General features: G+C 42.9%; 2 protein-coding genes across 3 annotated transcripts; both read left to right on the top strand.

Annotated features, from left to right (window-relative positions):
* Nucleotides 1–12,004: 12,004 nt before the first annotated feature.
* On the top strand, nucleotides 12,005–30,709 carry TSKU (tsukushi, small leucine rich proteoglycan). 2 transcript variants are annotated; one of them, XM_069883259.1, is made up of 3 exons: nucleotides 12,005–12,151; nucleotides 14,572–14,655; nucleotides 27,362–30,709. In XM_069883259.1, exon 3 carries the CDS (start codon nucleotides 27,369–27,371, stop codon nucleotides 28,425–28,427), a length of 1,059 nt encoding a protein of 352 aa, XP_069739360.1. In that variant the 5' UTR covers nucleotides 12,005–12,151; nucleotides 14,572–14,655; nucleotides 27,362–27,368; the 3' UTR covers nucleotides 28,428–30,709. The 2 variants fall into 2 exon arrangements, with proteins under 2 accessions (XP_069739360.1, XP_069739361.1); XM_069883260.1 differs by lacking the exon at nucleotides 12,005–12,151 and adding an exon at nucleotides 14,095–14,163.
* A 50,142-nt stretch (nucleotides 30,710–80,851) lies between these two features.
* On the top strand, nucleotides 80,852–141,368 carry ACER3 (alkaline ceramidase 3). Its single transcript, XM_069883258.1, has 11 exons — nucleotides 80,852–80,989; nucleotides 103,617–103,727; nucleotides 111,460–111,512; nucleotides 115,464–115,516; nucleotides 118,238–118,319; nucleotides 119,441–119,476; nucleotides 130,235–130,293; nucleotides 133,479–133,580; nucleotides 135,493–135,597; nucleotides 137,276–137,321; nucleotides 137,546–141,368. The coding sequence occupies exons 1-11, from the start codon at nucleotides 80,887–80,889 to the stop codon at nucleotides 137,597–137,599; spliced, it is 804 nt and encodes a 267-aa protein (XP_069739359.1). The 5' UTR covers nucleotides 80,852–80,886; the 3' UTR covers nucleotides 137,600–141,368.
* The last annotated feature ends 2,811 nt before the right edge of the window (nucleotides 141,369–144,179 follow it).

Raw genomic sequence — 144,179 nt, 5'->3', positions numbered from 1 at the left:
GTGAATTCATCTTACCTAAGGCAAAAGAAAAAGTTGCATCTTCTACTGAAGAAGCTCACTTCACCTCATCTAGGCAGTCTATATAGGCAGAGGAGAATTCAGATTTTACATAAAAGCAGACCCAACTTCAGTTGTGGATGGCAAGTTGAGAAGGTGGCACTGAAACCTGTGCCAATGAGCCCAGCAAAGGGCAGCAAGGCTTTCACATAAACTAGGCAGTCATAACCAGTCAGTCTATAGAGAACTTGTTGAAGAAGGGGTTTTGCAATTCAATCTGACTGACAACCCAAACACAAGGAAACAGTCATGGAGGTTGAAGAATGGCTCAACACACCACATGGCTTCTGAGATGGGCTCCCAGACCAGCCTCTCACTCCAGGCGAGTGAGCAGCACAGCTGAGCTATACATGTGCAGCTGCCAAACTGGAGATGCCCTGGAGGTACAGGTAATCAGTAGAGTTGTTATTAGAGCTGTTATTTGGGTATTATGTTCCAGATGAATAATATCGCCTCCATATGCAAAAGGAATAAGGACTTATGTGAGCAACAGGAAACTAATGCCTAATGCCTGAGAGTGTGATCACAGCAATATTTACTGCAGCCTGCAGTAATCTCTGCCTAGTTGTGATTTGTTGTTATGCACCAAAACAAGTTGGAGAGTAGGAAAAATATAAATTTTATCAATACAGCATCTGAAACAAGGCTCTGGATAATGAAGGAGTTGTGAACGTGAAAGATGAAAATATAAGGGATGAAGGCAGAAACAAACAAAATATTATGCTTGGCCATGTGGGACTGGGAGAACTTGAACTGGTGAGAAGTTGAGAAGTTGCTGTGAGGTGCATAGTCTCATCACTGGTGGCATTTGGCTCCCCCATGGATTTACAATGGGTCACCAGATGGTCACATGCAAAAGCAGATGGACCACATGATTATCTGCAAAAGGTGCAACAGAGTCACTGCTGGATGTGAAAGTCTATAGCAATGCTGAAGGGCAGCAGCAATCATGAATTACTTACTGGAAAGATGACGAACGCATTAAAGCCCAAGGGAAAGATGGGTGACAGTGGAGCTAAATTCAATCCTGCAAAGTTCAAAAGCAAGTCTTTGAGAGAGACAGAGAAGGTAATGCTTGGAGAGTGTTTCAGGCCATTAATCTGGAATGATAAAGAAATCTCAGTAGGTACCAGATGGGAAATATTTAAGGAAGCAATAGAGAACACAGTAGGGAGCTTATTGGGAGGCCTAAGCAAACAAGGAGGAGCTGGACAAACATCAAAACAAAAGCATTAGAGGGAAAATGCAAACAGAGCCAAGGATTATGGGAGAGTGGAAATAATAGAACAACACAAAGCAGAGGAAAAATTCCAAAGGCAAGTTAATCTTTTCAGGCTATAGAAGGGCCCAACAACTAAGAGAAGCGGCAGGAAAACAAGATGTGTATTGAGATGGAAAAAGATCGTATTCCATGGGAACACCAGCGTGCCAGTGCTAGGAGCATCTGGAGGACTCTTAGTGGCCTGACCACAAGTGAGAATGAGAAATTGAGCCATGGAGGGAGTCACTGGCTGAACACACTTATCTGCCTGGATATATTCATGCCATACCAACATCTAGAGAGTAGCTTGAAAGAGAAAAAAGCTGTCAACTCTGAGACAATGTCAGATGATGAAACAGGAAAGACTGCATAGCAGCAACAGCACCTTCCAAACTTTTAGCAGCATATACCAGAAACATTAGAGATCACGCTATGCCTAAGGGAAAGAGGAGGTATTGGTTAAAAATATTGCAGATGTTACTGCCGGTGAAACTATAAAGACATACAATACAGGGCAGTAGGAAAATCACAAGGGAAGTGATTGTTGTCTGATTAAGGTAAATTACATAGGCAGTAACAGGTGAAAAATACTAAAGTATGGGAGAAAGTTAGATCAAATATTTGTGCTCTGACTATGGGTAGAAAAATAGCGAGGATGACAATTAAAAGTGCTTTTGAGGATGTTTTAATTTTGAGAGAATCACCATAGAAAGTAACAAAATCAGCCATGTTCCAGCTAAAAGTATTGCAACTATAATTGCTCTGTGGAGCAATAAAAGCAGGGAGAATGTTAAGTAACAAATTCAAGTCAGAAGGCTGCACAGAGTAACTGTTAACGTTTCATCATCTTCCAGCACAGTAAAGTAACAGCCCAAGCTGAGATGAATCTCATGACAACAGATGTTATACTATTAAGATCCTTATTTTATGTAAATGAGATTAAGCAGTTGCCAGACATATCTAAATTGGTGATGATGGTCTTCACACACAGTAAAAATACGTTTGTTAACAGAAACTTTGGAGGAACACTGAAGTAGCTGGTGCAGGAGTAGCAGCTGAAGAGAGGAAGATGCAGGAAGAAAACAAAAACGTTAACTTGTATTTCTCAGGGAGCATAAGCATATAAGCATACTGTACCTCCTCCAGAATGGGTTTTTAAAGACATATTCTTTCAGTTATGTTGTTACATAGAAAGTCACAGCCTCAGAGACTAATGATACCTTCCTGGAACCGTATCACTCCGAGATACCTTCACCATACCCTGAGCAACTGGATCACCTGCCTGCAGTGGAGTAGGTATCAAACAGAATGATCTATGAATGTATTTGGGTCAAAGCACATGGAAAGCAGAGCAATTTTAAGATTAATAGAGTAGCAAGGGAAACTGGAACAGAAAGGTGATGAAGGAAAGATGGTGAAGGAAAGACAGGGCAGCAGACCATAGAGATACATTCAAGTTTGACCTAAGCGGCTTAGCCAAGAGGTCATCAACCTCCTAGCAATTATGCACTCCAGCTGCTATAAGTGACATGGGCTACTGGGTGGGAGTGGACTAAATGCCAGTGTATATAAAGAAGCAGAGAACTCTTGGTCTGCTCCACTCTTCCTTTGGCATTTACTTACCTGTGTTGTCTACAAGGGCAACATTAGCACTTTTCCAGGTATTTAAGAAAATGCACCTGATTGAGTTTAAAAAATAAATTTTCATGTATCATTCTGATTGGAGCCTACCTATGTAAACCCTGAGGAGACAACACACATTCACACTCTTCTAAGAGCTGCAGCACCAAGTATCTGGCTATTGCTTAATAAAATGTGCCAGTATAGCTATTTTTTCTCATTACTGACACCAGAGAACGATACATGGTGGGAAAAAAAACCCAGGCTGTCCCAGCTGTGGCTTACTCACACCAGGAGGAAGAATAAAACAAAACCCTTTGCTACCAGACTAAGGAGCTGCCTCCTGTGATAATGTGGCCAGCAGGAGTAGGGAAGTGATCATGGCCCTGTAGCCGGTGCTGGTGAGGCCGCACCTCAAATACTGTACTGTTGTGGGTCCCTCACTACAAGAAGGACGTTGAGTTGCTGGAGCGTGTCCAGAGGAAGGCGTCCAAGATGGTGAAGGGTCTGGAGCACGAATCTTATGAGGAGCAGCTGAGGGAACTGGAGTCATCTAGTCTGGAGAAAAGGAGGCTGAGGAGAAACCTCATTGCTCTCTACAACTACCTGAAAGGAAGCTGTAGTGAAGTAGATGCCAGTCTCTTCTGCAAGGTAACAAATGATAGGACAAGAGGAAATGGACTTAAATTGCACCAGGGGAGGTTTAGATATGATATTAGAAAAAATTTCTTTACCAAAAGAGTGGTCAAGCTTTGGAACAGTCTATCCCCACTGAGATGTAAGGTCTTTGCAGAAATCATCATCTCTTACTAATCCAGCCATTGTCTCATCAAAGGCTTCTGGTGCTCTCATCTCATGCAATAGGAATAATCCTGGGCACTTGTTTCTGAGGGACTCCAACGGAGGAGACAGGCTGTGTTAGCAGCAAATATCACTCCACATATTCTTCCTTGATGAAGACCAACTTCACCATTAAATATCGAGCTCTTTCTGTAGCTGACTCTTCACAAGATGATGTAAATCTTCTAAGCACTGCTGACAACTGTCTGCTTGTTTCATTATGACCATGTCCTTGGGTTCGCAAGGCTTCTGGATATTGATGGGAATGTATTTTGGAGCATGAACAAACAGCCAATGGATCAATGTCCACTGATGCAAACTTGCTGAGATAAAATATTGGCTTAATTTGTTAAAGTTTAATGACTGACCTGCTTGACAAAGTCAAGAACGTAACAACTCCCATTTCTCTAAGCATGTTTAGTTATTGGGTAATTAATAACACTGTAAGCTCAATGAACGTTGTTTCTTTCAAAATATTTTCTTACCACTCAGTTAAAAATATATGTAATTATACCACAAAGGAACGCATCACAAATTTATGTTCCATGCAAAGCTGGTTTGAATGACAACCAACCAAGCTTCACGGCACCAGTGGTTCAGTGGGTGAGTGTGGCAGCTGCCCGCAAAGAGATGCAAATCCATGAAGTCAGCATACATATGTCCTTTGGGGAACTTGACAATGAGGGAAGACTGCAGCCTAAACAGAGGAGCTATTAAAGCAGGAAAAGATGCATATGTCATCTTGCTTGTGATACATACCATGTTCGGTTACCATAGCAATGGATATTATAGGTAGCTTCAGAGAAGGGAGAGACTGATTAGCAGACAGATGAGAGAGAAGACTGTGCTGCACCCTCTTCAGTCAGAGTATTTTCATTAGGATTACTAGAAAAAAGACCTAGATATTAGACAGTAAGTGTTTTCATTCTTGCCCTAATCTGACTTTAAAAGTGTCAGCAACAGGGGCATCCTTTCCTTCCTTCAGCAGGTATTCCACCAGATGAAAGATTTTCCCAGTATCTGGTGTCCTGTTGTCTTTGTTTCCCACTATTTGGTGCTTAATCTTCTCTCAACTGGCAAGAAAACCACCCCAAGTCAATGTTTTTTTCCTTCATCGAGTAGTGATTTTGTGCTTTGGGCTAAAACCTTGCTTCCAAGTGCACAGGTGAATTTTATCTTTCAAGTTAAAAGAAGGAAAAAACTTTCCAAACAATTTTATCTTAGACTGAGAAAAGCAGAAGAATGGAAAAAATACTTGGGTTTATTTGTCATGGAGTTATTTTGCTCTGTTAGCCTGGTTCCTGTGCAAAATAGCACCTGGGTGGTCACTTTGCCTAGCCATTAACCACCAACATTTATAAGCCTGTTGGTCTGTATCACTCCACTTACAGAAAAGGGTCTTTGCCCCTGTGTGGGGCTACGAAGTTCCTACAAGTTTCATTAATATCGGTAACCAGGGAAAGCAGAACTGAAGGCAAACTGAGGGAAAATAAAATGCGAATTAATTTGTTAATGGGCCCACTAATGGAAAGGCAATTCCTTATTCATCCTGCAAGGCAGCAGTCAACTGATTAGTCAGAAATGCCTACTGGTCAGTCACCTGATACCCCAAGGCCCTACAAGCAATACAGTAGGTTGCCCTTTGCTGACCACAATGATAAGGGACACTGGGAAGAACTGGGAGTACTGCAGGATGCAAATGTGCAGGGGACTATGAAAACATGTTTCATTGCTTAGGCAGCAAGAAAAGTGTGTCAACAGCTTTCTCCAACAACAGCATTTAAAAAAATAGCTGAATATCTTCTATTGTTTCCCATTTTTCCAAAACACACATTGCTGCAGGGTTTGTTTCAACAACGTACTTGTAACCATGCATTTAACAAAGGCCACAGGTGTTTAGTGAAACCAATAATCCTCTGCAGAAGTGAAATCAATGGAGCTTCAGCAAATGTGGAATGTTGAATGAGTATTATAGATCTTCCTGGGATAAAAGCTAGACATAACTTTGGAGTTTTTGATCAAAGACCCCCAGAGGTCCTTCCCAACCTAAATCATTCTTTGAATTTGCATCTTGAGAGCTGTCCCTGTAGTCTACATGCACAGTATATAGTTTTTACCTCAACAGTTATCACCTTGTCAGTGTAATCGAGTCTTAATTTCCAGACAATCCTCCAAGAGGATTTTCAGGTCTCTGATTGTCTGGATATAGGGTCTCATCCCATGCTTCAATATCTTATTCAGGATGAGATAACCAAAGCATCTTGCAGCATTCAAGTAGGGTGCTGGCTCCCTAAATGCACCATGCAGACTGTTTCAGTATTGATTGATGGGGTAAATAGTCTGGCTTTGACCTTCAAAGATTTCTGCACTCTCAAAGACATTCTGATTCCATCCAATTTATATGGGAAATAAAGATTAGGAAACTTCTGAGAATTTGAGGATCTAAAGACATGGAACTGAGTTGAAACCCCAACATGGTGCTAGAAAGATGTCAATACCCCTTCAATTTACATTTTGGCCTGCTGATGCCAAACTGAAGGTGTTCAAACAAAATTGAGGAAAAAAAAATAAAAATCCCTGTGATTACTTCCTTCCTTTTGTGATTTTATGAATGAAGATGACTCCAGGTAGCATTCAAGACAGCTGAGGAAGTTATATCTCATGAAAAGAATAAACTCCATCTATAAGCACCATTGCAAAAATGGGTCTTGAAAGCATGATAGTATTTTCCCACCCACTGGCCCTAGGGCTCAACCATGAGTGATAGCAGAAAGATCTCAGGACGTATTGATTTTGTCCAAGTAAATCTAAATGTTTATTAACTCAAGACCTAAATATTGACTGATGTCAAAGGGAAGTCAATATCTGCAAGAAGAGGCTCAAAATATATAGAAAGAAAACAAAATTCTAGTGAGAAGCTTGCTGGGAAACAACCACTCACTTGCCTGGAATAGCTAATACAGCCAGATGGACCAAAGCGCACACTTTCCTTGGCTGAGTGATTTAGGCTCCACAATAACTGAGAGGTAGATGCTTGGCCCCATTGTGGTGACAAAACTTTCATAAGTGCCCTGTTCTCCTCCACTGTCCATGGAGAGAGAGAATCTAGGGGTGATTCAATGGATCTGAATAAGACCCTTTTTTCCTCCCTCAGTGAATGAGACCTTGGTGATCCCATGGGAAGCTCAGCATTCCTGTATGGTATGATGTGAAGCATGCTACTGAACAACAAGAAAAGGGAGATGCACTCCCTTCCTGCTGCTGAATTTTAGTCAAAATGCCTTTAAAAAGGCCTCCTCAGACCACAGGAGCCAAAAACCATAATTCCCACTGGTGTCAAAAAAACATGGTTTCCACCAGTGTCAAAACCACCAGGCTACAGGGCAATTGGAGTGAGGGGGCAGCAGGGACAGGGGATAAACAGTGAGGAAGAAAGTTTCTTCTGTCCCTCTTGCTCACGCTGGGTCACCAGCCACTAAGGAGAGCAAAATTCATGTGGCCAGGCAGGAAGAACAATCAAGAGGAACCTTGACCCTTGCCAACAACCGTGGGACTTCCATCAGAAGAAGCTGAGTTCTGCCTCCTTTCAGCAGCAAATATTCTTCATGCATTTCACTTTGGTTTTCAGTCAAGAAAAATATAATCAATGCTGTGAGCAAAGAGCTGGCCTAGTTCTCCATACAAAACCATTGGTCAGCATAGACCAAGTGAGTTGACCGCAGTCACTCACTGATGGGTGGACTTCCATAAGACATGTCCCACTGGCAAAGGGTGATGGTAGACCTTCAGAATAACCTGTATTTTTGACCAAGACTGTGTACAGTAAGTAAAGTGGAATGTGTTCCCAAGTTTGCTAAGTTCCCTAAATGCCACAGTCAAAGCTTCAGGTGTTTGGTTTGTTTTTTTAAGTTTTGCTTGTTACGTGAGGTAAAAACAAACAAACAAACAAACAAATATATTTCTAGTTCTAACTTACTACAGGACTCTCACAAGGATAGGAAATATTCCCAGAGCAGGCAGACAGACCAACCATTTTTGTATTTCCCTAGTAGGAACTGGAGGTGATTGTTTGTTATTATTGTGGACGGCTGTTTTTTCCTAACTACTTTCAATAACTAAACTCCTCCAGAAGTAATTGTGTTGGCTGCTGCTGTGGGTGCTTCCTTCTGAGAAATACCATCAAATGTAACCGAGCTTGGACAACTTCCTAAGACATCTGCTCTATATCTACCACAAAAGAGAGAGTTCATGAGAGTTCATGAGCAATCCTTTGCACAGCAGAAAGGGAAGGCTCCTTCCACTGCAGAGAAACACTCAGGGAAGGGGACATGTCAGGGAGAAGACCAGAGCTGAAGACTGCAAGGCACCCATTAAGCTTTGTGGGTTTTTTCCAACAGTTTAAGAAATCTCCTTTCCTGGAATTGCATAAGAAAAGGGAAATGAGATCTCAGGGAGGGGCTGAAACACCATGGGGCAAAACTCCAACAGCAGCTCTTCTTACTAATCCAGCTTATGTCATCCTCATTCACTCTTCAACAACTTTTACCCGATATGCGTCTATTAGAACTTATTCAGGAGAAACTCAGAGTGACTCAGTGTTCCTTTGGCTTAAGAGTTGTCTGAATTTTAAGATGTCAAACCAGCATGATGTTATCAGATGTTGAGAAAACAAGGAACTGAGCTGGTGTGGAAATGGAAGGTCAGAAGCAAACTCAGCATGGCCCTGGAGGAAGTGAGCTGGGAGAAGACATCTTATGGTCTCCAGACCTGTTACAGTCTTTGCCACAGCAGTATATGAGGGCTACTTGGAGTGATGCTTGTTCAGGGCCGCAGGGCCAGAGGCAAGACTGAAGGTCCCTCTGTGCTGGTGTGGAGCTGAGCTGAAAAATGGGGCATAAAAGCAGTTGAAACCCTCACACTTGGAGATAGCAAGAGAGGAAAAAATCTAGGCTGATGGACAGCATAAAGATCCAGCTCTCAGCTTTCTGATGTTTAAACATGGTGCTCACAAAACTGTATTATATGTAGACCTTAAAATCTGGGTGAAATTAAGTTATTTTAGCAGAACTGACCCCATTTACTTTTCCAAATTGAAAAAGGAGGGTAACTCACGGCTTCAGCAGTGCCTAAAATCCCAAGAGTTGTCCTAGAATCATTTTTTTTTTTATAGGAATGGTTGGACTCAATGATCCGGTGGGTCTCTTCCAACCTGGTTATTCTATGATTCTATGATTCTATGATTCTATGATTTGGTGCTGCATGACCTCTAGCAAATCCCTTGTTATTTCCACCTTTCATCCTACTCTGGTGTATTCAGGCAAAGAACTGCCTGAGATAGGTAGGGGAATTTGTCCAAGAGCAGCTTGGCTGGCTTTGCATGTGAAGGTTCAGCCTATAGGACTACACAGCTCTGGGAAAAACCTTTTTTAACTTTAAGAAAATGTGTTCCCATGTGGCAAAAATATAGAAGTAGTAATGGTAGGGAACAAGACCTTAAGACTAAATGCCCTCTAATAACAACCTTGGTATTATGATGATTAACTGAGTTCGATCCGCTGGGGGAACCACCCATCTGTGGACTGTCCAGCCAAGGTATTCTACAATAGGGGGTTTCATGGTACAGAGCTGCAGATCATGGCAGTACAAGGCATCACTTTGTCATCCATCTCCGCAGGGCATGGACTGAGAACCAGGAGGAGGACACTGCACTTCTAGAATCTCAGTGGGAGATGGCTGCAGGAGCTAAGAAACAGAGATGGACACACACCATGACAAATTCTGTGTTAGCATCACACCAGGGCTAATCTCTACTCCCAGATCACCCAGAATTAAATTGTCAGCCCTCTTCCCAGCATGATTCTGGCCAATTCCATCAAACTGGAGAAATTTTAGAAAAATCTGTCTTAGCCTTAGAAGTTCAAGCCAGAACACCTCTCAGCTGATTATTTTTTTCATCTGAGCAACAAAATTTCTGAGTGCATAATTTTCCTTTATCCATCTACCAGCTGCTATTGCAAAACATGCTCATTTTAGGCTTCAAATAAAGGAAAAAAAAAAGATCTTTCTTTAGCAAAATCCAGAGGTTTTAAGATAGGTTTTTCAATTTTTCAGTTCTTCTTTTCAAATCATCAGACCCAGCAGTGCTGACTGCTGGACTTGATCTCAGCTAGAGAATTTAATTCCCAATTCCTCCAGCTTCAAACTGGGATTTTGCTTTACCAAGGTCAAGTTTGACATGGCAAAGGCCTAGCGTGAGGCATGGAAAAATGAACAAAATGGAAAATTAAACAAAAGCTTTCAGCTTAGCAACTTCCCCTTCCCAGAGCTATAAAAATGAACTGTACAAAGACCTGTGTGAAAGGATCCTTACAGCAGACTGCTCATGTCTGGAGATATCACCTCCGTCTTTACATGGAAAATCACGACTCAGATTAAGGGGTTTTCCCAGGGTTTTCCTGGCAAAGTATTTGGCTCAGCTGTGATTCCTGAGCACAGATTTCCTCTGTCTGGCTCCCTGGGGCTGCTTGTCCCCTCCTTGGCAGAGCTCTCCAGAGTCTGATGGTGATTCCCAAAAAGCAGATTCTGAGACATGAGTGTGGAGTGAGCACATAATACAGATAAGCCATGCTTGGAATCACAGAAAACAAACATTGTGATCTGCTCATAATGCCCCCAGTATCCCCTGCCTCAAGCCTCAGCCCCTCTGATCAGAGCTGTGTTTGTTGGGGGGGGTGTCACCCTGCAAACCTTCAGGCAGGTTGTGGATCGACAGGCTTCAAGTGCTTGGAGAAAGCAGCTGAGCTGAGTGAAAAATTGCCTTTTCACCATCTTTTCATCACAAAGAGATGCTAAATGCAAATCTCAGTGAACCACTTGTGTGAGGGTCATGGTCCAAGCAAACTTTGATCATTGGTATTGGGCATCAGGCATATTTCAAAGCATCAACACTACTAAAAGTAAACACGGGGAGCCTGATTGCGCCTTCTTAACCTAGACTTTTTTAAGAAACAAGCAGCCACACAGCTTGGGACCTGTCACAGGCCATTGACCATGTCTATCATGAGGGGTGCGGTGCGGGAAGCTGCAGCCAGTCGCAGGATGAGTCCTCACTGACTCACGGACCCTTGAGGTCTTTTTTGCCTTGTTCAGTGTCTCTGCACCACACTAGGTAGGCTCCTTATTCTTTTTCCAGTACAAGCATCACCACTCGAGCCACCAACAGGCCATTACACATAATAGTCAAGAAATTCTGGTGCGTGGCTGCTCTTTCACAGCCTCCTTGGAGAAGCCCTTAAGACTGAGAGAGCTGGGGTTGTTTAGCCTGGAGAAAAGGAGGCTGAGGGGAAACCTCATTGCTCTCTACAACTACCTGAAAGGAGGTTGTAGAGAGGAGGGAGCTGGCCTCTTCTCCCAAGTGACAGGGGACAGGACAAGAGGGAATGGCCTCAAGCTCCGCCAGGGGAGATTTAGACTGGACATTAGGAAGAAGTTTTTCACAGAAAGGATCATTGGGCACTGGCAGAGGCTGCCCAGGGAGGTGGTTGATTCACCTTCCCTGGAGGTGTTTAAGGCACGGGTGGACGAGGCGCTGAGGGGCATGGTTTAGTGTTTGATAGGAATGGTTGGACTCAATGATCCGGTGAGTCTCTTCAACCTGGTGACTCTTCATCTTGCAGTGATGGGGTCCAGACTCTCTGTTCCTAAACGATGGGTTACTACCTGCTTTTTTTTTTTTTCTTTATCCTGTATCAGAGATTGCACCATAAAATTTATAAGCCTCATCTTCCTGCCTGCTGGCATTGCTCACATCTTGGTGCTGCCTTGCCCTGCTCTGGACCCTGGGGTGCTGAAGCTGACCTCGGCCCTATATCCCTGGAAAACCGGGCACAGGCAGTGTTCAGGAACAGGACTCAGGGCTGGAAACAAGTCTGTCCTGTGAGGGTAACCGGAGTGATTCCCAAGAAAACAAAGGGATGACAAGGGATTTAACCCAAGGGGGGACGCAGAGCAGCAGGGAGGGGGCGCGTGTGTGTCTAGCCGGCTTGACACCCCCCCTTTTCCTCCCGTAAGGGGGTCTGCCGGCTCAGGAGTGGCACAGCAGAGCGCAAGTCCTGCCTCCTTCCTCCTCCTCCTCCTCCTCCTCCTCCTCCTCCCAGATGTTCCCTTGTGTGCAGCCATCTGTTGAGCTCCCTCCTCCCTCCTCCTGCGGGGAAGGGGGCAGCCCGCTCGCCCGGCCAGCTGCACGCCTTGGACGAGGAGAAGGAGGAGAAGGAGGAGGAGGAGGAGGAGAAGGAGGAGGGAAGAAGGGGACACCCGGCCCCAAGACTCGCTGCTGCTGCCGGCGATCGCTCCCCGCCGTGGGAACCGGCCCCGGTGAGTCCCTCCCGGGCTGGGGACGCGGAGCTGGGGGCGCTCCCACCCCTGCCCCCTGTCCCCACCCCCCTATTCCTGTTCATTCCGGGGGGCAGCTCGCTGTACAGGGCTGGGCTGAGCCCCCCCGGGAGCTGGGGGGAGCAGGGCCAGCCCTGGGAGGGTCTGCTGGGCGGGGGGGAGCAACCCACCCCAACTTTATTTTTGGTGGGATGAGTTTGCTGGGGCATCGGCTGCAAAACAGCTCGGAGAGGACAGGGGGCTCGGGTGGAGGTGAACTACTTCATCCCCACCGCTGGCTTTCCCAAAGGGGGGAGTTTTGGGGTGCAGAGAAGCCCCCGGGCTGCAGCCGGGGCGGGGTGAAGCTTCTCCAAGCCGGGATCTCTCCCCCTCTCCTTCCCCCGGCGCTGGGGGGGTTCAGCAGAGCGCTGGGGATTGCCACGGCTGCAAAGTAACCCGAGCAGCAGCTGGAGGCTCCGCGCCGCCTCCCGTGCCCGGCTGCGGGGCTTTGATTTCACACAGGGCTCCCTGTCTCGCCTCCTCCCCTCCTTTTCTCTGGCCCTCCCTTCCCAGCACGGCGGCCGGGGCGGGGGGGAAACAAAAAAAGAGGCTTTTTAGTCGGGTTCTGGTGCTGTGAGGCTCGCAGCTCACCCAAGGTAAGGTGAGAAAGGAGAAGGGGTGGAGGATAAAGCTTAGAGGGGGTCGCCTGGATGGAGTGAAGAGGCTCGAAGGTGGAGAAGGGGCTCCTCTCCCCCGGCTCGCAGAGATAAGGGCAGCGCAGAGCTCCCTGCCTGGGAATTTCCCATGCCTGTAAGTGGATTAAGCTGGAAGGGAAGGTGTGTTTGGGGGGCAGACCAGGATTTATTTGTTCTCTTCTCTAGGGCGGGCAGGGGGGGAAAGAAAAGGCCAGGATAAAAAAAAAAGAAAAGGCAAGGATGAAAAAAAAGCTACTGGTTGTGAATTTTGGAGCAGGAGGTCAGAAAGCACGGGGTTCCCCTGATAACAGACACACACCCTGTAAACTTTGAAGCAGCTCCATGGAAACTTGTTATTAATGCTGCAGTCATTGAAAGGCGCAGACTACGGCAAATTTATTAGCCCAGTAAACCACAACACGTGCCAGCTCGGTGGAAACAAAAGGGTCCGTCAACTTTACTCCTCTGCTTGGGATTTGGGAAGGCTGGGAGGAGAGTGGTGAGGATGGAGCTGGTGGCTTCTCTCATGGGGAAGTGGCATCACCTCCGTTAACCGACAATCTCCCTCATGGTTCACTCGTGTAATTCGGTGGCAGCAAAGGCATTCAAGCTTGGGTGTAATGAGAGCACGACCAAGTCAAGCTCACGGCATTCATCGCGGCAGCCGGGCAAGGAGTCTCCAGTCTACTGAGTCGAAAGATTTCTCCGGGTGTCTGCCGTGATAAATCAGCTGCTGTTAGCCTGAATAACGGCATTCACTGAAGTTACAGTAGGAAACTTGTCTGGGTGGACACTGTGCCTTTACTCTGCAGAAAGCAGCCGGTGCCGATCGCTAGCATTGCGCTGAAATATTGCATTGATTGCCGCTGCTAAGCTTGCCTGGCGGTGCGCGGGGCTTAATCGCAGCGACAAAGAGCAGGGCAAATGCTGGGAGAAGAGGCACTGTGGAAGGGCAGGGTTAGTCCAACACCTCACCAGTCTCTCCAGGAATAAGGAGCACGCTGGATGTGTTAGATGCTGAAAGGACCAGAGCAAGCCTGGTATGTTCCTGGGAGAACTGGCAGTCGAAACTTGGCTGGCTGCTTGCTATCAGCAGCCAGGCACTGCAAAGGCAAAGTGGGTAGTGTCTGCCGGCGTGCTGGCACAGAGCAGAGTTTGTGTCCCTTCTCCACCCACGGGAGCCAGTCCCCGTCCTGAAGAGGACATGGGAGGTGCTTGCTTGTGATATAAATGGCCTGGTGAGGCCCTGACCTATGCTCAGCCATCGCCCGTCTCTTGCTCCAGTGCAGGTTCCCTCTCCGAAAGTGGTGGGTGTGCGGAGTTAGGGATGGGGACTAGGGTAGGCAGGAGCTTGGCTGGCAGCCTCCGGATGGGTTTTCCTTTGCAGTATCGTGGAGCAGGCGTGCTGCGGGGAGATGCTGCTGGGTTGTGAATGAACTTGAGCAGCTGCTGGCAGAGGCAGTGAGGAGCATTTACAAAATGCTCGGAGGGAACGAGGTTGTGACAGACATCCCAGGGGACATTAATTTCTGACAGGAAGGTGGACTGGAAAGGAAGGCTGCAAGGTAAGGGTGAGGGTCTCCTGCACCCCTATTCTTTAAGGCTGAGTGCAGGGAATAAACCAGCATTGAATGGGTAGGAGGGAATTGGGAGAAAAGAGCTGTAAAACAAGAAACAGGCATAAGTCGTTAAGTCATCCTTTTTTTTTTTTTTCTTTTTTTGACATAGGAAAAAGCATCTGGTACTCCCTCAGCCCCACAGTGAAGAGCAGTGTGTGCCACTCCAGTGGAAGACGCAGCAAGGGAATAAAAGGTGAGCCACCATCTTCTGAAGGTTTAGAGTTTTCCCTCTATCCCTAATTGCTTCTTTTCTCCTCTTTCAGTCTCTTCTCCCTCCTCCTCCTCGCTTGTCAGCTGGTTGGTGGGAAGAAGCAGAGGCTGGAGGGTGAGATAAGACAAGGTATCCTTGTCCGGCAGCCCTCCTGACCCCCGGCACTGCCCCCAGCCCTGAGCGGTAGCCGCAGCACGGGCCGCCTGGCAAGCTATCAAAAGAAACTTCCGAATGCTGAGATGTTGAGGGATGGGAAGAGATAAAGGCTGGCTTGAGCAAGCTGTTTCTTGTCTTAAAACTTGGCACCTGGACCTATCAAGGGGAACGTATGAATGGCTCAGATGTTCATTACCCGGAAGCTTTCAGATTTTAATTTGTATTGCAATTCTTTTTTTTTTAATGTATTTCCTGGGAGTTTCCATCATTGCCTCTTGGAGTATTCATGATGTGCAGCAGGGGGAAAGAAATACGTGCTCTGAAAATCATCCCAGCTTTCCCCCAACCCCGTTTGCAAAGCTGCAAGAGATTAAACCAACCTGGCTGCCTTAGCATGGGACATTCCTGAGTTGTCTTAACCAGGCTGGAAATCTGCCTGTTGGAGCAATAACAAACAGGAAAAAAAAAGGACTTTATCTTTGCTGTAGCGGAGCGCAGGGCCATGTGCTGTGTGTAATATCTGAGTGCCCACATCTGTGGGTTTTCTTTTCTTTCCGCCCTCCTACTTCTTTTTTGCTGTCCGTGTATCTGTGATGCTGACTCCTCTCCCCTAGTTCATGACTGGCAGCTCAAACTCTGGGGTGGGGAGAGAAATAAGGACTTGGGTTTGGAGGGTTTTTTTGTTTGTTTCTTTTTTTTCACTTTCAATAAGGAATCCTTCATCAGGAAAAAAATGAAACTTAAAGGCAAAGTCCTGCTGTGGCAGATGGGTCAAAGCAGATGTGATTCCTCAACTCCATCATTTCTGAAGTGACAAACATGCACAGAGGTCTCCAAGTCAGGCAGGACACATCCCTGACCCCAAAATCACCCTTTTTCCTCCCGTCTTTGGGAATGAGATGTCTGCAGCAAGGGGCACAGCAAGGCTGTTTCACATAGCAGGATGGAGGAGGTCCTTCCCACAGAGCCCTTTAATCCTGGTGCAAAGGCTCTGTTCCCACCCAGCGTTCAGCCCCTGTATCTACCCAGGACCAGAGCACTGCAACCTCTTGCAAGAGACCTCCAACTCAAAGGATTAGAGGATCACAGAGTAATTCTGAACCTGGCCAGTATCCACAGGGGGAGCATTATTCTTCTGGACTGTTCCCAAATGTCCCTTGGTTATGTCCCAATCTCTTGTCTTTGCAGCATGGTGCATGGTGGCCTCTCCTTGCTTTAGGGGGAGGAACAGTGTGCAAGGGGCTAGCACCATGGAGCTCATATGGGAGACACATATGAGGATGCTGTAATCTGGGAAGCTTTCATCTTCTGGTCAGCAAAATCAGGTCAAATTGGGTTAGGAGGTAGCTTAATACAAGGTTAAATGGTAAAAGAAGATGAGTGTGTGCGTTCTGAGTCACTCATGGCATCTCCATGGCATGGTAGAAGTGCCACATGGCTGCACAAAAATCAAGGGGATGGGGACGGGATGGAACCAGGGGAGGTGAGCAGCATGATGGACAGAGGTTCCTGGAGAGGCAGGCCTGCTGTTGGCCACCAAGACTGCAGCTGTGCTCTGGAGTCCATAAACACTGATTTGAGAGGCGCCACTTCACCACTACCGTCTCCCCAGATGCCCCCTTCCCCGTCCCCCAGCCTGGCTGCTCATTTTGCAGAGGGTATAGCAGAGCTGATGTCCCCAGAGCGTCCAGGCAAAGCAGGAGCTCGACATGGTACACAAGGATAGTGGTGGCATTTGGCCGGATCAGTTTTGGCAGCAGCAGTGTTGGATGGGGGCTTCTGCATGAGGTAAGACCAGGGCGTCTTAGCTTATGCTCCCTTCCCAGTTAAATGATGGGATTTGAACTTGGGGATGGCATTCTCATCTCCACATGGGAATGAACACCTCTTGGACTTAGGGTTAATCATCCTTAAGGTGTCAGGAGGGAAACAGGCACATGAACTTATGGTTACAGGTGAGAAACAGATCATGCTGGTGATGTGACCCTCCCAGTCTACTTCAGATAACCCTTCTTTCCAAGGCCTTGCAGCAGCCAAGAGGGACTGGAGGTTCCTTGGGCCAGGGAGGGGAGGCAAATAGTTAAGGAGATGCTACACCACATCCCCACATCACTGCGGCAGGGAAGCATCTGAGCTGGGAACTATGGTGGGGAAAATGTCCTGCTGCCAAACTCTTTGCCAGCTTTACCCAGATCCCCTTCCCCTCCTCAAAACTTGTAGGAGTCCTGCTAGATGTAGCAAATGTCTCATGTGCTTCGTTGGGTTGGAGGCAGCTCCTGAAGCCCCAGCTCATGCTCTACTGAGTAGTTTCACTGGCATTCATTGTTTGCAGCCTCACGTTGCAAGAATTATTGAGTGGGGGAGGTGGGAAGAAAGGCCAGGAGGGGAGTGAGACAGGAGCCTCCAGCTGTGCTGTTTGCAACAATAATGGCCAGGATTGTATTTATTATCTCCTTGGTGGAGGGTCTGCAGCTGCACGCTGAGAGCCACAGGCAGCAAAGAGGTCTGGAGATTACTGTGCGTGAAAAAAATAAAACCAACCACAAAAATAAATAAAAAGCCCACAAAGAAGCCCTGGGCTGGCTGTTGCAGTACTGAGGGGCACCCAGACTAATGTCGCGTCCTTGCTTTGTGCTCTCTTATTGAAGCCAGCAGCCCCACAGGGCTCTTAGGAGAAGGGATGTTGGGAGTTACTGCCTTTCAGAGAACTAAAGCCACATGGAGATCTCTTATAATCCTTCTGCCAGGGCTGGAGGCCTTGCCCAGCTGGAGTCCCACTGGTGCAAATTTCTTTTCCCTCTGTGTTTTGCATGATTTTGGGTCATGCTGGCCACCTCTGCTTGTTGGAGCTGGGCAGAGCACTACAAACCAAGGCACAGACGCATCATTTGGACAACTGATTTGCTGCCACCTCTGCTTCAAGGAGAAAGAGCTGGAAAGCCCTTAGAGATACAGGATGATGGGGGTGCTGGTGAGCTGTGTCTCACCAGAAGACAAGCTGCGGAGGAAGAAGGAAGGAAGAGAAAAGAGGGATGGTGCCAGGGGAAAGTGATATCTCTTACGATGGTGATGGTGAGCTGTGTCTCACCAGGAAGGGCAGAATCACCATCGTGGGAGATATCACCTTCCCCTGGCACCATCCCTCTTCTCTCTTACTCCCTTCCTCCTGCCCAGCTTATCTTCTCCAGGGGAATCCATCCATGTCCATCCATGCAGCATAGTCCTTCTGCAGCTCAGGCCAGCCCACTGGGGTGGTTGAAAGCAAACCAGGTCAGGGCAGTAGGGTACATTAATAGATGTCATGCCTCTCCCTTGGACCACACAGCTGCTCATGGGTCCTTGCAACCTGTGCTTTCCTGAGGTGGAAGGTTGTATGGGCCATCCCAGGAACATGCATGGCATGTGGCACTTCCCATCTTGTGCATAATGACATGGCCAAGCAACAATATTAACAGTTAAAACCAAGAAGCGTCCATTGTGGGTAGGTTTCCTCTCCCTGTATTGCACCTCTTAACGTTTCTTGCTGGCCTGGCATGTGGTGTTCGTCCTGGAGTGCATTCCTCTTGAACTATATCACATCTCTGGGAACCAGAGTGCTATGCAAAAGTATGGTTGTAGCAGGAACTGACACAGGAACTGGCTAGGGTTTGGAGTCGGATGTGGGAGAGCATCATGGAGGACTGAAGCTGTAGGAGAAACTTGCTACAATCATTATTGCTTTCAATAACCGAACAGCTAAGAAGTAAGGTCCTGCCTCAGGTGTTTTATGCTTTAAAAATTCATGTCAGCTTGTTGGCTTTCTTAGTCTGACACCAGGAATGGCTGGAGAGAGGGGAGTGTGTGCAGCCCCAACATTGCAGATGAAGCTGTGATCCATCATTTTTAAACTGATCTTTTGCAAAGAGGGATGCAGCCCGGAAGAAGGAGGCTTTAAAACTCCCTGGTTTACTGCTGTAATTTGAGTAAAGCCTGTGTGCTCACAGCCTCCTTCACCATGGTGAGCCCTTGAGCACTGGAGATGAAAGGACAGGGGAATCTGTTGATAGCTTCACCACGTCTCTGTACAGCAAAATGCATTAGAGGTGGTGTAAAGCTAAGTGTAAACCTCTTCCTTTGCTATGAAGAACCATGCTGAAGGGCTGATTCGTAAACCTATTTGTGCCTAAAAAACTCCTCTGCAACAGAGACTTCCTGTTCTGGGGTTTGTCAATGGGTTTATCATAAAGATCCTGTTCCAGCTGAGTTTGAGACACTTAAGAAAATATTTGTGTTCCCAGCTGAGATGAGGTCTCCGTTACACTCAGCAAGTGCCAGGATAGCAAGACCTCCTATTCCTGGAAATGTTCATGGTTAAAAAGCCAAGGGGGAGGACAGGAAGCAGAGGCTGTCAAGGCGTAAAAGTATTTGGGGTGATCACCCCAGGGGGTTTATGCTGGAGCAAGAGAAAGCCCTGAGTTCCTGCATCCCTCGCAGGCATCTTGTTTGAACCCATATGTCCTTGGAAGTCGAGGCGATGGTGGGGCCAGGATACTCATGTCCCTTCTGCACCCCGTGAGCTCCATGAATCCCCCTTTGATGTTGCCAGGGGGTGCCATGCCACAGCAATGCCTGCCTTCCCCTACCCGCAGCTACTCCAGAGGCTTGGCAAACATCATTTCCTTTCGGGAACGCCTCCTCTGGGCACAAGTACAGTTCAGCATGAGCCTGGTGAGCAAAATTGCTTTCAAAAGCCATGGGAGACTATTTCTCCACCCCGAATAAAACTGCTACTAAGCTGACAGCTTCCTGGTCTAAGTAGGGAAGGGGAATTTTTGTGCAAAACTCTAATGCTGCTATGATTTAATTCCTAATTTACCCATGCTGGAAGTAGCACTGTCTTTTTCCCACTTGAGGCAAATTTCCCAGGAGTCGTTTGCTTCCAAGATGCGGTTTTAGATGCACACAGCTCTTGGGATGGCAGATATTGTCTGTATTTCAGCTGCAGATACAAATCAGCTGAAACTTGTTGTATGGGCTGGTAGACCTGCCTGCACAGGTTTCCTTTTGTCAGAGCCCAAAATACATCACACTGCAACTTGATTTCCTCCTTGCGAGGGATGAGGGATGCTGGGGCCGGGGTGGCAAGGAGATTGCAAGTGGAACGAATTATTAGCTGTTTAAACACTAGGGTGATAAATTACCCATGGCTTCTTCCAAAGCAGATGGGATTTGTATTAGCAGTTGGAGCAAAGATTATTTTATTGGGTCTCTCCTTTTATAAAGAGAGGTTTATTTTATTTATTTACGTTAAAGGAAAAATAGAGCAGAGGCTGTTTCAGCTCTGCAAGGGACACCACATGTTTGAAAACAAACTCATAGTATGAAGCTTTAGGGTTTGGAGGTGCTGGGTTCCCTCTCAATCAATCCTGTATGTCTTCTCTGTGGCTTGTGTGGTGGCTTAAAAGGCTACTTAGTTTTGGCTTTGCAGTTACGAAATGTTCCTGATGCTTAACAATTTGTCTTTGCTCTAGCTAATCTTATATTTTACATCCCCTGTACAATCTACAAAAATCCCCCTGAAGGATGGAGAGTATCAGTGGGATGCTAGCTATTCACTGCAGTTTTGTCTTAGCAGTCTCTGTATGTGTGGAGCTGAGCAAAGAGATAATCAAGACATGGGGAAAATAAGGAATGGTGTCTTTGTTTTTTCCTTCCTCAGCCTGTCTCACTGCCCACCCCCCAGATTCCATGTTTTTTTAGTAAGGTTCAAGCCTTGCAAAGCTAGACTTGATGCAGAGCAATGGGGTTCTTGTCCAGATCTAGAAGTGGCATCTCATCTCTGTTTACGGCAGATTTGTCCCCTCTGGAAATCAGCTGGATGTGAACAAAGCTCCCCGCAGAGCAAAAATCATCGGCTCAAGATCTACTTGTCTTGGCTACTGCCTGCAGTCGCTGGGGAGCCACAAGTCAGAGAGGATAAATCCCATCCTGAACCCACCCATCCCCATCACACCACCCACCCACCTTTGCATTGCTGGAGGAGAGACGACTTTTTCTTTCCATCCCTAGTTTGATGCCTATTGTATACTACTTTTCCATAGCCTGGTAATGTAGATTCCTGAGACCACTGGGTTAATTACTTGCTAACAACTCCCCCTTTGGCACTGGGTTTCTTAACTGAATCCAAAGAAGGTGCTTTTACATCCATTATAAGAAATCATTAAAGCAGAAAGGAATTCATAAAGAAATCTTTATATCTTTTACCTTCCCTGCATTTAATCCTGATTTTCCCCAGGGAATGGGAAGATGGAGCAAAAAATGTTCGGGCACCTGCATGATGACTTTAACTCCTGTTTAGACCCTTGATGTCTCTTTACATTGAGCCATAAGGGCTAAAGCTGCCATCTCAGTGGCGGAGTTTCCTCCCACCTCGATGCTTGCACGCGTTGGTGGGTGACATAGGGTGAGGATGAAGAGAAGACTGGGTTGCACTTCCCCTTCTTTATAACCTGATGGATGATTGGGAATTTAGCTAAGTGACTTTGTACTTCCCACTGATAGAACCATCAAGGTGGGGTGAGGGGTGGTGATTTATCACCTAAGAGCTACTTGTGCAATGGCTTGTGATGGAGGGTTGCCTGAAATCAAGCTGAATTTAGAAAAGCAAAGGGACTCATTCTCATCCTGCTGTGACTGACACCTCGGGTAACTCCACTGAACTCCCCCAGACCCATCTAAGCAAATGGAGGATCAAACCTTATTAGCAGATACTTCTTGGATTCTATTTTCAAGAAGCCACAAACACTAAGGTATTTGCCCAAACCAGCAAACAACAAAAATTAACATATGGATCAGAAAGCCCTGTTTCCATTTACATGAAAAACACTAATTGGTTTAATAAGCTTTGTAGAGGGTGTAAACAAAGCTTTTAGCTGCATGCATGTGGGAACTCCCTCTGCAGGGAAGAGCCAGTCTGAAGCAGGCAGAGCAAAAGCCTGGATGACCTTTACTTTTGATGGATTCACACAGAAAAGAAAAAAAAAAACAGTAACCTTGTCAGCAGCAGTTTCTTTATCATGTGAGGGGTGTGTGCCTGTGAGTTAAGGGATTAATAGTCTCTGATTGTAGGCTGGTTTGAGCCAGTTTTGCTGTCTGGTGCGTGTGATCTGGAGACTGGGCTGTGATTGCATCTGTGGCGTCATCTGGACTCAGCCAGGGAGAGTCAACACTGGAAAATTGTAGCCATTGCTAGTGCTGCGCTTCACTAGATAATTATTGTTATTTTCCAGATTAATTCATGGGAAAAGGGAGGAGGAAAGGGTCTCTGAGCAATTTTATTGTTGGAGAAGGAATTCAGGAGCATCCTGGTACTCTGAAGCCACCATCCCAGCTGTCTGTCAGAGCTCCCCAAATATTTAAAGCAGGAAAGTGCCAGCTATCTTTTTTTTTTTTTCTTTTTTCCAGTCTGGAGGATTTAAGACTTCTATCATATTGTATGCAGTTTTGCTTTCCAATAATGTTGCCTTTCTCCTGCCCCCATTTAGTGATTGTAGCCAAGTGAGCCTTTTGGGCCTTGCTATAGACTTTGCTTTTTCTTCACTTGGCTGATACAAGAGGCAGAAGACAATTTTCCTCTTGATGAAATATTGTTGCTAATCCAGCTCCTCCGTGCTTTGCTAGTGCAGCAACTCTCTTTGGGATAGGCAGACTCCAGCCCTTCCTTTTTGCCTCTTTCCTTTAAAGGTTACTCTGTTCGCTGTTAATTCAAAATTAATCCAGCAGCATGTTGGCAAAAAAAAAAAAAAAGAAATTACTGGGATCTGTCCACCATGTCTTAGACACACAGATTCGTGTCATACCTGCTCTGCTGTAGTTGTGGGCTGCTGTTGAAAAGATGGGTCCTGCTTTCCCCATTCCTCTGTCAGAGCTGGTGAACCTGGTGGCTGGGCAGCCCGTTTTGCTGGAAAACTGACCCACTGAGATGGGAAAAGGAAGATTAGAGTTTTTTTGTTGAATGCTTGAGCTGAACTGGTTTATCTTGGGTACACCTGGTTAGTGGGTGGGACTCGGGTTTGGAAGATGCAGCCAGGGATGGGGTGGGAAGCAGCAGCTCAAGGAGAGCAGGCAGCCTGCTCCACCATGGACAAGGGAGACATGGGGTGTCTCTAAGGATGGGTCTGGACTTCTCCTTCTCTTCACCCTACTGTAGAGACAAGCTGGGGTTTTTTTGCTTCTCACTTATGCACCTTAGGCTTCATTGGGTGACTCTGGGTCTTCAGCCCTGACTCCAGCTGCATTTCACCTGTGCTTTGCCAAATGACACATTTGAGGAGGTCAAGAGGTGCAGCATGAATGGAGGGGGCTGTTTCCTGACTCCATCAAACAATGAACTTTCAAACACCTCTCCCTTGTATTGTTTTTTAATTAGTCCTTCATTTTTGTCTATAGGGATTTCCCACTTAGTGGTTGCCAGGGCAACTGGAGACAGCCTAGGCAGCATCCTCTTCATCTTTGTTTGTCAAGGAGCGGACCAGTCCCCCAAGCAATGGGCATCCACCCAGGGCAGGATGTGTTAGGACATTTCCCTTGGGTGGGAAGAAGGTGGCAAAGTCTCACCTTGGGGGAGACTAGTGAGAAAGGAAGAGGAGAAGGAAGAAATCAATTGCAGTGAGAAGAGTGCATTTGTGACAACACCATAACAGGGCTTTCCTCTCTCCTGCTCCTCGAACCATCAGCTGAGACCTGGAGTTCTTCTGCAGTCTGGTTTCAAAATCAGTTTTTAACTTTTTTTTGGCAGGGAAATCTGAGTGTGAGGTTTCTGCTTGGTCCTGCTGTGTGACATTGCAGGGGATGAGCAGAGCAGGGAAGAGACGTCAGGGCATCTGCAGACTCAGGGAGAGATGTGGGATTTCGGAAGAAGGCTAGCACCCTGCTAGGAGCTTGGTCCAACCTTGGCTCCAATACCCACCCCTGGGTCTTCTTGGGGTTGTCTCAGGATATTTGCCACACAGAAAGGATGAGCAAGATACAAAGACCAGAGCCCTGGAGCCACTCCAGGCACCTGGAACATGGGGGAAGATGCCACACCTTTAGCAACTCCTGTTGAAATCAATGGGTATAACAAGCCTCTCAGAGCTATCAGGTGGCCAAAATTTATCCCTGGGATCTCTCCACACCACAACAGCCATAGAAATTAAGAGGTCATGGCTGAAACAGCCTGAGAGCAGACTGTTTTCTCCCAATGGCTTTCTCCTTGCCATCCCAAGGGATGGGGCTGCTGGTTTCTGCCTGTGATGTTTCCTCCAGGTGAATCTCCCCCGCATGGTAGGAGGATAATTCATCTTCCTTTTACTAGGGGATACTTTGGCTTCCTGCCTTTATCAACAGAGCAGCTCATAGGCAGCAATCCAAAGGCAATTTGATGTGGTTTCAAATGCACGCTGTACACAGATGAAGATGCCTGCAGCATGTTTCTTTCCCCACTTCAAAGAATGCCATTGATTGCTCTGTGTGATAATGAAGTACGCCTGTACCTGACTAAGCTCTTCATTGATTATCTGGCAGTGCCGGAGTCTCTTTCTTGGACTGGAAGATGACCAGTATCTTTATTTCTCCTGTCTTTTGTCAGAGCTATTGGCCAAATGGCTTGTTAGCCTATGAGTGCTTCATGCTGCTCCATAAGGGAGCTTTTAGCTGGAAGTAATGAATTGCATCCCTTCTGCAAAGCAATTGCAGAGCCAGTAAGGGAGAATTTGAGGCAGTGCTGCGAGGAGCAAAGAGACAATAGATGCTGTGCAAATACCTGAGCTGAGCTTTGTGTACTGCATTTCAGCTGGGTAACATTTCATGCTTGCTGCCGTTTAGAGCCGTGGATGTTGCAGTGAGAGTCACTGTATCGGCCCACTTCTAGTGATCATTTTTGAGGCTGATTAGGAAAGGAATTTTCATGTCAAAAGGGGTTTGAGCAGCCACATTTCAAAGCCCGGTGTTGGCTTTGATTGTTCTCTCAGTTAAAGTAGGAATTTGGAGATTGCCCTCTTGCTTCTCTTCAGGTGGCACAGCAGGAGCGCACTAAGGTCCTACCAGTGCTCAGAAAGCTAAGTCTCACACTGATGTGTCCTTGGACTTGCTGGGGTCTGATCAGTCTCCTACTGGAGCCAATATTATGCCATGAGGAACTGAGCTTGGCTTTTGAAGGAGAAGTTAGGAGGCACTTTCTCTGTTGAGACACCAAGTGGGAATAGCCAGTGGGTGGGATTTGGGAGGAGAAATACCCGTAGAGTGAGCAGACACTAATGCAGGCACTTTCCTGGACGTGAGAAATTTAACACCTGGATTTTGCTTTTTAAGTTTCCAAAGAGCTCCCCACTGCTGTAATTTCCTCAGGTAATAAAACATTTCAGTGTGTTCCAAACGCAGCTTCATAAAAAAAAGAGTAGTCTTTATTTTAGGAGGGACTGCAGAAGGGAGCAAGCTATGGTCTGTCTGCGCAGAACCAGAAGGGATCAGCCTTGATGTCATTAGAAAAGGGATATCTGGAAATGTGTCTACAGGAAGGAGCTCTACCCTCTACATCCCCTCTGCACATATATGTGTTTTCTCAAGAAACAGTCAAGATGAACTGGGACTAGGGCTTATCTTAACCAATTTTCTGTTGTTTCTATAGAATAATGGACCCAAGAGGATTGTGTGTTGGCCTTTAGCAATGCTTTGTTTCCAGGCTCTTTGGCCAGAATCCAAATTTCTGCTCTATATTTGCAGGAGGTCTAGAAGTTACCGCCAGAAAAGTCATATTATTGATCAGGACAATATTTTTGCAACGCTTTTTCCCCTTTACACTTACTTTGCACACTGGCAGGTAGTCCCTGGTCAGTCTTCTCGGAAAGGATGTGAGGCCAGGAAGACCATGCTGGAAAGGGAGACAAACTAATGCCAAGGGTTGAGTGAGGAAAGGTGAAGTGTGAACTTCTAGGAAATGGTCCTGGGAAGGTGCAAGGGCTTGGGAAGGTGCCTCAACCAGATCAAAGAGTGTATGCGAAAGATGATACTGCAAGGAAAGTAATAAACTACTTTTAAACAGTAGTGGGAAAGGTGAGAATAGAGACAAGGGGGGCTGAGGTGGGGATGGGAACACACATTTAAAGGCAAGGATTTTTTGGTTTTTGCTAAATGAGCACTTAGCACATAACCTTTGTTTATGAGCAACAGCGTAGCCAAAGAGCAGTGCTGATGGATCTGCTTTCCTAGTTTGGTGGGAGTTTTTGTTGCTGGCTTCCCTGAGACTTTGTAAGGCAGGAGGAGCCATCACCCGTGACTGTAGTCGGAACCAACACGAATAGCCCTTGCTGCCTCTGCCGACCTGCAGGATGCTGGTATGCTTCAATTTACCGTCTCCAGATATACAGATACACTGCTAAAGCTTTTCTGGCTGACTCTTGAAATCACACAGCTGCTGTTGCCCATAGTTGTACAGAGTATCTGAAGAGGTCCAGCAAAGCTAGTGAGGTGCAGATCAGTTCTCTTCCTCCCTTGGCTACAACAATAGAGGGACAGAAATGTCTCGGCTAGGGGAGAGTCAAAACCAGAGGGATGGAGAGAGCTCTTTGCTTACTGGTTGGTATTGTTAATCAGAGAGAATACTTAATGTAATTAGCAAAGACCCCCTAGAGGCTCTATATGAAACAAATTGTGTCTCTCTACTCCATGCTTGTCCAGGAGGCTGCGCCTGTTACAGCAGAGTCTGGGTTAGACTGAGCAGTTCTTGGTTCTTCTACTGTGGCAGGTGAGGAGCCAGGTGGCCCTTGTCTGTCCTGCCTGCCACCAGCCTGAGGAAGGCTAGTTTTAGCCTTCTAATAGAAAGCAATGATCCTACCTACTTAAACATGTCTAAATTTTATCCAAAGTCTACGTAAGGGAAGTGTGCTGTCCATTTGGGCAGTAGGCAGCTGGCCTTTCTAGCTGTTCATCCCAGATGATGTTCTGATGATGTCGTTCTCTCTGTCATTTATAGGATGGAGCTTTGTATGAATGGAGCTTTGTTTTCTTTCCTCCGATTTGTGTTTTTGACACCTAAGGCTCCCACTGAGTGCATAGACTACATGATTTCTCCAACCTGCTGAGTCTTGAACCTGGTGCTCCCAAATTTCACAAGGATGCCCTGACACAAATACCTCTGTGTGCTGAATTTTGCCAGGCTGTAAAATGACTCAGTGTTTAAGCTGTCATTTAACCTCTTCCATGGTGCAGTCTAACGGGTGTATGTGGCATAGATCTTGCTTTAAGGCATCCTACTGTTCTTACAGCTATCTTCCAGCTGTATCTTAACTTGGTTATACCTGCAAAGACTATTAACTGAATATCCTTTTCTCCATTAAGTTCCCAGTGGGGCTCACAATGTGAGAGGGAAAGTGTTTTGGACATCTGTACTTGTAGGTGTACTATATTTATTCATTTGGAAGAACGCAGAAAACTGCATGACTAGAACGGTTATACATTTTCAGTAAAGTAATTTCCATAGCAATTATATGTGTTTTCTTATTGTCTTGTTTTCCAGGTCAACAATGCAGCAATTAGCCTGGTTCAATTTCCTGCTTCTCCTTCCTTGTTTTGGTACCACCAAAACCTGCTTCCCTGGCTGCCACTGTGAAGTGGAAAGCTTTGGTCTCTTTGACAGCTTCAGCTTGACCAAGGTGGACTGCAGTGGAATAGGCTCACATATTGTTCCCGTCCCAATCCCATTGGATACCTCCTACTTGGATCTGTCATCAAACAAACTGGAAACAATCAATGAATCAATGCTTACTGGCCCTGGATACACAACCTTGGTGAGCCTTGACCTGAGCTACAACAAAATAGCCAAGATTTCCTCCACAACCTTCTCCAGGCTTCGGTACCTGGAATCCTTGGATCTGAGTCATAACTCTTTGGAAAGCCTTCCAGAGGACTGTTTCTCCAGTTCTTCTCTGAGTGACATAGATTTGAGCAATAACAAGCTTTTGGATATAGCTATGGACATTTTTGCTTCAAAAGGTCAAGGAAAACCCCTGAATGTTGATCTGTCCAATAATATGCTCAGCACAATTACGAGGCACCGTGAAAAGAGCATCCCCAACATACAGAACTTAAATCTTTCTGGGAACAGGCTAATATCTGTGCCAAACCTTCAAGGAATTCCTCTCCGATACTTAAATCTTGATGGGAACCCTATAGTCAAAATTGAGAAAAGAGACTTCATGGGGTTGAAAGATTTGATTCATTTATCTCTCAGTGGCTTGCATGGCTTTGGAGTGTTATCTCCTTATAGCTTTAAGGAACTACCAGCCCTCCAAGTTCTGGATTTATCCAGCAATCCTGATCTGCAGTCACTGACTGCTGAAGTTATCTTTGGTCTGAATTCCCTACAAGAACTCAACCTCTCTGGGACAGGCGTGTCAGCCTTGCCAAAGACTGTGCTGAAATACCTGCCTTCCATCAAAAGCATCACCTTGGGAAAGAACATACAGTGTCTTAAGACTATCAAAGAAGGACAGTACCACCGACAAATTGGGCTGACCAAAAAAGAGGTCCTCAGTTGCCACGACAGCCATGGGTCCGTAGCAGCAGCACCTTACGTTTTGTGATGAAAGCTGGGGAGAAGGGGTGGGGAAGGGAGGGCGGGGGGCTGTGGGGTTTGTACAGGTGTCGGACTGACATGGCTTGCAGTGTGCCTTTTGTAAAACTGTCAATAATTTATATATTTGTATATGACAATACTTGATTGTTTGTGGATTTTATACTCTCAAATCCTGGCCCACGTTATCTGCAGGCTCCAGATTTTGCCTGGTGCATTGAATTCCTGCATGCTGCCTATTAGCTCAAGAGCAGCGATGCTGAACGGGGACCAAGATGCTCTGCAGGTCCTGGGGCAGAACAGTCAGTCTGGAGCAAAACTTCATGCCGCAGACATGTTTGTAGGAGCAAAGCTACATCTCTCCAGAGCACACACCAAAACATACCAGTTCTGTAGCTGCTTGCTTACAAACTCATGCATCATCCTTTTTTTAATTATTACTCCTCAAGAAGTGCCTTCTGGATGTTGCCTTCATTAGCAGCACTCTGTTCCCTATCACGCACTTTCGGTCTTGAAGAAACATTTCCAGACAAACCTGAATACAGGGAGCTCCTAACGTGCTGCTTTTAACATATTTGTTATTTGTATAGGTGTGCAATGAACACTGAGTAAGTTGATAACTTTTTCCACAATTTTCTCCTTACTTTCCCATTTTAATCCTTGTCACATCAGATTACTTCGGGTCCAACCTTGGCAGCCTCCTGTCTTTCTAACCTTAGGGAGCCATTGCTCAGAGATGATGCAAAGCATCTAGGAACCAGCCTCCAATGAAGCAAATTAACTGAGCTACAAACTGGAGAAATCATGTAGCCTACCTTAAAAAAACCCCAAACCCTCCTCCCCTTCTGGGGAAGCTTAGAAGAAAACCTTGACAAGGATTCTCGATTCTTTTCTTGATGACCTTATCGAACCAAGATGCAGACCCAGGGGATGTGAGAGTAAGCTGTTGCCATGCTGACGTCCCTCATGTTGAACAAAACATCTGTGAGTCAGCTGGGCTCGTGTGAGGCAATTTCCAGCACTGAAACACTCTCTGGAACGTGCCAGGGGAAGAATTAACACTGATGCCTGTGACCCTGGAGTGCTTTGCCTATCAAAGGAAAGATCTTCAGGGTTTTTTTTTACAGAGTTGTGGCTTTCCCTTCTATCACACAGATCCTTGGCTGCCAACTGAAATTGATAAAAAGCTTGGTCAATGGAGATTTACTCATTTTGCTGAAATGCTGGCAAAGCAAAGGGGAGCCCCTCTCATCCCTCTTCTTCTCCAGGCCAGATGAAAGTGGGGGAAGGCAGCACAGTATAACTCAATGCTGTGTGTGAAGCCTTCAACTTGCTTATAGGAGCTGCTGCACAATAGGTGTCTGCTGAGATCTGGTCCACACGTGGCACACTGTCCTGGGAATAGGAAGGGATATTGTGGATGGGGTTCCTGCTCGGATTGGTCTTGGTCTCTAAACACAGCCTTGCCTCAGGGCAACCTTCAGTGTTTGAAGCTGGTTTAGGGAGGTCCGTGCAAAGGCAATGCAGATATAAATCCATTCCACAACCTTCCTTAGGAGTGTTGAGAGTAGCTCAGCCTTCATCCTTGCGTTCCCAGAGTTCTTTGCAAATTGAAACCCTATTGTTGAAAGCAGCTGTCTCCAGGGGTGGGTGAAACCCACTCAGCCCATAGAAAGCAGAGTCAACACCTCACTGTGGATACTGAAACCCATGTCTCACTTTCATCCATCTCCTTTTCAATTTTGGGTTGTAAAGTAGGATTTTAACCATTTCATTCAGTGCTGGGGGTTCTCCCTCTCTACTGAGCCTTTGCAATGCTCAACCAGCCTTCACTGTCACAAGAAACATTGATTTTCTTAAAAGGGCAATGGAATTGCCTACAGGCTGACATCTGGAGGGGAACAGCAACCAACTGCAGTGCAAGATGGGGCAGTTTGGAGGGGAGGAGATGTTTTTTAGTGGAACTTGTCTTTTTAAAAGAATTCTTTCCTGCTGGCAGAAAATGTAATTTTTTAAAAAGTTGTTTAATTTTGTAAATCTGTATGTAGATTAAATGTTTAGGGTAACACATACTGTCAAAGTTACTGTCTTTGCACCACTGTGGTAAGTTTGAAACAATGTGACAATCCAGTTGAAGACTGCAAGATTTCCTTGTGTAATCTCATGCTAGCTGCTAGCTAAACAAATCTCAGCAAAAGCTGGCAGACACCATCACTGTGTTTGTTTTTTTAAAGAACCTCTGCAGCATTGTAAGGCTTTGTGATTACTCACAATATAATAAAAGTGATTTGGAGGAGAATAAACCTAGATTGCCCCGGATTTATTGCCTTAGTGCTGGGAGGGTGACAGCTGTTGGATCCAAAGTGCAGCACAGGTCCTTTCCTTGTGTTGTTCTGCCCCACCAGCCTCATGAGTATGCATCTCCAGATTGGGAGCAGGATTTTTCCCACTGTGTTTGGCTCTCTGGGCTCCTCACTAACAGAAAGGCTTGAGACCTTCGCTGACTTAACTCTAAGGAAATTATGGACACGTGGCAGTGAAGCAGTACAGGAGTATCTGGAGCAAATTTCCTGCCTCGGAATCTGTTCCAAAGCTTGTCAGAGATAGTGGGGATCTCTTCATGGATTTGGACAGTCTGGGACGTGGTCTGCTAGGGTTGAAAGGCTGAATTTGCAGAGCGGGTGATGTGGGGAGAGGCCACAAGCTGTTTTGCAAGACCATGGCAGTGGGAGGAATTTAATGGTCACAGGAGCGATGCCACAGCATGGCAAACCACAAACTGCCGGACAGCAGAGCTTTTGGCAGCGAGATACACGCATTCCAGCCTCGGTGCAACTCTCTGAGGAGTGGGGGCTACTAGGTGCATGCAGAGCCAGTGCAGCTAAAGAATAAACAGAAACATCTAGGGAGAGCTTTGCCTGCTCTTAAAGAGCAAATTTAATTTTAAACACTTTTCGGTGCTGTGAATAGAACTGATGCAAACAGAGCTCCAGTGAGTAAACCACCTCTGGGAAGCAGTAGCATTCCCAGTACTGCCAAGCCTGAAGGAAGAACTGCATCTTCCATCCAGGGAGGCAGAGACTGCCTGTAAGATGATTCTCCATCTGTGTTTCCAAACTGCCTTGTCCTCCAGCACTACCAGGTTTGGTTAGACCGTATCTTTGGGGCAGAGATATCCCAGAGATATCCAGTCCACTTTTGTGGACTGCAGAACAGTTGTCAACAGTCCTTAGATATGACTGGTCCTCTGGTGTCTACAATTGTGTGCTGTGAACATTAAGGCTATGCCATGATGCTCCTTCTGGATGGATCCCTTCTTACCTGGGACAACAGGCTCAGCTGGAGCAGTGGTCAGTGTCCTGCTGTTCCAGTCTGCTAGGGGATGGACACCGTCCAGGGAGAAACAGGTCCAAAGCTGGCTTCTCTCACATCCATATGAATGCCCCACTTAAATAATGCTCCAGAGCTATGCTGGACTTTGTCCCTCCCAGTGTTCCTTTGCCTCCTTGCCCTACCTTCCTCTCATTTTGAGAGTAATTTTTTATTATTTAAATAGCCTTTCTGAAGCCCTCTGCATCGGAAGAAGCATGCAAGCCTTCACCAGCAGCATGAGCCCCCGCATTGCCCACACATGTGTCCCTCTCCACCACAGGACTCAGACACCTGAAACACAGCAATAATTATCCCCATGGAGGAGAAAAAGGCACATGGTGGCTTCAGGCTTGGTAAATCAGAGGAGGCTCTCATGCCAACTTCCTAAAGCTGCTGTCAGCTTGATAACACAGCGTGATGGAATAAACCCTGGTTCCCGACATCACCCGAGCCACCCATGCCAGGAAAACGAGCCAGGCTGGTCAGCTGCAAGCTCTGGCTGTCTCCAGGACCAGCTCAGCTCTGTGGCCACATACGTTTGCCCTGGAAAAAAAGATGGGCATTTTAATTACAGGCTAAATATTTTTAGAGTAGAATAACTACTCAGGGGAGGCTGGGCAATAAGGATAAGCGGAATTAGGAAGGGGAAATAAGTGGCTTAGCTGGCCTTTGCTTGCAGCACTCTGTCTCCTGGAGGGTTATCACATCTCACTCCACTTTCCAACATATTGAAAAGACACCAAGGGTTGCTTCTCCCCATCTGCCTCATGGCCAGGGCAGCATAGGACAACTTTCTTCTCTTTATTTAAAAACTTCTATCTCTTGGTACCCAAAAGCTCCCATTTACTTCTCACCAGTCTGCTAGGGCTGTTTCTTCTGGCTGTCAACTGCCAGCCTACGGAAGTCCCTCACTGACTGATTATGTGACTAACTTGATAGCAGAAGTAGGTGCCATCCCTTTTAAAAATAGCTGCTCCTCTGTACATTTTCCATTTTACAGGATGTTTTTATTTCCAGCATGTTTGTTCCACACACCCTGGCTTGGTCAGGGTGGAAAGATTCTCTGCACTCTTGCCACTCCAGAGAAGTAGCAAAAGTGCCTCCTGAGAAAGGTTTGGGGCAGCAAAACCCTCTGCCCCATGTATGTTTCTAGAGGCAGCATTATTCCTGCCCCATCATTCCTGAGACATCCCCTTTGTTCACTTTTTGGGTGGACAAGAAGACTTGGGAACCTGATTAAAAGGTGGAAAATCGGAGCTGAAACTAGGCCATCAGATAAATCCTTTCCTGCGATGAGCAGAGAGTCAGAGCACTGGTCCTTAATCACAGTCTTCGTCTCCTAGCATTTGTATGCCCCTCAGTGCCAGAACAAACCTACCACCCACCCCCCTTATATCCCAACCCCACCCTGCACTGCCTTTCATTAATGGCATTAAAATAAAAGTGGTTCATTCTGCCACAGAGGATTGTCCCAGAGAAAGCAGTAGCCTGCTGTTCCAGGTGCTGTGCATCCTTCAATAAACCCCTGTGAGCTGCAAGGGGGTTTGGATAGGGGGTTGTGCTGCCACCTTGCCCAGATCCATCCCCCCCAGTTGTTCAGCCTCCACACCGGGTGCACCCCAGGGCGATGAATCAGCCTGAAAATAAAAAGTTTTGCCCCTGGAAACTTTCCCACCACCATGATGAAGTCCTTTAACCCCCCACCGCTGCATGTCTGGACCTTTGTGCCACGTGCCTCCCTCCTCTTCCTTGTTAGCAGTGGATGTGTCCCAGAGCTGGCTGGTAATTGACTGGGGCCGTGCTGGGAATTTGAACCTACATGTCAAAGAGATTGTTAACCTCATTTTCCTTCTCTTTGAACTGCTTCACTTTATTGTAGGTTAAAGGAAACATACGATTTCTTCCTCCTGGAGCCCCCTTTGATCGGAGCCCAGCATTTTAGAGCCAGTGGTAGTTTACCAGCAATTATGTTGGTGGTGGCAAGCTGTTAAGCACCGTGTGATTATGCATTTTGGTGGGATCAAGCTGCCCCTTGGTTTTGGAGGGGATTGGAGGTAAGGGAATGGTCCAGAAATGCCTAAGGGACTGGCAGAGGCACATAACATGACTATCCCAGCAGCACATGGTAGGATCTCAGACCACAGAGGACCAAGGAAGGCCCACAGGTTATGTGTTGCTCCCCCAAAAACTAGGTTCAAGCCTCTCTTTCTGAGTGGGCTTAGACACATGAATGAGAGCTTTTCCAAACTGTGTTTCATGGATTGTTTAAGTTCCTCTGTGACTGCAGGGCAGCAGAGAGAATTTGTCCCAATCTTCCTTTCCATTACATCAAAGCCAGTATTTGCACAGCCTTTCACTGTATCAAGAAAAAGAACAAAAAAAAAAAAAAAGTCTGGTTTTCAGACAGATCAACGAGCTGAACCAACCCATCAGGTGGCTATGCAGCTGCTATCAGAAATGCGCAGGAAACATGGTGTCCTGCAAAATAAGCACTCTGAGTCCCTCTTCACAATTGTACCCAGACTCTACGAGCAATGTCTACATCCATTTTAGGTTCAAAACAGGTGGATGAAGGCTCCCAAGTACTGAAGACTCTGAGCATCTTGCCTGCTCATAACCCATAACTTGGCCCTGACTGGGCTGCTGTGAAGATAAATGTATGTAGGACTGTGAGATATTGGACTATTAGATAAGAAAATGGCCTGAAAGACAAGCTGTGCATCACCAGAGCTGACACGTGCAGTGGTAGGTCTCCATTCACAGCTGGGGTCATCCATGCATTGTTAATGATGCTTTTTCAGCTCACATTAACTATCCTCCCATGGTAGATGCTCTAGCAAGCATCCCTGAAGAGATGCTGTTAGTTCAATATCTGTGTCTGAGAGGAATTATCTTAACACCTTATTCTCACCACCTGAGACAGGACCAGGTGTTAGGGGAAGGAAGAATGTCAAGGATGGAACAGAGCTCTGCCGTGACCCAAATTGAATTTGGGGTCTTTCATGGGGCACACACCTCTATGGCTCTGATGAAAGCTATAAATCTCAAAGCCCTTTCCAGCCAGTGTTGTTTTTCACCTAATTTTTACTTCATTTCAGGTGCCCTTGAATTTAGAAGGCAAGGCTTCCCCATCCTTATGACTCCACTCTTGTCCCTAATTCAGCGACTCTCATCACAGCTCAGAAAATCCCGAGATTTCAACTGAGCCCCGCTCACTGACCAAATCTAAGCTCTTAGCTTCAGCTGTTGTGAGGGAAAGCATGTCAGGTTAAACTTCAGTCAGACATCTACACTAATATGCCCTAACTCATGGTTGCAATGAACTGAATACATAGTTACCACAGGAACAGCAGCATTCATAAAAACTCATTTAATTGATCAAATATCTGAGAACTGCTATTAAAGCATAAATCAATCTGTGCGGCTCCATAAACTTCAGGATATTTCTGAAGAACAATACATTACCATCTTTTATTTCTTTACCTGTACACACTGCCATCATTTCTTTTATCGCTTCACTGATTACAAAACCTGAAATAATGGATAGATTTATTTTATGGAAGAACTAGGCATCTCTGGAGGTAATTCTCAGATCTGCTAATCTGCTATCTCTTTCTAAGATAAGAAACTCCTGAAGAGGGGGTGGTTTTTCCTGTGAGGTATGCCAAGGAAAAAATGATTCCTGTTTGATCCTTACCCACAGTCTCTTTTGCATCAACACAATGGGCAATATTTGTCCCTATTTTGCTACTAATCCTTATCATCAGCATAAAATTTCTACATTTTCCCCAGAAGTATTTGTTCATTGATTTTCATTTAAATATTTCGTGAAAGGATTACTCATCTAAAAAAAAGCAACAAACCAGCCAACAGTTGTCTGTTTGTCACAGTGCCGACTGAGACTCACATCCTAGAGACCACATCCTAGAGACCACATCCTAGAGACCACAGAGGTGAAAATCCCCTTGAATAAGCAGCAAAGGAGGAGGACACAGAACACATCCCTGTGATATCCCATTGGAAATACCTGGATAATCCATGGTGGCAATTGCACCACAATGCCGTTTTTACCGTTGTTTCTTAAATGTCCTGTGGCAGGATTCTCAGCCTCCCAAGACCAGTGCATGTCCACAGCTAATTTGGGAAGAATCCTACCCCAGAGATCTTGAAACCGGAGAAGATTCCCAGAGAGGGCATTATCACAGACATATATGAAGACTAGGACTGTGTTTCAATCAGTTTTCCCATTTTAGGAATCCACATTGACTCCATCTAGTCTATATTTGGCTTGCTGTAATATTGCCCTAATGGTATGTCAAGCCTTTCGACTAGTCCAGTGGGTTTCTCCCTTTGGAAACTACTTCACAGCTGGATTTGAATTCACCAGTGAGACATTTTTTTCACTCAAATATATTCCCCATAAGAATATTTTTTTCTCTACTTTTCCTTTCTGCTATTTCTACATTCACACATAAGTAGTCTCAGCTCCAGAGGACGAACATATACACTTGGTGATGCCAAAGAAAGAGGTACTGTTCTGGGAAAGAGCACTAGCAGGATCACAAGAGGTTTGAGTTTTATTGCTTTGGGAGGAAAATAGTGCTTTTCTGTGGTGGCTCTGCAAATACTGTTTGCTGGGTTTCAGCAGACGCAGAAAAGCAGTGCCAGGTCCTCTATGCATGGGGAACGTCCCCCAGTAACAGCCAGCAGTACATTGGCAACCAGTTTAGGCAGGAAAAGTTGTGTCTGGAATTGCTTCTGCTTCCTCCTTCCTGAATCTAAACTCAGAGCTATGAATTGTGCATCGTGCTGCTATCCCATAGCAGAGCAGAAGTACCACATCTGTTAGGACCCCCCTCCTAGAGTCACCAAATGAATATCACAATTACAGTGAAAGCCCCAGAAGCCTGATGGAAAAGAGGTGGAAATTTCTTCATTTTCTCTCTTCAAGTCACAGCACAAGACAAGGGGTCCAGGACAACCCTCGTGTCAGCACATGTCCCCATTTCAGTGCCACAGATCCTTGTCTTACCTGCTGCAGCAGAGAAGCCGGCCGTCCCCTCTGATGCAGCAGTTTCACAGGGCAGAGCAGTTTTCAGGAGACTCTGGAGCCAGCCAAGCACCATTAGCCTAATTTTTCATCCAAGCAAGGAAGTCTTGGCTCCTGGCAGGCTTATTAGCTTTGGCACTGAGCTGAGCTGACACTTGGCCAAGGCTTTCTGGCTGCAGCTGGACCTGCCTGGCTTGCATCCCACCAGCTTGGGTCTCTCCCCATCACACTTCCCTGCCCTCCTGATTTAGCATGGGCAGAGCAAGCTTGTGTGCCTGGACAGCTGAACAATGGAGATAGCTATGGGCTTGGGAGATAGAGGGGTGTTCAGACTCCAAACCTCTTCTTTGTATATCAAAAAATTCCTGAGATTAAAAGGTTTCTTTGTAAAGTACTTGGTTGTCCATGAACAGAGGTGTCTCCTCCATCTGACAAAGGTGGTGCTAGGCAGCTGGGCAGAAGCAGGAATGAACAATTTGTAGTATTTGCTCCTATTGCTTATCTTCCTGCCTTCAAACTCAAGGTATGTTTGAAAGCCTAGAAGAAAGCTGCGTGGCTCTTCCCAGGGACTGAACTGATACCATAAGCAGTTGGAAGACGGGAGTACATCCCAGAGGCAGACAGGCTCTGGAGATCCAGTATATGGCAGATCTTCCCTAATGGTTGAAAAATCTAAACTATTCCTTAACCTCCCTCATGACTGCTAGGGAGAGAGTAAGGCAGCCTGTGCCCACAGCAGTCCTGCTGCACACCCGCTTCTTTTCTCTTCTGGCCTCTCCCACCAGAGTAGTGACAGGCAGAAGTGCCCTTTGGGTGGCAGAAAGGATTTTTTCTGCTCTAGGACCCCAAACCAAGGTAACACATTGCTACTCGTATCACAGCGTCTGTCCCACCGCTGTCTCCATCAGAGCCAGCAACTGGCTAGGCAGAGACTCTTTCCAGGGCTGCTTCCACCCTATACATCAAAGACACTGAGAATATTCCCTATCCCTTATGCCCTAGACTCTGTTCACATGCATATGGTGTGTAAAGGCCATAATTACACGACAACATTTGCTTTTGGCATGGGAGCTCTGTGGAGCAGGGGGGTTAGAAGCTAACAGCATACCTGAAGCTGTTTGCTGCATCCGCATTGCTCCAGTATAGATAAAGCCCAGCATCTTGGCTCATATCCTAGAACCAGGGGCCTCAGCAGCCAACACACCCATGGCAACAGCTTGGCATCAGCCAGGTCCACCCTTTCTGACAGGAGCATACCTCCATGGCTCTTGCAGATCTGCAGCAATGGAGACATCGTATCCTCTCTAAAGAAGCAAATTTCAGCTTTTATTTTGCCTTTCTCATCACAGAATTATAGAATCATAGAATGGGTTGGGTTGGAAGGGGCCTTTAAATACCATCTAGTCCAATTCCCCTGCAATGAGCAGGGACACTCTGCACTAGATCAGGTTGCTCAAAGCCCTGTCCAACATGACCTTGAACACTTCCAGTGATGGAACACCCACAATTTCTTTGGGCAACCTATGCCAGTGTCTCACCATTTCATCATAAAAAAAGTCTTCCTTATGTCTAGTCTAAGTCTGTGCCCCCAGACCCTAACCTGAATATTGGCTAGCTACAGCCTGAGCAGGTGACTCCTTGTCCTTAATCCCGCAGATGTGGTGACAAAGTGATGAAATTAGTATGTGACAGGCAATTAAACTGCATATCAGCTATGTTCGAACTGCTGAGCCCCTGCTGAAGGCTTGCTTCCACCTTCCAGCACCAGGCACAGCCTGGGACGCAGCAGATAGATAGATAGCTTTTTTTATCAGCTTTGCAAGACATTAACAGGAATGTTACACACTGCAAGTTAAACAGGGAGCCGACAGCATGCACCGAAAACAAAAAGGATGCTCTGTTGGGAGGAGATAAAGACAGAAATTGCTCCATCACCAGATTAATAGTGCTGGCAAGAGGCAGAGCTTTTTCTAGCCCCAGTCAGAATCAATTTGGACTGGGACAGGCAGAAGTGAAGCTCAGAACGGGCTTGCGATCTGGCTAGGGTGGCAGCCTGTGTATTGGCCCCCTTCATAGCCACTGCAGCAAAGCGGTGCTGCCAACACACTGAACTGCCAAGGAGGATATCAGGGTGACACAGTTTATCACTGTCTATTTGGAAGTTGCATACATTCATGGGGGAAAAGAAGTGATTAGACGCCACTACTCCCTGTCAGTATTGATGTGTCCTCTGGCCTTGAGGTAGTTTTGTCAGAACATGCCAGTGTACCTCCTTGTGGAGGTGGGTACCAACTCAGCTGCGAGGAGAAGAGTCCAGTGTTTCATCATCAGGCATGGAGGTCATTACAAAACACAAAGTACAGCAAGTCTCTGGGCATTACGGAAGCAAATGACTGGACATGTAGTTTGTGATTCTGCAGATCACTTTGTCAGGCAGTGCCAGCAAATTTCCTGTGACATGAGTATTGACATGAGTCAGCTGGATTGCCAGAGACGTAGCATAGCTGCCAAATTCATCCATGCAAAGAAACAGTACTTCACCAAAGAAAAACACATCCATCGGGTATAAAGACAATGGCACCGGGAAACTAAGGGGACCACCCACACTCATTCTGCTCTGACAGCAGGCAGAAGCCCTTTCTTCCCAATCTATTTTGTTCAGGTGGACTGATTTTGCTGACAACAGAGAATGAGTTGCAATTAAGATTCAGCCGTTGGCTCAGGTTAACTTGGAAAAAAAGCTTAGGTAAGCATCGATGTAAACCAGTTTAGACATTCAGCTCATTCAACAGATCCTCGATGGGGCATGAGTCTGGTTCACGCTCTAAAATCTCCAGGTTTGAGGTTCTGAGGCATCTTTTAAAAATTACATACATACATAAAAACCAGAAGGTCAGGGCTAGAATGATCCCTGGATGTGCTCAGCAGGATCACAGCCTGTTACTCAGAAATCCCTGATAGACCTCTCTAGTCCCTGTTTGGAAGAAGGCACCATGACAAGGTGGATGGAGCAGAAAGCTAATCATCGGCAGTAAGGGAGAACTATCCACTGCAATGACACCTTTCAAATCAATAGGCCTAGATAACTCATTGCCAATAGCCATGAAGAAATTACCTAAAGAGACATTAATATTAAATCTAACAAGTCTTGGGGAACCTCAGGGAAGAGGAACAGGATGGCACAGGGTCATGGCAGTATGGGCAGAGGAGAAGGGAATAACCGCAAGGGTGAGCACCATCAGTTCTTAACAAAAAAAAGACAGCAGTTAATTTGGAATTTCATCAATGAGCTCGTAATCTGGACAAGTACACATATGTCTATAAACACAGTCAGATGGCAGAGCAAAAAACCTTCATCAGCATCCATCATGCTTCAGCCTATGAGCTTCTGCTCATAGCATCTGTAGAGGCTCAATACACTGCAGTTGCTCCAAGGCATTCTGCTTTTTTGCCTTCTAAACCAAATTAGATGGGATTAACAAAACATGCATTAAATGGTGTCAGAACTACCCCCCTGACAGATCTTGAAATGTGTCTGTAAAGGGATGGGGTTATATCCCTTTTCTTAACAGAGATGGCTTAATGCAGACAGCAGTGGAGAAGCAGATAGAAGCAGGTCCAGGCACGGAGGATTAAAGGGCTCAAAGCCCATCGACAGGCTCAGAGGGGTGGGCCAGGGAGGAGGCACTGGAAGGAGCTGCAGAAGGATTGTAAGGGTGCTGAGAAGTGGACAGGGTTTGTGGGAGTAGTTCAAGGATCTATGAGATGGGAAAGATACCGGGCTGATATATAGATGCATCCACAGAAGGAGAGAGTATCAAAGGAATGTCAATCTGGAGGGCAAATACCCCATCAGAGTCTATTTAAAGGGTGAGACACTGCACTGATCTCCAGCGACTGGGGGATAGGTGAGAGCCAGCCAAGCTGATGTGCCAGGGGAGGCCCACAAAGGTCTTAGGCAACCAAAATTATGAAAGGTTCCACAGAAGGTACACCTTGTTGCCTCAGTGGACAGTAGGCTAGGGCTGCTAGGAGGTGATGGGTCAGTTCTGCTGGCTACACAAGAGGCTGGGAAACATCAGAGGGCCAAGGATTAGGTGCACAACCTGCAGCATAAAGATTTAGGAATGTAACCTCGTTCATCAAAGAGAAGGCTGAGAATGACCATTGCATATGGGTATTTACATAGGGGAAAAAATGTCTGATAGCAAGGCAAAGAAGGGGAGGTTCTTCAGTCATGCTGATAAGGGGAATAAGAAGACATGATGGGTGGAAGATAGCACAAGATTAATTCAGTCTTTGAAGTGGACATTAACTTACTGCTCTGAAGGTAATTAAATATTGGAACAGCTTATCAGAGACACTGCCAAGTCACCAGTGCTTCTTATGCTGAAATAAAGATTAGGTATCTATGAAAGGAGATGCTCTAATCCAATTTCTGGAAGAATCTATTTTCTGTATACAGAAGATCAGATAAAATGATCGTCATGGTGCCTTTTGACTGTGCAGTCTGTGCATGTAGGAAGCGTAAACTCCCCTGTGTAAGTATCCATCTTCATGTGGTACCTGATGTGTCAGGCAAATCAAGGGGAAACACATAATACGTTATGAGATCCCAGCACAAGATCCAGTGCTGGAAAGAGAGCTCAGAAATTCCTGGCTCTTATCCCATTAGTCTATTGGAAGACAGATAAGCGTCCACATTTCTTCAAACTTCATATGAATCATAGAACTACTTAGAGGTTTCTGGTTTTGCCTAGTATCTGTATTGCAACAACAATAAAGAGATGCAGCCTGACTGTGCTAAATTTATAGAGAATGGAAAGGTGTCCTCTGCCCCGACAAGGCTTAAAATCTTGCTCAGGACACAAGGCAAACAAGAACTAACTTCCACCTGGCAGCAGCAGCCTGCAAACACAGACCTCCAACAACTTAATGAAATTGTGTAACCCATTTCTCCACGCTAGAAATAAAAGGAAGAAAAGCAGCAAAACTTGGGAGTGCAGATGGAGTGGTTGTGATCAAGAAAGGGGTGCAAGCCCAAACAGGATGCAGACAAAGTTGGGATCTATGCAAACAAGGCAAACTCTTGAACAGTGTCATCCCCAGGGAAGAGAACAGCTAAAAACCACCAAGAATAAAGGCTGGGAGTCATCCAGCCACATGGAGAAGTGTCAAAATATGCCAGATGAAGCAATTCTTGAAGTGTCTTGCTTCTCCCTGTTGACTTTAAAGGGAGCCAGGAGTGATTGGCCCAGATGGAGACATTAACACCTGAGACATTGGAAGTCACATGAGAACTCCAAAAAGCCAGGGAAGGCACAGATCAAAGCAGTCACAGCACAGAGATATTTCTCTAAGGCAAAGGGCTCTCTCTGACTCAGTTTCTCAGCTGTGAAACAGAACTCTTGATATAATCTGCCTAGAATTATCTAGAACTTGTCTAATGAGAAAAGAGAATTTAAGGAGGGCTGAAATTGCCTGTGAAACCAGGTGCTTGATTTGCCTCCTACATTGGCTGGCTGAGGAGGATGATTAAAAATCCCATTCTGGCACTGTCAGAAATTAAGTGCGGTAGCCCGAAGTCCAGACTGGTGTTTCCCCTTTGTTTTTTCCTTTAATGATATATGGTTTGTTTGGGGTTTTTTTGGGGGGGAGTCCTGCAAATGTTTAGGGGTGACCATGTCACATGACCAAAGGTGTGCTTGAGGTGGGGGGGGATGGGTAAATAAAAACATGTATTGGCCAAATCAAAAATCCCCCTGGGGAGGGGAGGCGAGGAGAGGAGAAAAATACTCTAGCCTAAAGCACCGCCCCTGTAACTCCCTCTCTGTCCAGGGCTTTCTGCCACAGAGGAGATGGAATTACAATGCTGGAGGAAACTCAATGAAATAATGATTACCCTTTGTATTTAATTAGCACAGAGCTGGGGTGGTGTCGAACAAGCATGTCTGTGCATCAAAACATTCCTTCTGGTGCCAGGGAGCTCGGATCCAAACTGCTCAGGCTTGCCAGGTGCAGACTGGGCATGGAGGACAGAGACTGGGCTGTTTGGTCCCTGCCTGTGGTGCCAAGCCAGGGGAGGGCACGTGCACCAGCAAAGACATGGGGTCAGGGATGCTCCTTTGGCCCTCAGATGGGTCCATGGCTGGAGGACCGCAGCGGATCCTCCAGGAGAACTTAGTCATGCTGTGCACTGCACAAACCTACCAAGGGAGACATCCCCTGTCCCAAAAAATCCAGATGATAATGGAGGGAAGATCATCCTATCACCGAGATTCATGTCCTCTGTCTTACAAGGCACAGCCCTCTCTCCCCAGGGAGAGATAGATTTCCTCCCAATGTCAAAAAGCCACCAGTTTTCAACATTTCACAGTGAATTGGGATGAAGTGAGGGGGTAATTCCGTGCTTCAGACATGGGAGAACCAGCTCTGAGACATCCAGCCAGGTGGGGAAAGGGCAAAACGGCTAGGAGAGCTGGGAGGGCTGGCTTCAGAAATGGAGGAGGGCTCTGAGGAATACTCAGGAGGCAATCACAGACTCCATCTCCTCTCAGAGGATTCCTCTGCGTTTGCAGAAAAGCACGAGTGGGAAGCTGATTTCCCCGTTCTTTTGGCCACAGGTATTTTGTTTCTGGTACAGGACAAGACCTAAGTCAAGAGTGCTCAAGGAGACTGTGAATCCCAGCATGCCCAGTGAGTCCACAGAGGCAGTTATCCCAGGTGCTTGATTCCCCATGTTCTTCAAATTATTATCTTCCTTGTTCTGATGGGGAAACTGAGGCAGAAAGCACAGAGCTAGATGTACCCATAACACCTTCCACAACACAAAGCAGTAGCAGGAATAAGTTCCTGCCTGTTCATTTCCAAAGGACTCCCTGCAAGAACAATCTTATAATTACAAGGGTAATGGAAAGATGTTAGAGGTGAGTGAATTAAGGTGGGCTTCATTTACAGGCAGGAAAAGACACTCAGAGGAAATGGTAGGTCTTGGGTTTCTAAGACAGGGTGCTGAGACCAGGAAGAGAGACGCAACTCTTTTAATTTTAATTAACTCCTTTAATTTTAAAAGATGACATGCTAATAGCTATACTTACACCAAGAGCTTCCGCTCAGACACAGTCAGGGAGCTTTTTTATTTCTTTCATGCCCATGGAACAGGAGCTCAAAACTGATGCACGACCAGAACATAATCAATTCTAACCTGATTTTCCATCTCTTATGCTCCTCTTCTTTATCACAGTTACATTTATTCTACATGTGTTTGGTATTTATCCTGCATGTGTTTGTGATGACTTAAGAGGCAGCAGCAGTGTGTCAGCACCATCCCCTAAATCGTGAAGCTTCCCACTTATTCTTCCATCATCTGGACAAATTTGTTAACAATTGCCCTTAGCAGGGAAATTGCTGTACAAATTATGCTGCTTAGCTGCATGTGCAGCTCTTGAGATCCTCACACCACAATCACAACCCCAGACAAAATCCAGAGGACGCAGAAGCTGCTTCTTCATTCCTCTCTACAAAGATTTTCCTAAGATTGTCCAGAAAGGAAAAAAGTTAGTTCCTACAGTTAGTTAACAGAGGGCTTGTAGTATAAAGACGCACAGACTATCAGGTTTAAATGAATAATGCTGTTGCCTACAAGGTCTGCTGAGTGTTGACAGCTGACCTTAGATGGTTCATAGCTGTGATCTGAGGAAAGGGCATTAAAATTGGTTGAAAAAATTATAGCTAATTGCACTGTCATGACATTAGCACTGTAGTTTCCAAACACTTGCAACAAAAGAGTATTGTCACTTCTGGCAGCTCCCCGCATCGCCACGCAGGGCTGAAATTTTCAAATTCTCCCATTTATTAGGGATCTACAGAGTGTTTTCCATAGCCTGGTCAAGCATGACTGTTCTGCTGGCTCAAAGCAGCCAGCAGCCAAGTGTGTTGCTGGGAAGACTTAAAAGTGGGAAACCAGACACACAGCTTCAAGCAGTTTATGTGTGCCAAAACCATTGACTTTTTGGTGTGTGGGAAACTAAGAGATTAAAGAACCCAATCCGTTGTCCTCTCACCTGCATGGCCAAGAGTTGAACCAGTATCTATTAAATGCATCCCTATACAGATGATTTTTGCTCTGTCGCATGGTCTGTAAGCAGAGGGATGGGGGCTGGATCTGTTTCTCTAGTATCATCCATGAGATGGACTTCATCCCTTTTTAAACAAATAGGTGCCTGCTTTACTTTCCAGCTTGCCATGCTCTTCCTTTTACAATAAACAGGAGTCCACCCCAAAGAACAGGGGACCTCAGTGTGCCACTCTTAATTAGAAAGGTGTTCAGGAGAAAAGAGGAGGGAATAAATAAATCATTAGCAATGAAAGAGGTGGGGAGACTAATGATTTTAAATGGATACTTTGGCAATTCCTTTAATGAGAAGAAGCAGGTAATTACATTGACCCAGGTGATTGCATTATTCTCCTTGGGCCAGAGGAGGGAAATGATGAGGGATTGCCTAGTGCCAGCTAAGCAAGGGGTGATGTTACAGAAGACTGACACAGCCAATAGCTAACCAGAGAACAGACATTTTCTATGTTGTCTTGTCCCTTTCCTACCTCCTAAGTGTTTGTTCTTGTGCCTGGTTTTCCTGATCTATTTTTTTTTTCCAATAAGTTAGGCTCCTTGACTTTGATTACTCGTCCCTTCTTGCAGAGGAAAATGCAATGGAGTGAAGGTTGGGTTCTGAGCTGTCTTTGCATTCAAAGTTTATCCAGAAGCCAATGGGCTTCAGTGACACCTGCACAACCCAGAGCTAAAGAAATTATGACCCCAAAGCAAACTACTCCTAGAAAGCAGTTTCCCACGACCTCCCCAAAAAAGGTAGGAAACCTGCGTTTTCCCAATGAAGCAGAGTAGAGAGTTCCCCAAGGTTCACCTCTGAACCTGATCCAGTGAAATCATGTAATCCCAGAGCTGCTTTACACCAAGCAGGGGTCTTTCTGATTTAGAGCCTATTTCCCTTAACTGACTATTAAGGAAGCCTATGGTGATCAGCACTATGATAATCCAGACAGGTGAAACAAGTCCCACTGTAGGACTGTTCAGAGAAGAATTTACCCTCATTTTCCTTCTGATTCTACTTAATTTCCAGACCTTTTGCAGTGCTGCGTTTTTTTCCTGAGGGAACAAAAGTGCAGGCAAAGATAGGAAAGGAAATAAAGATATAACCAAGCCAATCTCTCTTCTTCTTAATGTCTCATTTTGCCAATAGCTACCAAAGGTGTGAGTCCAGAAACAGAACAATTTAGGAATTGAAGTGACGCTGTGCAGAGTCTCATTGTATCATTGCCTCATTCAGAGACTGATGCGTTAGAAGGATGCTGTCACTCGTGTTTTAATGGTTAGGACTGAAATTCTCCTCCAGAAGAGCCATTTGACAGCTTGTTACACTGAAGTTTTGCTCTTTCGCATATCACCTGGCAAAAGAGACAGACTTCAGCATCATCTGTCACCTCTGTTCATTAAAATATCATCCAGACAAATGAGTTGTAATAGTTGGGCAGCAGTTAGGTAGCACAGTAAAAGGCTGAGACTCTGATGGCAGCAATGTCTGCTAAAAGAAGATGGAACAGGGTCATGTACAACCCTGTTTGAATGCCAAATACACTTGAGATATAGGAAAGTCTGTTGTTAAAGGTGTGTAAAAACAGGTAGATCCTTGCTCTTCTATTAATTTTCCTCTAGATTGCCCTAATTGTGTCACAGAGGCTTTCTAAAGAAAAAATCCATTCCAGACTGCTATAACCAGATGCTATGACTGGCCAGTCCAACATTTGAGCTTTGTCTAAATTTGCGATATGCACTCTGACTGCTCATCCAGGCAAATTAATTCCTTGCCTGGCAACAACCCAGTGGGCACCACTGCTGGCTCTAAATAAAGTATAAAGGAAGTTTGCTAAGAACTGGAAAGGGAAGGTTAAACAAAACTAAGTTATATGAAGCTTGTGAAGGAGATTGGAGGTTTGATGGGATAGGGAGGTTATCTTAAGGGTAAGTTCTGCAGCATGGATGCAGGATGAGGCTTGGCCCGGTGGGAATGCGAGCATGCCAGCTTTCTCCTTCCCTTTCATTCATACCAACTCATAAGTCTCAAAACTCCTAAGTCTTGCTCTGGAAAGGCTCCTGATGCCAGATGTAAGAATACTGAACTGATCAGTGAAGACCCAGTAAGACTTGCCTAAAGCTTTGCCCAAAATATTAATATAATCTCTGCCAGGCTTAGGGAGGAACGTGACAGCAGAAAACACATGATCAGCTAAAGTGAAGGAGCCTGGAGCGGAGAGAACTTTGAGCCTGTGACCAGTTCATTCATATTGTACAGTTTCCTTCCTGCTTTGGGTTGGACTAAAAGAATCAGAGACTCATAGAATGGTTTGGGTTGGAAGGGACTTTAAAGATCCTCTAGTTCCAACCCCCCATCCCCATGCGATGGGCAGGGACCACCTCCCACTAGACCAGGTTGCTCAAGGTCTCATCCAGCCTGGTCTTGAACACCTCAAGGGATGGGGCATCCATGACTTCTCTGGGCAACCTGTTCCAGTGCTTCACTACCCTCACAGTAAAAAAATTTCTTCCTAATATCTAATCTAATCTAACATCTTTGGCTTAAAACTATTCCCCCTCATCCTGTCCCTGCACTCCCTGATAAAGAGCCAGCTTTCCTGTAAGCGCCCTTTAAGGGCTTTAAGGGCTGCTATAAGGCCTCCTCGGAGGCTTGGGCCATAGTTCAAAGTAACTTAATTGACAGTTGACACAATTGCAACTGCTAGCAGAAGACATTTCTTGGTGTCCCCTGAAGGTCCTATATGCCTCTTTCTGCACCCTTCTTCATCTCTTCTGCCTAACTACTGCTGCATCTGGTTGGTCACATCAGTTTACCTCCCTATCGGTCTCCAGCAGCAGAGCTTTGCACAAGGGGAATTTTTCCCTTAAACCCACTCATCTGTGAGAATTTCTGCCACCAAACTTCTTCCTGAGAGACATAAAAAGAGCTCAGTTGTGCTGGAGATGAACTGGCAGGTCCCGTGAGCAACAGAATGGAGAAAGACCAAAGAGCATATCGTTCTGAGAGAAAGACACCAGCATAAAAAGGTGTAATTCTGCTTATGCAGGAGGAAAAAAATGAAAACAAACACAGTTGTGGGAGGAAACAGCACAAAAGTGTGTGTTTGAAGGACAGCAATTGCAAAAACATCATCCTAGTTTGTTTCACACAAATTTCTCCCTGTTGTTGTTAGGGTCAAGTTGGGAGCTGCCCTTCAGTGCACAGTGGCAACCAGCCACTTACGTTGCATGTGTTCAGTAAGACACCAAACAACTCTCCCGGAGTGGGAAATCATTGTGGATCTAATTAAAACTTGTCACGCAATGCTGCTTCGCTGACCAGCCTCTGGGTGAATGAGATGACCTCTGTTAATTTTATCTGACAACGATCGTTACATCAAGGCCAATTCCCTACATGGGACTTGACATCTGCCAAGAGATGGACACAACAGCTGGAGCTCTGAAGGTGCAGGAGACAAGGAGGACCTGCAAACCCCAGCTGTGCATGTGAGTGAGTTGGGCTGCGTCTTGTCCGAATGAGCTGAGGATGCTGACTGCTGCCACGTATGTCACTTGGTGAGACAGCAGGCTGACAGAGCAAGGCAGGTAGAAATGGCTGGGAAACTGGGTCTCCTCAATGCAAAAGTGTCATTTCTCTTCCAGAAACACAGGACCACCTCCCACTGCCATTCAACTCCTCCGATGCAGCTTTTCAGAGAAGGTGGCTGGTTTTAAATGATAAATCTAGTCAGATATGGAACAAAATATAAAGCTATTACCCATACTTTGCTAATAATCATTGCACAGAAGTCTGTGTCTTCCTGTCAGCCTCTCCACCTATGCTCCAGGGCTGCAAGCAGGGCAGCTGTGCTAGCACAGTGCTGGGCTGTGCTCCTGTCCCTGCACAGGGTTGTGTCAGGACTCAGTAGTGTTCTAACCATGTCCTGGTGGCCCCAGCCACCAAGCGAGCACCAGGGGAAATGGCAAAAAGCTAGTCAGGGGAAGCTGTTTAATAGGACAGATACATATGGTCCAGAGATACAAAACCCTGTGACACTGTGATATGGTCGCTACACACCTGTCTGTGCTCCCTGATGGCCAGCAGCTTGAAGGAGGAATATTTCTGAACTCAGCAGCCTATCAGGAATGGGTCCTGCCCCACTTTATCCCTTGAAACCTGCTCAGAAATTCAGAGGCGTGAGCAAAGCCACAGATCAGCCTGGCAACATAGCAGGAGGTACTTGAATGGACACTCCAGGCCCCAGAGTACTAATTAATCCTAAAGAATAGGAGCAGATTTTTGATCAAATTGTACTTCATAAGATCCCTGGGGAAATGAAGCTTGCAGGAACAAGAGAGGAATCTCGTTAAACAATGTTGCTTATTAGTAGCATTTAAATTATCTCTCTGAAGGCACATACACCCCTCAGGAACATCAAAGCACCAGGAAAACTGCTGCACATCTGGTGGCGAACGCAGGCCTGAGCAACTTCTGGGAATTTGACAGCTCCATAGCGCAGCTGAGGTTGAATCAGTGCAATGGACTTTAAATCGACATTAATTCCCAAGCAAATAACAGGGAAGAAAAAAAACAAAAAGCCAACCAAACAAAAAAAGCATTAGCATCTTTGAGAGAGAGGAGCTTTATCTCCAAGCCGTTCTGCCAGGTGGGCACTTGGATTGTTTGTGTGGCACTCATGGCCTGGGTCTTTATAAAACAGCCTTGAGTATGAGAAACTTAAACAGCTAAAATTTAATTATATCTGGTAGTTTCCTGTGTCCATCTCTGTTTTCACTGCTGATGAATACAGGGTTTGATATTACTGCATATGGGGTCACCACACATGATTTAATCACAGAATCCAGACTACATGGAGATCATTTGGGAGGCTTCTCCTTTTGTTTTGAGTAGGCATTCAGAGTGAATTTGTCTTGGAATCCAGGCTGCATCTGATGAAGCAACACCTGATCTCATCAAAACAGAGCCATCAAACTGTGGAGTCTCCTCCTTCTAGGACGTGAATAGTTCCTTGATTCTTTGACCTCATTTAAGCTGGTAAAGGAAAATGAGAGCTTCAGGAATCTCTCAGGAATGACGTGAAGACTGGAATGACATGAAGACCTTGGAAAAACATGAAGGCTATGATGTGTGGAGAAATGCACAGTTGCTTGGCTCAGTCGAAGTCACTTGACTGTAGTAACATTTTTCTGACTCTTAATTGTCTACCTGACAGTGAAATAATGAAATATTTTAAAGTCAACCAGTCTAAGAGGATCCATTCAGATCCAGGTATTTGTGAGGCAGAGCACAGCAATTAGTGGGTACTTTGATGCTTCAGAAAGGGATCTTAAAAAGACATGCAAAACCTGTTATTGAAGAAGGTTTCCTGAGAAACCATCTTCCAAGAAGGTTGATTTAAAGCTCATTCCTTGGTGATGGTGATAGCCAAGATGGAAGATACCCAAGACAAGTCTTTGATATGAAAATAGGTAAACAATCAAAGGAAAGAATTTGGGAGGGAGGCAGAGGGTTACTTTGTCTCCTTCAGGCTGCTCACTAATTAGTCTGAGGCAGGAGATTTGGGTTTCCTACATTTTTAGTGTAAGGACGCTCTCTGTTCAACATCACCTTTCATAGTAAATGCACTGACTTTCCATTTGTATTCCCGAATCTCTACCCCTAAGGAATTTGCTTCTTTTTCCTTGGGTTACTTTTTCTTTCTGGTACCTTTGCATTGTTTCTTGCACTAATTGTCCCCAGTGCCAGGCAACTTGACTTTAGCACAAATACTCTGCTGCATCACCTTAAGATAACTTTACTGAAAATGATGGACTAGATTCTTTGTTTGAACAGAGCAATAGAGTCCCAGTTAAATCAATAGCTTTAGTTTTTACCTTACTGGTAAACCAAGCAGCTTACCCCATCTGCAGATCCAGCCATAAGATGCTACTCAGGCAGCAAGCCACAATCCTGCAATGGAAAATCAAGGCCACTTAATACTGTAAGGTTTTATTACAGAAAAAAAATGTTTCTTTGAGTTGGAATTACAACAAAGACATTCATGTTCTGATCTGACTCCTCCAGCTCAATGTATTATCTCATGAAGATAAAAAAAAAATTCTGTGTGTAAAGAATGTCTGGTAAACTGCCAGGTTTTTTTTTTCTTTTAATTAGTAAAAAGGGAGGTAGGGAACAGGCTCCCTACCTAAGATCTGGAGCTAAAAGCATTTTTTGATGAGAAATAACTTGAGCAAACATCCTTCCCCTTATCTCTTGCAGTTCCTCTAGGCTCATTTTGATATTTTTTTCCTCAAGAGCAAATCCTGTGGAGTTAGCAAGCGGGGTGATAAAAATAAATCAATACTCCATATCCAAACTGATATGCTTCTGCTCCAAGTGCAATTTTGCCAGCATGGCTTTCAAGGTCTCAGTTGTCTTTCTCTCTCTCTTGTCTTCTCTTTGGTGGTTGCACATCAACTGAAAAGCGGAGTGGGGAACATCAGGCTGAAAGGTAGTATGTAAGATGCTGAGATGTAGAGAAGGAAAGCCACAGGGCATGGTCCCTGTATGTAGGCTGAGGGAGAGGCAGCAATAATCTGCAATAGGCACTGGCCTGCAACAGGCATCAGTTGGTCAATGTGAGAATTTCAAAGTCACCGCACTTAGCCTCTATCCCAGGCTGCCCTGGTGTGTAATGTCTCAACTTACCATGATGATGCCCTTGGGGTGAACAGGTTGTTTATATCATTATTGATGCCATTGAATGAGCCCTGCATATTTCAGCTTTGAGTTCCTCTGTCTTTTTAGTGTTTGCATTAATTATATTACTCCTAGGAAGAGAAGAAGACTCTTAGGCATAAAAGGGATTAGCTCCTATGAAGTGTGGAAAGGTCACCTCCAATTTGCTGCTGCCTTTGTGCTTGCATCTGTCTTCCATGCAGGTTCCCCACAAAGTGCTTTTTGGGCTCAGAGTACATAGAATCATAGAATGGTTTGGGTCGGAAGGGACCTCAAGGACCATCTTTTTCCAACGCCCCTGCCATGGGCAAGGACACCTTCCACTAGATCAGGCTGCTAAAATCCTCATCCAGCCTGGTCTGAAACACTTCCAGGAAAGAGGCATCCATAACTTCTTTGGACAACCTATTTCAGTTCCTCACCACTCTCATAGTGTAGAATTTGTTTCTTATATCTAATCTGAATCTACTCTCTTTTGGTTTAAAGCAATGAAACCTTGTTCTATCACTCATGCCCTTGTAAAAAGTCCCTCCCCAGCTTTCTTGTAGGCTACCTTCAGGTACTGAAAGGCCACTATAAGGTCTCCCTGGAGCCTTTTCTTCTCCAGGCTCAACAACCCAAAATTTTTCAGCCTGTCTTCATTGAAGGGCTCCAGCTCTTAGATCATCTTCATGGTCCTCCTCTGAATTCACTCTAACAGTTCCATGTCTGTATGTTGGGGCTTGTAGAGTTGGATGCAGTACGCCACATGGGGTCTCAGCAGAGTGGACAGAGGGGCAGAATCAGTTCACTTGACTTGCTGGCCACACTTGTTCTGATGCAGCCCAGGATATGGCTGGCTTTTTCATAGAATCATAGAATCATAGAATCATAGAATCATAGAATCATAGAATCATAGAATCATAGAATCATAGAATAACCAGGTTGGAAGAGACCCACCAGATCATCGAGTCGAACCATTCCTATCAAACACTAAACCGTGCCCCTTAGCACCTCGTCCACCCGTGCCTTAAATACCTCCAGGGAAGGTGAATCAACCACCTCCCTGGGCAGCCTGTTCCAGTGCCCAATGACCCTTTCCATGAAAAATATTTTCCTAATGTCCAGCTTAAATCTCCCCTGGAAGAGCTTGAGGCCATTCCCTCTTGTTCTGTCCCCTGTCACTTGGGAGAAGAGGCCAGCACCCTCCTCTCTACAACCTCCTTTCAGGTAGTTATAGAGAGCAATGAGGTCTCCCCTCAGCCTCCTCTTCTCCAGGCTAAACAACCCCAGCTCTCTCAGCCGATCCTCATAAGGCCTGCTCTCCAGCCCCCTCACCAGCTTTGTTGCTCTTCTCTGGACTCACTCCAGAGCCTCAACATCCTTCTTGTGGTGAGGGGCCCAGAACTGAACACAGTACTCGAGGAGCGGTCTCACCAGTGCCGAGTACAGAGGGAGGATAACCTCCCTGGACCTGCTGGTCACGCCGTTTCTGATACAAGCCAAGATGCCATTGGCCTTCTTGGCCACCTGGGTACACTGCTGGCTCATATTGGCTGTCAACCAACACCCCCAGGTCCCTCTCCTCCAGGCAGCTTTCTAGACAGACTTCTCCTAGTCTGTAGCACTGCATAGGGTTGTTGTGCCCCAAGTGCAGGACCCGGCATTTGGCCTTGTTAAACCTCATCCCATTGGACTCTGCCCAGTGGTCCAGCCTGTTCAGATCCCTTTGCAGAGCCTCCCTACCCTCCAGCAGATCGACACTTCCACCCAGCTTAGTGTCGTCCGCAAACTTGCTAAGGGTGCACTCGATGCCTTCATCCAGGTCATTGATAAAGACATTGAACAGGGCTGGACCCAGCACTGAGCCCTGGGGAACCCCACTTGTCACTGGCCTCCAGCTGGATTTCACACCATTCACCACCACTCTCTGGGCCCGGCCATCCAACAGTTTTCCACCCTTTTTGGGCTACAAGCGCACATTAGCTGGTCATGTTGAGGTTCTCATCAACCAACACCTCCAAGTCCTTCTCCTCAGGACTGCTCTAGTCCATTCTCTGTCCAGCCTTTCTTTGTGCTTGGGATTGCCCTGACCCATTTGCAGGACCTTGCATTTGGTCATTTTGAACTTCATGAGGTTCGCACAGGCCCACCTATCAATCCTGTCAAGATCCCTCTGGATGGCATCCCTTTCCTCCAGCATGTTGACCCATACTACCCAGCTTGGTGCCATTGGCAGACTTTCTGGGGCTGCACTCAATCCTACTGACCATGTCACTGACCAAGATGTTTAACAGCACCAGTCCCAGTACTAACCCCTGTGGAATGCCACTCATTACCATTCTGCACTCAGACATTGAGATGTTGACCACAACTTTTTGAGCGCGATCATCTAGCCAATTCCTTATCCATTAACTTGTTCATCTGCCAAATCCATGTCTCTCCAATTTAAAGACAACGATGTTGTGCAGGACAGTGTCAAATGCTTTGCACAAGTCTATGGGCTAGGAGCCTCTGCACAATGCCTTAGACTTCTACTTCGGTTTTGCTTTCAATCCCCAAATAAACAAAAGCCACAGATGTCATGTTCCTAATGCTTAAAGACCCAAGCACAAGGTCACATTACTCTGTGTTGAGATACTACTCATCAGCTGCCTGTGTGCACTTTACATCCTGTAGATAATGAGAGGTAATCTAGTTTATGTTCATGCTCTCCGGTCATGATCTAAGCTCAGGGAAATAACAGTGCTTTTGTACGGCAACAAGTTTACACCCAAGAAATTGCTGTGGCTCAGTTGATTTGCTGTAATCTGCTCATGCAACAACCACCAACCATTTCCAAAGCCATTGTAACAAATTGCTCCAAGGACAGTAGATGCAGTTTGACAGTGAGACCATTTAGCTGCACAGGCTGCTCAAAAAGCACTGCTGTCTTAAAGGCTAGTTGTAGTGTGCTGCTGACCTCCATTTGGTTCAACAGCTATCACTGAGAAGAAACAGGACTCTGGTGCAGTTATACAGCTTGGAGACGCTGCATTTAGAGGGTCCCTTTACAGCTGGGCTGTTTCTAGAGCAGGAGGCAATACATGGAAATGTTGCCCCTTATTTAATTCAGACCCATAAAAAGAGAGCAGCTTCCTGCCTGCATTTTCATGAGCAGGCATTTCTGACTCGAGTGAATTAATGAGTTTCATCTTGTTCTCCTGTACATTTGATATCACATTGTCCTAGGGCATTTAAAGCAATTAGGTTGGGTGGCTATTTTTTTTCTCCACAAGAAAGACACATGTTGCCTCTTTCTTTAACTTTGATTTCACCAAAGGTTTCCATTTGTTCAGCCTATTAAAATCCAGCAAAGGGAGGCATTTGAAAGCCCCGTTGTGCCTTGCAGAGCTCAGCCACAATGGCTTTCACAGGCCACGCTGCCTCTATAAAAGAGGAACAAGGCTTAGTCTCGCAAGACCTTGTTGAAATCCATCAGTTTAATTAGGGACTATTTTGCAAGGGCGGAAAATAATTATTGTGCATACAATGTAGAAATGTCCAAAAATTGCCTCATTAACATTGATTCATTGTAGCCAGTACGTAATGAGTAGAGACCAGACCCCTCTGATGAATGGCACTCCCTCCATGACAACACACTCCGCATCTATAATGGCTGAACACTGCTCATTTTATGGGAGCAGTGGTAGGTAGAGGAGGCAGGGGCACAGGCAGCCTGCCTGCACATGGATCACAGCGGTGCCACCCAGCTCCTTTGCAGGAACCCAGAGGCTGTAGCTCAGGGCGTACCTGAGGGGTTGGGTCTTCCTGCTAAGAGCTCTTTACTCCAGCCTGGGGTCTGCCATCAGTAAGGGCCAAGAGCAGCAAATTAAGGGAAGGGGAAAATTAGGACTTCATAGAATGATAGAATCACTAGGTTGGAAAGGACCCACTGGATCATTGAGTCCAAACATTTCCATCAATCACTAAACCATGTCCCTGAGCACATCATCTACCCGTCCTTTAGACACCTCCAGAGAAGGTGAATCAACCACCTCCCTGGGCAGCCTGTTCCAGTGCCCAATGACCCTTCCCATGAAATATTTTTTCCTGATGTCAAGCCTGAACCTCCCCTGGCGGAGCTTGAGGCTATTCACTCTTGTCCTGTCCCCTGTCACTTGGGAGAAGAGGCCAGCTCCCTCCTCTCTACAACCTCCTTTCAGGTAGTTGTAGAGAGCAATGAGGTCTCCCCTCAGCCTCCTCTTCTCCAGACTAAACAACCCCAGCTCTCTCAGCCATTCTTTGTAAGACTTGTTCTCCAGGCCCCTCCACCAGCTTTGTTGCTCTTCTCTGGACTCGCTCCAGAGCCTCAACATCCTTCTTGTGGGGAGGGGCCCAGAACTGAACACAGCACTCGAGGAGCGGTCTCACCAGTGCCGAGTACAGAGGGAGAATAACCTCCCTGGACCTGCTGGTCACTCCATTTCTGATACAAGCCAAGATGCCATCGGCCTTCTTGGCCACCTGGGCACACTGCTGGCTTATGTTCAGTCAGCTGTCAACCAGCACCCCCACGATTCCCTCCAGTGAGGTCTTGTCTGCCATTTCACCACTGAGACCACTGGTCTCAAATACAAATTTCTCCTGGGACAGGACTCTCTGATCACATTGAGTCTTGTCCCACAGCTCAGGGATGGCACATGGTCCATGGCACCTTTCAGCAACAGGCACAGGCGACACAGAAGAGGACACAACAGCACTCCACACATGCTTCTCCCGGATGGACAAATCAACATGCCCTGGATATACAACTGCAATGACGGCAAGAATCAGCACCCTCAAGGCTGAATCATAATGAAGAACAGGGTTTGCCATCATCAACTGACGTAAACCCGGATATCAGGACAGCCCAGAAGAGATGCATCCTTTGACAGTCATTTTCAGCCTGGACTTGACAAATTCCCCCATGAAGCTACAGGTTCATGTATAACAGCTGCAATGGCTAAGCCTGGGGTTTTTTTATTTTCCACCAACCCTTTGGGAAAGTCTCATAGAATCAAAGCAACTACAGACCAGAAAATTAAACTTCTCTCCTGGTGCACTGCATGGGAATGTGACTTTCCGAGAAAATCAAAGCAGTGCCCAATACATCTGAGCTTAATAGTAACGTTAAATTGATCTTTACTTACATTCTTAAATGCTTGGAGGGGAAAAAAATGTTGCTGATTAGGCACATGAAGCTTGGTGAAGTTTCAGTCAGGCAGTATCTCAGTCCTTTACAACTGGCGTAGGCAATCGAAGTCAGAGATGAGTTGTCTCGTTTTATTTTAGAGGTACAATATGTCATCTGATTTATCCTACAGCAGGAACCCAAAATGGGCCAGGGAATTGCTTTAACAGTGGCCATTTCTAGTCTGCAGCTAAAAAAGGGAGCTGAGTTGATTCAGTCAAATTGGAGACATTTGCATTTAGATATGTGAAGGAAATTTAAGTTAATCATACCTAGAAATGGATGTGGCTTGTATATAGCAGCACAAGGGTGCTGAGTAGGGTCAGGATAAGGTGACCAACCACACAGAACACAGTTGGTGCTCAGAGTTGCTGTTTACTCTGTATGCCCAAGGGCTCTGAAACACACCTCAAAAGAATACAAACTAGCACTCAGACCTTTCCTCCCTGCCTGTTAGACCACACCTGACTCCTAAGGCTGAAGCTTCAAAATGGGATCAAATGCCAGTACTTGGGTCTGCTGGCACTTGCTGGCTGGATTTTACCCTGCTGATGGACCTCTGTGTTGTAATGACTACTGCAAACAATGACAAAAATAAGGACTTTTGTATTGCATGTATAGGTTACAGAAGATGCATCAAGGAAGTAGAAGGCCCCTCACCACAAGAAGGATGTTGAGGCTCTGGAACAAGTCCAGAGAAGAGCAACAAAGCTGGTGAAGGGGCTGGAGAGCAGGCCTTATGAGAAGCGGCTGAGAGAGCTGGGGTTGTTTAGCATGGAGGAGAGGAGGCTGAGGGGAGACCTCATTGCTCTCTATAACTACCTGAAAGGAGGTTGTGGAGAGGAGGGAGCTGGCCTCTTCTCCCAAGTGACAGGGGACAGGACAAGAGGGAATGGCCTCAAGCTCCGCCAGGGGAGGTTTAGGCTGGACATTAGGAAAAAATTCTTCACAGAAAGGGTCATTGAGCACTGGAACAGGCTGCCCAGGGAGGTGGTTGATTCACCTTCCCTGGAGGTGTTTAAGGCACGGGTGGATGAGGTGCTAAGGGGCATGGTTTAGTGTTTGATAGGAATGGTTCGACTTGATGATCCGGTGGGTCTCTTCCAACCTGGTTATTCTATGATTCTATGATTCTATGGTCAAGCAGGAAAGAGAAGAGAGCAAGCAGCCTGCATACAGTGCTCATGGTGACCCAATGAGCCCCCTGACTGCAGTTGGAGCACTTTGTCATTCAAATCATTGAACCAGAGCATCTTTATGACTTTTAACAGGTGGTTGCCCCTTTATTCTATGAAATAATGTCACCTTCTGATGCAGCACGGTAAGGGAAATATCTCTACTGCAAGTGGTATGCTGGCTAACAGTTTCCCTCCCTTCATTCTCCAGAAATGAAGACCAGCACAAGCCTTGAGAACAACTGAAATAAACAGTGAGACGCACTCTCCTCTTGGGACCAAAGTTCATCTGTAATCAGAAAAAGCAGAATGGGAGATGGATTTTTCCCAGTGACTGAGTGTGATCTGAAAGCCTGGATCACTCAAAATACCAAAGGTCAGTAAACATCAGTTTAGTCTAATAAAAAATTAAATTTAGCAAGGAAAAAAAAAATGCCTGTCCTCCTCTAAGCTAAATGTATCCAAGTAGTAGGCCGCTGATTTTCAGGCTAGTAAGTCTTTTTTAATTTGGGTTGTGAGCAGTGGCAAGGAAGAATAAAAATAAGGAGACCTTGTTGACTGCACTTCAAAGTGAGCAGTTTCTGATCAGCTCTCCATTTGATGACGTCCTCAGATGGATACGCTCCTTTGGAAAAAACTACCCTTACCCTCATCTCAAGGAATGAATCTAAACGGGAACTTCATTTTTAACCAAGTTCTTTGTAACTGTCTTCCTCTGGAGAGAAGGAAACCAATTTCCCTCCACAGACAGGGATTTATACACACAGAGGCATCCAGAGCAGCAAACAATAATCCAGCCATTTCTACATTTTGAGCTTCATATTTCATAGTCACATGTTAAAAAATACCCATAAAAAAAGAACAATTTTATACTGGAGTGCTTAGCAAAGAGCTCTCTTTCTGCCCCACTGGGAATTGGGTGGTGCTGGCAGGCCAGCAAGGCCCTTTTCGTTTCAAACATCTATGTTTCCATCTCTTTGCACATGTAATTTTGCACCTCATTGCTCCTAATTCAGTGGTTTTGAAAACCCGTCCTGTAGAGCTATCCATTACTCTGCCAGGGCCACAGTGTCAAAGAAAATAAGTTCTCAGACACTCCTGTCTATAAATAATTCTGCTGCCATGAGGTTATCCACAGGGAATGCTGACAGCTATCTGATTACTGGTGTATTTCTCTGTTTTCTATCAAATTGCTTGTTTCTTCTCCCAGTCTCTCCCCAAATGCAAAGGTGCAGGAGGACTGCAGAGCGTCCTAAGTAGCAATTCCAGCATCTTTCTTTTCCCACAATGGATGCCACAGCCACCACAGGAGCTGCCATCTCCAGAATGGGACTCAGGACTGTTCTTATTGACAGCAATTTTCTGGAGTAAAAGCATGCTATCTCTAGTCACACAGCAAAACTCCAGCTCTGGTAATTATATCCTGCTAAACAAATTTCTTGCTTGCACCTTCAGCAGGACATGCAATACTTCTTGCTAAGGAATCACACAGCATTAAACCCCTGTGGTAGTTTATCTCAGAGACAGCTACATTTTGGTGAGAGGAAAAAGTGATTTCTGTAGATTTGGCCACAAAAAAACAGTTACAGGTTTTGGAGCTAACACCATAGCACTGGCTTTTCTTCAGTGAGCAACAGCAGCTTGATTTCCAGGAAGAGTTGTTACTGAAATGGGAGCCTGGGGGTTTTCCTACAACATAGTAAATTTATTCATAGGAACAACTGAAGAGAAGGACTCAGAAGCTGGAAGGGCGTGAAACTCACTGTCTGACCTCCCAGCCCAAATACCCAAGCAACCTTGCCCCAGGTAATGCAGGCAAACCTTCACCTCTTGCTATCCCTCATTGTAAAGTGAATAGCGCAGCAAGAATTTAAATTTTCTACACTGCTTTTGTGCCAAGGCATCAAGCACTTGCAACCTCTGGTCTCTACCACTGTTATATTTAGTCCATAATTAAACAAGCAAGGGACATAAATAGCTGACAGCTTAAAAGCACTTTCTTGCACTCCTCTTCTTGCCTTGTAAACACAGATCCTACTTCCCGCATAAACTACAGAGCACAGCTATAATTCACTCTCACCAGCAGTGCCTTTTTCTGTCTGAATCCAGGTTATATTGTCATAAACTGACAGATTTTTTTTTGCCTTGAAAAATGTCCTTTTTTTATCAGAAAAATGGCTTTGTCCATCTCTGAAGATTGCTGGGAACATCTCTGAGCTGGACCAGAGTACTCAAAGCACCATCATCAAGTTATCAGCACCCACTAGATGAGAATATGCTGGGAAGATGCATGCCACAATTTCTTATGAGTGAGCTAGAGGAATTAGTTGAGCTACTCTCAAACAGATCGATTCTGAAGCAAGAAGTTAATATCATTTTTGTCTTAGCCTGGAAAACTCCCCTGCCAGGGAAAAATGCTATTGGTACAAAATGCCTTGGGGGATGGATGGAGCTAGGAGGTGTTATAGCATGAGAAACTTTGGCTCTACAGAAACTTTAAAGTGCAGTCCCACTGTGGGGAAAATCTGAGCAGAGAGGGTGCTGTGGAGTGCTTGCGACAAGGTACTCCTGTCCAGGGATGTGGGGCAGAAGAGCTAAATTTGGGGTCTTAGAGCACCATCTGCTGGCACCTGCCCCCAGAAGAAGCCTAGGTGGGCTTGGAGCCAGCAGTCACCATGGTCAGGACTGCAGAGGGGACATTGCTGAGAGCAGGGAAGGGCCTCTGGAGAAACCCCAAGGTCTCCTCTGAGCCTCCAAGGTGGAATGGAGCAAAAGAAACCAGGCAAAATCCGCTTCTGATGCCGCAGTTGGAACAAGCACTGTGGTGGGGTGGGTGTCGCATATCCCGCAGAGAGAGCAAGGAATGATGATTCCTGCACAGTGGGGAGGGCCAGAACAGGCTTGTTTGGGAGAGCCCTCTGTCCTAGCAATGATTTAGCATTGCTGAATTGCTGGGCATCACTGGGATGAGGGTAGACACCCTCAACCCCATCCCTGGGACCAGCAGGCTGTTGCTAGGCAGATGTCCCAGGTCTGGGTAGAAATCCTTTCTGGAAGGAGGAGTTGAACCTGTGGCTTTCTGAGGTGTTTCTGACCACTGGGACAGTAGAGAAATGGTGGGGAAAAAAGCAACAATCTCTCTGTCTGTTCCACTTTGGGAGAGGACCCAGGCACTACCTGCCATGTGAAGGAGACCACAGTGTGGCACATCTATCCCAGAGACCAGAGGATTTTGTCCATGGTGTGGTGCTGCCCACTACCTGGCTTGGTGGCTTCCATATTGTACTACCTGCCTGCCCTCCCACTGCACAGGTACCTCAGTTTCCCCACTGTGCCAAGGGGACCTGCCATCTCTCTTATGTATCCATCTGCATTGGCTTTCCTCTTCCAAGATTTTCCCATTCCAAAATTTACACATCTAAGTTAGGTATCTATGTGTACTGGTTTGGCCATTACACTCTTCAAAGCTGCTCATTCTCCATAGGGCATTCTCAATCATTTCCTTAACAATCTTTTCTCTCCTTTGCTCCCTCTCCATGCACCTGTCCTTTCTATCCAATTTCTAAGACCATGATCCTACAGGCCACAGTGTCTTTCATATATTGTGCACAACAGCTTGGCTATTTAGCCCCAAAATAGTCTACTGTGATGCAGATCAGATAGGATAGGTCTAGATGAGGGATTCTCGGCTTCTGGATCTCAACTTGTTCATACCTGTTCCACCACACCTCCAAGACAGAGACCTTACAGACGAGGTATATGGTCAAAATTCAGTTCTCAGTAAAAGGTTAGGGATGTGGGAATAGAAAAGATATTTTTGTTCATGGGGACCAATACACTGTTTTCACAAACCACCTTTCCATTAATATCCTTCATAAATCCTTTTCTTGTGTCTGTAATTTAGAGGGGGTCATAATGGAGCATTTATTGCATTCATGCAGAAAATAGAAAGCATTCTGCTTGAAGGAGGTAAACTTTCTGCACGTAATAGTAGAGCAGAAGTGTCTGGGATGAGAGTCAGAGAGGATATGTAACTGGCATATTGATTTTTACGTGATGCAAATAGCAAAAGGCAGTTGTCTCGATGCACTTGGATTAACAAAGCACAGCATTTGACACTGGAAGCATTGCTACCACAAAGCAGAAGAAGGGGCAGTAGACTCCCTGCCTTAGATGCAAAGCAGGCTGATGCAGCTAAACTACTGCAGACCCACATAAAGCTGGGTGTGAGGCATTCATCAAATATGAGTCATAAAATCATCTGTTGAGCCTTTCACTGCTTCTGCTTCTCTCTGTGCATTTTACAGCGTGGGAAGGTGAGGAGGCAGGGCTGGAAGGGGGTGAGCCCTAGGTCTTGGGATTGTGTGAATACAGGGGATTCTTAGTTTGATTTTTAAGAATATTTCTAATTGTCTTGGCTGTAAAAAAAATCTGAAAAATAAGAACCTACTGCACATATTATGGGGAGGAGGGAGAAAGGAAGAAAATTCCTACAAAATTTACTGGGATTTTAATCTCATAAATGACAAGTAAAAGCATGGCTTGAGCTGAGAACCAGTTAGCTGCTTCAACCATCTCCATCGAGCTGAGATACGGTAGGCAGCAAAACCTCAGTTCACCCAGCTCTTGTGCAAGCTGGAAAACTGGTGTCAGCTCCTTTAAGATTAAAATGGTAAGTGAGAAGAACTGTCCCAGGGCCTCAGGCTCACATGGTGGCCGCCAACAGACCATCCTGAAGGCACATCTGAAGCAACAGAACAGGAAACATGGAAAAGAACATATGCCATAGATTGAATAAAACTGATTACCAGATGCCTGGGCTGTATCAAAAGATGCATGGCCAGCAGATCGAGGGAGGTGATTCTCCCCCTCTATTCTGCTCTTGTTGGACCCCATCTGGAGTACTGTGTCCGGTTCTAGAATCCCCAGCATAAGAAGGATATGGAACTGTTGGAACAGGTCCAGAGGAGGGCTACAAAGATGATCAGAGGAATACATTGTGTAGGTGAAGGATATGTAAAGACTAAAGACTATGAATGTACCCAAGGTCAAACAGAAGGTCTTGCAGGTGAGTCAGCAACAAACTTGAAAGCTCCTGGCTGTCAGCATTCACTGCATTACTCCACAGTAATCCAAATTTCCCTGTGTATCTGCTCGTGCCCTAATTCACGCTGTTTAATTAAAAAATGGCATATGTGGGACAATTGATTAACAGAGGTTGCATGGCAAAATGGCTGTTCTCCACTGCAAGTTTCAATTTCAAATCAAAAAGCAAAGAAATAGTTGTAAGTTTCCCTGTTTCAGCAAACAGTTGCCTTTTCATACAAGTAAATTCTCTTGGAGGACAGACTTCTGGTTCCCCCTGCTGTGATTGCATTGGTAAAAGATGTTCATCAGGGTTGTTTTTAATCGCCAACCTTGCTATCAGCTGCAGCGCACTGGAACCTATTCTCCATCCATAAGGTAATGAAAATGGAAGATGTAAGTCATCCTAAGAGTTTCTGCTTGATGCTAGCCCTAAGCCAGGAAGGGAAGATAAATGGCAGGAGGAATGCAGGGTAGAAGCCCCATTGAGCAAAGAAAGAATGACCTGGAAGATGTCCTGGAATGTGGAAGATGTCCCGATATCCAGAAGATGCCAGAATTCAAAGCCTGATCTCTGAGCTCAACTATCTCTGCTCCATTTATGCGTGCGGCAGGGGCCTCCAGAAATATGATGCTTTCTTCTGACAAGGCACTTAGAGTGCCAGCATGAAAGATAAGCCCCTTATAATAGGAACACATTTTCCCAGGTAATAAGTGATAGGATGAGAGGAAACTGCCTCAAGTTGCGCCAGGGGAGGTTTAGATTGGATATTAGGAAAAATTCCTTCACCAAAGGGTTTATTAAACATTGGAACAGTCTGCGCTGTGAAATGGTGGAGTTACCATCCCTGGAGGTATGTAAAAGATGTGTAGATGTGGTTCTTAGGGTTGTGGTTTAGCAGTGCACTTGGCAGTGCTAAGTTCACAGAATCACAGAATAACCAGGTTGGAAGAGACCCACCGGATCATCGAGTCCAACCGTTCCTATCAAACACTAAACCATATCCCTCAGCACCTCGTCCACCCGTGCCTTAAACACCTCCAGGGAAGGTGACTCAACCACCTCCCTGGGCAGCCTCTGCCAGTGCCCAATGACCCTTTCTGTGAAGAATTTTTTCCTAATGTCCAGCCTAAATCTCCCCTGGCGGAGCTTGAGGCCATTCCCTCTTGTTCTGTCCCCTGTCACTTGGGAGAAGAGGCCAGCTCCCTCCTCTCTACAACCTCCTTTCAGGTAGTTGTAGAGAGCAATGAGATCACCCCTCAGCCTCCTCTTCTCCAGGCTAAACAACCCCAGCTCTCTCAGACGCTTCTCATAAGGCCTGTTCTCCAGCCCCTTCACCAGCTTTGTTGCTCTTCTCTGGACTCGCTCCAGAGCCTCAACATCCTTCTTGTGGTGAGGGGCCCAGAACTGAACACAGTATTCGAGGAGCAATCTCACCAGTGCCGAGTACAGAGGGAGGATAACCTCCCTGGACCTGCTGGTCACGCCGTTTCTGATACAAGCCAAGATGCCATTGGCCTTCTTGGCCACCTGGGCACACTGCTGGCTCATATTCAGTTGGCTGTCAACCAACACACCCAGGTCCCTCTCCTCCAGGCAGCTTTCTAGACAGACTTCTCCTAGTCTGTAGCACTGCATAGGGTTGTTGTGCCCCAAGTGCAGGACCCGGCATTTGGCCTTGTTAAACCTCATGTCACTGGACTCAGCCCAGCGGTCCAGCCTGTTCAGATCCCTTTGCAGAGCCTCCCTACCCTCCAGCAGATCCACACTTCCACCCAACTTAGTGTTGTCTGCAAACTTGCTAAGGGTGCACTCGATGCCTTCATCCAGGTCATTGATAAAGACATTGAACAGGGCTGGACCCAGCACTGAGCCCTGGGGAACCCCACTTGTCACTGGCCTCCAGCTGGATTTCACACCATTTACCACCACTCTCTGGGCCTGGCCATCCAACCAGTTTTCCACCCAGGAGAGTGTGCGCCTGTCCAGCCCAGAGGCTGACAGCTTCTCAAGCAGAATGTTGTGAGAAACTGTGTCAAAGGCTTTACTGAAGTCCAGGAAGACCACATCCACAGCCTTTCCCTCATCCAGCAGCCGAGTCACTTTGTCATAGAAGGCAATCAGGTTAGTTTGGCAAGACCTGCCTTTTGTGAACCCATGTTGACTGGGCCTGATCACCCGGTTCTCTTGCATGTGCTTCATGATAGCACCCAAGATCACCTGCTCCATGACTTCCCCTGGCACTGAGGTCAGACTGACAGGCCTGTAGTTTCCTGGATCCTCCCTGCGACCCTTCTTGTAGATGGGCACGACATCAGCCAGCCTCCAGTCCAGTGGAATTTCCCCAGTCTTCCAGGACTGTTGGAAGATGATGGAAAGGGGTTTGGCCAGCACATCCGCCAGCTCCTTCAGTACCCTAGGGTGAATCCCGTCCGGCCCCATAGACTTGTGGCTGTCTAGTTGGGCTAGGAAGGCTCTGACCACCTCCTCTTGGATCATGGGAGCCTCATTATGCTCCTCTAGCTCCTGGGTTTGTACACAGACGGAACGACCCTCCTTACAACTAAAGACTGAGGCAAAGAAGGCATTAAGTACCTCAGCCTTTTCCTCATCCCCTGTTACTGTTGTTCCTTCTGTGTCCAATAGGGACTGTATGGTCTCCCTAGTCCTCCTTTTATTATTTATATATTTGTAGAAAGATTTTTTGCTATCTTTCACAGACTTGGCCAATCCAATTTCTAGCTGAGCCTTAGCCCTCCTGATTTTTTCCCTACACAATCTCACTTCCCTCCTGTAGTCCACCCAAGAGGCCTGTCCCTTCTTCCAGAGCCCATAAACATTTCTCTTCCTCTTGATATCCCTCAAGATCTCTCTATTCAACCAAGCTGGCTTTCTCCCCTGCCGGCTTTTTTTCCGGAACACGGGGATGGCTTTCTCCTGAGCTGCTAGGACCACCCTTTTGAAGAGCTCCCAGCCCTCCTGGGCTCCCTTGCCCTTGAGTACTGTCTCCCATGAGACTTCGCCAACCAGCCTTCTGAAGAAATCAAAGTCTGCCCTCTGGAAATTTAATGCTATCGTCTTGCTAACTACCCTCTTCACTTCACCTAGAACAGAAAACCCTATCATCTCATGGTCGCTTAGTCCTAGTTAATGATTAGTTAATGATTGGACTTGATGATCTTAAGGGTCTTTTCCACTCTAAACGATTCTATGTTTCTATAATAAATCACAGTCCACTAGGGCCCCTGGAGAAGGGCTCTAAGGTCTGCACAAGACCAGGGCCAGAGCAGGAGGTCTTACCTGCCAGCAAGGGGAGTACTCTGGTGAAGTAAATACACATGATAAATCAATAGTGAGAGACTGATATGTTCAGTGAGCGATGCTTTAGACTGGTCGGAAATGATCTTCAAAGCCTGAACTCCAGTCTAGAAAAACTTGTATGCATATCCCTCCCTAGAATTGAATCCATTAACACAGACAAGCTGGTTTGTTGACTTGGCAGCTCTCTATAACATCGATGTCACAATAGGCCTGGAAAGAAATAGTTTTCTGAGTATCATCAGATCTTTTTAGGTCTCTCAGATTAGATAACTAACTGAAAAGTCATTCTAACAAATTCACCCTGGTATTAGGAGAGTGAATGCAAGAGTAGCTGTCACTGTGGTTCATGAGTATAGCTATGCTTCTGCTACTCACTGCATGGGGTGTAAGCTGCAGGGCACATTCACATCCAAATTAATTTATTTAAATACAAGATCGTGCTCTGGTATTGGCTTGAGGAAAACTTGAGGAATCCTAGCTTCTCAAATGGGTTTCAACCCCACTTGTCAGCTGCCTGGTCAGTTGCTTCTGTATGCTTCTTACAGGAACACTACATGATCAATGAATCCTTCTCAGAAGGATTTCTAGGGTCATCCATCCCAAGAACATATCCAGTCTGCAGCCAAAAGTCAGTGAAGTTATAACAGCATTTGCATCTGGGCTAGATTCACATCATTTCAAGACATCTGAAGTCTTAAACCAATTCAGCTTAAGCTAGTCAGCCTGGGTTCTGTGTATAATTAACAGGAGATAAAAAAGGAGACAGTCTTACAGCATGATTAACCTGACCCCTTTTTAGACATCTACTTTAAGATTAAATTATAGCTTCCACTGACAATAATGTGCATCTGTGGTAACCAGCTGGGATGGAAACACCTACTGTGTAGATATTTGTATTTCATCCAAAAAATCAACCTCTGAAGTTGTATAATCCACATGTTGTACAGAGGCAAAGAGGAGCCATACATCTACATACATCATGTATGTAGGTAAAGCCAAAAACTTATTGTCAGTATAACTGAAAACTTAACTAATTTAAGAATCATTATAGTCTTCATCCAATTATTAAAGAAAGAATAATAATTCAATATAGAGTAATTCTATATAGAAGTTTCAAAAATAGCAATTATACAATTAATATTGCATTCGTTTAGCTTCTATCCCTTTTTCTGGTGCGACACTCACTCTTCTGTTGCTCCATGGGGCCTTAAAATCAGTAACTTTGCACTGCTGGTGAGGGTAATACCATAAGTTGTCAGCCTCTGGTGCACTTCATTGGGCAGAATATGCTGCTTATGTTACTGTTTTATCCTCCTTTACTCTAAAATCCACTTAGAGATGTTATTATATGCTTGGTAGTATGCTTTTCTTCATTAATCTACAGATCCAGGTTACATCTGAATGTACATTACGTGTGTTATGTATGTTACATCTTATTTCTTTATTTTCTTACTTACCCCAAAACTGGTTTTGTCCAGCTCAAGGTCAGCATTTCTGTAACTACCCATGAGGGAGTTGTTTATAGCCATGCTCCATCTTCTCTTATCCCACACCTACACTCTTCTCTGCAGCATCCTGTATCTCCACGTCTCAAGGTGTCTGCTATCATACCAGTCCTACATTTCTCTATACTGCATCATTGTGTTAGAGCTGCATTTCATTCTTCATGGAATTACTGCTACCCATGTAAACCATGGTTATACAAAAATACAGCAAATAGCCACAAGCACTTGGTCAATCAGAGAAATCACCATCACGGCTAAACCAAGTAAAACAATGCTTAGGTAGGTTAAGAAAACTTCAGATAGAATAAATCTGGTAAGACTCAGTACTAACATCTTGCAAACTCAGTATAAAGCTGATGTTATGTTACTTCCAATGGCAATACCAGCTCACAGTAAAACTTCACAGAAGAAACCCTGGTGGGATTATGATGCCCAGAGTCCAGGAGAGAAGCAGGCTCTAGTCTCCTTCATACTGCAGCATCCCAGTATCAGAGAACAGATAACCAAAGTGGACCAAGGCCCCATGATGAGCCAGATCGTCTTCCTGGACCACTAGAGAGTGCTCCAGAGAGTATTTCACAAATGCTCAGTTAAAACACCCTTAAGGTAACTCTGAGCATTTTGGAAGACAGCCCATGTGAAAGACCGTATAAAATAAAGTGAGATCCCCTATGGCAGTCCCTTGTTAGCAGCAGTGTATTTTTCCTAATTTGAGACACCCACGCTGCACAGAAAGAAGCTTGTCCTAACGACACTCCCGAGAACAACGACAGGGGCTCCTGGGAACCACTTGTTTCAGCTCGCCTGCCTGGCTGAACAGGTAGCTGCAGCAATTTCCTTGCCTCCAAAAGAAACTGCTCTCCTGGAGTTCCCCCAAACACTTCCAAAAAGCATATTCTTGCCTTTGGGAGAGCTCAGACTATAGCACCTTGCAGGTTTTTCTCAAAAACCCTAGGAAAAGAGGTCTTGCAGCACAAGGAAGTGCTCCTAGGCTGACCTAGACATAACACTGTTGTATCTTTCTCACTCAGCGGCAGCAAACAATGGGAACCAGTGCCCCTAATAAGCAGTGGAAAAATGAAGAGAAATCACAGCCAAGCCTAGAACAGCTCATTCAATGCAGGAGGCTCATGTCCTTTTCCTTGCACTGGGTGCATGCTCAGGTTATTCTGCTAACACCTAAACTAGCTATTTCTGACATATCTTAGTGTACCAAACGAATTTTGCGCTCCAGCTGCAGATCGCCTTTGTGAGAAGATTTAAGAATACTGAAGGTCTTGTCTCTACTTTCATTACCCTTGTCCCGTGTATAAATCGTCCCAAAACCTGTCGGGTTTAAGCCCATTTTCAGGACCAGGTTGATGCTCATGTTCTTTACACACATGCACACAGCCTGAGACACAGTTGTGAAAGGAAGGCTAGAGTTCATGTTGGGTGTAGGTAATCATGTAGGTCCCAGATGCTGTTCCCATTACCAAGAGGAGGACAGGACCAGTTTTCTCCACATAGCTGTTCCTAAACATGGTATGGAGGTTTTGAACTTATCATAGAATCATAGAACCACCAGGTTGGAAGAGACCCACCGGATCATCAAGTCCAACCATTCCCACCAATCTCTAAACCATGCCCCTCAGTACCTCATCCACCCGCACCTTAAACACCTCCAGGGAAGGTGAGTCAACCACCTCCCTGGGTGGAACTTCTGCTACCGGTAGGCTCAAAGCCAGCAAAGTGCTCACACTGCAAGACTTAAAATTCTGAATCCTTTTTCACAGAGCAAGCACAGTTCAGGAACTGCTTCAGCCTTGGAAAAAGACTCGTTAAATACCTCTGACCACTGCTAAATGAACACAGTCAGAAAGCAGGTATCATGGAACACGGGGGGTGACCAAGGTGGGGGTGTTGTTAAAGACAACCGTATCTGTTTGTTTCATGCAGTGGTGTCCCACCTTGGAAAAGGAAGTAAGACTGTTTGTCTAGTGACACATGTTCATTTTGTGGGGGTATTATAAACAGCAAGATAATCTCTTTTCCTATCTTACCAGAACCTTTAAAGAATTTAGACATTAATCTTTCATCTCAGATTGCTGAAACAGGAGGTTTCCTGCATGCTGGCAGCAATACCTTCCCTCCTATGATCCTATGACCAGTTTCTCTGGGATAATAAGTAAATTCCATTAAGAATATCCCCATACTTTGCTTCCTTGCCTCCTGCTTCAATGTGTAGCTGAGCTATAAGCACCAGCCACCTCCGCCTGCTCAGCCAAGGGCCAACCATACCATCCACAAACCAAAAATCAGCTTTTATACTGTGGCTCCCCATTTCCCTTGCCTCCCTCTACCCTAGGCTCCTCTCTGTGCTTTGAATTAGGAGACATGTCAGGCTTGTGGAACCAAGCCCAAACTTTTCTCAGAAAACAGAAGAGTCAAAGGCATGTTTTGAAAATAAATATCAAAGCTGGCAAGTAAGGGCGATGGAAGAAGGAACTGGCATTGTTAGAAACTGGTAGGAGCGAAATAAGAGGGGCTCTGCATGGCACTTTCACACAGGACTCAGCCTCCTGCCAACAATATCTGGGGAATATTGCTCAGACCAAAAGAAAGAGCACTGAGCCCTGAGCAGGGAAGAAATTAGAATAGTCTCTCTCTGCCACTCTGGTAACACAGGGAATAATAATAGAGAGGGAGAAATAACTGTGGAGGGAGGGCTAAAAAAAAGGAGGGGATACAAGGAGAAACTGGGCAATAGAAAAGCATGTCAGAGTTATAAAAAGAGACAGAGAAGGGAATTTTATTCATGAGCTTTCCAAATGCATTTGCCATTGTCGTAGGCATAAGAATATTATCCTGCTACTGCCAGGGGGCATGTGACTAGGGCTCCAGCCGTCAGAAAAATCACTGCCAGCTGTCAGAGGGCCAAGCCATTAAGGGCAATGGGCCAACACCAATCACACTGTCAAGAAATCCACTTGCTTGTCAAGAGATTAGCTGTCTGGACTCCAAAGCCTTCAGAAAGTGTTGGCTTCAAAAGTGGAGATGGTCATGTGAATAGTGCAGTCTTTGGCAATGGAAGCAGTGGGTAGAAATGCTCCTTTTAAAAGAGGAGCACAAGAAGGAAGGTGTTAAGCTCTTTCTGGTTGGATCTGGTGTATCAAAAGCACTAAACAGTATACTGCATCTTTGCTCTGATGAAATATAAATAAATTAATTCATCCAGAAATACCACTTAGCCTCTGATCAAATGGGCCAATGTACAGCACCGACCTCTGAGAGCATTCCAGCTTTCTTTGGGAAAATTGGCATGAGAGAGCAGCCAATCTGAGTGGGATTCTTGTTGAATTTTGTTCCTCATTTTTTCAAGCATCAGCAGTCCCTAAACCTATGTTAGGCATGCTTGATTGTGGATGGGGCAGAAGCAAAGCAGACATTTCAGTCCTAGGGAACTATAGTTCCCCAGCTTCATTCAGTAATGGCTCTAGAGAAAGGCCAGCCCTGGGACCAGTAGTACTTATTCGATGGGTCCTCTTCTCAGTTTACAGATCACAAACCTAGTCTTGTTTTTTGAAGTATACCCAACAAGGGAGAGTCACTGCATCCCTTTCTTGAGACAGTCATACTCCAAGTTCTACCAGAAAGTTACGAAGCCATTAATTTGGTTCATAGAAATAATGAAGCATTCAGGTGCTTTATGGCTCCTGTTAAACATATTATGACACAGGTATGAAGTCTGATGTGTCAAACACCTGGACACTAACATGCCCAGGAGACAGCCCTCTTTCATATAAGTACATGTAGTGTGAGGATCTCATCAAGGTGGCTAAAGCAACGCCCTTCTACAATACAAGCTGAAGTAACTCTATTCTCAGAAACTTATTCCACTGAGAAAGTAAGCTCAGTGGTACAAAAGCTCTAGAAAACTTCCTTCTTTTTCTGTCTACAAATAAAAGCTGTCCTATTGAGGCTGATCATCAAATGTTTACTGTGGAATTACCACAGGACACATGTAACCACAGAATTTGCAAGTGGAAATGTATTACCGTGTTTCCTTGTGTTTCTTTTTATTTTCCTTTTTGTTTATTGGTGGGAAATATTCAGGCTATGCTTACAAAGTAAATTGGAACTGTCTGAGCATTCTCCTTTATTACTGACTTGTTAAAGGAAAGAGTTTGGCTAAGGTGTAAGTTGATTAGCTCACTGATAATAAATTGATATCCAGAAATGTAACCAAGGATTTTTGCCAAGTAAATAACGACTTGATCTCTTTCCTCTACTCCTCCTTCCTGCAGTAATGTAAATGAGAGAAATATAACAATGGTTTCTTTACATGAGCAGAATGTGCTTCATTTCCAGGCATTTGCATATGCTGGGGGTAAGTATGCCATTTTCTAAGAGATCAAGGAGGAAAACTGCAGCTGTCTTCCCTACGGAAAGTGCAGTGCAACCGAAGATATTTCAAGTTTTCACTTTTTAAAAAATTCTTTTAACATTTGACATCTTAATAATTCATAGAATGAATCACAGAATCACAGAATCACAGAATCACAGAATGCCTTGGGTTGGAAGGGACTTTAAAGATCATCTAGTTCCAGCACCCCTGGCATCAGCAGGGACACCTCCCACTACACCAGGCTGCTCAAGGACACATCCAACCTGTCCTTGAATACTTCCAGGGAGGGAGCATCCACAACTTCCCTGGAAAACCTGTTCCAGTGTCTCACCATCCTCATCATGAAGAACTTCTTCCTAACATCTAGTCTAAATCTTGCCCCCTCCAATTTATAGCCATTCCCTCTCATCCTATCACTCCATGCTTTTGTAAAGGTCCCTCAGTTGCTCCATTCCTCTGATCATCTTTGTAGCCCTCCTCTGAACATGTTCCAACAGTTCCATATCATTCTTGTGTTGGAGATTCCAGAACCGGACACAGTACTCCAGGTGGAGTCTCACCAGAGCAGAGTAGAGGGGCAGAATCATCTCCCTCGACCTGCTGGTTACACTTCTTTTGATGCAGCCCAGGGTACGGTTGGCCTTCCGGGCTATGAGCACCCATTGCCGGCTCATGTCAAGCTTCTCATCAATGAGCACCCCCAAGTCCTTCTCCACATGGCTGCTTTCAATCATGTCATCACCCATCCTATACTTAAACCACAGATTGCCTTGACCAAGGTGTAGGGCTTTGCACTTGGCTTTCTTGGACCTCATGAGGTCCACACAGGCCCACTTCTCCAGCTTACCCAGGTAAATATCTGTATCTGCTTACCACTGAGACTTTCTGCTTGCTCCTGGTGGATTCCCCTTTGTGTTGCAGAGATTTCCAAGGGCAGTGATACAAGAAAACTGCTTTCCCTATCCATGAGGCCAGGTTCCAAGCAGTGCACAACTAGATGGGGAGGGTTTCATAGACCATGGGGTGGGATATATCACCTTCCAGTTTCAGACAGTAACTGATTCATTATACAAAACACAGTGCACAAATGGCTTGTGGATGCTTTCTTCCTTACACTGAAAAACGTAAGAAAAGGGTGAGACTCTTACAATAGCTAGTTCCTCTAAATCCATTCCCACTGGGGTTTTGGGGTAAAAGAATGTTCATCCCTCATGCCTCACAGACTTCAGATTAGCCTGTTTTCCAGACAGTTTTGTTGTTTCTTGACAATATTTTGACTCCAAAATTTGCTTTTAGTCACCCTTATATTGTTGGACTTACATTCCTTCATTAGATGGTCACTGATCAGTCTTTACCCAGTCTCCATCTGACCATACACCCAAAATGGTGTGAGTGGGAATGATACATGTGCAACAGGACTTGGCACTTCAAACCTGTGGTGTCAGAAACCTTAGCAGCATGAGTGTAGATGGGAGAAGGCCCCAGCTTGAGGACCTTAGCTGGAGAGGTTAGCAAACTGATGCTGACACTCAAAAGCTTGCTATTTAAAGCTACATGTATGTACAAGGAGAATAGTGTCTAATTCACCCAATGGCTCGGCAGACTGTAAAGTCACAGAAAATGTGGAGACTTCAAAGAAATTCATATAAGGTTGAAAATATGAGTTTTTTGTACAACTACATAAACTGCAAGCAGCCCTTCTCTCCCCAAAAGTAGCTGGTTCTAGAAGAGAACTAGTGATATGTTCTCCTCCAAACCCCTTCTCATTGAATTCATGACAGGGGAGCTAGGATAGGAACAAAAAGAAAGGAGCACTTTTCACCATGCATTTTCAAGCATTGTAGAGAACCAGTGTTTTGTGGCTCTCATCCTCCAGTATACCTCTCCTCGAAGGTTTCATATAGAATCATAGAACAGTCTGAGTTGAAAGGGACCTTAAAGATGATCTAGTTCCAACCCCACTGTGATGGGCAGTGACACCTCCCACTAGATCAGGCTAGGGAGTTTATACTTTGTTCTAAGGATAGATGACTTCAGTGAGTGGTATAATACCTGAAGTAAGGCTGCTTCCCATAAATGTCTCAATTCTAGCCAACTGAGATCAAAGCACATCCAAGAGTTGATTAGGTATGTAACTTCCATGAATGCTGCAAGTATAAAAAAACATAACAGAAACTTAATTGACCTCAAACCAGAGTGGAATGCTTTGCAGAAGAGAGTAAGGCTTTGGGATTCATGACCTCACCCAACTGCATCCAATCAAAAAAGCCAGACACCTCAGTTCAATTTAGTTACCACAATATAGACATTAACTGCAGTTGGACACAAAGCTTCTGAAAGCCATATGGGGTATGACACCAATTCTAGGGAAGACTCAGTGACCCCAGCGCATCCTGCCTGGCCCTCAGCTGCTGCTCTGAAAGAATCTTCAAATGACACAAGATGCCAGCATTTAAGGAAGTGAACTGAGTCTTTAAGGCAGGATCCAAATTGATACTAACAGACTTAAATATTGTTATGAAATTCATGCAAGTCTCTTCACATTGAGCTCTGTATATGCAAATTGGATGGCAGAAAAAGACAGCTTGCTGTATATTTCCTAAGGAGAAAGCTGTTTACAAGTGTAAACAATGAATCCTTATGGCATTTGCTTTTGCTTTTTAAAGCATGAGAAGACTTCCAAAGTACAAAGGCAGACCAATCCCAGTTTCCTTTGAAAGTCAATGAGATGGAGGCATATGCCATTTGTGCTTTTGGAAAGCCTCCCTCCTGTGATAGATTTTTATTTGATATTTCAGCTTAAGCTGGTATGCATTTACCATTTTGCAGCTGATAAATGCTCTGATTCACAGACAAAGGTGAATTAAGCTCAGATGACTGGAGAAGTTACTAAACTCAGCTCTCCTTCCACAGTTTTCCCAGTGGCAGCTGCTTCTCCTTCAGGAATGGCTGAACAGCATGTTTATCTCCTCCTATACCAATTTCAGCACTGCAAATCAGTGCAAACTGACAGCACTTTTATTTCATGCTAATACAATGTGTTGAAAGCTCCAGGTGCTTCGAGACACCGACACATACTGTCTGCTTTTGCACCATTGGGTGCAGATAAACTTCAGCTTAATCTAGAAAGCAAACATCCTCATTTTGGCTAAATGGGACCTGCTGTGGATGGGATCACTCGCCTGGCTTTGGGATACATCTGCAACAGAACTGATCAGATAGGCCTGCACTTGGAAAAAGGTGGAGAAGAAAAATGCCTTCCTAAAATCTACTTTGAGTATTAGATGTAGAACTGAATTGTCTTCTGCATGAGGGAACATCCTCTCCTTGGTAGGTCACACCTCCTTTCATAAATGCCTGTTGCCAGCAGTCTCTGTTTTCATCAACTCTTTATAACACTATTCTGATTGTTGTATTCATATTCAGCACTGGTTGCACCTCAAATCCTGCGCTCAGTTTTGGGCCCCTTACTACAAGAAAGACATTGAGGTGTTGGAGTGTGTGCAAAGAAGGACAACAAAGCTGGTGAAGGGTCTGCAGCACAAGTGCTATGAGGAACAGCTGAGGGAACTGGGATTATTTAATCTGGAGAAAAAGAGGCTGAGGGGAAACCTTATTGCTCTCTATGAGTGCCTGGTTGTAGTAAGGCAGGTGTTAATCTCTTCTCCCAAGCAAAAAAGTGATAGGATGAGAGGAAATGGCCTCAAGTCGTGCCGGGGAGATTTATATTGGATATTAGGAAAAATTTCTTCACCAGATGGGTTGTCAAGTATTGTAACAGTCTGCCCAGGGAAGTGGTAGAATCCCCATCCCTGGAGATACATAAAGATGCGGTGCTTAGGGACATAGTTTAGTGGTGGACTTGGCAGTGTTACATTTATGATTGGACTTGACAATCTTAAAGGTCTTTTCCAATCTAAACAACTCTATGATTCTATATCTGAGCTCTTCAGCACTGGATGCTCAAAGCATACACTAAGCTCAAATCTGTGACTCTGTTATTCACTACCATACCCATGTAGCAAAATGCATACAATACAACTTGAAAATATGACTAAGAACAGCCACATTACACTGGTGAGTTTATGAATATTTATATGGCTCTAGAACTTGAGTCCCTTTGATGATGCTTTACAAATGCAAGACTCCATTTAACTTCAGTGCAGAAATTTCAGCTTTAACTAACTATGAATAGGAACTTTGTTCTGGTAAAGTCTGCTGAAGTTTCTTGGATCAAATCCTTCTTCACATTGGGAACCTACTTCTCTTTTTCACTCATTCAAGTGCCAATAAATTTCTGTGATATTACTTCAGGCATAATTATCATCACTCCAACAGTGCTCATAAAAAGCCCTTAAACTTCAAGGTACTTTTCAGAGTCTGATTCAGCCTGCTTACTCACGCTATCTGCATATAAATCAATGGGATAAATTACATGTTACACAGGATCAGACTTGCAAGATCTAGAGGTGTTGAAGACCTTTTTTCTGTAACCAATATGGACCAGGCTATTACCAGAAAGCTGCCAACTATGACATTTTGAGCTGCTGTATTTGGAAGGCAACGTTGTCACGGGACGTGAGACTTTAGACTCAAGACCCTCAACGCATGCCTAAGATGTTTTATACACTGTGACCCAATAAAAGAAAATTCTAGAAGAGGCAAAGGTTCATAATTAAAATAGAATTCGAAGAGGCAATTTGTAGCATAAAATTCAGCTCTATTTACATGACTGATACCTTTCTTTTAACATTATTAGAACAAACTAGTGAAAACATCTTCAAGATTTTGTGTCTATTTCATCTCCCCCTTTGAATGCACATACTGATGAGAAGGATTATGTACAATCTTCTACAACATATGTAGCTGTAATGAGTTGTGATCAATCTGTTTGTTAGGTCTCGTATTATGCAGAAATTAAACAATCAGCGGCACAAGCCAGGATAAAGTGTTTGCATAGAGCAGAAAGTGTCATTTTCTGAATTTCAGGGATACAAAGGGAAACAATCAACCATGTGCAGGTTTTTAATAGCAGCTCTTTCCCATTCCCAAGCAAAATGCTACTGGATTCACATACTAAATTTACAGGACATATCCCTCTAGTGGTGTCAACTGACATGACGGAATCAGCCAGCCTGATCTGTTAAGCCATGAGGTTTCAAGGCAACATAAAACTGCACGGACAGAGGATCCTTTGCCACAGGAAATCGGAGGCCACAGGAAATTACTCCACTGGCACGCCAAGTACCTTTATAGTAATACCAAAAATAAACATTTCAGGAGCTCTGTGTTTGTTTCTCTACTTGCTAGTTCAGAAAAAAGACATTGCCTCAATAGGTCCTACAGACCACACAAAGAAAATCCAACACCTGGACACAGGTAGGTTTGACTGTCTAGTCAGGCAGACCATGTTTAGATGCAAATAACTTCAGGCTGTCACATTATCTCCAGTACAGTAACCTACACTACAGAGCGTATCTCAAGGTTACAGAGGAAAAGCATTGCTTTTAAGATCTATTATTGTAATAGCTGAAATGGTCAAAGTTGTTTCAGATGAAAAAAATGTGTACTGTGGCTGCCTCTTCAATACTGTCCTTCTGAGTACAATGACTGTAAGGTCTGCCAGAGTTCAAAGGGGAGGACCAAACCACAGAGTAAGTCAGAAGTGAATGCATATTGTGATATAGAATACTACAGAAACATGTCAAATAAAAAGTATTCCCCGATGATTCAAATTAAATGGTAGCTATATGTTTTTACTTTTGTTTCTGTCTAGAAGAAACAGAATGGATAACAACCTACATTGTTGCTGTTATCTACACTATACAATCTTACATTAATCTTGCCCAGTTTTAAAGCCAATTTCATGTCTGACTTCTTGTCCTGCTGCAGTTACACATCTCATGTCCAGCATGCAGAAAAATGAGAAAAGAAGTGAATATCAATACTCATTTATTGTTGCTTATTTATTTAAAGCCAACTGAATTGAATATTATACAAATTGCTTGGTGTTTCATACTGTCCCCATTTTGTGCTCTTCATGGGCAAACAGGATATTCAACATTTATTTCTTTAGTTTCTGAACTACTGCAATTTCAAACTTTTAATCATTTTTCTGTTAACAACTTTTAATCTTAAAATGGTTGACCATGATGACAAAACATAGATCAGAGGCCTACAGATTTCCTTACTATATAAACTGGACCTTCAAAAGTTCAAAACGCTAAAATGCATCAAGCACACTAGAATCTTCTTCATTGTTTACGACCATCTTTATGCTTCTGATTCAGTCTGTCTCTCTTCCAAACCTCATTCCTGAAAGTCTAAATCCGGGAAGGATAATCTATGTATAGCAAAAAAAAAAGACAGGTCTGCATAAAAAATCCACAATGATTAGGAAGATTTGACAATCTTAGTATTTTACCATTGCCATCACTAAAATTAGTTTTGTTTTGAAGGCCTTCTATCACTATGAAAGACGATAAATACATCTCTACCTGATGCTGAAAGCAATTATATACCAGTTGAACTGCAGAAGGCAGGTTACCATGATGGATGTATACATCACAAAACATCAGCATTTACACTAGGAAAGTTCTGCGTTTAGACTGGAGATTTTTAGCTTACAGAAGTGGAAATGAGAAAAAAGAAGTAGAAAGAGAAGTTTGTGGCTTTATATGCAGGTATAACAAATTCTGCTGACCAGCAGGGTATAAGCACTGTGTACAGCCCTCAAGGTCTGCCCGAAGCTTCTCATTAAGCCTTTGGATCTTTTTTCTGAAACATAAAACCCACACAATATTATGATGCCTCTGCTTGAGTGTTTTATTCTTCACATTGTTTCAAGTCTTTCCCTTTTTGGACTCACTCAATTTGCCTTACCAACTTGGTTTGAAAACCACTTTCCATATTCTGCGTGTTAGGTATAGTACACATAGTAAGCACGGAGGAAACTAAATGAGGCATCAGATGAGAAAAAAAACTGTGTGTAGGCAGTGCTATAAAAGCCTCCTTCCTCCTCCCAGCCCACCAGCACAATGCTTCCCTCTTAATTTAAAAACACAGAGCCAGTACTCTGCCTTGCTTGTCGAACAAACCCTCCCTGCAGAGAAAACAGAGAAGGAAAACCTCCTCAGTGCCACCACAACAACCTATGGATGTGCATTTTGCCTAAAAAGCAGGTCAGGAGAGACAGGCTGTGATGGTCCACTGTGTCCTGGGCTGCATCAAAAGAAGTGTGGCCAACAGGTTGAGGGAGGTAATTCTGCCCCTCTATTCCTCTCTTGTGAGACCTCATCTAGAGTATTGTGTCCAGTTCTGGAATCCTCAACATAAGAAGGGTATGGAACTGTTGGAATCGGTCCAGAGGAGGCCACAAAAATGATCAGAGAGCTGGAACACCTCCCCTATTATGAGAGGCTGAGAGAGTTGGGGCTGTTCAGCTAGGACAAGACTCCAAGGAGACCTTATTATGGCCTTCCAATACTTAAAGAGGCTTATAAGAAAGATGGGGAAAAACTCTTTAGCAGGACCTGTAGCAATAGGACAAGGGGTAATGGTTTTAAACTAAAAGAGGAAAGTTTTAGACTAGATATTAGGAAGAAATTTTTACGCTGAGAGTGGTGAAATCCTAGCTCAGGTTGCCCAGAGAAGTGGTGGATGCCCCATCCCTGGAAACATTCAAGGCCAGGTTGGACGGGGCTCTGAGCAACCTGATGTGGTTTGAGATGTCCCTGCTCACTGCAGGGGGTTTGGACGAGGTGACCTTCATGATCCATTCCAACCCAAAGAATTTTATGATTCCCCACGCAGGGCCCTCTGAGCCAAATGTGCTCCCAGCCTGCCTTTCCCTCTGGGATTCCGCCCCTCTATTCCTGTCTTGTGGGACCTCATCTGGAATAATGTGTCCAGTTCTGGAATCTCCAAAATGAGAAGGATATGGAGCTGTTGGAACGGGTCCAGAGGAGGGCTGCGAAGATGATCCGAGGGCTTCAGCACCTCTCATATAAGGGAAGGCTGAGAGAGTTGGGGTTGTTCAGCCTGGAGAAGAGAAGGCTCTAAGGAGACCTTGTAGCGACCTTCCAGTACCTGAAAGGAGCCTACAAGAAAGCTGGGGAGGGGCTTTTCACAAAGACTTGTAGTAATAGGACTAGGGGCAATGGCTATAAACTGGAGAGGGGCAGATTTAGACTACACATCAGGAATAATTTCTTCACTGTGAGAGCGGTGAGGCTCTGGCACAGGTTGCCCAGGGAAGCCGTGGCTGCCCCATCCCTGGGGGTGTTCAAGGCCAGGCTGGATGGGGCCTTGGGCCTGATCTAGTGGGAAGTGTCCCTGCCCATGGCAGGGGGTTGGAACTAGGTCATCTTTAGGGACCCTGCCAACCCTAACTATTCGTTGATTCTTTGATTCTACGGCTCTATGATCCCACGGTTTTCCTTAATTCCCGCCTCTCCCACCCCCTGCCCCGCCCCCCGCGCTCCGGCGGCTCCGCCCCGGCCGGGCGCGACCCGCCCCCACCCCTCCGCCCGCTCCGGCCTGAAGCGGCGCCGCGATGGCTCCGGTCGCCGATCGGGAGGGTTACTGGGGCCCGCCGACCTCCACCTTGGAGTGGTGCGAGGAGAACTACGCCGTCTCCCACCACATCGCCGAATTCTGTGAGTGGCCGCCGCGACGCCTCAGCCCCGCTCCCCTCGCGCAGGCCCCGCGGCGGGGCGCCCCCCGCCTCCCCCCGCCGGGCTGCCCTGTCCCCCGAGCCCCGAGGGAGGGACCTTAAAACCCGTCCCGCTCCAGCCCCCTGCGGGCAGGGGCGCCCCCAGACCCCTCGGTGGGGGCCCCTCGCCACAAGAAGGATGTTGAGGCTCTGGAGCGTGTCCAGGGAAGAGCGACGGAGCTGGTGAAGGGGCTGGAGAGCAAGTCTTATGAGGAGCGGCTGAGGGAGTTGGGGTTGTTTAGCCTGGAGGAGGCTGAGGGGAGACCTCATTGCTCTCTACAACTACCTGAAAGGACGTTGTGGTGTGGAGGGAGCTGGCCTCTTCTCCGAAGTGACAGGGGACAGGACAAGGGGGAATGGCCTCAAGCTTTGCCGGGAGAGGTTCAGACTGGATATCAGAAAAAAAAGCTCATTGGGCACTGGCACAGGCTGCCCAGGGAGGTAGTCGAGTGTCCATCCCTGGAGGTGTTTAAAGGATGGGTAGATGAGGTTCTCAGGGACATGGTTTAGTGGCAGATAGCAATGGTTGGACTCGATGATCCAAGAAGTCTTTTCCAGCTTGATAATTCTATGATTTTGTGACTGACGTGTGAGGCTTCCGGGAGGGGATGTCCAAAGAGGAGCCTTCACTCCAGTCCTGCTTGGGGTGCTGTGATGTAAAACCCCAGCAGTCTGCAGCTCTGCTCCCCTTGAGAAGAGACAGGAGCATTTGCCAGGGAGCATTTGCCAGCCTCGGCCCATCAAACCAGGCAAACTTGTTCAGGGAGAGGATGTCTTTGTATGGGTGGAGAGAGGCCTTCACCCAGCTGCACTTTGGTGGTTCTTGGCCATCACCAGGTTGCTCTGTTGTAGGTGGTGGGTGTTAAAGTTGCTCTGTGACAGGTGTAGCCTGTTAGGGTAGCTCAGAGCAACAGCAGGACAGGCTGTTCTTTTAACCTCAAAACTCTATTATCCAGAGGCAATGAGGAATTTAGAATCGTCGAATCATAGAATAGTTTGAATTGGAAGGGTCCTTAAAGATCATTTAGTTCCAAGCCCCCTGCCATGGGATACATCCCACTGGATCAGGATGTCCAAGGCCTCATCCAACCTGGCCTTGAACACCTCCAGGGATGGGACAGCCACAGCTCCCCTGGGCAACCTGTTCCAGTGCCTCACCACTCTCATAGTGAAAAAATTATTCCTCACGTCTAGTCTAAATCTGCCCCTTTCCAGTTTATAGCCATTGACCCTCAACCTATCACTACAAGCCTTTGTGAACAGTCCCTCCCCAGCTTTCTTGTAGGCCCCCTTCAGGTGTTGGAAGGTTGCTATAATGTCTCCTCCTTGATATATTTAAGTGTATTTTGGCTGAAGAATGAAGTGGTTCGACCACAGGGTCATCCTGCACGTGCTTGAGGAGGGGAGTGTATTGTGGTAGTCGTGCAAATTGTGGATTTGTTGGTAAGTGTGTAGTAAGCCAGCAACTACATCACCAAGAGAGAGATTTTATTCAGGTTTGCACGTGTCCTGTTTGCTCGGAGTTTTTTCTCGAATCAAAGCACACACCAAGGTGTTTGTTGCCTTCATTTATACACAAAGTTACCCAAAGCCTTACATTATTCATCAAGTATGCAATCACATATTTACCTAGAGTTACAATTAATGCTAAGTTATCTGTGCATCTTCTGCGTGTGCTCCAAAGGGGTCTTTAGGGGTGCTGGGTGGTTGTCATCCCAGAAATTACCTGCCAAGTTCACACACTGGTAAACTATCAGTTTCCTCTCAGTTACTGGCAGTATCTCTAAACTGCTGGCTTGGAACTTCTTTATTCTCAAAGTTCGTGCTAGTAAATCACACCATTATTTAATCATACAGCTGAACAAACTTTACCCTCACACCACAAAAAATTACAAAATACAGTAATTTTCTGAGACCTATCTTGTGTAAGTCTCCTGCCTGGCTGGTGATCCTAAGATTATTTTTTTTCTTAAGATATCAAAAATACCATAGGCTTTTACCTACAGTAGCAGGTAAAGAAACAAGCCCTTTGTCACTGATGTTTTGTTGAAAAATTAAATACCTTTGTGTCCCGGGCAGTGACTTTAAAGGATATGGTAGTTGCAGTTATGTGCTGCCATCTGACAGACACCATGTCCTACAAAAAACTTTCGCACACAGCTGCTGTTGAAGTGTTAAGACCCTAAGGAAAAAGCACTAAAGTGAACTGGCTCACCTATCCTGAAGTGCTTGTAGTGGGCAATCTGAGGAGGCCTTTCACATAGCTGGGATGCTTCAGCAGTGCTTTAGAAGGGCTTGGCATGCAGGAGATGGAGGATTATGGGCATCCAATGCCAGGCTGTGACTCCTGGTTACAAACACTGACATGGGTGAAGGACCAAAAGGAATAGTCATGAAAGAGGTTTCAGAGTGTGGGAATGGGAAAGAGAACAGGAGCTGAATAACAGTAGCACAGGCGACATAAGAGCTGGGAGGAAAAAGGAAGTTGGTTTATGACTGAGAAGAGGCAGGCTGGCTGAAGAAGGAACAGAATTGAGTACTCTTAAAACAGGACAAACTCGGATATTTTTAAATAGAATAAGACTTTTGCAGAGTAGGTATTTGTGTGTTTTCCTTGTGGCAAAAGTAATTTGTGAGATAATCCTCATAGGGAAGAGGAAGCTCTGTTGCTTCACCGATGTAAAAATAAATTTGACTAGCATGTAAATTTTTTAAATAGTCCCTGCATTGTTGGCCTTGGGAACTGATACTTTTCGTCCACTTCTAGATTATGCAGGAGAAGGAAGTTGAAGATAAGGATGAGATTAATTAATAGTGGGAGGTGGAAAGGCACATGCCCTGAAGAAAAAGGGACAAATTGTAGAAGGCCTGGGCCCCCCCTTTTGTTTTTAGTGTTTGGGATGGTGGTTTGTTGGTCTGTCAGTGATGCTGAAAAGAAGTGTATAAAGGCTGTGCTGTAATTAAAAGTATTTAATTGGCTCAGGTTTAAAAAGTAAAACAGTAAAAAAGCCACTTTATTTTAGAGTCACCTTAACAGCAGATAATTTCAGCAGAGATGTCAAGATGGTTTAGATTTTATTTAGGAATAATTCTGTATCTGCACTTTCAGGTTCAGAGGAAGATTTTTTTTTTTTTTTTGAGAACATGAACCCACTGCATTTAAATCTTAGCCAGTAAAAGTTAGTTAGCAGTGTATCTTCTATTAAAAAAAAAAAAAAAAAGAGGTCTTTCCCACTTTCCTCTGAAGTCTTTCTCTAAAAGACTTACTGTGAAGCTAATTACTTTGGAATATCAGAGAGATCTTACCTTGAAATCTAGCTGCTTTAGCGCAAGAGCTGAGAGTATATTTGGGGTCTGTGTGGCCCAGCAGTCTTCTATCTGGTGCTGTGCCTTTATGGCAAATATTTGTTAGAAACAATTTATAAGAAACAGTTGGAAGCCCAAAACTTAAAGGGTACTGGCAGGCCCAAATCAAATATTATGTTTTCTTTAGGTTGCAGGCTGAAGAGCCAAGCTGAAAGCTTGTTGTACAAATTAGGTTTTATGCCATTTAGCAATTTGTTTTTAATATGCTAATTTTAGTACAAATTGCTACATTGTGTTCCAGAAGCCTACTGCAGTTCTTTGCCATTCACTCCTTAAAGAACCAGTGTAAATTATGGCAGCTAATCAGTTGTATGTATTCAGAGATGTGAAGGTGAGGTATGGTGTTTTTGTAGCACTTCGTATTTACATTCTCTTGATGTACCCCAAACACAATGACCTGCATTTAAAGATTCTTTTTTTTTTTTAATAATGAAAAATGGGAAGGGGTTGCCTTTCTGAGCCTGCACCTAGCCTGTTTTCCTCCCCTGCGGAGGTGGATGACTGACTGCTCTACATCCTTCTGTAGGGTATTAAACCAATTGAAATGGAAAACACGTTGAAAAATTTTTTGAAAATTTTGCCAGCTTAACTGTTAAACAACTCTTATGTCCATCACTGATCAAATCTATTGTATAGTTTAGTAATTCCTTCCAAAGAGTTTCTCAGGAGTTTTGGATTCATTCCTGTGTGCTGGAGGGTAAGCAGTAGAGATGCTTGTTTTGTTTTTTTTTTTATAATCTTCAGCTCCCAGTGCTTGTATGCTGAATTACCCAAGCTTTTGTACACCAGACTAAGCAAAATAATAATAAAGGAAACAAAATAGCATCCTCCCACCCACACAAACAGAACCAGTTCATATATAAGTAGTGGTGTTTAACACTGAATGCTTAAGTGTTACAGTTTACTCAGTTGATGTTTCAGACCAGTTCGGCCCATGTAGTGTTTAGTTTTGAGGTTCTATTTGGATGTGAATGCCTGTATGACAAGTGCCTTGCCCTTCTTGCAGTCACTGTTATCCCTGTAAGGAGGTTTTGCCTTGTAGAATATGAGGAGTGGTTATAACTAATCTTCATAGATTTCCTTTGTTAAAAATATAGAGAGTAGTAGGATCAATTTAAACAGATACTTTAAATTTAGAGGAACCCTTGGTGGTACGCAAGTGTTTATAATTCTCAGGAGAATCACGGGGGTGAACTTCTTGTTATTGACTCAGTGCTTCATTTCAGTTTGGATCACACTTGATTGATGATTGCAGGTTTGTGAAATATTGCCTTGAGCTATCATTGCACATGAGTAATATGCATAATCTACAACATGACTGCTTTTGAGATAGTATATCCTTATGCTGGCATTTACAGCAGCAAGCATCTGGAATATAGCTTTGGGCTTCTCAAGAAACTGGTGAAACTGTTTCTTGCTTGGTCCCACCTCAGTTCATTCATATAAGAAAATGTGGGCAGGGTTTATTATGAGAGTTAAGACTATTGTTTTTTCCTTTCATTAGAGATCTGGTAAAGAAAAATTTTTTAATGTGCTTTCCTTATGGGACCCCTATTTAGAAAAAAACCCCAAAACAGATTATGAGTCCCTACCCATGTTTCTAGCCAGTTTTGCTGCTCTTTCTTAAGTCCTTCCTATTTTTGCTTCAGACAAGGGAACGCCACTGTCACTTGTGGTGTTAGGTGTGAGATACCTCATTAATCACAGAATCACTAGGTTGGAAAAGACCCACTGAATCATCGAGTTCAAACATTCCTATCAACCATTAAACCATGCTCCTCAGCAACTCATACACATGTCCTTTAGGCACCTCCAGGAAAGGTGACTCAACCACTTCCCTGGGCAGCCTGTTCCAGTGCCCAATGACCCTTCCCATGAAATATTTTTTTCCTGATGTCAAGCCTGAACCTCCCCTGGCAGAGCTTGAGGCCATTCCCTCTTGTCCTGTCCCCTGTCACTTGGGAGAAGAGGCCAGCTCCCTCCTCTCTACAACCTCCTTTCAGGTAGTTATAGAGAGCAATGAGGTCTCCCCTCAGCCTCCTCTTCTCCAGGCTAAACAACCCCAGTTCTCTCAGCTGCTTCTCATAAGACTTGTTCTCCTGGCCCCTCACCAGCTTTGTTGCTCTTCTCTGCACTCACTGCAGAGCCTCAACATCCTTCTTGTGGTGAGGGGCCCAGAACTGAACACGGTATTCAAAGAGCGGTCTCACCAGTGCCGAGTACAGAGGGAGAATAACCTCCCTGGACCTGCTGGTCACGCCGTTTCTGATACAAGCCAAGATGCCATTGGCCTTCTTGGCCACCTAGGCACACTGCTGCCTCATATTCAGTCGGCTGTCAACCAACACCCCCAGGTCCCTCTCCTCCAGGCAGCTTTCTAGACAGACTTCTCCTAGTCTGTAGCACTGCACAGGGTTGTTGTACCCCAAGTGCAGGACCCGGCATTTGGCCTTGTTAAACCTCATGTCACTGGACTCAGCCCAGTGGTCCAGCCTGTTCAGATCCCTTTGCAGAGCCTCCCTACCCTCCAGCAGATCAACACTTCCACCCAGCTTAGTGACATCCACAAACTTGCTAAGGGTGCACTCAATGCGTTCATCCAGGTCATTGATAAAGACATTGAACAGGGCTGGACCCAGCACTGAGCCCTGGGGAACCCCACTTGTCACTGGCCTCCAGCTGGATTTCACACCATTTCCCACCACTCTCTGGGCCCGGCCATCCAACCGGTTTTCCACCCAGGAGAGTGTGCGCCTGTCCAGGCCAGAGGCTGACAGTTTCTCAAGCAGAACGCTGTGAGAAACTGTGTCAAAGGCTTTACTGAAGTCCAGGAAGACCACATCCACAGCCTTTCCCTCATCCAGCAGCCGAGTCACTTTGTCATAGAAGGCGATCAGGTTAGTTTGGCAAGACCTGCCTTTCATGTACCCATGTTGACTGGGCCTGACCACCCAGTTCTCTTGCATGTGCTTCATGATAGCGCTCAAGATCACCTGCTCCATGACTTCCCCTGGCACTGAGGTCAGACTGACAGGCCTGTAGTTTCCTGGGTCCTCCCTGCAACCTTTCTTGTAGATGGGCACATCAGCCAGCCTCCAGTCAGGTGGAACTTCCCCAGTCTTCCAGGACAGCTGGATGATGATGAAAAGGGGTTTGTCAAACACATCCACCAGCTCCCTCAGTACTCTTGTATGGTTCCCATCCAGCCCCATAGACTTGTGGGTGTCTAGCTGGGCAACCAAGTCTCTAACCACCACGTCTTGGATCGTGGGAGCTTTGTTCTGCTCCTCTAACTTCTGGATGCATACACAGAGGGAACAACTTTCCTTATTGTTAAAGACTGAGGCAAAGAAGGCATTAAGTACCTCAGCCTTGTCCTCATCCTTTGTCACAGTTGTTCCATTTACATCCAATAGGGACTGGATTTTCTCCCTGGTCCTCCTTTTATTGTTAGTGTATTTATAGGAAGACTTTTTGTTATCTTTCACAGACTTGGCCAATCTGAACTCTAGTTGGGCTTTAGCCCTCCTGATTTTTTCTCTGCACAATCTCACTTCCTCCCTGTAGTCCACCCGAGATGCCTGTCCTTTCTCCCAAAGCTCATAGACATTCCTCTTCTTTTTGATGTCCCTCAAGATCTCCCTACTCAACCAAGCTGTTTTTTTTTCCCACCGACTCCTTTTCCGGAACATGGGGATGGCTTGCTCCTGAGCTGTTAGGATTTCCATTTTGAAGAGCTCACAGCCCTCGTGGGCTCCCTTGCCCTTAACAACTGTCTCCCATGGGACTTTATCCACCAGCTTTCTGACCAGTTCAGAGTCTGCCCTCTGGAAGCTTAATGTGACTGCTAATCCCCTTCCTCACCTCACCTAGAACTGAAAATTCTACCATCTCATGATCACTTTGTCCCAGGCATCCTCCAACCATCACATCCCCCATGAGGCCTTCTCTGTTCATAAACAGCAGGTCCAGGAGAGCACCTTCCCTTGTTGGTTCACTCACCAGCTGTGTGAGGAAGTTGTCTTCCACACACTCCAGGAACATCCTAGACTGCTTCCTTTCTGCTGTATTGTACTTCCAGCAGATATCCAGAAGATTGAAGTCTCCCACAAGGACAAGAGCTAACGATCTTGAGACTTCTCCCAGTTGTTTATAGAAGAGCTCACTGTTTTGATAAGTTTTGCCACAATTCATGGGTTTGGTTGGTTTTTTTTTAATTTCTTCACCTTTTTTTTGTCTCATTGTCACTTTCTAATCTATGATGCAACTCTACTTTTCATCTCATGACAGCTTTATTTTCTCTTTTCCCAACAGCTTTCATTCAAAGACAGGGTCAAAGGCTTCTGGGAAGTTTACATTTGTCCAGTGAACAGTTCTCATTTATCCATCACATTATGGATATGCTTAAAACTTGAGGCTGTGATAATGAACCATGTGTGTTTATCTACTAATACATCTATGGTTATTAAGTGACAATGAAATTCTTAAATATGGTTTGACAAAGCATTTGATTACTCTGTAATTAGTGCTTCATATTCAGTACTTGTACAACTAGCAATTGGACATCTGCCACTCCAAATAGTAACAGAGCGGTGGCATTTATACAGTTTAATTTTGCTTATGTGCAGACTAAGGCAGAGGCTTGTGAGCTGCATGATACAAATTTGCAGAATATATATTTGTAGCTAGAAATAGGAAGATTAATGTCAAATAAATGATGGTAAAGGAACACTGCTGACTTCGAAATGCCTTTACATGAGCCTTTAGTCACAGATTAAAATGACTGTTGTCATAATTGAAAAAAAAAATTTAGTCTGGGGTTTGTTGTGTCTGTGTGTGAAAATGCTATTTATGTAATTCATTATCCATATTTACTGGAGCCTTTCACAGATCAGTGGGAAGATGTTTTTTAAACAAGAGAAAGTTTTAATAATTGCTGCAAAAACGTCCAGGGGAACTCTGGGAGTTGTCTCTAGCTCCAACAGCTCTGAAGTATGTGGTTGTTTTATCTTGCAATATATGTAAGTGCTAACAGACTTCGCTGTTTCTCTGACTATCACAGAAGCCTAAAGAGGCTCACAGGGAGGTTTATGGATTGCAAAAGGTTAAGAAAATGTGAAGAGTTCTTTTAATTAAAAATATGTATTAAAAAATGAAACAATGTTAGAAGGGAACCCACTTGCAAGTGGTTATCAGGGAAGAATCTACCTACCATTGATTGCTTTGAGTTTTCTAGGCAAGGGTCTCTTTACATCTGCCTCATTAATTACTACAATTTTTCAGTCTGTTAGCAGAGAAGCTGAACTCCTGCAGGAATTGCACATGCTTGGTTATTCTGTGGTTGTGGAAGTAACGTAAAGAAGAAAGGCAGGAAGGTGTCAGGAAGAGTGAAGCTTCTAGAGAATGCTTCAGCTCAAAGGGAAAAAAACCCAGAGCAGCATTGCTTTAGTGTTGATCTCTTACAGTCAATTGATCTGAATATCCCCATATAGGTAAGCTCTGGGTCGAGTCCCAGTGATTTTGCTGAATGCCATCTAGGTTGAAGGTCTCAGGCAGAGACCCTTTTGTGCACTTCAAAATGCAGCTCTAAAATACTTGGGGGTTTTGTGCTAGACCCAAAAACCTGAAGTGTCTGGCCAGGACGTTTTTTTTCTATCTATTTTTAAAAATCAATTTCCTTGAAGAAATATGCTGCATATGCACTGTGAACAGTGACTGAAAAACTGTCCTTTTGTAAGTGATCAGGGCAGTCAGCATCTGCAGGATCATTATGTCCTTTACAGTAAGGTCCGTTGACCTCTGGCAGAGTATGTACTCAGAGCGTCTGGAGACTGAGAGGCAGAAGGTCAGACCAATCAAAGAGATACACCCTTAATGCCCCCCTTCCCTGGCTTAAAAGGTTCCTCTCCAGTTCTTTCCCTTTCCAGTAACTGGTGACTCAACCTGCCTGCCACGTTGCAAAGCTTTCCTGAGGGAAATTCCAAGCTTTATTTCAGAATTGACATTAGTGTCCAGCAGCATCTCTGTTTGCCATCTGTTTGTCCTGTGGCTTTATTTTATTTGATTTGATTTTGTTGGAGACATTATTCCTTGGTTCCTTTGGACTTGCTTTCAGAATCCAGTATCCGTGGAGTGACCCAGGAATGATATGTGTGCAGGGTGTGTGTCTGTTAAAGGATCTCCGTCAGGCTTTGTGCCCAAGGTGGTATTTTCCCTTGCAGCTTAGTCCATGTGACATTGCTCTGATTTGCCTCTGTAACGAGACAAGCTGGGAAGGGGACAAGTGTGTGCACTGGTTTAACTGGACAAAGTTCGGGTGTTTGAGATTTGACTTTCAGGTTTGGGGCAAAGGCAAGGCTTGATCAATTTTAGGCAGGAAAGCAGACAAGCAGAATGAGAAAAAAAGATGTGGTGTTGATGGGAGCTGAACTTCTGCCTTTACCTAACAGCATGAGGTGAGTGAAACGAGGACAGTGTACATAACTTACACCAGCTGTGCCTCCCCCTCCATCCATTCCTTCACATCTTGTTTTCTTAAGAGTGATGGATGCATGACACAGGACACTAGAGTATGTTTTGTATGAATTCCAACTAGTAGGATTTCAAGGTATCAGCTTTTTATGGTCATAAAACATGACCTAGGAATCTCTCCGATTTATACAGTGCTTTGATGAGCTCATTATTTGCAGCAAAGATGCTACTACCCCATAGGCTGGATTTTGAGTAATTGCTAATTCCAGTTGGATAAGGATTTTCATTTGGATAAGATCCAGCATGTAGGAACCACATGCAGTATTAGATCAAAGTAGTCTTGTAAAGCTATGTACCATAGTTGAGCTTTAAAAATAGTTTGGATGCTGACAGTCTTGGGACAGAGTATTCCTGTATGCTGTTACTAGACCTGTAATTTGTTAATCAGGTTTTTTGGGTTTTTTTATCTTCCTTGGTCAACACCATTTGTTTGTTCTGGCAGTGACCTGCTTCAAACATGGAAGCATGTTGCTGTGATTTTTTCTAATGGGTGTTTTGACCTTACAATGCGGACACCCAGGATTACTTGGAAAATAACTTACATGTCTTTGAGAAACAGGATCTGCAGATGTGGGTTTCTCTGTAATCAAATGGGTCACCTACAAAAGGGAGCTAAGATAGCCCAAAGAAATTATTTTATTGTCGCAGGTTGAAATTCATGTTTCTTCTAGGTAAAATGGGTGTGGTTTTCTTCTAAAAGTCCTTAACAGGGTTTCCTGTATAAGAAGGGGTATGTTTGTGACATTCTCATTACAGACTTGATTGTTTTTGAAGGGAATTTCCAGTACTCCTCCTGCCAGAGACTGCCAGACGTAGTGCTGGCCCCAGACTCTAGCAGGCAAACTGCGGAACTTACTCTGCAGGCTCTTACACTCAGGAAGAGAGCTGCAGGATGTGTTCCTACTTATATTCATGCATTCCTCCCACAGGTTACAGATTTTTTTTTTTCCAAGTCTTAACTCTTGTAGACTTAATGAATTAAAAAGATATATAAACTCAGAGTTGGTCCATGTGATATTTTGGTCATGAATGAAAACTGAGCCCTTTATCTTTTTTGTTTTCCTTTGAGTTTTTATTTCCCTCCCCCCTGAGTCCTTTTCACTTGTTTCCCTGAAACAATTACGCGTGTAAGCAGAGAGAACTAACTAAATGCTCACCAGTGTATGAGTAAACAGCCTGGAAAACCAGAGAGGCAGAACATTTCTCTTCATTTTTTTCTATTTACTCACAGAAATTTGGGAAGAAGGTTGTCAATGCACTTTTGTTCACAGCACTTTGTACATGCAGATCTGACTTCTGCAAGTGCATCCAGTTTAATGCCATCTCTTAAAGCTGCAGCTAGCATCAGCATGGAAGTTCATGGCTTTCTTTCCGAGCAGCAGAGTGAAAACCAGATGAGCATTACGAGTTTGTAGGGCTTCTGCCTCTTTTGAGCTAGTGAGTGCAGTCTCTGGTAAGAATCAGCTCAATTAAATTGTGTAGATGCCTTGGAAAGCAGCAGAGAAGTGCACCATGGTCAAGTGAAATCATACAGCAGATGTTGTTTTCGTTCACTTAAACAAACTGCTATGGCTTTGTGATCTGTGATATCACAGTTGCTTTCACTCAGAAGTTTGGGCTTTCATGGCTCATTAAATCTTTCAAGGTATGAGCTTTAACATCCTGTGAGGCCCCTCAGAATATATTCTTCAGTGCAATATCTAATATCAGCACAGTACTCAAATGCAAAAACTGCTCAGTCCATCCCAATTTAGTTTTTCTTGTCTTTTTTGTCTTTCTCTGTTTGTGACTGCAGAGAAATATTTTAAAACTATTTCCTTTTCTATAATGCATTCTTTTCCAAGCTTTTCAGTTCTTTTCCTGCTTTTAAACTCTTCCATGCTGATTTCCGCATGGCTTTTGTATTAACATTTTTTTCCCATGCTTTTATTGTACTCAAAACTGTCCTGTGTAAGATTTCCTCTTCCAGTCTTTGGGCTGTCATTTGTGCTGGGAACTTGATTTGTTCTGTGTACAGTTTTTGACTGTTTCATATTGTATTCAGTAAAACTGACTTCTTACCATATGCTTGCCACCCACCTTATGAATTGTTATTGCATAGTTATTATAAGGAAGATTGTGAGATACTTAAGATTTGGACTTTGATCTTACTGTCTTTGTGGAGAAGATGATTAATTTTCCCTAGATAAATAGCTTTTGTCAAGGTTTGTGGGTGGACAGGCAACTGCCAAATTTTCTCCCTTCATTTTTCAAGCAAGAACAAGAAAGTTGTTTTGAAATGACAATTGGACAATGCCTTAACAGTTGAGTTGCAGTTAGAAATTGTGGCCCAGGACTGACAACATTTGAGTCCTGGGTTAGTGAATCAGTTGGGTACTGTTGAAAGTCCTTACCAGAGGTTGTTGTGTTAACTTGAAAAGGTTATGAAAACTTTGGGGTAAAGAAATGCCCACATAAAGGGAAAGTTGGGTATTTAGGAGTGAAAAAGAAGAGTCCAAGGAATTTCTGAGGTCAGGCACCTTTTTTTATCACATGTTCCAGGTAGCCTTAGGATTTTTCATTTAAGGCAGTCCTGCAAAAAAATAAGATTAATACAGATGGGATTTTCAGTTAGAACTGCTAATAAGAGAAGGAATGTCACCAATCACTGTTTGAATGGTTGCTGTATGTCTGAATCAGGCTGTGGTTGCTGGCTAGGTTTGTTATCTCTGTGTGCTGTGTTTTAGATTTGTCACATAACATCTCACCTTTAAGTTTATATCATACAAGTAGGGCAAAATGCAAAAAGAATGGCATGAGTTGTTAGTAGGAGAGACTTCGATCATTCTGAACGCCTGGTGGAAATCCACACTGATAGTAAGAAAGGGAGGAAAGCAAGAGGATTTTGAAGGAAGACTACTCAAACTAGTTACAAGTGTCTGGAAAATAACACTATTCTCTGTTATCCACTATCCAATGAGCATATTGGACTCCCCAGATGCTTAGGTCTCATATCCCACTGCACAGTGCCTACAAGAGTCATACAGAGCCTCAGAGATACCCACACCTTGCTATGTCTCAAGTTGGTATCACTGTTTGTGGTGAGAGCTGATATATGCTGGCCTGGATGCACTCTGGTAGCTCAAAACTGTGAGCTACCAAAAACTTGTGCTTCCTGTTCTATACAGACTGTTGGATTTAGAGGAGTTGGGGCAGACACTGAACATGAAGCCAGGATGCTGACACCAGCATTGAAGAAGAAAGGTGAACTGGAAGAAGTATGATGAAAAGTAAATATATTGGTCACTGCTTAGTTTTAGCAGTGGCTGAAGAGTAAGCTTCCCTGTCTTGGTTGTTTCCTTCCAGTCTGTCTTAAAGTAACATTTAAAATATGTTTTGGTTTGTTTTCTGGTAAAAGTTTTAATAGCAGCAAATCTGCCCTTCAGCAATGAGCTTATTGCATGTAATAGTCTAACTTGACATCATCTCAGCCTAATCTCTTTAGACTTTGATTGCATTTTGCAGCTGTAAGCACTTGCTTTGGTGAGCTTTCGAGATTGGTATTTCAAATGATCTGCATATGTCAACTGTTTTTGCTTTAAAATTTACTTGCAAAATCCTTCCAGGTGTACTTCAAAGTAGTCATATTAGGTGCACGTTTGTCAGGGAAGCAATGCTTTTTTTTCTGTGAGACTAACCATACTTTAGAAAAGTAACATTTAAATAAAATAGGATGGCATACCAGCTAATTGCAATGCAAGTTTATCCCTTGCAGTCTAATTAGTTGTGGATATCTTGAATTGGGAATAAAATCTACTGTAAAGGAGCTGTTTTGTGCAGACTGCTTCTTCCATTCTCAGAAAATGGCCAAATATAAATTCTGGCGCTTTTTTTAATCCTTAAATAGTGTTATTGTTCATGTAATAGTCCTTTCAAAACCCAACAAAAGTTTATTAGTGCTTCAGAATGTCCTGTGCTTGTGGCATGCCTATGTGTGATAGCCATAATTAGAGCCACAGCAAGATAAAGAGCAAAACTGGCTTCAAAAGTAAGGAATGTGGCTGTTGTAGCTATCTTTATTCTGATACATCACATCAGAATATTTCCCTTGCAATTGCATTGATAATTATTTGTTAAACTTCACAGTTGCTCCTCTTCGTTTGGTAGTGTGACTTATTAAACCTCTTCTGAGGTACAGCGTTTCATGCAGACCTCGGACTTCAAGACATCCCTTTAAAAAAAAACTAGTCCTTCTTCCTCAAAAAAAAAATAAAAATCAGTCCAAGTTCTGAGATTTTAGGCACTTTAGTTGTGATGGTCTTCAACAATTCCAGTAGGAGGACGACTCCATTATGCTAAACGTGATAAAAATTGGTAACAATAATGTTGTTTCTGGAAAGTAACCCGGTTCTTACTCTGATGTACTTTGAAGCTTTATTTTTGAGGAGTATTGTGGTGAATTTATGTAAGAATGGTCTAGTGGCAAGAGGAATACTTTAGTATTTGAAAGTCCTGGCTTTGGTTTTATGCAGGTTTGTTTGTGAATCAGGCACCCTCTTCCAGCCTGTCCTCTTCTTGCAAGGATATTGAGAATAAGTACATGGAAGACTGGGGTTGCTCCAATACTGCAGTAATGGAGACTAAATAGGTAACCAATATGTTTTAGATTTTAGTGGGAAAAGCAAGGACTTCTTAGCCTAGCGGTGAATGTTATACCGTCTCAGTTTAAATCTGCATGATGAACACAAATGTTGGATTTCTGGGACTTCAAGGGTTTCTTATTAAGAAACATGTAAAGCTTTAAAATTTGGATTTCTGTAGTATTAAATGTCACCTGTTTATTTTTAGTATAATGTACATAAGACATTAAGTCAGCATTGATACAGTCTTCTGTTAAATTCTAGTTTTCTAGTGTCTACTACACACTAACAAAGCACTTTTCAGAGAGGTGATGGTAAAGAAAAGGGTGGCTTAATTGTGACCTAGAGCAATTCAGAAGTAGTTTAATTGCAAGTGCTTTTATAAGATGTGCATACCAAAGAGAGGCTTGTGCCTTAAAAAATACACCCACACTTCACATGTTGAAGCTGAGCTTTCTTGTGTGCTTTGTTAGTCAGGAGTGTCGAGCTTTTTCTTCTAATTACCTTTTGATTGGTTTTAAGAACACATTTTATTTTATTTTTAAGAACACGACTGTAACACAAAATACTGTAAACAGTGAGAAAACCTACAAAATATTACCTGAACTAGTATGGTGAATGCCAAGGCAAGGAATTGTGCAGCTGCAGTGTGTAAGGCCATAAATCAGAATGTATCACTTGACATGGCATGTTGGAACTGCTCGCAAATGAGCACTGGGAATAAAAATCATATTGTGTTGTTAATAATTAATCTTTTTTTTTCCTAAAATTACCTCATTACTCCTCCCCAAGCCAGTAAATCACTGAAATGAAATGGTTTACCTGTGCAATTTTTGTTCAAAGGATTTCATCATACATTTGCATGTCCTGGAGAAATGGAGGCCCAGCAAGGGAGAAGCAGCAAAGGAGATCTAGAAGTACTACCCTGCGTGCTGACTTTAAGCACTAATCCCTCCTAGCTGGCCAGCAGCTGTGTAGCAGCAATTCTGCCTTTAGTTTTTTTGGCCATGTCCCAGCACTTCGACTTACTGGAGCAATGCTCTGTTGCAGCTGGGGCTGAGACACGTGCAGCTGGAACTCAGTGTGCTCACACTGGTGTTACGCGTTTGTATTGGTGCTAGCATTGAGGAGAAGGCTGTGTTCCTTCCTCATTTTCTTCCTTTCTTTGCCCATGTGGATTGGTATTTTTGTGTATCTTGCAGCTTTTTGTCCACTCTTGTTCAAAACTTTTCCAGGGTTCATGGCTTCTTTTGGGAGATGTTGCTGCAGCCAAATAAACTGGATTTCTAGATGTTCTACCAAAACTTCCCATTTCCTTTTTTTTCGGTCTCTTAATGCTGATGAGAATGCTCTTCTTCAGATAAACAATTTTTTTTCCTGTCATTCTGCTATGTAAATCTGTTGGCTTCCATGCTGCTTTCTTGTAGCTGAGCTGTTACCTGGTGAATGTGTAGGTAGTTGGGGTTTTTTTAAGATCTTTCTTTCCCTTTCTAGTACTCATGGTTGCTGAATCTGACCTCTCATTTGTCCCTTACATTTTTTTTATTCATATTAGTATGCCAGCATCTATACAAAGCTAGATTAAAGCAGTATTCCTTTGTAATGTACTCACGTTATCATATTTTGCAATGGTGTTTTATCTAGCTTTTAATTTTATGATTCATATTAACTTGCTTTTTAGATTTCTGATATTATTTTAAATACCTAGGGAGTTCTAGTAGTCCATCTAATAACCCACTAGTTTGAGTTGTTATTTATCTGTATTATTTTTTGTAGTTCTTCGGGAAGTTTTCATACATAGCTTATACAGTTCAGTAATTGTTTCACTGTTTGTTTCCTTCTGCATTTTTCCCAATTTGTTATTAGAAACGTGGTAGCTAATACAAATTCTCACAGAACTGCTAACTTGCACCTTCAATTCATGTCCAGGTAAACAAAATCAAGGCTTGGTTAGTGTTTGGGAAGGAGAGTTACAGGAGGTAAGAAATGGATGGAGTCACTTAAAAATAAACACTCTGAACACCTAAGACCCCATTTTTTTTTTTTTTTTTTTTTTTAAGTCAGCATTCATCCTGTGCTCCAGCCTGGAGTAATAACTGTGTTATGTTTCACTGAGTAACGAGAAGTTTATATTGATCTTCCATGCACATTAGCAAGTAGGGACTTTAATAATTACATATTGGCAAAATTCTTGTTGGGATGTCTCTGTTTTCTCCCCTTGAGGTCTTTCTGAAATAACAAATGGAGACAGGAGTTTTCATTTCCTGACCCTCTGAAGTGCAGTTATTGTAGACATGTAAGCGGAAGATATTAGAAATGGCTGATGATAATCTAATTGCTATACTGATCTCCTGGTGATAAGCTGTAAGCGAGAACACCACAGAATTTAATTTTGTGGCCAAAGCAGCTGATTCTGTGTAGTTGGGTCTTCTGAACAATCATAAAATGTCTATATTTGAACTGTCATTAATACAAACCTTCCTCTGTGCTCTGGCTTAGTTATTATTGACAGATAATGTATAGTATTTGCTATATGGAAACTTGTTAAAATTTATTCTAAGTAATTCCTCTGTTGACACTTAGAATGCTGTGATAGTATGAGCTATGAAGTACTTGTAGTGTCGAGTCCCTTACTAGATTTGAATGAGTTTCTTATTGTTATAAGGAAATACTCCTCAGTCTTTAAACTGTTAAGCTACCTGCTCCTCCAGTTTGAATCCTTTTTGTCCTTCATTGTTTCACCTTATCTGATGCTGCTGAGCCACTGGGCTACCCTACTACTATTGTTGTTCTCGCTGTGTGCTCATCTTTGGTGTCATATCCCTAGAGATCCTTCCAAGAGAAAAATATTTCTTTAGAAGAGAAGGTACCTAATGGTGCCTTCGCAATTTCTTTGAAATTGGTAAACTCTAATAATGAGCTGTAGTTTGCTCCAGAGCTGCTTGAGATGATTCTAGAAACAAAAGCCATGGGCTATAATTCATTGTATCTGGAAGCAACTCGAAGGATGAATCAGTTTCTGTGTGTGTCATCAAGCCATCTGAGAGGCTTTGTTTTTTTAATTATTTGTCTGTTCTTCATCTAACATTAGTAAAAAGAAAAGCTACACAATCCAGGGAGTACACTAAAAGTGACTATGCAGAACACCTGTGTATCCAGACAATTAAATGGATGATTTCAACCTCAAATTTGCTTGTTTGTTTTACTTAAAGGGACATTTTCACTTGATTGCAAATTGGATGTCTGTTTTAGAAAATAGCAGCCGCTTCCCTTTCTCCTGTTTCACAGTGAGGTGCACTTGTGATCTTTTTATGTATATTCGGCTTTTTTAGTATCAAATTTTCTTCTTTATTCTCTCAAGGTAACATATATTTCTGTTGGTTTTGAGTCTTGTAGGAACCATTACAGAGTGAAAAGTTGAAAAGTCATCATTTGTCTGACAGAGAAAGAACATCTTAATATTTGAAAAGGTGCTTGCAGTTGGTAAATCCTGCAGTCGATCTCTGTACGAGCTTAAGAGAAATTCTCTTAACACTCTGTGAACCACATTAGTCAACTTGCCAAAGCTGAAGATTGATAATTTTTGCTTCTTTTTTATAATAGCACTTTTCCTCCTCACTGTAAACATCACCTATATTCTAATTCCCCAGTGTTGTGTTGCTGATGTTTTTACATCCTGCGTATTATTTCTTTATGATACTTTCTGTTACAACTTATTTACAACTTTACTTGTTTTATCCTTTTGACTCCTCATCCAAATTTGTTGTAGAAATTACTTCCTAACGTAGAACTTCCTAACCTTTCTAACTATATATAGGGGAAATGGCAACTTTATGGAAGTTAGGTCCTTCAAATGTGTGCGCTCTGTACCAAGCTGTCTATAAAAGTATAGTTCAGTATATTGTTCCCATGTTTGCCTGTAAATACTGTTTGCTCTTTGAGTTTATATTTTTTTGTCTTTGGGTTGGTTAGTCTTTTTACAGATCTGTGTGGATTTATGATAATCTGTATATTTTTTAGGACCTGAAGATTACTCTGAATGTACAGGCATTGTAAAAAGACTTGTCAGGTTTTGCTATTGTAATTGTAGAACAGGGTGCCGATGTGCTTTAACACTTCTACAGCTGTCTGTCCCATAGACAGAAGCCTGTTGAAATCATGTTTTACGTAAACTTCATTTTGTTCTGGTACCGTATGGCATTCTATCAATGACTAAAACAAAATTTTGAAACAATGGTTTGCATTAAACTGTCTTGAAAGACGTTTATGAAAATTTGTAAGGTCAGTCATACAGTCTGTGTTTATCATGATTAGACATTAATTTAGCACTTTACATAACACTGTGTATAATCTTTGTGGCCATAGTCTGTTTTATCACTGTGATAGGCCATCACATCCTCTAATCTGGCTTTTGAGCTTACTGAGCTTCACCCTGAAAGCTGGTAGGGTCATCATGCAGCCCATTTCTGTTGGGCAGCAGGTGTAAATGTCTCCTCTTCAGCATGAAACTTTCCCGTTAATTTCTAGCCTGCGCTAATTCAGTGTTTGTTTATATCTATCTATTCCTTTGTCAGTATTATCCTTTGCTTCAAATAGTTCCTTTTCATCCTTGGCATTTACCCATGCTGTATTTACAGAGCAGTTTTGTTCCTTCTAGCTGTTGTTTTGTTAGGCTAGGTGAGCTAAGCAATTTTTGTCCCTTCAGATGTTGTAAGCTCCCATTCATCACTCCGAGTGATCACTGCAGGTGATGCTTCTCTGCACATGATGTGCTTACTCTTGTCTTTTATGTATAACCAGAGAAAGTTGTATTCTACTCTTGGCCTGTGGCAGGGCATTACTATCTCCTTGCCTTTGCTGGAAGTAAGTTTAGGGGCTTTGGTGCTTGCTTTTCACTGATAGCTTGTGTTCAGTCACCATGAAATCTTAATTCACTTTTCAGCCTCTTCAAATAGATTAATCCTACACTTGGAATAAGGATTTATATTCACATTGAAAAACATGTTCTTGTCCATCGTATTTAATCCTGTTCCTGTCATTTTAGTCTGTGAGTTCATTCATTTCTTCCTTTGATAATATAGTCCTCCTTTCTATTGACAGACATGCTGAAGATAAAATGGTGGGAAGCAATCTTTGGTCACTAAAGAAAAATTAGAACACTGTCTGGATCGGTATTCAAGGAAACCAGTAATGAAATCCAATTTCTTGACAATTTAGCTTTTTCCAATTTTCAACTTCCATATTTATGTCCTTCAAAACTTGTTTCACTTTCTTGTTTGTTAATTAACTTTAGAGTTATGGTTCTGTGGTTATATCACCTTTTTCTTCTTTCTTGGTACTGCTTTCTAACCTTTGTGCATATCCCATTGCCAGTGTTTGATGTAATTAGTAAAAAGACCTTTTAATGAATTTATAAGCTATTCTATGTGAAGATAATCCTGTAAAGACTAGCTAGACTTGTGCCGTTCACAGTCCTAAGGATGTTGGATTTTGAAAGAGGCCCTGAAGTTTCTGTTCTTGAAAGAAGTCATTTTGCTAGCAGCAGGCCAGAGGGCTGCATTGTTCCTATGCCCCCGTTTCCCTCTTTAAAAAATTTTCGCAACTTTCCGTAAGTACATTTTGCAAGTGGGCTTGCCTAATCCATTCTATAAATGTTCTGAATAACATGGACCAAAAAGTGCAGAGGAGGAGTGGCAGGAATTTACAGCTAGATTAGGTCTGTGGTATTTCCTTTCTCAGCAAGATGGTCCTAGATTAAACACTCATAAATTCTCAATAATTTAACATAATTATAGCTTTACAGGAGGTGTTGAAACCTTCGCTTTCCTACAGAACAATCTTTTATCTGCATTCTTGGCATCTATCTGAAGTTATCCTACTGCAACTCTCTTCTAACTTCATGAGCCTTCCTAGTTGCAGGTAAACATGGTATTTCTTTTGTTCAGCATTTTCATATTTGATGTTTTGCCAGGTTTTTGACAGTTTCATAACAAGGTGGCCTTGAACAGGGAGGGATATTTATATAATGTCTAGTAACTTCTATTGAAAATGGGCAAAGTTGAGAACTGCTTTAGAAAGTGGGAGAATCACTACATAACCTTTACTGTACTTTTCAAGGCTGAATCTTTGCTTGATTCATGGAAGGATGTGGTAATGGTCAGTTTATCACACAGTACTGAGTTTTAGTGGATTTCGTCCAAACCTAGTGAAAGTGAATTGCTACCCATTGCAACGCCGTGGCAGTGCAGTGAAAGGTTAATGGTTTCCCAAAGAATTTAAGCATGGAAAAGGCCTTTTGTATTGGTATAAACTTGCATGTCTTTGCAGAGCTGTTTTGATTCTGGCTTCTTTTACATAGAGGAACTTACTACAGAGCTGACTAGAAGAGTAAGATCTCAGGCATATTGCTGTTTTGCTTGTCGTAACTTGGTAACATTCATGTTTGTGCAGGAGATGATTTTAAATCAACAAGGAAGTGATTTAAATAAATTCTCATTAAAAAATCAGATGTGATTTTTATCTGGTCAAGAAGACTGTCTCACTGAGACTTGAATCTATTTTGTGAGAATTTAGATGAGCTAATTTGTTAACTAGGTACACTTCTGTTCCATGTGTTCTGAAATAACATTTTATCCATTTGGGTTTGAATCTTCTGTTAACCTGTGAAGCATGAATTTTTGTGCCCAGAGGTGCTATAATACTTTGGGGTTGTATGCTCACAGTTTGTTAGTTTTCAGTTTTTTTGGGGATCGATTGTGGGAAGAAGGATTCTTGAAAAATAGGTTCTTGGATGAGGGGAATAATTCAGACATGCCTGCTCACTTTTGTTCTTTGTTTTAGAAAATGAAAATCTCTGAGATTTTCTGTTGAATAAAAAAGGCAGAAGTGGAGGGGGTGAGGGAAGCGGGGTTGCCTCTCCATAGCCTCATACATTGTGCTTTTCATTGAAGTATTTGGAAATTAGAGTTTCAATTTTATAGATATTTAATTGATGTTGTGTGAAAGTGTGCAGTTTTAATTTACGTGAGCAACATTCTGCCTTTTAAAATAGATTTGCTCTTTTTCTCAAATTACATGTCATTTTATTCTTATTACATAACCTTTATTCACAAAATTATGGTTTGTGGTTAGGCTAAAAAGCTGAATCTGCATACCTTCTGCTGAGAAATGTACCATTTCCTTATGCTTCACTTAAACTTCTCAGTATTTCATTTTGCTTTTGCATAGGCCAGGACAATTTTGAAAAATACATTTAAATCAGACTGGGAGAGTAGTCTAAAGAAAAGAAAAAGAACACTATAACACATGTAACTTCTTTGCATTGCATCCCAATTTCAACAGGAGGGATAGAGAGCAGCTGTGCCTTCCGGAAGTTCAGGCTCTTGACAAGCTTTGACAGTTGCGCGTCATGCTGATCAGTTGTAGCTTCTGACTTTGTTATTCCTTTTTGTACCGTATTACAGTCTTGGGTCTTAAGTTGTGACCTGCAATGCAGCATCATGTCTGGCTTGTTCTGTGTGTGCGCAGTGACCAGCAAACTAATACTAAGGACTGAAGTGGTTTCATTTGGGAAGGAGTCACTTCGTGACCTTAAAGTATGTGAATGGAATGTGGAGGAGAAGGTTCCAAGAACATCTTTAAGAAAAGAAGAAAAACAAACAGTCCTTTGAAAATACTAGTCTTGAACTATTTGGGGCTTATGTCTCCCTAAGGAATCAAGTTTCAATTAATGAGCTGTGCAATTGAGGTAACCCCAATTTTCTGCCTCCTGCAAAGAAAGTAAGCACCATCTAAGCCAGATTTTTTAGTTAAATTTGTGTTTTGTTTCTGTCCATACTCATAAAAAAAGACAAAATAATTAAAATATTCTCAGCATTCAAGTAGTTAACTGTGTTCTACTAAAATTTAACTTTGAACTGTGTATGAAAGCATAAGACAACTTCTGAAAAGTTGTAGTTTCTGCACGAGAACTGGTGAACCTTTGAGAGACTGCGGCTTTATTGGAAATGCATAGTACACAGTTCTAAGTCTCTGCTTTTCTTTTCTGTCCTACAGGGAACACAGTGAGTAACCTGATTTTCATTCTACCTCCAATCTATGGTGCGATTCAGACCTATAAAGATGGCCTTGAAAAACGGTATTTAGCTGCATATTTGTGTCTTACAGGTATGTGTAAAACTTAATTTGTTCTTTCATTATAAAAAGAATTCAGATCGGCAGTGAATAATACCCAAGTACTGTTAAAACAAGCAGTAAAATCCAAATACTCTGTGAAAAATAAAGCTCAGTTTGTTATACTTGTTACTGTTTACAAAAAATGGATATTTGTTTGGAGTGATGAGAAGTTAAAATTCACTAAATAACTTTGTGAGGTTTTAAAGGGATCCCTCCCTGGCTTTAAGTCCTGTTTCAGTGCATCTTAGCTCACTGTGTCCTTTTATGATGATTATGAAGATGTCTTGTGTGTCCTACTTTCAAATAGTTTCACGCTATATTAATATTTTTATGACATTTGTATGGAAAAGTAATAGGAGAAATGACCAAGGTCTTGGAGGAACTGGAAAAGCACTCTTTCATGAGTTGGAATTTGTTTTCAGTTTTTTTGACACATATCACCGAACAATGTCACCATATTTGGAATGGGAGAATGAAGTGACATTGGTGCATAGATGAACTTAAGGCCAGTCTGTTTTTCAAAAATAGCAAAGTCCAGAAAAGAACCAATTTCCTTTTAAATGTTAACAATGCAACTAGAAGTCATGTTTCTTATGAGAAAAGATGATGTTTTTGAAGTTGGGTTAGATTTGGCAGTTGAGTCTCAAGGTAGATGTCACAGAATTTCTGTTTCACAGCGTTTTGATGTTTGCTATAGCTCCTGTCTCTGGAGGCTGTCTTTCCCAATCTTCTCAGTGTTAAGAGATTGGTTTATTGTAAATGTTACTTTTAAGATTGGCTTACTTAGGTATTGAGATAAAAACTGTTGAAAACCATGCGTCTGTATGCTACATGTATTCTTGATGCCACTTAAACTTATGTACACTAGGTACAGCTTCCTGGATTTTCAGTTACATCAGCTTTGCTGATAGATGTGAAAGGTAAGCGGCAACAATATACAGCTTTGGATGTTACCCAAACACTTCCCAAATACCCCTTTGTAGGCTCTTTATGGGTTTGAGTAATTCTTCATTTTTGTCTTGGTATGAAATAGAAAGAATTCTTGAAGGTCAGGGTTTCCTTTTAAAAAGGCAGGGAACGAAACATTGTGTAAGTGTTTGAAGTTGACTCTGCGTGTTCTTGAATCAAAATGTCCTATACTGCTATTCTTTCTAAACTAAAATTCAAATTAATTCTTCACCATAGTTTGCCGCTGCCTGTCAGGGACACTTCATGATGCACATTGTGCCACTCTGACCAGAATGTCACTGTCACACCAAGACTGCCCTGAATGGACATTTCTCATACACTGTTTAAGGTTTTTTAAAATAAAACAAACAAAAAACCCAAAACACCCAAGTCTGCCTTTGATTGCCGTGGGCTTCAGTTTTACACTGGTTCTTGGTGCTCGCAAAAGTGGAGCTCAGCCTGTGGATCTGACAGCAGTGCTGGAGGGCACTCTTGAGTTCCAGCTGGGCACTGCTCATCTGTAACTGGGATGCCTTTGGCTCCTGTCTGAAGTGATATAATGCTTGCGTGGCTTGATTTTTATCTTGTGTGTTGGAACTTAATATTAAAGTTAACTCTCAAAAAACATTTTTTCTTTACTAGTGTATTTGTAACACTGCACTGTTTTACAGGAATTGAAAGATATAAAGGAGTATAGGAGACTCTAGAGTTTCTGAGTGAGAAACAGGAACAAGAGGGTTTGGAATCACAAACCTCTTAACATTTGTTCTAGTACAGGGTAAAAGCAACAAATGAGAAGATAAACAGAATTTTGCATGTTATTGAAATGTGCCAGGAACATTGGCATTCTTTCTGTGCACGTGACTGAATGAGAAGCAGACTGAAGTGGAGACAATGTGTACAGAATTTTTTTGTAAGAAAATGCTAGAGAAAATTCTTTCCCTTACAGCAATGTTGTTTGTTAGCAGATTTCACTCTATTTAATTAATTTGTAACACACAAGTATACTATAAAGGGATAGTGAATTTAACACTGCTGATTTCAGGCACTATGCTTCATTAAAGATCATGTAACAGAGTTGCTAACTGGCTAGTGGCATCTAAGGATTGTCTTCTTAAAGCAGAAATTCTTTAAGAATTCCACTGTGAAGGTGGGGGTGGAAGGGAGAGCACTTTAGTTGAGTTTTAAGAACCTAGAATCATAACTGGGATTTTAAAAGATGTTAAAGGACAGCTGTGAAAGTGAACATTAAAATTAAATTTGTTAGCATTTGAGAACATAAGAAATGTTGTTTCTAGACATTAATTTGATCCAGATCAAAATTGTAATTTCCTTTGTGTTTTATCATGCTATGTTCAGTACTTATAGCCAACAGTTTATGTTGTTGACACTTATTTCCTCTTTGAACCAAACTGAATTAGGGAAGCGGTGTTTGTTTCACATATATGCTAAGATCCAAAATGAGCAGGACAAGAAGGGGAATTTCTTAATAGCTATTTAAACAAATTCCTTGTTGTGCTGGTGCTGAGACAGAGTTGCACTTTTCAGCAAGTTTTGAGGTACAGCGCACTGTTCTCAGCCCCTATTTCTGCTGCCTTTAAGCTCAATGGACTTGTCAATGAACTCAAAAGGAACTAGATATGATTTTTAAGCTTCAAAGAACAATTTAATCACCCTATGAATTATGAAGTATAATCTTAAGCAGTTACTTTAGAATCGTGCATCTCTGCAGTTGGTTTTGGGTAGTTCCTTTTGATGCTGTGGTATAGTATCAGGTTCTGCCATGTGTCATTTCCTCATGCTTCCTGGGGAACTATGATTCCTAAATGGTTCATATTCTAAAAAGGTCTCAATTAAAAAAAAAAATATATATATATTAAAAAAAAAAGTGTAACAGGTTTGGACCTGAGAAAACAAGAAAAAGTAAAGTCAGTGGAGTTATATACTTTATTAGGTGCTTTACTAGGATTTTGCAAGTATTGTTCTGTGGTTTTGTGGCCTGTTTAATAGGGCTTAGTCATTCAAGCTATGCCAAAGTGGAGGGAAAAAGGCATGGAAAATGTTTTCTACCTTAGACATAGCCATAGGAACTTGTGAAGAACTCCTAAATTTAATTTCCAGTGAAAGTTTGTCTGTGAAAAGAGTTGTTAGAAGCCCTGCAGTCAGAGCTAACTCCTTTATTCTTACCTAATAGCCATAGAGAAGGTGCTTAGGCTGTGTCATGTTAGTAAATCAAATGTGCTCGGCAACGTTCCTGAGTGCTGAAGCCAAGTAACTTGGAAGACCCCATGTCTGTTTGCCTTAGCCTCTGAAAGAAGGTGACTACATACAAATTTCCTGCTGGGCAGGAGCCCTGGACTCTTCTGGCTGCTGGGCTGTGCCTGGGGGCTGCTCAGGGAAAGTGCTAGTTGGAACAGGCTGGGTTCTTGCCACAGACTGTTCCACCAACTGAGTAGCTCAGACGGTTGCATAATAGTGTCTGGGAACAGTCCCAGCTATGCTCAAATTCTCTTCTAGAGCAGTACGCACGGAGTAACCAGGATCTCTCCTGTCTCTTAGGCTGCAGGTGGAAATCATTGCAAAACAAAATAATTCAATAACAATTGTTCATTTAATCCTAATTTTTCATCTTTTTCCATCCTTTGACTGCTTATGATGCAGAATGTTGTTTATCTTTAGTTAAGTTCTGTCATTGTAGAAATCATATGAGGCATTCTGCTCCAGATTCAAACACTTAAACGTGTGTCTGCCTTTGCAGAGACATCGATCTCCCATTGCAGTCAGTAAAGTCTGGAGAGCCATTTGACTTATCCTGAAATATGTCTTCATATTTGGCCAACTGAATTACTCTTTGTAACACCATTCTCTTTAGAGGAACCTTTGACATCTAGTTCATGTGTAGATACCTAAATAAAAGTGTTTGTATCTGGAGCATCCTTCCTTCAGAATGTTTTCATACAGCGCCTATGCAGTTTAAATTCAAACGAGGTCTATGAAATCCTGCTAAATTGCTTTCTCTGTAATGGCTTTCTCTGTAATGGCTTTAGGCTTCTGATAATAATTTTGATTAATATATATATCAAAATGAATTATCGCTGGTTATGCGATACTTCTCATTCTTCCTAAAACTGTTGAAAAATTTATAGGGGATATGTATGTCCCTCTAGTGTTCAGATCTTGAGAGTTTGTTGTTCATATATGGAGCTGAATCTTGTGTATGATGGCAGGTTATTTCTAGTGTGCTTATTGTCTTGAAGCCTTCGAACCACAGTGCAATAGTTGTGTATGAAGTAAAGTCTGCAGATGCATTGCATTTACATCATCACTGACACAACTATTTTATCAACCAGCAGTAACATTGTGTTTGCTGCAGGATGAGAAAGACCATGTTAGTCTACATACAGCAGCTAACCTGACTTTGCATTTCCAGTCTTCTTAAGTACTATTCTGATCTCATAATACTGTGACTTAATGTATATTTTGTGTTTAATACATAATTTATACATCCCCTGTAACTTGAGAGGTCCGTTGATGTAAAAATGCTGAGTGACTTATAGTATCTGTGGAAAGTGAGTTACAGTAGTTAGAGAGGAAATGGTCTTGTTTCCGATGATGTTAAAGCTTCCCAACCGATATGCAGCTTTTAGTGAGTTAAGCTCCTTTGCAAAAGGAAATGCCTAAAATGAAAACTGTAACCCTTGCCTACAAGAGAAGCAGTAAATCTATTGCTCTGTTTGTCAGTGGCACTATAGGAAAGTTGCTTCTGATGAAAACTAATGTAATTGCAGTGATTGTGCTCACTCATTTTGAAAACTACAAAGCTGGTAGAACACCTCATTGCAGTGATGGGTTTTGTGAAGTCAGTATTCCCTACAAATGTCTTGATCTTGAAGTTATGTGATGAGAAGCATATCTAAAGATAGCTGCATCACAGTAGACCTGCAGGTAGAAGCTACACATGAAGACATTGGAGCTGAAGTATTAAACTGCATGTCAAGCCCCATGTAAGTTTACATATGCTTTAAATGTGACAGAAAGGTGGCTTGCTGGAGGCATAGCCGAGGAGGTAAAGATTTCCTTGCAATCCTTGACACGCAGTAGTTGTCTCCTATTTTGACTTTGCAATGTTTTCAGCACTGAACACTAACTCCACATTAAGCCAAGAGACGTTAACTCTGGCTAGCACACTCTTGGCCCAGTGAGTGTGGGATTAGATATTAATTCCCTTCTGCTGAAGTTTACCAGTTATGTAGTGATGTTGGTGGAGCAGGCTATGACTGTGCTTCAGCTGCTGCCATTCAGTTAATCATCTCTTAATGCAGTTTCCTTCTTCCTCCTTTGTGAACAGATTTGTGAAGCGTTTTGCATAGTTCTGTGTTAAGCCGTAACATATGCCAAAGGCAGCAAACCAGAAACTTGGTTCTTAGCTCATTCAATGCCTAGATGTAAAGCATTTTTAAGTCAACCCTCTGCAGTGTAAAACATAACACTTTAAGTAATGCCTCTGAAATAAGCAGGTATAAATGGAATATATAAAGAATCATGCTTCGTTCTTGAATATTGATCTAAGCCATCTCTTCGAAAAGGTGATGTTGTCTATAGTTACCACAATAGTGTTAGAGGAAATATATGTCCAATCTTGAGAAGGGAGAGTATCGTGTGATTAATAATGTAGTAATATAATTTCTAGTCATGTAACATCCTGACTTTTCTGTTGAATGCACTGAAACACCAGACTTGACCGTGTTCATGAGCTGCATGAAGATTGCAGCAAGCAGTGTTGCAGCCATTCCCGGTAGAGGTTTTTATTTTGAGGACTGTATGGTGATTCCCTGTGTACTTTCCTTGTTTCAGATAACTATTTTATTGCTACATAATATGGCTAACGCCTTGTTCTCCAGCGTATAGTGAACTTTCATAATTAAAGGAACTCCAAGTGTGCTCATTGCACAGGAGCAAGATTTTCTAAAATATTTTTAAATTAATTGTAGACATGGAACTAATGACCTGGAACACTAATGTCTGCAGCATTCTCAATTTTTACAAAGAGTGGAAAGGAAAAATAATCTAGAAATAACTACTTCTAATCATATAGGAGGAAGGGGAGGAGTTCAGGATCTAATTGTTGAGATTAATAACCCAAATAACATTAACAAAAAAAAACCCTAACAACATGTTTTGTTAATTTAAACTCAGTTGAAATTTCTTGTGTATTGATTTTGCCCATATTTGAAAATTATACTTGTTACAAATTGTAATAGTTTGTATCATGAAGATGCTCAAATCAATGTGAGAGCCAGGATAGTCATGGGGGATACTGTTTCTAATGATGATCTTACTTTTTTTTTTTTCTTCAGAGTGAACACTAGTTGTAATATATTCTGTATACATAAAAAAATGGCCTTGGCAATTTCTCATTAAAATATGCATGAAGGTGAAAAACAGTTGTTGCTTATTGTTTGGAAAGATTTTTTAGAAAAAAACAGTTTAATCGGAACCTACAGAAGTGCACAGGATTGTTTATGTTCTGGTAGACAGCCGTGCTTAATTTTCTCAGAGAGTTAATTAAAGTATTTGACAATACTTTTTTAAATGTAGCTGTATTACAGTTCTATGTTTTGATAAAGTTACGTGCTTTGGTAAAGTATTTTATTTCATTGAATATGTGCAGTAATCACAATTCCAGTCTAACAGCATCTAAAGAAATGCCTCCAGACATGTCTGTCACCCATCTTGGGAATCCTTTGCAGAATGCAGTTTGTTAGATAGATGTTTATGCATCAATGAGATCTGGCGGTTATATGTAGGGAAGGTTATAGTCTTGCAGCAAAGCACATCAGCACTACCCAGTGATGAAGGTTTCAGTGCAAATTAGTTGGCTTTCTCTGAAACTAGAGTCTGAGGTAAAACATAATTTCTTGAAAGAAGACAAGACATCACATTAATGTATTTATTCTTGCAAAATAGAAATGAACTGGTGCTTAATGAGAGTGTTGGCTGATAACATTTCATAGTAAACGAATACCAGCTTTGCTCTAAACAGTGGAACCTGACTTCCAAGAAACGTTGTCCTTGTCTAACTGAAAAAAAAGCTGTGTAAAGGTCAAGTATAGGTCTCATGAATTAATTTCAGAAGTAAGTTTAGAGTTTAAAAATGAAGTATTTGAAATAAAAATCGTTACATAGAAGGATGGTCTTCCAAGAAGGCTTGGACATGGGGATCTCGTTTCACAAAAAAAAATCCATACTGTGTGGGTTTTGTTCCTTTATCCTGACTTTCTAGTTCTGAGTTTTAATAGCAATTCATTTATGCTTCTAAAGATGACAAAAAACTCCTTAGAAAATTTAGCTCTTAAAATTGGACAATAAGCAGAAATATCACAGCCTTTCAGGGGTATTAGTAGTTGAAGGATGCTTTGTGTTATAGGATAATGACAGGTAAATCTTAATGTACTTAAATAAAATAAATAGAATGGTGACGTTCCGTTACTTCTGGGTTCCCACTCCTATCCTCATTGAGACTGCACCAGTTCATAGGAGACGGTATTGAGACGAGAAGAAAGTGGACACCTGCTCTCCAAAAACCATAAAATTCAAGGGCTTCACTGATGACTATAGTATAAAGTAGAAGGCTGTGGAAAAATGGGGTTTCGTCCTTGAAGTGGGATGCTAGTGATCTTAATTTTTTTTCCCAGCAAGGTTCGTTCATTTAAATTAATGCACCTGCCAGTGTTACGTGTAGACTTTATTAACCATAGTTTTGATTTGCTTTCAGCTGTGGGACTGGGATCTTGGTGCTTTCACATGACCCTGAAGTATGAAATGCAGGTGAGTACTGATAAGTAGCTGTGAATCTTTTTATGTATCTCATTGTGTAGTTAGATTGCCATTTCTTGGCTAGATGAAACTCATATCATGGGAGTTAATCTACATTAAGTATCATTGTACATGACTTCTGTTCTTAACAAAAGAGCAGCACAGATCTTGTTTCATTAAATGTTTTCCACTGATAGATGCACAGGAATATATACTTGCGTCTAAAACAAGAGCTATAATCAATTGCTTATGTTGGTAGAAGACTTTGGGAAATCAGACTATCTTTTTTTCACAAGTTGTTATTTTAAAATTCCTACAGCTTTGGCTCAATAGCAAGCAGTATAGTCTAGAATTATTATTTATTGTATCTTTTTTTAACTTAATATTTTCTATTATGTTTTCTATTTGCCTAGATGTACCTGTAGTGTTAATATTGAAATCAGTATCTGCTGAGTAGCAGTAGTTGAGTATTCCTCTCTCTCATGTTCTCAAGTGGAAAGTGTTTAGTAATAAATCACTGAGCATAAGGATTTGGCCCTATATTTCTAATTTTCTGAACAGGTACATAGTCTTATCCTGTTGCTTTGTTTTAGGTTAGAGAAGATTAAGGAAAATCATCTATGAAGTAAAGTCAGGGTGAAGTGGGATTCAGTTTGAAGTTAATAAACCTGCATTTAAAACTGTATGCTGGAAGTCTATTCTTCCACCGTAGTTAATGGAAATACAGTTAAGTCATGGAGTTGGTCAGCTGGGCTGAATCCAGGCTCCATTGGCAGTCTTAGCCTAAATAATATTAGTTTAGGTGTTCAGTATAATTTTAGACCCTTTGAGCATTCTGCCTGGCCTCCAGCTGCTGTCCCACTGGGGTGCAGGTCTCTTAGCCCCCCGTCACATCTGCCAATGTTGGGTGGGTGTTTTGGAGATGGAGTATCTCAGATGGCATTAGGCACCTGCTTAAGTCATCGCAACTGGGTCCTGGATTTCTCCTGATCATAATGGGACCTGAGACACTGCATATATGGACACCAAAACTTAAATGTCTTAAATTTGAACTGAATTACAATCTGTACTGATGTTTGCATCCATAATGCTGTTATACATCTCTGGTGTGTGCTGGAGACTGTCGGCCTCCATGGAGCATAAGAATACCATGTAAAAATATCTTGTGCTTTTCTTGGCGTGAAAAAGGTGGTTTCTAGATCCACCCCTTCCCAAACTGAAGTGTGATTTACTTGTATTCACTTCAGTGGTGAAACTGCCTTGGATTTCTACCTTTTCATCTCTCTGCCCTGAGCTGCTTGTTCTTAACCCTGCCAGTGTTTCAGATCCTCTTTCTTACACTGATGTAGGGTTGAGCAAGGCCACCCTGAAACGCAGATCATTAAAATGATCCATGCTTAAAACATTCTTATGTGATGGGGGGGGTGTAGACGCCATTTTAATCCAAGTTACTTTGATGCTGCTTACAACTTAGTCCAAGGGACCTGTGAACTAAGGGGTGATCAGAAGGATATGAGAGGGGAACAGGAATGTCTTGCTTCTTCTTTCCAACTGGTGTAAAAGGTTTCATTTGAGGCAGAGAAAGTACACTTACTATTTTGGCAGTCAAGTGAAATCTGCAAGTGGCCCATAATTACTCTTATTATTAGCTCATGAGTTACCACAGAGGAAGCATTTGAACCAGTAAATAATTTTTTCTCATTCACTTTATTTCTTGTTATGATTAAAAGTCAGCATTGACTGCTGTTTGAAGAGATATTTTTTTACATTTGTTTTACAATCTTAATACCATAAATGGTTAATTCAGATAGCTTAATTAAGAGAAATGTGAAAGCTTCTGTTCTTGGAAGCAGTTATTTAGAATATGTCTGAAGCTATCACCTCTTTTTCTCTTACTTTCATGGGAAGCTGCTTGATAGTGCATTTCTCAAGAATCCAAAATGTTTATTTAACCAGTGAAATTAGCTCACCGAGTTTCCTTCTATCCATGTTTCTTCATTGTTCAGATATGCTGTTGACAGTATTTCTGGAAACATTAATTCTTTTGGATATAGAAGGCATTGTCTTCTGCAAGCAAATTCTGAGTAGGATCTTTTGAGAGGCTCTTTGATGTTACCATTCTGCCCCTGAGATGCTGCCAGCATATGAGCTTAAGAGTGTAATCAGCTGTCCAAATTTGAAAAATTTTTGCTATATTGTCTTTCTTATTCTTTTTTTTCCTCCCCGTTTGCTTTTATGAGGTCTTAAATGACTCACACTCTTAAAGAGCTGCATGAAATAATCAAAATTCCTGTCAGACTTGGTAAAGCATATCACTGAACTTATAAATAATAATTACTAGTGTAAAGCTGAATGCGGCTATTGCTGCTATTTTTTCCTCTGTAAAACATCGCAGCAAAGATAAACCAATGTGATGGCAAGGTGCTACCTAAAGCATGTTAGTTTCAGCTCCCATCTACATTCCTGATACATTCTTTGTGCTAGCTATTGTGGTCCCTGACCCTATAATCCACAGATTCAGGGATTTTAACCTTTTTTTTGCAAGGTTAGTTGTGTGCTGCATCAGCTTTTGAAACTGGCTCACTTGAGAGAAGAGGTGGAATGTGGGTGAAGAAGCAAGACCTGCCCTTTCAGTGGCTGCTTGTCCATACATCTGTTTAGCAGTATTGTGAAACATTTCCTGAAGTTTCTGTGACCAAACCCATGAAAAGCTGAGAGCTCACACTAAGAATAATAGATATATCTCCTTCTGTGACAAACCAGGTCACGATTTTTCATAACATGGCCTTTCAAAACTAGTCAAAGGTTTTTGCTTCTGCAGTTAGAAAAATTCTCCCAAACCAAGCAGAGTCATGGGAGCTTTGTAGAAGGGTCTGTGTAAGCTGCTATTGCTCTTAATATATCTCATTATGCAGAATAAAATGGTTGTGAACTTAAGTACCATGTGCCAGTAGAAGGAAGGTAATTCCTGTGCAGGCATGACCTTCAACAGCTTCCATATTGATGATGGAACAAGTTCAAAGTCTTGTCTGCATCCAGTTCTTGTTTTTCTTAGGAAGGAGTCAAAGCTGATGTAACCATTCTAAGATGCCTAACTGTTAATGTTTGCTTAACATATTAGAAATCATAGGCAGAGGATCTTCATTGATCCATTTGTATGCTTTTGCATTTTCATGATTTTCAGTCCTTCACAAGATGAGGTAAGTTTAACTATGTATTTATGAGCATAAATTTGTTAACGCTGTTCAGTGAGAAGTTTTAGAAGAAAATGGTGCTCTGATCATTTTCTCTCCTCTAATGATGAATAAGTGGCAATTTTGAGTGTACCTGCTCTTCAGAAATCTCTCTTGTGATTATTATTTTAATTCTATCTCCATTAAGGTGGCAAGTTCCTGGAGAAATAACTGGTTTAGCAGTAATGTACCAGTCTTCTCCCAAAGTATAAAAATGAAAACCTGTCTCTGAAATAAAACAATGTAAGACATTTCCAAAAGCAGTAAGCAAACATGCAGGCACATTGCAAAGTAATGGGCCAAAGTTCTAGTTCATGTCATGGAAAACATTATTTCAGTTTCTCTGTGAAGTTTGTACAGAGGTAAGAAAATGCTACTGCCTATGTTGAGCAGGCCATAAAAGGTGTGGTCTTATTTTACCTGTCTTTACAAAAGTTCTTAGAAATGTTCCAGGTAGCATGAAAAGTGAAAATGGCATGAGTCTGAAGGTGTAGGCTTTTCATGAAATGTAATATTCAAAAGATTCGCAGTAACAAGCTTATTAATGCAGTAAGCTTTCAGTAGTGGAATAGGATTTGACACTGCTGCATACTGAAGTGTAGTCAAGAAGGTGGCTATCCAAATGACTTTGAAACTCCTGTTTTCTTAAGACTTCTATCACCTTAATTAACTTACACAAGTGCGTAAGTTAAAAGTAGTTTTCATGTTTTGATGTCTCTGCTTTTTGTAGCTGTTGGATGAACTGCCAATGATATACAGTTGTTGTGTGTTTGTCTACTGCCTGTAAGTATTGTTAAATGTTTTTTCTGAATATTTATGAAGTTTTAACTTTTGAAATACAGAATCTGTGAAGCTCAGTCCAATGTATAGTGAAGTTGACTCTGAAGCTTCTACTGATTTGAATACAATCTCAGTTTGGCTAGCAGTGCAGAATCATGACTTGGCCATTGGAGCCACCAAGCTGGCTTTAGTCCTCATTTTTACTAATACAGAGATATTTTACCAGTGTGTATTTAGCAGGAAAAAACCCAACACTTGTTAAAGACTTTATGTAGTACTCAATCAGAGCTCAGTGTTACTTGGTATGTAAACAGCAGACATAATAAAGTCAACTGAAGTAATGCTTACAAAATTATCAACATTGTAATTTATTTGAGTTGTATTTTTATGGTGTATTCTGACTCCAAATGCAAAGTTCAGATTTCTGGTTAAACCTGCTTTCCACTCATCTGGAAAACTAAAGAAAGAAGATTTTATGAATGCATATTTTGTGGAAAGTGTCTTGGAACAAGATAATGTTTTCTCCCATATTATTTTGGGAGCAATGTAGCATTTGGCAATTGTAAAGATACTGTAAGTTGGCTTTTTCTTGCCTGTTGCTGCAAGGCATGGATTGGACATGATCTGTTCTGTCAGTTGGAAAATCCAAGTGATAAATCAACTTGTTGAAAAGAAAAAGACAAAAAAAAAATCTTTTTGCTTTTGAACATATCAAATTTCAATGTATTTATTGAAGAGTACTAGTAGCCTACAAGGGAAAAGGGATTCTGTAGGATTATACCTCCATCTGTGGAAATTGCCGTCAGGTCGTCATTCCCACATTAGTATGATTTGTGCAAACTCAAGACCAGAATCATAATGCCTCAGTTAGTAAAAATATTTCCATTGAATTTCCCTTTGCATTTCTTTTTCTAGTTGAAATGTGATTGGGGAAAAGAGTGAGAAGTGGCTATAAAAATCTGTTTGAAAAAATAATCACGCTTATTTTGTGCAATGGTTCCTCTGTTATCTTCAAAAGTACTGAAGGCTGCTACTGCATTTGAAGCTCTAATAAGATTCTCTGTATGTGTGTTTGATAGTAATTGCACTGTTCAGAAGGACGAGTTAATGTTTAATTTAGGAGGCGTTTAATAATCGTTTTGGTTTTCTTGAAGCAGGGGTGGAGTGTTTCTGCACAGGACATTCCCTTTCCTAGTATTCAGTCCTACTGACTCTGGAGCTGTGTAATTACTTTGGTCTGCCAGTTTGCAATGTAACACATCGGGCTGTGTTGTAGAATTTTTTTCCCCAGATATTCCTACATGTTTCTTCTTTGTTTCTTCTTATTCATCCATGATGTTGTTTGTTTACAAAAGTTTATAAATAAACTTAAGCCAGTTTTGGCTGCTGGATGAGGGAAAGGCTGTGGATGTGGTCTTCCTGGACATCAGCAAAGCCTTTGACACAGTTTCTCACAGCGTTCTGCTTGAGAAGCTGTCAGCCTCTGGGCTGGACAGGCGCACACTCTCCTGGGTGGAAAACTGGTTGGATGGCCAGGCCCAGAGAGTGGTGGGAAATGGTGTGAAATCCAGCTGGAGGCCAGTGACAAGTGGGGTTCCCCAGGGCTCAATGCTGGGTCCAGCCCTGTTCAATGTCTTCATCAATGATCTGGATGAAGGCATTGAGTGCACCCTGAGCAAGTTTGCGGACGACACTAAGCTGGGAGGAAGTGTTGATCTGCTGGAGGGTACGAGACAAGAGGGAATGGCCTCAAGCTCCGCCAGGGGAGATTTAGGCTAGACGTTAGGAAAAAATTCTTTACAGAAAGGGTCATTGGGCACTGGAACAGGCTGCCCAGGGAGGTGGTTGAGTCCCCTTCCCTGGAGGTGTTTAAGGCACGGGTGGATGAGGTGCTGAGGGATATGGTTTAGTATTTGATGGGAACGGTTGGACTCGATGATCCGGTGGGTCTCTTCCAACCTGGTTATTCTGTGATTCTGTGAAATGAACTAGGCAGATGTAAATTGGAATTAGATAAACAACTTCCTCTAGTCCAAATTGTTTTGTGGTTCTCAAAATTCATTTTTGTTGGGGCTGATTTGACCTTTTTTCTGATGGAGGTATGGTCTGGGATATGTCTGTGTAATTTCATCACAGCTGTGACTGAAGTGTAGTGTAGAGATTTTGAAGCTCATTTAAATTAGTTGTTTTACACACTAGAAGCAATTAGCTGGTCTTACCTTCCACTTCTACCAGTACTTAGTCTAGCAAATTTACTGCACTCTGACTGTCTTAAAGCTGTAAACAGTCTGCATTTTAACAGATCTCTTGTTCAGTGTTTGTAAGGCAGCTGTCCCTTTCCTACACTGCCTTTACCTCACAGATGTAATGTTTTTTGGTAGCTGCATTGCATTTTAAATTAATTTCTAATTTGCCATTGATTATCACCCCTTAAGCACCTTCTGAAAATTCTTCTGCTTCCCAAACTTTTCACTGACTGGGTTATTTTTTCCATATGCATGAGCTTATTGGTTTTTTTCCACTAGATTTAAAAAAAAAAACATGTATTGGTAATTTTTTATATTAAAATAACACATCTCTGTTGGAAGCGCTACAATTTCTTGAAAGACTTAAGACTCATGTGGATCTATTTTCTCACAAATTTTGTGGTAGTGTACCTTGAAAAATGCATCCTTTATGTGGTAAGTGATGAATGTTATCACTCTCCTTTATGCTCTGTTACAGGTATGAATGTTTCAAGTACAAGAACACAGTCAATTATCCACTACTTTTCTTGTTAATAACATACAGCTTCGTAGTCAGCATAGTAAGTAACTTTTTCTAATACGGCAGTTTTGCCTGTCAGTTGGACAGTTTTCTGTCAGTGAAGGAACGTTACGCAGGCAGTACTGAATCTCACTCACTTCCAGTCAAGGAGGACAAATTATTCTTTTATTGCGAAAATTATGTGCTAGCAGAGAAACCTGAAACCTTTCTATCTACACCACTGTACAGAATAAATGAAGAATAAAAGCAGTAATCTAGTTGCTAGCTAGTTGGAATGTGAGAAAAACAGTCACCTTTGACTTGTTATGAGATCTCATCTTCCCTCACTTTAATTTATCTACAGAAAAGAGTATAATGCTGTTTAACAGAGTGCAAAGAGTGAGCTGTGATACACAGTCCAGGATATTGGCTGGTGTTTTAAAATAACAGCCAGAATAAGAAAGGAACTTAACTGTTAGGAAAAATTATAAAAGAATTTTAACTGTGTCATTGCTAACTTGGATCCCTTTCTGAGTGCATTCCTTTATGAATACAATAAGTTCTGTGCTGGCTGTCAGGCGCAGGTGGAATCTCCTTCATTATTTTTATTGATAGCCATTGCTTAATAAAGACAAGAAGTGTTGTAGGTCATCTTCTCCCTTCAAAATACTTGCAGTTCTCTTCTGTGCCTCCTAAACGTTTTATACTTGTTGCATGTTATGTCTAAGATCTGGTGGCCTTCTTTCTTCAAAAGCAGAAATTAAATGAACTGCATTAACAATAGGAAGAACTACTTGCTTTTTGTAAAATTAATTGAAATATTAAAACATTGTCAAAAACATTAATAATAGTAAATCAAAGTAGAGTAGGTGTTCTTGCACTGCATATTGAAAATGTATCTGGTAATTTTGTGTATCTTAACTGTTTTTTTAATATGTTGCAATGAGGAGATTTTAGATATATCTATTTGGGCTTCTCAGTTTAAAGTAGTTCCATAGTTAACCTCAGATTTTGCCAGAGGAAACTTCAAATATTTCCTCAGCTTTAATGGTACATGAATAGACGCTTGTAGCTTGTATCTTTATTCTAACAGAACAAGTCTTGGCAATACTTAGATGAACAATGTTATGGTCGTTCTCTGTTGCAAATTATTTCTCTATTTTTTTTTTTTAATCTTTTCAGGTTTACTTAAATTTGAAAGAGCCTGTGTTTCATCAGGTAAATCTTGCTCTGTTGGAGAAGCTAATCTTGTTTTTAAACTATGCTGTTTTAATGGAATGTTTTACAGGATTTTATAGCTGGAAGGAAGATGGAAAACGAAGCTCAATTTGCCTTTTGCTTTTTTGTTAAGCGTTATTGCTGCCTCTCATGTTGCCATCTTCTTACTTGGTGACCTGAAAAACTGGAATGGTTTAATGCATGTTGTGTTTTAGTATTTCACCTAATATTTCATGTGGTTTTCATCAATGTAATGAGTTGACCCTCGCTATCAGTTAAGGGGTGGCGTGGTGGGGGGAGAGCTTGCTGAGTCCTCCTTGTTGGCTCCTTTCCTTTAGCAGCTGCTGTGAAACTATGACCTGACATCATAACATAGCTTGGGTGATAGCATCATGTTCTTCTCTCCAATTTAACATATTAGTTTGCACTTTTCTAACTACTCAATTTTACTTTGTATAAATTCAAGCTGAATTTAAACACAATGTCTTCTAGGCTTATGTACCAGACTGGTTATTATGATCTGGCCTATTTGGTTCAGGTTCCTTTTGCAGCAGCCCAAGAGTATTAATATGCGTTCACTGCCTGTGGGGGTAGGACTTATGTCACTTGCCTCTTCAAAGGAGCTTACAAAGCATACATAAATGAGCATGATATGAGTAGTTTTCCCTCATTTATGATATTTTGATTAGGGACAACAGCTGAAAAATTGCCAAGCAAAAGCCCTGAGCTCTTTGAAGGACAGAGCTTTAAAGCTTTGATTTCTGAAATTGGTAGTGCCATCAGATGTCAAAATGTATCTGCCGCATCAGCAGCTGTAAAAATGATATGTGATTCCCTTTGGTGGGTTAGTAAAACACTGATAAATAAAATAAATTCCCAGCTCCTCCAAATAATCTCTCCTAGAAACATGAATTGTTTCTCTACCTGTAGATAAAGAGAGAAACATGCAGGTTTGTGGGTTTTTTTTTTACAATGTTAATTAATTCCTTTTTTTTTTTCCCTTACTTACATTTCCAGTAGGAAGATGCTGGTGGGGGTGAAAGAGGCAATTCCCGATGCTTTTACTGAGCTGGTTATAACTGATTTTGAATTAAATTACTTTAAGTAGTTTTGTTGGCAGCAGGGGCAGAATTTGGAATTTTGTTTCTTTTATCAATGTTCTATTCAAACTACATTTATTCTATTTGGATGCATTGGCTTAGGTATTGTCCCTTGTCTCAAATTCTAAGACAATAAATTCTATGACTTGTTGGGAAAGAGGGAGATAGGGCAACTTCAAACTATTGTCACAGACCTTTTTGCGTCTGGTTTCTCCTAGGTTCAGAATATGAATTCTCTGTTCTAATTTATACACAAAGAATCAATGTAGAAAAGATGTAGGCCCATAAAAGCGCTAGACTTTTTACTAAATTGATTTTTATGGGGAACATAAACCTGACAAAGTGACTCGGCTGCTGGATGAGGGAAAGGCTGTGGATGTGGTCTTCCTGGACTTCAGTAAAGCCTTTGACACAGTTTCTCACAGCGTTCTGCTTGAGAAACTGTCAGCCTCTGGCCTGGACAAGCACACACTCTCCTGGGTGGAAAACTGGTTGGATGGCCGGGCCCAGAGAGTGGTGGGAAATGGTGTGAAATCCAGCTGGAGGCCAGTGACAAGTGGGGTTCCCCAGGGCTCAGTGCTGGGTCCAGCCCCGTTCAATGTCTTTATCAATGACCTGGATGAAGGCATCGAGTGCACCCTGAGCAAGTTTGCGGACGACACTAAGCTGGGAGGAAGTGTCGATCTGCTGGAGGGTAGGGAGGCTCTGCAAAGGGATCTGAACAGGCTGGACCGCTGGGCTGAGTCCAGTGGCATGAGATTTAACGAGGCCAAGTGCCAGGTCCTGCACTTGGGGCACAACAACCCTATGCAGTGCTACAGACTAGGAGAAGTCTGTCTAGAAAGCTGCCTGGAGGAGAGGGACCTGGGGGTGTTGGTTGACAGTGACTGAACATGAGCCAGCAGTGTGCCCAGGTGGCCAAGAAGGCCAATGGCATCTTGGCTTGTATCAGAAACGGCGTGACCAGCAGGTCCAGGGAGGTTATCCTCCCTCTGTACTCAGCACTGGTGAGACCGCTCCTCGAGTACTGTGTTCAGTTCTGGGCCCCTCACCACAAGAAGGATGTTGAGGCTCTGGAGTGAGTGCAGAGAAGGGCAACAAAGCTGGTGAGGGGGCTGGAGAACAGGCCTTATGAGGAATGGCTGAGAGAGCTGGGGTTGTTTAGCCTGGAGAAGAGGAGGCTGAGGGGAGACCTCATTGCTCTCTATAACTACCTGAAAGGAGGTTGTGGAGAGGAGGGTGGTGGCCTCTTCTCCCAAGTGACGGGGGACAGGACAAGAGGGAATGGCCTCAAGCTCCACCAGGGGAGATTTAGGCTGGACATTAGGAAAAAAATCTTCACAGAAAGGGTTGTTGGGCACTGGAACAGGCTGCCCAGGGAGGTGGTTGATTCACCTTCCCTGGAGGTGTTTAAGGCATGGGTGGACGAGGTGCTAAGGGGCATGGTTTAGTGTTTGATAGGAATGGTTGGACTCAATGATCCAGTGGGTCTCTTCCAACCTGGTTATTCTATGATTCTATGATTCTAACATGCAGTTACAGCCAAATTCCAAATGTTCATGTACTGCCCACATTTTTTTCACAATCTTTGGCAAATATGTTGTAAATACAAAGGAAACATTTCTCTGACTGCACAGCTAAGCAAAATTATTTTCTTAATAATTGTTCTTTAGAGTTTACCAAAAAAACCCCTCAGTATAATTTCAGTATTTTCCAACTGAATGGGTCACACTGACTTGAAGTTAATATGCTCATGCAATCATAGTTTAAATCTGTCTCTGTCCCTAGCTATGTTAGAAATAGCATCAGGACATAAAGCTGCATTTGATTCCTGTACGTATTTATCTGTGATCATCATAATTTGTCAGTCTTGCAAAAACGGGAATAACTACATGGACAGCTTTATACTGTTAATTGTTTCAGGTTTTTTTCCTCTGAAAGGAGAGCAATAAGAAAGGAAAGGGGACCTATTATATTCAGTAGCAGGGATCCAAGCCTCATTTTTCAGTGAATTACATTCTACTTCCCTTCCCAACTTAGCCTCATAAATTGCTTACTACCAGCAGGGCATGAAGGGGATTTTAGTTTGTTATTCTTGGCACAGTGGCAACAGAGACCAACTCTTTTTTTTTTCCTTTTTTATCCACGTATTGCAGATCTTTAAGGGTCTTAGTGCTTTAACTGTAGGAGGGATGAGATACACGTTTTGGTCAGTTGTTGGAGGCTACAAATCATTAGAAGGGAGAAAACACTTCCCTGCCTGACAACTGATCTGATATATTTTGCAGCCTCATCAGTTAAGTGAAAGATAGCAGTGGCATTTACAAACATGTATTGTCATGTTTATGTCAAAATCTCTTAGGCTAGAGCATTATTATTACCTGTTTTCCATGGTGCTAAACAAGCCTACATCCCAATTTCCTTGTTGTTTTTAAGACAGCATCATTGTCAAATGAAACAGCTACACCTCTCCGCTTTCCCATCTGGCACACAAGTTTACTCTCTGCTTGTGAATTTGATAGAGGAACTGAAGAGGTTAAAGCTCTCCCCAGAATTAGTTTTAAATCAGATTATTGCTTATCCCTGTTTACCACATGTATTGTTGTGCTTGGTCAAGGAAAGGGGTGGGGGAAGATAGGCTGCTGGTCTGAAGTGATCCACAGACAGACAAATATAAGAGAGCCCTGGAAGTAGAAGAAATTACCATGGCAGTTAAATTTTTAGACTCAAGTCTTAGAAGGAGCCTTCTTTCTGATATCTGACCTAGAAAGGCGTCACCTGCAAAGCACTGCTTTCCATTCTGATTTGTTTACTGGCTGTATACTGTATGCTGGCTATAGACTTGTAGAGATCAAAAACATCATTCAGCTAGCAGGCAAGTTATATGAATAATGAAATAGATCTAAAAACCTGTTCTGTTTTAGCAGTCATCTGGAAGGGGTTGAAGCAAATTTTGAGCAAACAAATAATTAAAAGGTAAATAGCAAAAGAGATTAAATGTTCAGGCTAAACTGATAGGGTTTTTTGGTAACTGCTTCTTCTACATTAGAAAATATGATTTAAAAAATGTCTTGAAAAGGCATTCCAGAATGTTGTTATAGTGTCCCATGAGAAACTGAGTAGAGACTGGAGAAATGGATCAGTATGAGAACTGCAAATAGGATAAGAGAGTGACAACTGGAAAATCACTGAAGGAGATGATGGAAGGTGTTCTCAGTCTGGACTTCCTGGGGATCAGTAGTGGGGCTGTTTTTATTTAATGACCAGTAGCAGGAACAAGTGAGTTATGTACTGATGATACTTGTGGCGATAAAAAATTCAGAGGCATCACTGGGTATGGAGGAGTAGATGAAGAGAGAACTGGTAGACTTTGAGGACTAGGATGACAAGTGAAGTGATTCAGAATGGAAGATCACGCACTGATGGGCAAATACCAACTATTCTTGTTCTAAACTGCACACAGATCACCAAAGGAGGGAGAGAGGGAGTGCCTGGATGTTTTCTTTGATCACAGCATAATTATATGACCAGTGAATTTTCTGCAACAGTGCTAGAAGTAAAATACAAATGTTGGATATACCAATTAAGGTGACTGGCTAAGAGGAAGAGAGAGAGCATGGGAGAAAAAGGTATTTCATTTGTCTCAATGAAAAAATTAATAAAATTGTCTTCCCCAGATGTTTAAATATACAAATGCAAAGGAGGGGGTGAAATCGCCATGAAATGTGTATGTAGGTATAAATATGGGAGCCTGAAACTGTGTGAAGAATATGCTCTGTTAGGGCACAGCCTGTTCAAGCTTACAGGACTCCCCATTTTGAGGCATCTGTGTGGGCCCACTCCATGTCCTACAGCTCACCAGATTCCCTCCTGCTGCTAAGACAACAGTTTGTTGTAGGCTTGTGGCTTAATATATCATGCCTTCTAGTGGAATGTGCTCTTACTTTCTACATGTTCAGGTTGACAAGCAGTGGGTTAAAAAATTAACTTTTTCAGGGCATGTCTTCACCACAGTACTTTTTCTGCTTGGTTATTGTCCTGATGAAGACCATATATAAAGCTAATTCGAGTGACATTTCACTCTATTACACAGCTTGTTTAGGAATATCTTCTGGAAAGTGAGTACAGCTTTCATTCTGGCTAGTACTTCTATCTGCACAATAGCTGAGGGAACATGGAATAGTATTCAAGCTCTCCAAAGGACCAGCTGTACAAGTTTTTGAAGGGGAAATTCAATTTACTGTGGTAGACAGTGTCCCAGAAGCTCTGGAGAGCTGTTCTATGCCATGCAGCAGCAGTGACTTGTGTGTCACTTTGCCATCATGTCTGTACATCCAAACAGGACCTCTGTCTGTGTACAAACCCAGGAGCTAGAGGAGCAAAATGAGGCTCCCATGATCCAAGAGGAGGTGGTCAGAGCCTTGCTAGCCCGACTAGGCACCCACAAGTCTATGGGGCCGGATGGGATTCATCCAAGGGTATTGAAGGAGCTGGCGGATGTGCTGGCCAAACCCCTTTCCATCATCTTCCAACAGTCCTGGAAGACTGGGGAAGTCCCACTGGACTGGAGGCTGGATGATGTTGTGCCCATCTACAAGAAGGGTCACAGGGAGGACCCAGGGAACTACAGGCCTGTCAGTCTGACCTCAGTGCCAGGGAAAGTCATGGAGCAGGTGATCTTGAGTGCTATCATGAAGCACATGCAAGAGAACCGGGTGATCAGGCCCAGTCAACATGGGTTCACAAAAGGTAGGTCTTGCTAAACTAACCTGATCACCTTCTATGACAAAGTGACTCGGCTGCTGGATGAGGGAAAGGCTGTGGATGTGGTCTTCCTGGACTTCAGTAAAGCCTTTGACACAGTTTCTCACAGCGTTCTGCTTGAGAAACTGTCAGCCTCTGGCCTGGACAGGCGCACACTCTCCTGGGTGGAAAACTGGTTGGATGGCCGGGCCCAGAGAGTGGTGGGAAATGGTGTGAAATCCAGCTGGAGGCCAGTGACAAGTGGGGTTCCCCAGGGCTCAGTGCTGGGTCCAGCCCTGTTCAATGTCTATCAGTGACCTGGATGAAGGCATTGAGTGCACCCTGAGCAAGTTTGCGGACGACACTAAGCTGGGAGGAAGTGTTGATCTGCTGGAGGGTCGGGAGGCTCTGCAAAGGGATCTGAACAGGCTGGACTGCTGGGCTGAGTCCAATGGCATGAGATTTAACGAGGCCAAGTGCCGGGTCCTGCACTTGGGGCACAACAACCCTATGCAGTGCTACAGACTAGGAGAAGTCTGTCTAGAAAGCTGCCTGGAGGAGAGGGAGCTGGGGATGTTGGTTGACAGCCGACTGAATATGAGCCAGCAGTGTGCCCAGGTGGCCAAGAAGGCCAATGGCATCTTGGCTTGTATCAGAAACGGCATGACCAGCAGGTCCAGGGAGGTTATTCTCCCTCTGTACTCGGCACTGGTGAGACTGCTTCTCGAATCCTGTGTTCGGTTCTGGGCCCCTCACCACAAGAAGGATGTTGAGGCTCTGGAGCGAGTCCAGAGAAGGGCAACAAAGCTGGTGAGGGGGCTGGAGAGCAGGCCTTATGAGGAGCGGCTGAGAGAACTGGGGTTGTTTAGCCTGGAGAAGAGGAGGCTGAGGGGAGACCTCATTGGTCTCTATAACTACCTGAAAGGAGGTTGTGGAGGGGAGGGTGCTGGCCTCTTCTCCCAAGTGACGGGGGTCAGGACAAGAGGGAATGGCCTCAAGCTCCACCAGGGGAGATTTAGGCTGGACATTAGGAAAAAAATCTTCACAGAAAGGGTCATTGGGCACTGGAACAGGCTGCCCAGGGAGGTGGTTGATTCACCTTCCCTGGAGGTGTTTAAGGCACGGGTGGACGAGGTGCTAAGGGGCATGGTTTAGTGTTTGATAGGAATGGTTGGACTCGATGATCCGGTGGGTCTCTTCCAACCTGGTTATTCTATGATTCTATGAAAACACGTGAATCTGAATTAGTTCATTTGGGAACTGTCAAGGCAGCAGGTAGTGCTGAACAGCCGTCCCTATGCTGCATTGCTCGGCGTTTCGGCATCATCTTGATGATTGTCGTTCCTTTTTAGCTCTGCTAAGATTTCTTTTCCAGAAACACACGAACATATAGAGGTCCATTTTCTTTGTTGTAAATTGCAAATACATTTTCCAAGTACTTAGGCTAACTATCTTTTGATAGCTGTTTGGTATATTAATAGATAAGCAGTGGTTGCCAAGAACCCAGAATCTGTCATTGTGGTTCCCAATACACTATTATTTAAGGCTGATAAATTGACTTCATTAACCAAGGTTGGGCAGAAGGCCAGGAGCAGAGGAAACAGAAGTGGAAATAACAGGCTATTGCTGATTTCTGTTTTAGAAGAGTAGATGAACCAGTTTTTTATGCTCCCCCCCAGTGTGGTGTACTATCTGTACCTTGGACTTACTTAAGAATCTATATGATTTACTTAACTGCCTTCACATCAAAAATGCTGATAAACACTGAGCCTCAAACTGCTTACTTCCTATTTGTGAATTTGGCCACCTTATCAGGTAATCTGTTGTGTATTAATTAGACTTTGGGGGTTCCCTCATTTGCAAAGATGTGGGCTTCAAAGCTGAAATGCATCCAGCTTTATTAGTATCTTAAACAGCAAAGAGGGAACTGTGAAGTGATAACAAAAGATGATGCAATTCTGCTGCTCTATTTTAATTGTAGTGCAGGGGTGTTCTTTGGCTTACAATTTAAAGGCACTGTGAGACAAAATAGCACAAAAATTTGCTTGGGTTTTCCTCTGTCACCAAAGTGATGTGTTAAAGAAGAATAACAAAGGGAGCTAAAGGAATTGAAAAATTTGAGTCAACTTGAATAAGGTAGATTTTTTTTGTTAATTGTGTACTTTATCCTTATTTGGGTGGACAGAGAATGCCTCACAGATTTTTGGTGTGATGAAATAGTAAATCCATGGATGGTAAAGGAGTGAAAGTAAGCACTGCTCCCTGAAGTATCAACTAAGTTGTGTAGCTCAGTTTATAGGCCTCTAGTAAGAAACAGCTGTAGCAAGATGTGCAGCTACAGTCTCTGTGCATCACAGCAACACCTCCTTGATGCTTGCCTTTAGTGTGAAGAGGAGGATTGGAGCATGCAGAGCATAACAGTTTGTTGTTCCAGTCTTTCACAGGCTTTTAAACACAAATGTGTTTTACTGCTAACAACCTGCTTGTGTAAGGGAGCGGAAAAGGTAAGAAATTGAAGTGTCAACTGTAGGCATATTTTTCTTCAGTCACTGCAAGGTTCTTCTTATTTTTTTCCTTCCTCCCTCCATTAAGACTGTCCTCTTCTGCAAACGATTTAGCAACTCGCTAGGAGATACCAAGCCAGAGGCTCAACAAAAAAAGCTTTTCTTAGCTTTTGCTCTTTCCTAGTTTTAGCAGCTACTGCCAAAAACATAGCAATTTTTAACCTGTGTTTTACCTGGGCTTTGGGCTGCCTATAAGTCATGTTTTTATAGTCATAGACTGAACAGTATTTAATTTCTTGTATACAAAGAACTCAAGAGCTAATTGGATAAAAGCATGAAGGTGGTCATACTCCTAACAAGAACAGATAGATAGTAATAGTTTTCTCTTTAAGTTTAGATTTTTCCTGCATCTCTGATGCAGAAGAGCATTTTAGTAATGGAAACTATAGGAAAGAGGAGATCAGCAAGGAAAGGGCGTTAGACTGTGATTTGGGTTCCAGAGGAGCCTTTCTGCAAGTTTCTTCCTCTATGCCATCCCTCTCTCAGAATAAATAGCTGGATTTGATTAGGGAAATGAAGCAGGCTGTTTTAAATGAGACTGATGAAGTAAAATAGCATTTAACTTTTGAATGTGGTCTGTATTTGTTATATGTGGGGTTTTTTTATGCAAAATATCAGTGATCATGATTTGCGACAATGTATGGCACCAAGCACACCTGAACAGTCCCCTTTATACCTTTCACTTGGGACTGATAAGCATTTGATATGCAGGCTGTGTCTAGCAGTTTTTGATGGTGTTTTTTTCCCCCCGATTTATGTTCTCCAGCAAGGGGACTGGAATTACCCAACAGCTTTGTAGAAAGTAGAAACCAGAACTAATTAGTCTTTCAAATAGTTTTACTCTACAGAGGAGAACACACAGTAGTAGTAATTCAGTTACTGAAGTTGTTTATTTGCATTCAGTGCAAGATCAAAGGGCTGCTGTGCTGAATGACTGCATAGTCAATATTGGAGCTTACTTTTACCTGTTGTCAAACACGAGGGCTCTGTTGTCTGTCTTAGTCTGTATATATGGACTAATAATATGGTGTGTGTTACTAACCTCATCCTTAACACTAAAAGGAGTTTGGAAATTTGCTTTTATGGACTTTTGAAAGGTAGGTTTTGCTTTGCATTATTACAGCGGTCTGTTTTATGTCATATGCTTGCAGGATAGCAATAGCTTAATGCCCCGGTCACAGCAGAGTAAGAGGTAGTCCTTGCCTTGAAAACAATGTAGTCAAAAGAAGGCAAGGTATGAGGATGTCGGTAAAACATGGTAAAGACACTGATTTGTAAACAGCTCTGTGAGGTTTAAGTGGCTTTTAAAAATAGGCAGTAAAGGCTTGTCGTTCTCCTGTTTCTTGTAAAACAGAGCAGCATTCGGAGTTAACTAAAAGCAAAATGAGGAAGGAAAGTCAGTGAACGGGAAAGCAAAAAAGTAGTGAGGGGCTTGTGGGCCAAACAGAGACAAACAGCAAGACACAATGCTTAGAACAAAGTATCTTTTGGCAAGAGGAAAACAGTATTGAGAATTAAAAGCATGGGGAATAATTTAATGTCACCAGTGTCTGAAAATCCTCCCTGCTGCAGTGGCTTCTGCATTACTTTTCAGGCATGGCTGACCACATTTCTTCTATTCTTTAGTCTGTTTGTCTTGGAGATGGTGTTATATGGATCCTAAGCATGTGAATGAAAAAAAAATAGAGAAAGTGATTTAAAGATCACACGGCAGAAAATAATTTATTACTTTGACTTTTTATATGTCAGGTGATTACATTCAAATTCATCAAGGCTACAGTGGGCCAGCATTTGCTCATGGATCTTTTCAGCCTTCTCACTGTATAATTAGATTGAATTCCAGCAATCTGTAATAGTAGGTTTTAAATGCTTCCTGGAAAGTTTCTTCCAGACCAGTGTTCAGTGTGGGAATAGTGCATAGTCTATTCAGGTGTTTGCTTTCAGGAAAAAATATTAATCAAATATCAGTGAATTATAGCTTTCAGAAATGGTCTTGGCGGATGCTTATGCAATCCTGAAATGCACCAGTACAGAAGAGGTGATAGGAAGGTAGTTAGCAGTTTGATTTCAGGATGCTTCCTGACTGCCATCTAGTGTTTGCTTTCTAATTCAGAAAAGTGAAACTGGCTTTACAAAACTGACTTTTCCTGTAATTGCATAAAGAATATGGTTTGTAATCATACTTTTATTTGAATCTTTTATGGAAGGCTTTCTGGAGAGGAAGGTAGAAGCGTTACTATTTTCCTTAGACTAAGAAATAAAAACAGAGGCTGCAAATATTTTTACTCCTATAAGTGTTTTACAAAGGCTCTTTAATACAACTGCTGAATTTTATCTGTTTTTACTTCCAGGTCATGTATGGAACACTAGTTTCCATTATAGTTCTACGATCAGTATATATAGTATTATGGTAAGTAACGATTTAGTTCAGCATTATAGGATATAACTAAGCATTTGTATCTTTTTTTTGGTGGGCTTAACATGAGAAATTGGCAATGGCAGCATTTCTTGTAACTAGGTACATAATGCCTCCTCATGTGCTCTGCTTGGTTGGAAGGGAATGGCTCCTTGCAACTTTTTGAAGCTGGGGTAGCATTAAACAAAATCCAGTTCTCTGCACTTATAATCAGTGTTCACCACCAGTGTTCTCCTAGTGGCTTCAGCTATTAGTCTTGGGACGTCAAGGAGAATGAAGTCTGTCTTAAGATTGCTGGGTAACCTGTGAAATACATTGCCAGTGTCTAAACTGTCGTGATGATACTTGGAGAGGCAAGAGGAAGACCATAGAGCTGAACCATCCATTAATATTTTCCTTACCTCTTCCCTAATCAAGTATCTGAAATTCAAATGTAAAAGATAAAACAGAAGGTTAAATTTTAGTTTTGCTCTACAGCTTTTACAGGGCAAATTTACATATACATTATGGAAATTGAAATAAAGACTATTTATAACAAACAATTAGGAATGTTAGGAGACATTGAGAAGCATTAGAATTGTTGGAGCACAGGCTTGGTGGGTAAAAGTGAAGAAAATGGAATTGAGTTAGTATTGGAGTAAAAACATAGCTTCAGTTCTCAAGGACTCAGTTGGTTGCCCCTTGCTGTCTCTGCCCTATGAATAGTTGGTGTTCTTGTGTGTTTCAGGATTGCCCCTGAAAATTACTGATTTCTCTTTATGGTCTTCATTCTAAATGTGGTTTTTGTTAAACTTTGTTTTAAGTTATACATGTATCTGCACAAGAACACAAGGAAGAGTATAAGAAAAGATGTGAATTTGAAGTAGATACATTGGATCACCTTCCAATTGCAATTTCAGTTAATGTGGTTTGACTTCCCCAAGAAAGTCTCGCAGACCAAGTGTAAATGGTCACATACTTATGTTAAGCAAGAAGAACTTAAAACTGATAGCATGTTGCTTTCAGCTTTAGAAACAATTGTGAGTAGAGGCACTGTTCAAGCCCATGAACATGGAAATTTTATTTCTAACCTAGGGACCTTAAGGGATATTAAGTTAATTCACTTCCAAGGAAAACTAAGTTGAGACAGGTTCAGGTAATTTTAATTTTGTTCTTATACAAGGATTTAGCACAGTTCTAGTCACATAGATTAACTTCCTTCTGTTTGTGTAGATAAACCCTTAGGCCTGCTGTCTTTCCAGTTCTGCAAATTCCACACACTTATGCATTATCATTACTGCTGATGCATGTCATTGTCTTCTGTCACTACCTGTAACACCCCCATCCTCCCTTTCAGGGCATTGTTCATTGTTTTCCTCCAGTGAAACCTGTCTCTGAAGTTCCATCTACTTTTTCACTTTCATTTTAAAGATTTGGAGTGTATTTCTTAATTAGCTAGATCACTTCACTGCAACATGTCCCTGCAAGGACTTGCTTCCCTCTTTGGTTATATTATGCAAACTCGTTAGAAAGTTGGTATGGGGAGAGAAGCAGGTTTAAACTACTATTTTTACTATTTAAACTGCTATTTTAACTGAACTACTACTAATTTAAAATCAGTTCTACTAGAGAAGCTGTGCCAATCTGAAAGTACCCATTCTTTTCTGTGAAAGTCATCCCTTCTGGCTTTATTTCCTTTGCATTGCTAAAACATATTCTTGTCTTTACTCTTTCATACTTCTTAGTGTGGGACTTGAGGTCACTCCAGGCTTACAGTAAAAATCTCAAAGAACAGCATATTATTCCTTCCAGGCTGCTACCTCCTCCTATCCTCATCTTTGTTGCTGTTCCTGCCTGTTTCTCACACACTTGTCAATACTTTTTTGGGTCTGCTTCCTTCTCAAGATTAGAATTTGGCAAATGTTGTACTCTGTTCACAAAGCGTGTTCCCCATTAATAAGTGATGCCAGCCTTTTTAATAGGAGAGGCTTCACAAAACACCACCATTTATTCCCTGAACAATTTTAGATATAATTACCTAATTACCAGCATGTATAACGTAGCATTTAGTGCTCTTTCATGTCCTGGGCTTGTTTGTATCTCTACAGCACTGAGTGGGGAATATTACAGTGTAGTTTCTGCCATGTACTGCATGGTGTTCCATGCATTTATTAGGCTAAAAAAAATAATAATTTTGCTAGTTTATATTGGCAGTACACTTGTGAACCTGTACAACTTGTACCTGGTTAGTTTTCCCTGTGGAAGAACCTGTCGGGTTTTGAACATTTTGGTTGCCAGCACTCACAGCTCTGAAACATGCATTGTTTACATCAGTAGACAAAAAAGTACAGAAGAGCAGCTCAGGAATGCCTTTTAACCCAGAATCTAAACTCTGCATTCATAATGCTTAAAAATAACTTGAATAGTATTTCATGGCAGCCTTTTAGGGTTGCAATTGGGTTTGCTTTTGGACTTGTTTTATTAGTGGGAAAAGAGCAAATGCTACCAGCTTCCATGTAGGAAGTTTACAATTCCATGATCCAATCTGACAGGTAGTGAGGGTATATTTATTAATGGTACACTTTCCTGCATTTGATTCTTCAGTGTGTTTCCCACATCTTAAAGAGGATTTTTCTCCATCTCCAGTAGCACTCAACAATAAAATACAACAGGAAATTATGGTTTTCTAAAAGCATTCATTTGGTTAGTTATTGGTCATGGTGGTCTGTGTTCACAAAAGACTACAGTCATTTTGAAAGACCTTAGTTAAACAAGTCCCCTAGTACTGGAATATCATGTGTTGCAAAAGTCTCTCTTCTTTTTGGAGAGTCTTTATTTGCAAGATGGCTGGTTTTTAACTGAAAGGTTATACGTGGGACTGAAGAATTAGTGCCTTTTAGCTAACGTTAGTTTTCCCACTTGTTGCATTAGGAGAGAGTGGTATTTAGGGAGATAATTAGAAACACAGAAGTAAAAGCTTTTAAAGACCAGTCTTGGAGAATGTGAGCTTGATACAGAAGGCGGGAGGTAAAATACAATACTTAAATATTTGAGGTTTGAAGTTTTAAGTTTTTCCTTTTGGAAAAAAAATAATAATGCAGTTTATTTGTATGTAATATTATTAATGCATTTAGATAAAAGATGCCTTTAAAGATTCTTGAACTAAACTTTGCGTTATTTCTCCCTGTCTGTCTCTCTAGGGTATACCCATGGCTTAGAGGTCTAGGCTATACATCTTTAACTGTATTTTTAATGGGATTTTTCCTCTGGAATGTGGACAACATTTTCTGTGATAAATTGAGGTGAGTTCTTTCAGTTTGTCCAAATAACTCTTAATAGTCTTTTTGCACGTGACTAAATTCAACACTCAACATTTTTTTTCATGCTTTTTCTAATACATGAGTAGATTTATTTTTAAAAATAATTCATATTTCTCATTAACTTCAGTGTAAACTGAGAGAAAGTAATGTCACTCATGTAATTTTGAGGATCTGCGTCTTACTAAAGCCTGCTATTCACACTCAATTTCATTTGAATGAGTTTTTTATCCTGCTAGATTTTGGTTTCTGCTCTTGCCACTTCCCTGGAAAGTATCAAAAGCAGTAGTTCTGCAGGTTAAGGAAATATCTATTGCAATACCTCTATCACCAATAAGCAAGAGCTACTGGAGCCTTTCAGGAACAACAGTAACTCTGCGAGCCAATACACCATGCTTGGCTGTTGTTATTAATTAGCCTGAAGTCTTTTGGCTTAGCACTTGTAGAGGAGGCCAGGGAAAGACTTTGTGACTTCCTCTGTTTAATGTATTGCTGAATAGGGTAAAAAAGGCTTCCTAACAAAGCTTGTAGGAGCCCACCTACAGAAGTCTTGTTGTTATAATGCAGAAAAAAAAATAAATATGCTTGTTTACTAACTTTAATCAGGTGTCTGCAAAGCCTTAAATTTCTCCAGGTGATATTATAACTTGAGCCTTTGGGGAGAAAATATATTCCAGTTCTTTGTAGTGTTTTATTCTGTGAAGATTTAACTTGTGAATCATCCGCAAACCTGCTCATTTTGGTTTTAGCGCTTAAAATTGTATTTTAATTTAGGTTTTGTTTTTCCATATTTCATTAAATCTGGAGCTTATTTAAAAAAAGAAAAAGAAAAAATCTGTAGCACTGGTTGAATTCATGCACTTTTGAATTTGACCTCTGAGATTCCTTACCATCCAAAGGCTCAGAGGTTGTGCCAGGGTGACTGTCTGTGTGTTCTGCTATGTCATTCCTTGGCTGACTGAATTGAGGCTCTGTCTTCATGTTTGTGACTGAGCAGCTCTGGAAACTAAGCAGTTGCTCAGGGATTAGCATTTATTATGGGGAACTGAACAGTATTACGTCAAGCAATAAGTAAGTATTACAGAAGCTGCGGGGTTGTTTTCTTTAACACCTGCCATCATTGTTTTCCCTTTTTTTGTTTAGACTGAATTTGAAATAAAAGTCAAAAAAGATGGGCAGATGCAAACATTTTCTTCACCTTCAACCAAAACAGACATTATCTGCAGGAGCCTAGTGAGCAGGAGGAATCAGGGCAATGTGGTTCCTTCCCTTTCTTTTTCTATCTCCATCCCTTAGCTGTTTCAAAATTAGCTCACACCCTATACCTTAAAATACAAAGCATGTTGGTGGAGTACTTCAGACCCTTTACCTACATTGCTTCCTCACTAAACACCCATTTTGTCATGTTTTAGAATACAACAGAGAAAGGCAATCTGAGCTTCCATGGAGCTGGAGAATAGGTGGTGTGATTGCCAAGTGTGAAGTGGTGATGTCTAGAGAATCCCATTTCCTCTCTCAGACCGTAAACTCAGTGTTTCATCCTGTGGGCAGAAGTTTTCAGAGTTTGGGGGATGAGAATGGTGGAACTCACTTGGGACTGTGGGATGATGTAAATATACTCCTGAAATTTGAGTCCAGAAGTAAACTGGTGACTCACTGCATCAAGCATGTGCTTTCTTTAAATGTGCAAGAAAGCTAGTTTGCTAATATCTTTCTGTACTGGCAGGTTAAGGTGTAACTGCTGTTCCTCACCTGCTGAAAACCTGACTACATGAAGCCTCACTTGTAAAGCACATGCCTGAGATAAAGAAATATTTGTGTGATGTGACAACTGAGCACTGTGACTTGATGTTTCTTAGCTTGAACAAATGTATTATATGGTGTTTCTTTCTTACAGAGCACTACGAGAGAAGATGCCTCCTGTTGTGGGAGCTGTGACACAGTTTCACGCATGGTGGCATATTCTCACAGGCCTGGGCTCTTACCTTCATATTCTGCTAAGGTAAGAAAGGTTTTCTAAAGTGATTGTTCATAAAGCAGTCTTAGGAGTTTTCCCAAGTTCAGATTTACTTCAGAGTGTTGTATCAGCCATAAGAGCAGGAAAATAACTTCTTACTAAACTGGTAGGAGCTTTTCTTTCCTCTTTGCAACTGGCTAAAATAACTCTAGAAGTAGTTTATATTCTTCAAAATGTAATCATTCATCTTTAAATAGTCATGGTACTTCAGTAAAATGCAGTTCAGAAAAAGGTATCCCATAGCAGTTAAACTGCAAAACTATTTGATAGTTTATTAATTTCAAAGTATAAGCCATTAATACCTTTCTCGAGCAGTAGTCCTGAAGTAAACATGTTTAATTATAGAAGCATAACTGATCTTTCTGATCTTTTTGATAAGCACTCCTGAAAAATAGAAGGCATCATGCTGTAGAGCAGAATAGTGATGGCTGAAGTGGCTGGAGCACAGCTGTTCCCATAAGTGCAGGATATTAATTTTAGGAGGAGACTTAAACAAGAGCCTAAGTTAGCAAGTCTGCAGCAAGCAGATTTTTGTCTCTGTTTTTGCTCTATGCTACCATCTAGTGGAAACAGGAACAGAAATAGAATTTAATTTGTAACCTGAAGAATTTCTGTAGTTTGTTCATTATGTAATGAAATAATATTTTACCACTTAACAATAACAGAATGCTTATTTAAGAGATATATTCTATGTAGTTGAGAAAACTTGATTACATGTCAGTTTTTCTACATCTAACATAGTATTCTGCTTTTTTGTCAGATGTTAAAATAGCTAGGTAAAAGGAAAATAAGTACATTTCCAGTAGCTATTCTGATAACTTTTATGTGTACATTCATGTATATATGCACATATATACCTGTATATATGGATGCGTATCTATATGTACCTGTATATATGTGTGCATGTAAAATATGTCATGGTATGTAGAAAACAGCTGTTCCATTTGACTGACAGGTTGTCTTCTGCCCTAAACAGCTTGAGGTAATATTTTGAAGAAAATTCCTTAGAGGAAGCAAGCTGATGCAGACAGTTTGGATAGGATAGGCAAGTCTTATCCAGCGTGCTCCATAGAGAAAATAATTTAGGTTTGCATCCGCTAGCCCTTGGAGAATAAACAGATGCCTGATTTGTCTGTCTACCCCAATGAGCTACGTGCTTTCCTGGCTTTTCCCTTGTTTTTTCTCGGCCATACAGTGGCGTCACCTACGTCCACTTAAAACAGTGAGGTCAGAAAAGATCTGCTGAAGGGGGGAGGATGTATGTGAACAAAAATTAAATATGGTCTCAAGATTTTATGCTTTCCTGTCCCTCCTTAACATCTGTTATATTTTGTGGTACACTAATTTCATCCATCCAAAATGACAGGCTTCAGTCTCTCTCTAGCGTTTTCCATAGTGGAGACAGAATTTACTTCTTGAAGTTTCTCTTTTTCCTCACATAGGTGATAGGGTAGATTAGTTTATTGATCATAGTCTAACACAGAGGGATATACCATAGGCTAACATCTCCTATTTTACATAAACCTAGGCAGAATGGTTAGTTCTGAATGACTGAAGCAATTATTCTCTAGATGGAAAATAAAACTGGGATTAGTGCATCATTATTATTTTATATGCTGTCTTATGCATGAAATTTTAAGCATGCTCTTCTCCCTTTCCTCAGTTTATACACAAGGACACTTTTCCTGAAACACAGGCCAAAGGTGAAGGTAAGCAAGCAATTATTTTGTGTCCATTAATGCACTGCAGTATTCAGAGATCTTGTGCTTTGTACTTGCATTGGGGCTCACTGATTATGCCTGTTAGGGTACTGTCTTTGATTTCTACTTATAGCCTGAGAAATGCAGTTGATAAGATGCAGCGTTTAGTTTCTGTTCCAAGGGACATAATATTTCAGGAAATATTTTCCCTCTTCCTACTTTTCTTTTAACAGTTTCTTTTTGGAATATGGCCTGTTCTTCTTGTGGAGCCGCCCAAGAAGCTTTGACTGAGACCTAGGCAGTCGCATGCGATCACCTAGCCTGGCTGAATAAAGCGATGCAACAGTTACTGTGGCTGAAGTGTCAAAATTATGAATCAATTCAAGTACCATTGTTACAAAAGGACTTCTCTGTGTTACCAGGCCAGCCAGCCAGAACAGAGCGAAGAGTTGACACACTAGGGAAGTAGTACAGCTTTATTCTAAGTTGTTACAACAAAGACCAAGACACAATATTTTTATGTATATATTGTATAGCTGATGATACTGAGCTAATATTTCGTGCTGGTCACAAAAAACTAACATTTTTGAAGTGGATTGCATACATTTTTCATTCAGTTGTTTTTTCTGTGGTTTAAACTAATATTAGTGACTGAATGATAAAACCAGGCCATTGATGGCCAAGCTAAGCATTTTTGTGGCCTATAGTGAACTGAATGCTTAACCTAAACTACTTTAATCTTGCTTTTCCACAGCCTCTTTAGGAATTTATATTCTAAGCAAAATGGTTGGGATACCTGTGCCATTTAGTTCATTTTGTATCAAGCTTCCATTTTCTCTGTATTCCAACTGAGGTACATCATGGAGGATGTTCCAGGATGTGACCAACAGAAGACACTTAAGATGGTGAAGTATTTTATGGGTTCTTGTCCATGCATAGAAACTGAATTTGTAATTTATTTGACCAGTGATCCATCAGGAGACTGCAGGATGACTATATAAACACAAGAAACACTTAACACTTTTTTTTGTATTTTATAATTATTATTCACGTACCTTCTTTTTCTATCCCTACTTTTTACTCCTGATGTTCCACTCATACTGCAGATAGACAAACATCTTATATGTGTGCTAGTTCAGCTTTGAATTCATCTTTCTCTTATTTTACAAGTCTTAAATATTGGTCTGACTTTCAGAAGCATCTTCTTATTCAGAAACATTGAAGAAAGAATATAGAATAAGATTAATGTTTTATACCCCAAAAAAGCAAAACCACTTTGACTGCTTGTTCTTAATCTGTCCATCACGCAGTTACTCTGTGGAACATTGACTACCTTTTGAAAACCAAATTTTGGGAATTGATGGGGCAAACAAACCCTCTGGTTTCTGCAATTTTTGTCTCTCAAGCGGATCAAAGTTAATAAGTAAGCGTAAAGAAAATATTTAACTAACAGTTTTTCAAAATGTAATATACCTCGTACTGGAGGCTGCGGTTTCGACTCTTAAGACCTTGGGGCAACTAACGGAGTTTCTCTGGACCTCCTAGCTGCCATGCTATGCAATTTTTGTCTACTTTTGATGCTTTGAGGGATTTATCTTTCTTGCCATGAAGGAAAAAAGGAAAATGTTCACTGATTGGAAATCCCATTCTGTATTGATTTAGAAAATACTCATAGCAGCAAGGCACGGTAATGTAGCTATAAAGCTGCCTCCAAGATCACAAAGTCTTGGCTAGCATAAGCTTCCTTGCTCTGATTGCTGAAAACGTTGGACTGAAATCCACATTGTACAATCAATACTGACTAAAATGGTCTCCCCCCTTTAATATATTGTTTCTTTTTCTCTTGTTTGCAGCTTAGCTGTATTCTCCATGTCCACCAGTAGCACTCTTATTGATGTGGATCTCTAAATAAAGCTGTAGCTCTCGTTGTGTGACTGATCTTGGGCTCTTGAGATCAAATAGACCCAAACTCAGGGCTAGAAAGAGATACTTAACCCTTAGTGAGATGAAAGCACTTGCTGATGGCAGTGCATTTCAAGCTGTTATCAGCAGATGACTATAGAGATTCTTAAACAAGACTTTTTAAAAAATGTGTTGTCAGTAAGCTCCAGTTTCCTAGAGAAGGCCAGCTTCTGTGTTGGGAAATTGGAGTCAACTTCAGGCTGAAAGATGTTGGAATAACTAGCATAGAGGTAGGAAAATGCTGTCTTGGATCAAGTGTCTTTAATTATCCAGAAAGCATATTTTTTGTAAAGAGATTTGAGAACTGTTTTTAAAATGTAGCTTAAAAGTAAGTGCCTGCCTGTTTACCTCCAGGCTCTTTCAAGCATGCTTCTGTACACTGTATCCAATTTTCTTATTTGTATGTTTACATATTTTCATAAGTTAGGGACAGAGTCCCATAATAGGAGCAGATGTCAACCTCTGACATCTAGGTATTGTATTATTTTTAAGAAAACAAACAGAATGTTTATTTCAGTGGCCTTAGTTTTGTTAATGGAGGATCCAAGGTCTCTGTTTGGTTTCCCTGTAATTTCAGGAATCAGAGTGTAATGAAAACCACTTCCTTGTTGATAAGGCATCTCTACAATGGTAAATTTTAAAGAAATATGTTGATGCTCCCACGCATTTATAGTTAGGAAGTCTATGTTTCTTTTCAGATCATATAGAATTAAATTGTCCAAATTTAAAAAAAAAATCTTGGAAAAGCTCATTTTAATTTTATGCTGCTGTTAGCTTCTCATTCACCTATCATTTGTCACTGATGGTTTTTATCTTTAAAAAAAATAATTATGTATAGGCTTCTTCCTTCATTCTAAATGGCCAAAACCATGCACATCTCTACCATCCCTCCAGCAGCCTTTCTTTCAGGTTATGTTAGACCCTGAAGAATGTAATTTACATGTGTGTCCTGAGCATAAATAATCTAAAATTATGGGTGCTTTGGTTTCACTGCCTTACTGATTTTATGAGTGATATTGAAAATGGCAAGCCAGTTTTAACTGTGCCACTGAAATTCAGACTGCCTTTTCTAGTGCCTGGAAAGATACACATCCTTACTCCTCTAATGTGTTAAATGTCTGTTAAATTGCTTTTTATTTATATCGCTCTTATGACATGCTGATTTTTTTTTCTAAAAACTTAGAGCAGCATATCCCAAACTTTTCTTGCACTACATTTTATAAGGTGGATCGTCTTTGATCCTATTTTTTGAGTAGGATTCAGACAGCAGCTGCTTTAAAGGGAGTTCTGGAAATAGTATGTGTCTTTTAATGTGACTCCTACCAGATATATTGGACAGACTTAATAGTGATGAACTCTTTATTATAAAACATCTGTGAAGAACCAGGAAATCTAGAGCCCTGGAAAATATATATGTTTCTCCAAAGCTGATGTTTAATAGAGATGAGCTTTCACACTGCTCATAGGAAATACTGTACCAAACCATTTTCTAAATTAAAGCCTTGGTAAGTTGCTGCAGAAGAATTTTCATTGTTTATACTGTTGTTCCCTGGATTTTGGAAGGGAGAGTTTAAAGCAACATAAACAGTAGTTAATCCTTAGACTGAAAAGGAACTACTTTTTCTCTTGATCTTCCACACTGATGTTGACTATTTGATGTTGATTCCTGAACTCAGCTTAATGCACTGATGATGTTTACTGTCTTAAAAAATAGCATCTGTCCTCTTGTAATGGACGTGAAATACCCTATGTGTTATGTGACCAAACTTGCTAACATTGACACTATTAATTCTAATATAATTTTTCTTTTTCTGAAATTCAGTATATTGTTGCAGATAACTACACTGTGACAGATGAATAGCAGTTGACCTGTAAAACACAGCTGCATTGAGCGTTGTTGACAGCTTTGATATACTGAACTGATTCTTTATACCAAACCAGCTGGTAACTAACATTATGCTTATATGTATCAGCATATCTTGTTTTGCAAAGCACAGTAGCTTTGAAACATTTTGTTCATTTGTTATGCTGCAGTCAAGCACTAATTTGTGTCTTTATAGTTCAAATTATTAAAGAATTTTGTTTTAAATATAACTTTTCCCAGGTGTTTCTTGGCTTTTGTGTTGCACAGGGCTGGGCAGGTTGTCTTGATGCTATTCAGTAGGCGGGTGGTTATGTAGAACAGCAGGATCTGTACAACCTGTATTTATGGGGAAGTTGCCTGCCTGCAGTTACGACAGCCCATGGTAGCAGCACAAAGCTTGCTCTTCTTGGCTTCTTGCCTGCAGCCATCCAGCAAACACAAAAACATTTTAAAACTGAGGTGTTAATTGCATTCATTTTGAACTCCAGACCATGGCTGTGGTGTTCCCTGATCTTTACTGCCTTGTTGTGGGGCCCTCTGCGCACTGCACTTTGCTCGGAGGGATAACACTGGTTGCAAATAGTGCAGGATCTTCACTCCTTCAAACGCCTTCCCCAGTGCACACCAGCTGGAAGGGAATTCAGGTGCCTGACGTGGGTGGGAGAGGAAAAGGCAAGAGTCAGCTGAACATGCTGTCAGCTTGGAGCATGCAGTTTGCGCATCCTTTGCCCTCATCCTTTCCTTTCAGTGAGAGAGGAGGATAATCTCTGCAGGGCAGAACCTCTCCAGGCAGAAATCACAGACCAGTAGGCACTTACCCATCACAGCCCAGCAGCCAGCATCAGCCTAGTGACTATGGGGTGTTTCCCTTGCTTTTGGCACTTCTCCCAGATCCTACTCAGAGACCTCATTTTTTCCTGCTCATGTCTGTTGAAGCTATGTCTGCAAGGACAGCCTTGAACTAAATATCTGGGGGCCTCGTAGTCAGTGGTGTAAACGTCTGGAGGAACAAGTGCAAACTCCTCTTGGTGCTTGCTCAGAGGTGGCACTCAGGCACATCCAAATGTTGCCTGGATGCTGGCTGGGTGAAATCCAGCTTTGCATTTTGAGCTTGTGGCTAGCCTAGAATTGAGTAATGCTTGGAAATTTCCCTGGGGATAAAAACACTGTGGTTCTGTCAAAGACCTCCTCCCAAACAGAAAATTCCATTTTGAGCTTGGCAATTCTCTTTCAAGACTGCAAATTTATTTGCAGTTCTATGAATTTCCCATTCCCTCTCCTGCTCCCTCCACCTCCCATGCTTTATTCAGCCTGTTGAAAGGCTAAAGCCTAAAACTCTGTATTTGCAACACTTTAATTCCAGTGGCTTTAACAGAGACCTGGCTGTGCTGCCTGCTGTACCCACAATGGAGATACTTGTTGCCAGTTTGGCAGAGTTGCTGGTGATCCAGCCTGGACTTTTGGTGCCATGCGCACAGGGATGGTGGAGATAATGGAGTCACTAATGGAGCTGATGGATCTGTCTTCTCTGTGGGTCAGTGAGTGACTCCTTTTTCCTGCAAATGTACTCAGGCATCCCAAGTGATCTTGGATTGGCTCTTACCCAGAGGGACCAAGCATTCAACATGCTTCTGTTGAGCTCGCTTACATTATCTCCTGGCCTTATAGAAAACAAGACTTGAAGTGGCCAGAGGCGAGATTGGTGATTTGGTGCTACCCAGGAAAGCTCTGTGTCCTCAAAGAACATCTTCAGGGTCATCTTCCCTGTCTCTGCCTCCCCAAACAGCCCCTTCTCCAACAGCTAAGACGGGGCAAACTTGGATTTCCTGAAAAGGTAGGTCCAACACCAGATTGGGGTTCCACAGGCCTCCTCTGATGGGTCTCCATGAGGACAAGACAGACAGACAGACAACTCCACCATGGTTGTGCTGGCATGGGAGGGAGGCTCAACAGAGGAAGGACAAGAACAAATGTCAGCATTTAGCCTCAGATGCCAAAGAGCCTGAGAGGGGATAACGTGGTAAGACCTGGAGCTCAAGGAGGCCCCCTGCACCCTGAGAAGGAATCGAGCTGGGATGTGTACTTATTCACCTTGTACATGTAAGGGACTCTCATTGCTGACATGGAACTAATGTTGTGTGGAGCACCCTCTGTGATGGGGAAAACATCCCAAGCTACGAGCAGAAACTGCATCCTATTTCCTGAATTCCTTAGCGAGGTGAGATACCCCCAAGCTGGCTACCTCACCTTGACCAGACAAGGTCACACCCAAGGGTCTCAATGCATGACACTTTCCAGCTGCTACAGCAATCCAAATAGCCACTGAAAGATGTCCAACCTAATTTATCTCCTTCACCGAGACTGACTTTGTAATTTGCATGCAAGAGGCACACTTCAGCTTAATGAAATTAGCAATAACTAATGGCACTGACACGCACAGAGAGCCAGTGCAGGGAGCACCCGGAGCTTGGTGTGTGCAGTTCCTGTGGGCTGTGCACACACAGCACAGCGCCCAGTGACACCTTGAGACATCAAGGGCTCTGACTCAGTGGTTTCTCATCACTGAGATCAGGTAGGTGAATGCTAATGAACAGCAGCTTGCATGATCCCACAGAAATTGAATTAATTGAGTTATTCTGCTGATGTAAACTGATGTCAAAGTCCTAATATTTATAGGCTGGCCGAGCATCAGAGCTGCAGTGATTTATGTGGATGCCTAACCTTAGCACGGCTTTTTCCTTATAGCTGATGTGTTGACTCACGCTATATTTGTTAGAATATTGCAGTATTATAGAAGCCTAGGGATACATCCAACTTCCTCAGGTAAGAGAAGCGATGAACAGGACAGCAAAAACCACTCTGCACCCAGGCTGACCTGTCCAGGCGCTTGTGAGTCATTGCTTAACAGGATTTTGTTTGTTTGGAGTTCAAGGGTTTGGGCTTTCTTCTTTCTCTTTCTTCTCTTTTTTCCCCCTTCTATTTGTTTGTTTTTTTCTGTAAATGTCTTGTTTTTAACATCCTACCTTGGCTGGAATCGAAAC

Source organism: Phaenicophaeus curvirostris, chromosome 1 (genome assembly GCF_032191515.1).
Source record: "Phaenicophaeus curvirostris isolate KB17595 chromosome 1, BPBGC_Pcur_1.0, whole genome shotgun sequence".
Classification (NCBI taxonomy): Eukaryota; Metazoa; Chordata; class Aves; order Cuculiformes; family Cuculidae; genus Phaenicophaeus; species Phaenicophaeus curvirostris.
This window is presented reverse-complemented; position numbering and strand designations above follow the sequence as displayed.

Excerpts from the sequence above, each read along its gene's own strand:
- ACER3 (XM_069883258.1), top strand. The coding sequence starts at position 80,887 with ATGGCTCCGGTCGCCGATCGGGAGGGTTACTGGGGCCCGCCGACCTCC. Across the intron at positions 115,517-118,237 it reads TGTGTGTTTGTCTACTGCCT|GTATGAATGTTTCAAGTACA; the intron begins GTAAGTATTGTT and ends GCTCTGTTACAG. Across the intron at positions 135,598-137,275 it reads TACCTTCATATTCTGCTAAG|TTTATACACAAGGACACTTT; the intron begins GTAAGAAAGGTT and ends CCCTTTCCTCAG.
- TSKU (XM_069883259.1), top strand. The coding sequence starts at position 27,369 with ATGCAGCAATTAGCCTGGTTCAATTTCCTGCTTCTCCTTCCTTGTTTT.